This window comes from Xenopus laevis, chromosome 5L, assembly GCF_017654675.1.
Source record: "Xenopus laevis strain J_2021 chromosome 5L, Xenopus_laevis_v10.1, whole genome shotgun sequence".
Classification (NCBI taxonomy): domain Eukaryota; kingdom Metazoa; phylum Chordata; class Amphibia; order Anura; family Pipidae; genus Xenopus; species Xenopus laevis.
The window spans coordinates 141571269-141709534 of NC_054379.1; the positions used below are offsets into that span (position 1 = coordinate 141571269).

The 138266-nt window shown below is 40.6% G+C and overlaps 2 protein-coding genes and 1 pseudogene across 5 annotated transcripts; all 3 read left to right on the forward strand.

Moving 5' to 3' along the window:
- Nucleotides 1-24169: 24169 nt before the first annotated feature.
- LOC108717149 (alpha-1,4-N-acetylglucosaminyltransferase) lies at nt 24170-39143 on the forward strand. 3 transcript variants are annotated; one of them, XM_041563501.1, is made up of 4 exons: nt 24170-24290; nt 35928-36080; nt 36319-36773; nt 37674-39143. In XM_041563501.1, exons 3-4 carry the CDS (start codon nt 36351-36353, stop codon nt 38271-38273), a joined length of 1023 nt encoding a protein of 340 aa, XP_041419435.1. In that variant the 5' UTR covers nt 24170-24290; nt 35928-36080; nt 36319-36350; the 3' UTR covers nt 38274-39143. The 3 variants fall into 3 exon arrangements, with proteins under 3 accessions (XP_041419435.1, XP_041419436.1, XP_041419437.1); XM_041563502.1 differs by lacking the exon at nt 24170-24290 and adding an exon at nt 29124-29494; XM_041563503.1 differs by lacking the exon at nt 24170-24290 and adding an exon at nt 29124-29386.
- Nucleotides 39144-59925: 20782 nt separating this feature from the next.
- Nucleotides 59926-82441, forward strand: LOC108716238 (annotated as a pseudogene).
- A 46160-nt stretch (nt 82442-128601) lies between these two features.
- Nucleotides 128602-135041, forward strand: LOC108717150 (alpha-1,4-N-acetylglucosaminyltransferase). 2 transcript variants are annotated; one of them, XM_018263968.2, is made up of 4 exons: nt 128627-128701; nt 132630-132782; nt 133006-133460; nt 134339-135041. In XM_018263968.2, exons 3-4 carry the CDS (start codon nt 133038-133040, stop codon nt 134936-134938), a joined length of 1023 nt encoding a protein of 340 aa, XP_018119457.1. In that variant the 5' UTR covers nt 128627-128701; nt 132630-132782; nt 133006-133037; the 3' UTR covers nt 134939-135041. The 2 variants fall into 2 exon arrangements, with proteins under 2 accessions (XP_041419438.1, XP_018119457.1); XM_041563504.1 differs by lacking the exon at nt 132630-132782 and having other exon boundaries at nt 128602-128701.
- Nucleotides 135042-138266: the final 3225 nt, after the last annotated feature.

Consider the following 138266-nt stretch of genomic DNA (forward strand, 5'->3'; position numbering starts at 1 on the left):
GGCAACAAAATGTCCTATTTTAGATGAGAAAGGATTTTATGTAGTGATGGGTGAATAAATTCGCCTGGCACGAAGTTGGGGTAAATTCCCACGTTTCATCGATGGCGAATAAATTTGCGTTTTTTTTTGTGAAAACGTTCAAATTGCTAGATTTTTTTGTGAAAATATTCAAATTGCTCGATTTTTTTGTGAAAATGTTCAAGTTTCTCAATTTTTTTGTGAAAACGTTAGAATTTCATGTTTTTTTTGTGAAAACTGTAGAATTTGACGATTTTTTCATGAACTTTCCGATTTCACAAATTGTCACGAATTTTTCGACGTTTCACGAATTTTGCGGGGAATTTGCGAATTTTTCCGCGAAGCGAAATGGGAGAGATTCGCCCATCACTATTTTCATGTTCTTGATCTGTAAAAAGCCATGCATGGAATTTAACCCTTTTTATGATTATGAAGATTTTCATTCATCCAGGCCATGGTATATCTAGTATGAGTTTATATTCTCTTGTAATTCTGGGCATGAGTGTACAGATACGATAGTTTAATGCGTGGACTGACAATGCTAACTGATATTTTTGCATTATGGATGTAGTGTTGCACACACAAGAGTTCTAGGCAACGCACTCTTCGGATCACCCAAGGAATCGCTTGGTCTTCAGATCAATGGTAAAAACTTTGATTTTATTGAAGATTTAACATTTTAACAAACTGTGTAACCCTGCACCATGAGGTCTGACGCGTTTCGTGTCACTGCACTTCATCAGAGACCTCCAGGATCGCAGCCCTTATTTGGCACCCCCAGCAACTGTTTTCATGCTTGTTTTCAACTCTTTTTACAAGTAAATGTGGCTCACGGGTAAAAAAGGTTGGGGATCCCTGTTCTAGGGTTTCTGTGGCATGTGGTCACAGGGCTGTCTGTCTAGGTGACTTTTATAGATATGGCACTCCTGTTTGCCTTTGTGTTCTGGATTTCATATTACAGTATGTTGTTGATTATGATTTCTGTAAAGAAAGGGTTTGCACAGCAAATTTTTCACAGATGCTTATATCTCCAGTGCATACATTCCCCAGTTCTGATGGCATTGGGTTCTCACTTCTACAGGCTTCTTTCTTACAGGCAGCTTGCTGAAACTAGGCATACACGTGATATACAATTTGCTTTCTGGTGAGTAGGGGAGTAAGTATTTCACACTTCATTTGATGTTGCCATGTGCAGTGGTGTCTTGATTTCTCACTTTCTGGGAGTGTCAAGCACCTATGTTTATTGGACTCACTTTAATTCCATAGTGTCTATAAATTAGAATTATTCTTATCCTTGTAGCCTTTCATATTTCTGGGGGTTGCTACCAGGAATATTTTATGTTCCCTTATAAAAGCTGTGTGATTGTGGGCTTTCTGCAATGGCATGACAATCCTCATTACATGTTCCTGAGCCTGTTACACCCCTATTGGGGGGGAGAGTAGCTTGCTACATCTCAGTGAGTACTGACATGGAGTTTGTCAAGGGAAAGGAAAGATTGTTTCATACTTACCGTGATCTTCCTTTCCTGGGCAAACTTCATGTCAGTACTGCCCATACTTTTTCCAGTAGTTTGAAGAAGCTTGTTAAAAAGACAAAGGTAGGTGGATGGGGTTGGTCTTTTGATAATTTGGGAGCAACCTTCTGATGGGAGAAGGGGAAGGGGCTATTCCTGTAAGTACTGACATGGATTTTATCCAGAATAGGAAGATCACAATAAGTATTTTTTTCCTTTTTCAGGTGTTTTTTTCACTTACATGCAATCCTGGATACATATTTAATAAGTTAATACCTCCAGCCAATTAAGGAGACCAATGGGCTTAGTTGTTTCTTCTGGCATTCTAACTTACTGACCAGCTGGTTGTTTAATAGAGCTGAAGCCATTATTTCTCCCATCGGTGTATTCATTGTCTTTCTAAAGTTAGTTACTGAAGCCTATACCCACATCTCATGTATGGCCCTGTTTTTGCTTTTGGTTAGCAATAGCATTATGCGGACAGAAGGAATATGAAATAAATCCATATGGGGAGGCCCATTTTTTAAAGATTGAATTTTTGTGCTCTTAGAACTTTTTGAAACCATACCTGAAGACAGGGCTGTCGAACGTCCTCCATGATATGGAAACTTTTAATGTAATAAAAAGAAGTCTCTGTAGCCCACAAGCAGTCTGAAACCCATAAAAATGCCTTAGAATTCTATTTTCATCCCATGGGCCTCCTGTTGGACAGTCCTGCTCTAAGATAATGATTATAATATGCAGATTTAATTGTTGTACTTGATATAACATGGACAGTGGACAGGGAAAAAATAATATAAATGCAAGTTATACACTAAATGGCAGTGTGTTGGTAGTTTCCTTAAATGAGAAGGATCTAGGGGTTTTTGTAGATAACAAGTTGTCTAATTCTGGGCAGTGTCATTCTGTGGCTACTAAAGCAAATAAAGTTCTGTCTTGCATAAAAAAGGGCATTAACTCAAGGGATGAAAACATAATTATGCCTCTTTATAGGTCCCTGGTGAGGCCTCATCTGGAGTATGCAGTGCAGTTTTGGACTCCAGTCCTTAAGAGGGATATAAATGAGCTGGAGAGAGTGCAGAGACTAAGTGCAACTAAACTGGTTAGAGGGAGGGAAGACTTAAATTATGAGGGGAGACTGTCAAGGTTGGGGTTGTTTTCTCTGGAAAAAAGGCGCTTGCGAGGGGACATGATTACACTTTACAAGTACATTAGAGGACATTATAGACAAATAGCAGGGGACCTTTTTACCCATAAAGTGGATCACCGTACCAGAGGCCCCCCCTTTAGACTAGAAGAAAAGAACTTTCATTTGAAGCAACGTAGGGGGTTCTTCACAGTCAGGACAGTGAGGTTGTGGAATGCACTGACGGGTGATGTTGTGATGCTGATTCAGTTAATGCCTTTAAGAATAGGGATGTCGCGGACTGTTCGCCGGCGACTGTTCGCGCTCGCCGAATGTTCGCGAACGTCGCGCGACGTTCGCCATTTTGGGTTCGCCTTACCTGGCGCTTTTTTTGACCTCTCACCCCAGACCAGCAGATACATGGCAGCCAATCAGGAAGCTCTCCCTCCTGGACCACCCCCACACCCCCTGGACCACTCCCCTTCCATATATAAACTGAAGCCCTGCAGCGTTTTTTCATTCTGCCTGTGTGTGCTTGCAAGAGCTATTGTAGGGAGAGAGCTGTTACTGATTTCACTGATTTCTTTGAGGGACAGTTGATAGTAAGTTTGCTGGCTAGTAATCTACTTGATACTGCTCTGTATTGTAGGGACAGAAGTCTGCAGGGATTTGAGGGACATTTTAGGTTAGGTAGCTTTGCTGGCTAGTAATCTACCTTCTACTGCAGTGCTCTGTATGTAGCTGCCTGCTGTGGGCACTGATCTCTTCTGATCTCATCTGCTGACTGCTGTAATAACCCAATAGTCCTTGTAAGGACTGCTTTTATTTTCTTTTTTGTTGTTTTACTTTGCTACTTTAACATCCCAGTGCTATTAGTCTAGCTGTGTTGGGGAGTGGGACTGGTGTGCTGCTGTGCTGCTCCTAGTAGTTCAGCAGCAGCAACCCGAGAAATTTTTTTTTTTTTAATATACATATATTTTTTTTTTCTTTTACTTATCTTACTGTTCTTTAACGTGTACAGTGCTGTTGCTGTTCTTCATAGTAGTGCACCAATAGTAGTGCACTTGCAGGCATTATTTGCCCAGTGTGTTCTTCAAACAACAACCATCTAGCTGTGTGAGCTTGTTCACATTCTGTCTAAATATCAATAATAATACCGTCTCCAGAAACACCACCCGAGTGACGTTTTTCAGGCAGCAATAATATATTCCGTATCCACTGCTGTAGTAGTGTATACGTTGACCTTGTAGGCCTTGTTTGCCCAGTGTGTTCTTCATTTTCAAACAACTCCCATCTAGCTGTGTGAGCTTGTTCACATTCTGTCTAAATATCAATAATAATACCGTCTCTAGAAACACCACCCGAGTGACGTTTTTCCAGGCAGCAATAATATATTCCGTATCCACTGCTGTAGAAGTGTATACGTTGACCTTGTAGGCCTTGTTTGCCCAGTGTGTTCTTCATTTTCAAACAACTCCCATCTAGCTGTGTGAGCTTGTTCACATTCTGTCTAAATATCAATAATAATACCGTCTCTAGAAACACCACCCGAGTGACGTTTTTCCAGGCAGCAATAATATATTCCGTATCCACTGCTGTAGAAGTGTATACGTTGGCCTTGTTTGCCCAGTGTGTTCTTCATTTTCAAACAACTCCCATCTAGCTGTGTGAGTTGTTCACATTCTGTCTAAATATCAATAATAATACCGTCTCCAGAAACACCACCCGAGTGACGTTTTTCCAGGCAGCAATAATATATTCCGTATCCACTGCTGTAGAAGTGTATACGTTGACCTTGTAGGCCTTGTTTGCCCAGTGTGTTCTTCATTTTCAAACAACTCCCATCTAGCTGTGTGAGCTTGTTCACATTCTGTCTAAATATCAATAATAATACCGTCTCTAGAAACACCACCCGAGTGACGTTTTTCCAGGCAGCAATAATATATTCCGTATCCACTGCTGTAGAAGTGTATACGTTGACCTTGTAGGCCTTGTTTGCCCAGTGTGTTCTTCATTTTCAAACAACTCCCATCTAGCTGTGTGAGCTTGTTCACATTCTGTCTAAATATCAATAATAATACCGTCTCCAGAAACACCACCCGAGTGACGTTTTTCCAGGCAGCAATAATATATTCCGTATCCACTGCTGTAGAAGTGTATACGTTGACCTTGTAGGCCTTGTTTGCCCAGTGTGTTCTTCATTTTCAAACAACTCCCATCTAGCTGTGTGAGCTTGTTCACATTCTGTCTAAATATCAATAATAATACCGTCTCCAGAAACACCACCCGAGTGACGTTTTTCCAGGCAGCAATAATATATTCCGTATCCACTGCTGTAGAAGTGTATACGTTGACCTTGTAGGCCTTGTTTGCCCAGTGTGTTCTTCATTTTCAAACAACTCCCATCTAGCTGTGTGAGCTTGTTCACATTCTGTCTAAATATCAATAATAATACCGTCTCTAGAAACACCACCCGAGTGACGTTTTTCCAGGCAGCAATAATATATTCCGTATCCACTGCTGTAGAAGTGTATACGTTGACCTTGTAGGACTTGTTTGCCCAGTGTGTTCTTCATTTTCAAACAACTCCCATCTAGCTGTGTGAGCTTGTTCACATTCTGTCTAAATATCAATAATAATACCGTCTCCAGAAACACCACCTGAGTTGTTGTTTTAAAAATAATGCCAGGCAAAGGCAGGCCGCCACGCAGAGGCACTAGGGGCCGTGCTGCTATGCTATCCTGTGGCCCTAGGAAATTGCCCAGTTTTAAAAAGGCAATGACCCTGAACTCCCAAAATGCTGAAGAGGTAGTTGACTGGCTTACACAGCACACCCCATCCTCTACCGTTTCTAACTTTACCACAACATCCTCCTCATCCTCCACTGCTATGGGCACCCCACGTAACACTTCCTCCACCACCGGCGCCCCTTCTTCACTGGAGTCAGAGGAGTTATTTTCACATGAGTTTCTTGAACTGAGTGATGCGCAACCATTATTGGCAGAAGAAGATGAAGGAGATGAGGACGTTACACCAGATTTAATTCTGGCAGAGAACACAACAGAGATGGACATAATGAGTGATGAGGAGGTCCCCGCTGCTGCTTCCTTCTGTGAGCTGTCAGAAGAAATTGATGCATCTGAGGAGAATGAGGATGAGGAGATTGATGTTTTGTGGGTGCCCAGTAGAAGAGAGCAAGAGGAGGATAGTTCAGATGGAGAGACAGAGAGTCAGAGAGGCAGGAGGAGAATAAGACTTAGAAGAAGCAGGGAGGACAGCTCGCAGGGAACAGTAGGGCAACAACATGTATCGGCACCTGTGGTCAGCCGGCCAACGCACCCGCCATTGCCGCCAACGCCGCCGACTTCTACTGTTACCGCCAGATTGCCAGCCTCAAAAAGGTCAGCAGTGTGGGATTTTTTTAATGTGTGTGCCTCTGACAAAAGCGTTGTAATTTGCAATGAGTGCAGTCAGAAACTGAGTCTTGGGAAGCACAACAGCCACATAGGTACAACTTCTATGCGAAGGCACATGAACGGCAAGCACAAAGCACTTTGGGAGCAACACCTCAAAGGCAACAGGCAAACTAAAAGCCACCCTCCTTCTGGTCCAGCATCTTACTGCTCTACCTCTGCTGTCCTTGACCCGTCTGAACCACCCTCCACTCCGCCTTCCACCTTGACCACCAGTTCCCATTCCCAGTCATCTGCCCCCAGCCAAGTTTCTGTGAGGGCCATGTTTGAGCGTAAGAAGCCAATGTCTGCGAGTCACCCCCTTGCCCGGCGTCTGACAACTGGCTTGTCCGCACTCTTAGCCCGCCAGCTTTTACCATACCAGCTGGTGGACTCTGAGGCCTTCCGCAAATTTGTAGCAATTGGGACACCGCAGTGGAAGGTACCCAGCCGCAATTTTTTTTCAAAAAAGGGAATACCACACCTGTACCACCATGTGCAGAGCCAAGTCACCGCGCATCTCTGTCACTTAGTGTTGGGCCAAAGGTCCATATGACTACTGACGCATGGTCCTCCAAGCATGGTCAGGGCAGGTATGTCACCTACACTGCCCACTGGGTGAACTTGGTAATGGCTGGGAAGCAGGGAATGTGTGGCTCAACAACAACAGTGGAGTTGGTGTCACCGCCACGGATTGCACGCGGTTCTGCCACCACCTCTACTCCTCCTTCGCTCTCTACCTCGTCTTCTTCCTCTTCTTCGTCCTCTGCTGCTGGGTCCTCCTCCTCCACACCTGTGCACCCCCAGCTCCCCCTAGGCTATTCGACGTGCCAGGTACGCCGTTGTCATGCTGTCTTGGGGATGACGTGCCTGGAAAGCAGAAACCATACCGGATCTGTACTCCTGTCATCTCTGCAGTCACAGACCGATCGGTGGCTGACCCCACACCAACTGAAGATCGGAAAAGTGGTGTGTGACAACGGAAGCAATCTGTTGGCAGCACTGAGACTGGGCAATTTAACACATGTGCCCTGCATGGCACATGTTCTGAATTTAATAGTCCAACGTTTTGTCTCGAAGTACCCAGGATTCCAGGACGTTCTCAGGCAGTCCAGGAAGGTGTCGGCCCATTTCAGACGGTCCTACACAGCCATGGCACGCCTTGCTGACATTCAGCAGCGGTACAACATGCCAGTCAGGCGTTTGATTTGCGACAGCCAGACTCGCTGGAATTCAACGCTCCTCATGTTGGAACGTCTGCTGCAACAACAAAGAGCCGTCAACGAATACCTGTTTGAACTGGGTGGTAGGACTGGATCTGCAGAGCTGGGGATTTTTTTCCCCCGTTACTGGGTGCTTATGCGCGATGCCTGCAGGCTCATGCGCCCTTTTGAAGAGGTTACAAATATGGTCAGTCGCACCGAAGGCACCATCAGCGACCTAATACCCTTTGCTTTCTTCCTGGAGCGTGCCGTGCGACGAGTGACAGATGAGGCTGTAGACCAGTGTGACGAGGAGCAGGAAGCGCACGATTTCTGGTCGGAATCACCAGAACGAACCCAGGCACCTGCTGCAACGCAGGGAGAGGTGTCAGAAGTGGAGTCAGAGGAGGAAGGTGGCTTTGTGGAGGAGGAGGACCAACAGGAGCAGGCTTCCCAGGGGGCTAGTGGTGACCTTTTGGGGACCCCTGGTCTTGTACGTGGCTGGGGGGAGGAGACCATGGATGATGCAGTCCTTGATAACGAGGAAGCGGAGATGGATACCTCTGCATCCAACCTTGTGAGAATGGGGGTCTTTCATGCTGTCATGCCTGTTGAAGGACCCCCGTATCAAGAGGCTTAAGGAGAAGGACCTGTACTGGGTCGCGACTCTAATAGACCCTCGGTACAAGCATAAAGTGGCAGAAATGTTACCAACATACCACAAGTCTGAAAGGATGCTGCATTTACAACCAGCCTGCAAAACATGTTGTACAATGCTTTTAAGGGTGATGTCACTTCAGGAACTCATCAACATTCCAGGGGCAGAGGTGCCAGTAATCCTGCCACGAGCACACCTGCAAGGACAAAGCACTTTGGCCACTCTGTAACGCCAGACATGCAAATGTTTTTTTGTCCAAGGCAGCGGCAGAACCCTTCTGGATCCACCCTCAAAAGAACGCCTCGACCGGCAGGTAGCGGACTACCTGGCATTAACTGCAGATATCGACACTCTGAGGAGCGATGAACCCCTGGACTACTGGGTGCGCAGGCTTGATCTGTGGCCAGAGCTGTCACAATTTGCCATGAACCTCTTGTCTTGCCCCGCCTCAAGTGTCCTCTCAGAAAGGACCTTCAGTGCAGCAGGAGGGATTGTAACTGAGAAGAGAACTCGCCTAGGTCACAAAAGTGTGGATTACCTGACCTTTATTATAATGAATGAGGGGTGGATCTCGGAGGGTTACTGCACGCCGGAAGACTTGTTCTGAGTTTCTGATTCTGACTCCCCATGCAGCTGTCCTTCTCTGCACGCCTCATGACTCCACACACAGCTGTCCTTTAGCGTCCTCCTCCCTCCACCACCGTTACAAACTAGGGTGCAAACCCTACTGGTTTAATTTGAATCCAGGTAAATCCTGAGTTTTTCTGGCCTCTGTGCTTCAGTGGCTGTGACAAAAAAAAAAGGAATATTTTCAGCATTTATATGGCATATTGTTTCTGGCCTCTGTGCTTCAGTGGCTGTGACAAAAAAAATGAATTTTTTCAGCATTTATATGGCATATTTTTTCTGGCCTCTGTGCTTCAGTGGCTGTGACAAAAAAAAAAAGGAATATTTTCAGCATTTATATGGCATATTGTTTCTGGCCTCTGTGCTTCAGTGGCTGTGACAAAAAAAAGGAATATTTTCAGCATTTATATGGCATATTGTTTCTGGCCTCTGTGCTTCAGTGGCTGTGACAAAAAAAAGGAATATTTTCAGCATTTATATGGCATATTGTTTCTGGCCTCTGTGCTTCAGTGGCTGTGACAAAAAAAAGGAATATTTTCAGCATTTATATGGCATATTGTTTCTGGCCTCTGTGCTTCAGTGGCTGTGACAAAAAAAATGAATATTTTCAGCATTTATATGGCATATTGTTTCTGGCCTCTGTGCTGCAGTGGCTGCGACAAAAAAGAAATGAATTTTTTCAGCATTTATATGGCATATTTTTTCTGGCCTCTGTGCTTCAGTGGCTGTGACAAAAAAAAAAGGAATATTTTCAGCATTTATATGGCATATTGTTTCTGGCCTCTGTGCTTCAGTGGCTGTGACAAAAAAAAGGAATATTTTCAGCATTTATATGGCATATTGTTTCTGGCCTCTGTGCTGCAGTGGCTGCGACAAAAAAAAATGAATTTTTTCAGCATTTATATGGCATATTTTTTCTGGCCTCTATGCTTCAGTGGCTGTGACAAAAAAAAAGGAATATTTTCAGCATTTATATGGCATATTGTTTCTGGCCTCTGTGCTTCAGTGGCTGTGACAAAAAAAAGGAATATTTTCAGCATTTATATGGCATATTGTTTCTGGCCTCTGTGCTTCAGTGGCTGTGACAAAAAAAAGGAATATTTTCAGCATTTATATGGCATATTGTTTCTGGCCTCTGTGCTTCAGTGGCTGTGACAAAAAAAAGGAATATTTTCAGCATTTATATGGCATATTGTTTCTGGCCTCTGTGCTGCAGTGGCTGCGACAAAAAAAAATGAATTTTTTCAGCATTTATATGGCATATTTTTTCTGGCCTCTGTGCTTCAGTGGCTGTGACAAAAAAAAAAGGAATATTTTCAGCATTTATATGGCATATTGTTTCTGGCCTCTGTGCTTCAGTGGCTGTGACAAAAAAAAGGAATATTTTCAGCATTTATATGGCATATTGTTTCTGGCCTCTGTGCTTCAGTGGCTGTGACAAAAAAAAAATGAATTTTTTCAGCATTTATATGGCATATTTTTTCTGGCCTCTGTGCTTCAGTGGCTGTGACAAAAAAAAAATGAATATTTTCAGCATTTATATGGCATATTTTTTCTGGCCTCTGTGCTGCAGTGGCTGTGACAAAAAAAAAGGAATATTTTCAGCATTTATATGGCATATTGTTTCTGGCCTCTGTGCTTCAGTGGCTGTGACAAAAAAAAGGAATATTTTCAGCATTTATATGGCATATTGTTTCTGTCCTCTGTGCTGCAGTGGCTGCGACAAAAAAAAATTAATATTTTCAGCATTTATATGGCATATTTTTTCTGGCCTCTGTGCTTCAGTGGCTGCGACAAATTTTTTTTATATTGTTTGCATTTATATGGCATATTTTTTCTGGCCTCTGTGCTTCAGTGGCTGTGACAAAAAAAATTTATATTGTTTGCATTTATATGGCATATTTTTTCTGGCCTCTGTGCTTCAGTGGCTGTGACAAAAAAAATTTATATTGTTTGCATTTATATGGCATATTTTTTCTGGCCTCTGTGCTTCAGTGGCTGCGACAAAAAAAATTTATATTGTTAGCATTTATATGGCATATTTTTTCTGGCCTCTGTGCTTTAGTGGCTGCGACAAAAAAAATTTATATTGTTTGCATTTATATGGCATATTTTTTCTGGCCTCTGTGCTTCAGTGGCTGCGACAAAAAAAAATTATATTGTTAGCATTTATATGGCATATTTTTTCTGGCCTCTGTGCTTCACTGGCTGCGACAAAAAAATTTATATTGTTTGCATTTATATGGCATATTTTTTCTGGCCTCTGTGCTTCAGTGGCTGCGACAAAAAAAATTTATATTGTTAGCATTTATATGGCATATTTTTTCTGGCCTCTGTGCTTTAGTGGCTGCGACAAAAAAAATTTATATTGTTTGCATTTATATGGCATATTTTTTCTGGCCTCTGTGCTTCAGTGGCTGCGACAAAAAAAAATTATATTGTTAGCATTTATATGGCATATTTTTTCTGGCCTCTGTGCTTCACTGGCTGCGACAAAAAAATTTATATTGTTTGCATTTATATGGCATATTTTTTCTGGCCTCTGTGCTTCAGTGGCTGCGACAAAAAAATTTTATATTGTTAGCATTTATATGGCATATTTTTTCTGGCCTCTGTGCTGCAGTGGCTGCGACAAAAAAAAATTAATATTTTCAGCATTTATATGGCATATTGTTTCTGGCCTCTGTGCTTCAGTGGCTGCGACAAAAAAAACATAATTTTTCAGGAAAGTACACATGCCTAATTTTTCAGGGTTCTGCAACAGTGGCAAAATCGCATCTTTTATGGTCACCGCAGGTGATCAATAAAGTAGACCAAAACTGGGCCCACACTGCAGAATCGGTGTTTTTTGGTTCGCTTCACTGTACATTGAATTACCTCTGCCTGACCGTGCACGTGCGCACAAGCACGGTGACTGCTAAACACACCACTACAGAAATATTGCCACCAACAGGACGAACATCCTGGAGGTGACAAGCTCAACTAGTAATTAACAACTATTATTTGCTCACTTGACGGTATCATTCATTAAAGCTCTTTGCGTTTTTTTGCGTTGCAGTAAGCGCCGCGTTTCGTCTTTGCGTGTGAACAGGCTGTAACCTTTACACGACTTGATTGGCATGTAGACGCCGGACGTTTTAAAGCAGTTTATTACACAAGTTTAGAAATGTAGTGTGATTTCTGCCCTTTACAGCACAAAACGCAGCGCTGTGTCAACACTGTATTTTTCAGATACATTTTTGCCCTTGATCCCCCTCTGGCATGCCACTGTCCAGGTCGTTGCACCCTTTAAACAACTTTAAAATCATTTTTCTGGCCAGAAATGTCTTTTCTAGCTTTTAAAATTCGCCTTCCCATTGAAGTCTATGGGGTTCGCGACGTTCGCGAACCGTTCGCATTTTTGACGCAAGTTCGCGAATATGTTCGCGAACTTTTTTTCCGACGTTCGCTACATCCCTATTTAAGAATAGCTTGGATGATTTTGTGGACAGACATAATATCAAAGGCTATTGTGATACTAAACTCTATAGTTAGTATAGGTATGGGTATATAGAATTTTAATTAAAAGTAGGGAGGGGTGTGTGTATGGATGCTGGGTTTTCATTTGGAGGGGTTGAACTTGATGGACTTTGTCTTTTTTCAACCCAATTAAACTATGTAACTATGTACAGGTATGCTAATTACTCTTGGACTAAAATAAGATTACATGTATTTATCTCTGATCTCCTGGAAAAGTTCTGGAAGATGGTTCGGCAGGTGTGTGCTTCTGCTGGTATATAATCACGCTAATATTACGCTGATAAAAGCTGTGTAACATTTCAGCAAACTCCATTAGTGAGTCTCCCTCTGTGCCCTCTGCACCCTCTCACTAGCGATGGGTGAATCTATCTCACTTCTATTCTTGAAACCAATTTGCAAAACGGCAAAAATGTGTGAAATACATCAAAATCAATGGGCGTGTTTTCGCAGTGCCTTTTTTTGCTGCTTTTTCTTTTTTGCAGTGACTTTTTCTGGGCAAAATACATTGGAGTGTTTTGCCAATTTTTTTTTTCGCTGTGACTTTACATCCTAGCCTATTTGTAATTCTGTCACTGCCTATTTTTATAATCATTGAGAAGGTTTGTTGTTTTAGTCTCTCTTTTAATACCCTGGTTTTCTCTGGGATCACAGTGCAAGTGTTCAGCTGCTGCTGTCCTCTATTGAGTCATTTTCTACTTCATCTTGTTTAATAAGGGATCAGTTTTGATTACATCAGTTCAGTCCATGAGTGTGATTTGGCAGGATGCGATTGCCAAATACCCACAGGATAATATAATCCTGTGGGTTCTTATATTACCTAAAGATTGGGAGCAATATGATGGCTACTGGGCTTGCTGGGATAGGTATAGGGGGCAGTAATATAAATGAAATGTTTCTTTCATTAATGGGTTGTACACTTTCTTGCTTTCTTTATTTAAAAACTGTCAAGGTAAGTACATATGTATAAATAAAATATAAATAAATAGTGTAGTAAATTTCATTTGGTGCAATTCATTTATTAATTTTAAATTTATTCAGGTTTAACCTCGGTCAAACAGACAGCGCCGGATTTCACTGAGGTGCGCCCCTAGGCCGCGCAGTCCGACCAGGCGGCCGCACGGTCCTAGCGCCCACCTCACCTCACTTTCCCAGAGCGCCGGCGAAAAAACGCCGGCGCAGCTGCTGTAAATGAATGGGGACGCACGCGTCCCCATAATGCGGCTGGGCGGCATGCCGCCCCTATTTTTTTGCCGCCCTAGGCCCGGGCCTATGCGGCCTGCAAACAGATGATCACATCATGACACTGCAGAGTAATTCTCAATAATAAAGTGACTACACTATTTATTGTACCCTGACTAATATGCGACTCAACAACGCTGTCAAAGTAAAGGCAAACCGTTTCCATAAAAGAAAAGAATGAAGCAGCAATATACGGACTTCTGCCAGCAGTATCTAACTGTAGTAGCGAAAACAGGAAATGACCTTAGAAAGGCACTCGTGAATCTCGCGGCGAAAAAAGACACCGGTCACTGGCCTATTTAAACCGTGGACAGCGGTGCGGTCCTCACTTATGCCCCTGACGAAGCTGTTTTCACAGCGAAACGCATTGGGCGGTGTAGGTGGAAGGTGGTGGGGTTAGCTCCCACTCTTCCCGACATAGACAGGCAGAATTGGCACGAAGGGAAGGGAGGTTACTGGTGGCGACATGATTGGGAAACATAACCCTAAGTTAGCCGTGACTTAATATGAATTATAAAAGCTTAGAGTAGACACAACCAACGTCTCTATTCACCACCTAGCCACTCTACACTACGTTTTTAAATATGTGTGATTTTAAGGACATGGTCCTGCACAGCTATGAGAGGAAAATGCTGTGAGTGTTGGCACTTAAATTAAAAGTTACGTTTTAGACACATTTAGATAACTATTTCCTGAACTAGTTGGCTTGCTACATTGTAGATGAAATAGTGGTCTTATCACAATTCAATCTAATTTGTTGCAGTTTTGTTTCAATTCAGTTTATGTGTTATGCCAACCTGCGGGAAATGGTTTCTAGATAATTTGCCTTGCTCTATACGCCAGTTTGAATAGATAGTATAGGTGAAAAAAGTGAAGGGAATCTGACTACCAAATTATTGAAACTGGAATCAAAACCATAACACCAGAAAGGAAGAATAGTCATTTTGAATTAAAACCATTTCTTACATCATTATGGAATTAGCTAAAATGATTTTAACATAAAGGTTATTTATGTAAATGCTGTATGCTAATTGTGAACATTTTTTAAGATTGCACTTCAGTATGTGGGGGATTTTTGTATTTTTTAATAATGCACACAAGCACTTATTCTAACTGTCATACAAAAGTAATAAATTAGATAAGTAATGGTGTTTTAAGAAAAGACAGTTAGATTAGCACTGATTGATAATATAGTAAGCCTATATCCATAAATAATATGAGATTCACTGTTGGGAATGTGCTTTATATTATATTGGCAAATATTTTAATATCTTTACCCACCATATTGTTCTATACATGCTCCGGAAAGAATGAAGGCCGGGAGATATGGATACGATAACACTATTAAACCCTGTATGGTGTTTTGGTACTGTATATAACTAAGCTCGGAAGATGTATAGAGCAATTAATTGGGTATTTAAGAAATTTGCAAAATTAAATGCTTTGATGTGATGTTCTGTGCATGCATTTTTTTCCTTATAAATACATGGACCTATGTACAGTGCTCACCAATTGACAGCAATTAACCCATACAAATAATTGATGCTTATGAATACCTTGAAACATCAGTGTCCTCTTCCCTACTAATATTTAAAATGATATGGACACTAAAAATTTTCTTTTCAAAATATTAATCTACTTTAAAAGTTACCTATAGCTCATGTTGATCGTTTTTCGCTGAAAGTTCTGCTTTTGTAAGTAATTGTCACTTGACTGTCCCTTCTTAACCTGTCAGTTAGAGTTTCTAATGCTAACAGACTCCTGCTGCACAAATATGGCAGCCCCTTCATAAAGGAACAGGGTAGTAAGAAAGGTAATGTAAAAGCATCAGGCAAATACTTTTATGGCAAAATTATAAATAGCATTCAAAGACTATCTTATGATGGATAATAAAAAATATTCTTTTCTGATGTCAGTATCTCTTTAATGTAACAGGTTTTTGGACATGGGCGTACCTAAAATCTCTATTACAACTGATGGTATCGATATGGCCAAACTGGTCTCAATTCCAGGCAGGGCATGTGTTACATGCAACTCTTCCCTCAGGTGGGCCCTCACTTCACTGAGGTAGTAAATCAAGCAAAAATCGGGAAGTACCTACCGTTCAGTGAAGAAGTAGCTCAAGCAGTATTTAAAAGTTAAAAAATCTTTATTAGGACATATATAAGCCTAACGCATTTCTTGCCTAGATGGGAACTTACTCATAGGCTATCGATCTTCCCTACCCAACGGTAGAACTTACTGTCTTAGTGAAATAATCCCCTGTGCTACGGCAAGCTCACATTGATCTTTTACTTTATGACTAGTGACTAGTGAAAAGCAGCATTGACACCAAAGGGTACTAACCCTTCCTGGCCTCCTCGTTTGAGTCTCTGACTGCTCTGCTAACTGTCCTGATACTGTCCCTCACACCTAGAGCAAGCTATTACAAATCTTTCCTGGCACCTGTTTCAACTTCTTGAACCTAACTCCTTCCCAGGCCCTTTAGCACACCATCTCCTCCAGAAAGTCAGGACCAAAAGAGACAGAGCATGTAGTGGCTTCACCTTTTATAAACTAGGGAACCCTGACAACCCATCACGTAAAACTGAACTACCAAGGGACACGTCCCCCCTCCCAACTGTAATACAGACCCAAACTTTAGTTGTCCAAAACCCTCCTGGGGTCATACCCTCTTTGATAATTTTGGCCCATGCCTTTCCATCTATACCCATATGTCCCAGGATTCAAATAAAAATTCAAAAAGGAGCAGTTACCAACAATCTTAGTAGCTTTAGCCTGACCAAGGAGAGAGTGGTTTGCAGACATTATAACTGGGACAGCAGATGAGCCCTTGGTTTTACTGGTCCAACCAGATCTTCTGATACAGAGCCACTCATGGTTCTCAGAAATCCACAAGCTATAACTGACTGCAAGTCTATTGAATCTAGGTCATGGTAACAAAGGTTTTTTTTACAGGGAGTCATCAATACATTTGTGTCAGCTAGATACCTGTCCATGGCCAAAGCAGCTGGAATACATTTTTTTTTTCATTGGTGTAACACTTTGTCCAATGGGAATTCTGTTCTTCTCCTCAAATCCTCCAATTTATTCAAGCTGAGGCTGATAAAGACCTTTGTAATTCCTCGAGGTTAAGGTTCAAAGTTTAAGTCCCAGATTTGGGGACAATATTTCCCCAATAAAGAGCCCTTCTCCCAAAATTGAGACTTGTCAGACTTTTCAAGCTCTTGTAGGCCAAACCCTCCAATTCATGACCCTGTTTCTCCATGTGATTTGAATTTAATTCTCACATTCCTGCAAGAACAACCTTTTGAACCAATCAATTAGATTGAACTGAAATTCCTAACATGGAAGGTAGTTTTCCTGTTCGCTATCTGCTCAGATAAAAGGGTCTAGGACATGGCAACCCTCTCCTGTAATATACATTGGCTGGTGTTCCACTCAGACAGGGCAGTCCTTAGGATATTGCCTACATATCTAGCATGGGGGGCTGCGTCTCTAATGATATGAAATTGCCCATACAGTAAGTCCTATCCAGGTTAAACTAATCCTTCACGTGATAACTGGATAAACATTAGCATCACATTTATACAACTCCATATGTCAACAGACTAAACATTACTTTATCTCCTGTAATAGGAAACTCACCCATGTAAAATTCACAGAGGGAGATCCGTGTTTCAGTGACTAGTTGGCTCATCACTGCCTGAAAAATAGAAATAAAAGGTCAGACCTACAAGAAACAAAGTAAACTGTATTATCCATTCATGGCATAACACAACCCAGACATCTAAACCTGGTTTACGTGTATAATTATTAATTGTTCCAATCACCTCCTCTTACAGGTCTCTGTACCAACTCTAATACCTTCCATTTAAACAGGCATTATTGAAAAAGTGTCTAGACACTGGTGTTTCAGTGTAAGAATCTTTCTTGAAGTTCCAAATATTACTCAGACGTTATTTTATGCATGTACGTATAGCTTTACCCATATAAATGTACCACAAGGGCACTTTAGTGCATATAGAACAACTTTTACTTGTCAATGGAATTTCTACCTGACTTGATGGGTGGTGTATGTTGGGCCTTTTGATGATGGAACTAAAACAATTGGAGTTCATACTTGGAAATGTGCATTGGTCTGTTTTATTTTAGATTATTTTAGTTTAGAAATGGTTCTACAAGGAGGCAGATTGTGTAAAAAACAAGAATAGAGAAGGATTGTGCTGAAAAGGGGGTATTTCTGGTTACTTTATTGAACATTTTGCAAAAACCCTACTAATCCCACCCATCTGCTCCATTTCCTGCTGCCTCCTTTACCAGGCTGTACAGGGGAGCTGGCGGCACTCCACTGCACTGTAAGATAGGTACCAATCAGCTGCTAGGCTGACCTTATAGGCAGCTGGAGCGTGTCGTTGCTTCTATGACTGTAGTGCTGTGATTGGCTATCCCCCTTCTACTGTGCTTCTGGCAGGGGAAGTTAGGACACACCCACCCCTAATTTTAAACATGGGCAGGGACTGTAGCAGATCTATAGGGAGCTTCAATAAAGGAGACATTTTTAAATATGTAGCGCTATAGTAAACTGACTTTGCTTTAGTCAGTTTAAGCTACTATCGGTGTGGGGTAATACCACGTATGAAGCCCTCTCTCTCAGGGGTAAGCCCTCGCAGCAGGGTGGAGGCAGGGTGTAGTGCAACTGTAACCAGGTACAATAGCACAAATTATGAGCGCCAGTAGTTCTTCAATGCTTAACCAATGAAGTGTATTTATTTAACACAGCAAATATCCAAAATGGAGCTTAGAACAATCAGACAGCATAAAGGTAGCATATACTTACTGTACCAGTATAGGCTGAATCCCTGCAGGCCAGATTTGCAGCTTGTAAGGGGTATTGCCCAGTTTTCAGGATCTTTTGCAGTGGCAGTCTAGGGGAATTCCTACCATCCCTAGTCTCAACACTTTGGTCCCTACTCTGGGTCAGTAATACCCTGGGATCTTAATCCCTCTAATATCCTCGGCGGAGCCTTGAGCTGCTCAACTATATAACCTCTCTATCACTCCTAGAGTGATCTATAAACGAGTATGCTATCACTTTACTAGGGCCACAACTCCTAGGATCCAGTGCCCATTCCCTTCCTGCCTGCTCAAGAAAGGGCTAAAGCACAATGGACCCAGACCTCATGGTATCCAAGACCTTTGTACTCTGACACAGTGCCATCTGCTGTACACTGTGAGAACTACAGGGGTTACTTAAGCACAAGGTCCCCATAAGGACCCACTTAGGCGTCCATATTACTAGGGATGTGCCTGTCAGTAATGTGTAAGGGTGGCTAAATTTTCACATCCCTACAAATATAATATTAACTTTTAGCCCAAAGTGAAACCAGTGCCATCTATTATTTAATATTGCCTATAATATTAGGGTGTTTTTTTTAACTATGTTGTATGTCTCCATTAAAGGAACAGTAACATCAAAAAATGAAAGTGTTTTAAAGTAATAAAAATATAATGCAGTGTTGCTCTGCACTGGTAAAATTGCTGTGTTTGCTTCAGAAACACTACTATTGTTTATATAAATAAGTTGCTGTGTAGCAATGGGGGCAGCCATTCAAAGGAGAAAAGTCTCAGGTTACACAGCAGATAAGTTCTGTAGAACATAATGGTGTTATCTGTTATCCACTATTTAACCTGTGCCATATAGCCGTTTTCAAGCTCCACCATTGCTACACAGCAGCTTGTTTTTATGAACTATCGTAGTGTTTCTGTAGCACACAGATCAATTTTACCAGTGCAGGGCAACACTACATGATATTTTCATTTCTTTACAACATTTTAATTTTTTGGTGTTACTGTTCATTTAAGTATAAACTAGACCAAAGCATTTGGCTTATGTGAGTAAAACTTATGTGGGTTAAAAATCAGGACTGGATGTAATTTCCTGCCATCATTTGGGAATTTTGGCACCCTTTGGTTTTTAAAAAGCCACATGTGACATAGTCCCTTGCCCATTTACTTAACAGGTGTTTAGGTTCCCTGTTGGTCCCAACACAGAAATTTCCAGGGCCCCAAATGTTGTCAGCAATGGTACCAGCACAGGCTCCCCTGTTCATGGAAGAGCAAGTCTTATCTGGCTATCTCCCATGGTTCCCTAATAACAAACTGTTATAGCATCTTAGGAGATGTAGGCTGACTGATCCTGAAGACCAGAGCATATGGATGCTGTGAGAGAAAATCTAGAGAACTGGAGAGGCTCCTGTTGTTCCTGCAGCGTCACAGCCAGAAAACATGAAAGAACATGCCGGTTTCTGAGAAATCTTGTAATTAATTACAATTATCCACTTATTACTCTCATTCTAGAACTAACATCATTCCAACAATTAATTATATTGATTGTGGTTAATTCCACACATGGCCCATCCCTGTAACAGAAATTAAAACTAGTGATGGGCGAATTTATTCGCCAGGCGCGAATTCGAGACGAATTTGCGTGATTCATCGCCAGCGAATAAATTCGCGAAACGCCTGCGAAAATTTGCGCAAATTCGCCCATCACTAATTAAAACACCTCTTAAATGCAGTCATTATACTACAGCAGATACATGTTTACTTTTGTTTAGAACCAGGAGGGGAAGAGACATCAACATGATCATAAAGGGAACCCGCAGAGAGTAGTTTTCCCAGCTAGGAAGATGACAATACTTTTCTGTAGTGATGAGCGAATCCTGTTTTGTTTAGCCCAAAAATTCGCAAAACTGCAAAAAAAATTCACAAAACGTCAAAAAATTTGCCAAATGTATTGAAGTCAATGGGCGTTTTTCTTATGGCAATTTTTTTGTCCAAATGCTGTAAAGTCAGTGTGCGTTTTTTTATGGAGACTTTTTTGTCCAAATGCATTAAAGTCAATGGGTATTTTTTCTTATTAAGACTTTTTTGTCCAATGCATTAAAGTCAATGGGTATTTTTTCTTATTAAGACTTTTTTGTCCAATGCATTAAAGTCAATGGGTATTTTTTCTTATTAAGACTTTTTTTGTCTTGGCAAATGGTTCGGTGGCAAATTTTTGCCGCAGTTTTGTGAGAAATTTGCAGATGGTGAAATTCGGAATATGGCCGCGCATCCATGGCTGGTGAAACAAGTCCTCATCACTATTTTCTGTTAAGTTTTACATTGACTTGAACATTTATTTTCATGTGTGCTTTTCTATTTCAGCTAGCAACTACCATACAACAGTTATATTAAATGATTGTGTTTGCATACATAGAAAATAAATGATTGTGCTTAGTGATGGGCAAATTTGTCCCATATAGCTTTGTGAATTTGTGAAACTGAAATTTTGACACCAGTATCTGGTCGGGAATTGCCATCGGTGTCAAAAATTTTGACACTGACGGATTTTTGCCCACAATTTCACAAATTTATTCGCTGGTGTCGAAACTTGGAAGTTCGCTGCACATTCGCTCCTGGCAAATAAATTCGCCCATCACTTATTGTTCTTGCAGGTGGTAAAAACAGGGCTGTGTAGTGGGTTACATCCCCCAGCTGTGATCATGTGTGATCATGTGTGTCTTCTTAATAACATGTAAGTTAGAAATACCCTCCTGTATGCAGTGCTGTCAACTAAGAACATGGAGAGAGGTGCACATTTTCATGCTCCATTCTAGGAGTGAAACAAATCACAAAGTTGATTAGCGTGGAGCACAAGGGTGTGTATCTCTTCCTCTGTGTGCATCACGTTAGGAAAAGTTACCCCGGAAAAACTTCATAGTGCAAGCTGCATGTAGAGACACGGAGCACCACAGAAGGGAGGAGAGAATTTTATAATAAAAGTTCAAAATGTATTTATCCATTAAAATCGTCATCGAATAGTTGGAACAGCAGAGAACCATAGGCTTATGTCTCTCCATTCTAGGAGTGCAAAGAAATGAGCCTAAGGCACAAGACTATGGCAACGGGCAAAATGCAACCAACTTGGCACTTTTAGGGGAATGAAATATAGGTTGCTAACGGAAAAATCAAAAATTTCGCCTCGTGAACCCTTTGCCCCTCACGCAACAGTAGGATAGCGACTGCGAATTTTATAGTTTGTGACCGTGCGCAGTTTATGTAATAAAACTTCTTAATGAAAAAGTTGCGCCACCTTCAAGCAATGCGCAATTAAGATTCGCAATGCAATAGAATTCTAAGAATATAACATTGAGACATGCAAATTCTTATTCTTATTTGTGCGCAACTTCGTTCTCTTTGCAAATTTTATTATATTTCTATTATATTTTTCCTCGTAAAACTGGGGGGGCCCAGTGGGAAATTTTTATGGAGGGTTTAGCGCTACTTTAATATGTGAATTTGCATTAAGTATTTGCTTAACTCCTGGTTCTTACTTTTTGAACAATGCTGCAAAAGTCTTAGTTCAAGCTGCACACCATATAATTAGTACACAGTGATTTAATAAAGATAAATATAAAGATAAATAATTACAACAATGTATAATTACAAAGTCATTAAAACATATAATTTAGAACATACCAAACACAGTGACCCAAAAAAACAACAGCAAAGGACTTTATCTCTGAAAAGTTGGGGTATTCTCCCACACACCAACTTGTCTGCTTTAGACGCAAAGATCCAATCGTACGAATCATTGAATGATCCGACTTCCCCATCTCCCGACCTGCCACTAAACATTCAGATCAAATAAAGTAGTAAAAGAACAGATCAGATGATGTTCTGCCCCTGACAGCAATCGTACGAAAGTTATGTCCGACAAAGCTGGTGACAGTCTCCCACTGAAAATCGTAAGATCGGCAATACACGCAGAGATATTATCGGCAGCCGACAGAAATCTTTTAACCTGTCCGATCGACCAAACGATCGATCTCAGCCGGACGAAAAATGTCGGGACTCTCCAGACACAATCAGAAAATCGTACTAATCCTCGATTCGTACGATCAGATCTTTGTGTCTATGGCCATCTTTACAAGCCAGAGTGCTGTTATTTTTTGAGCCACTGTGTTTGGTATGTACTCAGTTATATATTCTAATTACTTTATAATTATACATTATAGTAATTTTATGCTTTATTAAACCATTTTCATACCTTAAGAGGCCCATTTATCAAAATCCGAAGTTATCTCATTATTTTCTGAAAACTACTCTGACCAAATCTGCACTGCTTTTTTCACATTATTTATCAATACATTTTCCCAAAAATTTCCTGTCCGGGAAAAAGCCCCGAAAAACGTGAAAAATTCGGATCGTACAAATTTTTTTGGATATTCCGTACGAAACTTTGACGTTTTCGGATTTTTGCCCTAAAACCACAAAATATTCCGATTTTTGCACGAAACCCAGCGCAGGTCAAGATATCTTTCCCATTGGCTTATATGCAAGGGCGATCCTGAGGCAGCAACCCCGATGCCGCCCCCTTCTCCCGCTCTGCGCTTAAAAGTTTAGCATCGGAGCGGGTCAAAAGGGGCTAGCGCAGCTAGCACGTACTGCGCTTTCTGCACTAGCAGAGCTGAATTTCCGGTTTAAGAACCGGAAATTTGGCTCTTAAAGTTAAAGTTTTTGCGGCCCCTTATAACTGGCCGTTCACTGCCGCCTGAGGCAAGTTGCTCACCTTGCCTCATGGCAGGAACGGGCCTGCTTATATGCAACCTCGCAGTTCTGAGATTGCGGATTTTCGGATTCTGACTTTTTCCATACTCGTGTTATAATGAATACTGAAAAATTCAAGTTTTTTTCCCCCAATAAACAGTTGGATTCTATAGTAAAAAAAAAACACAAATTGTTTGGGTTTTAGGCATTCAGACTTTAATAAATAATAATTAGTCTGTACTAATGATGTGGTTGGAAGGTAAACTTTTGCAGCTTTGGGTTCATACGAGGAGTAGTGATGGGCGAATTTGCTCCGTTTCGCTGAAAAATTCGCAAATTTCCCGCAAAATTTTCTAAACGGCGAAAAATTTGCGAAACAGCGCCGTTTTTACGTACCATTGTTTTGGACACCGGCAGACGTTTTTTACGCCAGCGTCCATTTTTTTTTACGCCGGCGACAAATTATTTTGACGCCGGCAAATTTTTGCTCGCAAATTTTCGTGGCCGTTTCGCAAATTTAATCGTTGGTGGTGAATCGCACAAATTCGCGCAAATTCGCGTCTGGCGAATAAATTCGCCCATCACTAACGAGGAGATACTAATTAATCTCAGCAGGCACATTACCCGAGAAAAATTACAGTGAGTAACTATGCCCTCCTGTCATTTGCTGTGAAAAAAAAGGAGAGCATCTCGGAGATCTGGACAAATTAAACATCTATATCAAGGTAAGAGTTGTATGTTACTTGTAGGTAAGTGAATCTTAATGCAGACTGTACTCATATTCTTTATATGCTGTTGCTGGTTACTCAGAGTATAGACCTATAAAAGAAATCAGGCTATAGAGGAACAGGAAAACTTGTACTTTCAGTAGGAAATGTACAGTAAATTAATTGTCTTCAACCGACATTGAACATTAACCTGTTACAGGACATACTTGTTCATTTAAACAATTTTACAAATGCCATAAACAACACCGAAGCTTTGTAAATTCTAAAAAAAAAAAATAGCTGTGACATAAATACAGTCTGTTACAAATAATAGGCATGAGTCCAGTAACCTGTTTCTCCCACAGTGCTTTTATAAACAAAACCGACATAGAATACTGATTAGTGCAGCCCTGAATACAGCTTTATGAATAGCACACCTTGCTAACTTTGTGTCAACAAAGATTCCATGTGCTAAAAACATAAGAGGAAGGAGGCTAGAAAATAAGTGGGTGGGGATCATCCAAGCACAAATAAGAAGGTAAGACAAACTGATATGCACAACTGATACACAAAGGGACATTGGATCTTCAGTGCCAAGCTTGGACCAGTTACTGTGCTAGTTCTCCAAAAGGTAGGATATACATTATTTTTGAAGTGGTTAAGGGAGAGTTCCTTATGGGAGAAGTCAACAACGGAGAGAAGTTAATAGTGGAAGTGGATGGTGTGAAAATAACTTAGACGACAGAGACACGAGGAATCAGATGGGGGGCCGCTTTGAGGCAAAATATTCCGGGTGCAGCAAATACTTCATACTGACACGTTCCTATGATTTTTATAGGAACGTGTCAGTATCGCTTTGAACAAGAGATGGGAATATGAGTAGTAGAGGTTCTGAATAGAAAGATGCATAATAATAACAATCGCAATAAAATTAGAAAGTCTGTGTATAAAATAATGAAGAGACCGCGCTTTGTTCCTTAAAGGTAATTGAGCAGCACCTGTAGTGTGTGGATCCACTAGTCCACGTATGTAGGCAAAGATTCAAAATAGGAAAGGTGCGCTAAAGGCAGTAGTGTAGCCGTCCCAAAATCTGAAAAGAGAAAAGTATTCCCTGATAGTGCAGCAAGCCTGTAAAATGGACGTATTACTTTGCAAACTAGAACTACTCACAAAAAATCTTGTAATATTCGTGCGAGTAGATTTGCAGCTTGGTTGGAAATTAGGCATCTTTTTAGGTAGTGCCTATAGGGAAAAAAAACTATAAAAAATATAGTAGGTGTAGTTGTAAGACTGCAATACACAGTCCTCGCTTACCCCTCAAAACTGCAACGGGTGCGTGTAAAGTATCGCTGAACCGATCCTTAGGATATCTCCCTCAATGCTGTTAGATCAGGAGAGCTGAATCTTGGAGCCGGAAGGTGGAAGGCATCTGTTAAGTCTCTAGTTCATCTGGTTCAGACATCACTGTTACCAAGTGCCGGCTTCCACCTTCCAGTGAAGCCCTTTAGAGCTAATATCAGATGTATCTGAACAAAACCAACACCTCCACCTCCTGTTGCTCTTTCTGATTTCACCATGCAGAAGTGTAGGTAGGAGTGATTTTCCACATCAAAATATTAAAGGCGTAAATACACTCACAACTGCACATTGTTTGACATGAAAAGAAGTGGGCACTGACTCCACAGGCACATTGTATAAAATGAGAAACAGTGGGTATGAAATGAATTACTGGTTACATTTATAATGGCCCCAAAAAAGAAAGGGTAAATGCAAAATACATACTATAGCAGAATGAATCAAATTCTAATTTTTGCATAAAGTAGCCTCACAAACCAGTCTCATGTACAATGCCCAATGCACATAAATGATCACTACACTACAATAGTTTAGATATATATAATATATTTAGAATTCAGTTATTCCTCCATTTCGGTCACTCTCTACTCTCTCCTCATTCTCTTCTTTCTTTCGTATATATTTTTCTTCTTTCTTTCTTATTTATCTTTCTTCACTTTGGCACAAATTTTGCGGCAAATTTCCACGTTTCGCTGCCGGGGTCAATTTTTTTTTTCAGACAGCTAGTGAAGCAGTTTGATTTAAGTTGGCCAGACCTCAGTCCTCAAAACCTATACCGTACCTGTCCTTGGGGGGATGCAAGCTAATGCAAATATTCAGAAGTATTCAGAGCTGAACAGATGGGCGGCACTCTGGATAAAAGAAGAGAATTTATTACAACAATGGATGGATACACATGGCCTTACGTGTTTCGGGAACAGAGTCCCTTAATCATAGGCTTACACGTCAAGCAGTGTCATTTCCTTAAATAGACAACATAACAGTGACACCTACTGGACAATATGTAAATCACAATTAAAATACATACAATCAATGTAATGTGTTACTCGAATTGGAAAAGCCAAATGGCAGTTAAAATTAAATTTACTTTATTGTTCTATACACTTAGAAAACTGATATCAGAGTAACCTGTTAAAACACATAAATATATAAATCCATATACATATATATATATATATATATTCATATGTGTATCAGGAGAGGGGGGTGACTTAGACCAGTAGATAGAAGCTATTGCATCATATAGAGAAGAGGGAGAAGTGGATTTTGATAAGATAGTATATAAATAAGTTAATATAATTCAAATTAAATTAAATTGGGAAGGCAAAGTGGGAGAAACAAATTAGTATAAGTATGTGAGATCATATCTCGTGTTGAGACCTTTAGGTACCCTAGTATCTAAATTGAAGATCCAGAAAGCCTCCCTTAGATTCAGGGGTCAGAGGGTATCCCCTCCTCTAAGAGGGATTTTTACCTGCTCTATAACTCTCACTTTCAGATCTAAAATGCCCCTTGGAGAACAGACTGCAAAGTGCTTACCTATAGGAGATTTCTCATCTTTGTTCTCAATGGCCTTTATATGTTCTCTTACCCTATCCTTCAAAGAGCAGGTGGACCAGCCTACATATTGTTTAGTACAGCATTTGCATTCCAAAAGATAAACAATGCGTTTTCAGTTACAGTTTTAAAAACCATTATTCTGATATATTGTACCTGTGACATTAGATTTAAAGATATTATTATTATCATTATGTTTATCCTTTATTCAAATGTTTATTCTTATTTTCTTTATCGTTTGCTTTGGGTCGTGTAATTACTGCACTTGCTCTATCACAAGATGCTTTCAACAAATCCAAGGGATACCCTCTTCTATGCAATCTGTCTGCAAGTTCTGGACTCTGTTCATTAAAGGACTCGTCTGAACTACAATTCCTCCGATATCTCATAAATTGACTATATGGTATGCTACGTATAGTATGCCTTGGTTGACAACTGTTTGATTTAAGTATGGTATTACCTGCTGTCGACTTTCGAAACACCTCAGATTCTATCTTACCAGCGGACACATTTCCTGTCAACTTTAGATCTAATAAAAATCTATCTCATGTGCATCATATTTCAGTTAAAACTCAGGGTTATAGTCATTATCATTCAGGTAGTTTTGAAATCCCTTAATAAGATCTGGTGAACCGTCCCAAATAAATAAAAGGTCATCAATATAGCGACCATACCATACAATGTGATTACGATGGGGGATGTCACATCCAGAAATGCGGGACCGCTCCCACCAACCCATATAGAGGTTGGCATACGAAGAGGCAAGGAAGCTCCCATTGCTGACCCTCATTTCTGGAGGTAGAAACCCCCATTTAAATAGTTGTGTGTAAGAAGAAAACCCAAAACCAATAAAGTATAATCAACAAAATCTTGTGTGTATTGATTTGAATTAGAGAGAGTCTCTGTGATAGCCCATAGACCCTTGTCATGTGGTATAGAAGAATATAAAGATTCATGGAACATGGAAACCCAACAGTATGTGCAGGCCCGGACTGAGAATTAAAATAGGCCCTGGCATTTCAGGTATATAGAGGCCCAATCAGCCCACATAGAGGCCCAAACAGCCCCCACCAGCCCACTAAATACTGACTTTCTATGGGACCTTATAGCAGCCCCTCTGGCATTTGCCAGAACCCACAGATTGCCAGTCCGGGCCTGAGTATGTGTCCAACCAAGTGATTTCAGAAAGTTTTTCTAGCAATTGACTAGAGTCACGCAGGTAAGAATGAAGTTGAAAAACCAAGGGTTTAAGACCAGTATCTACCCAATTTGATAATCCCTCATTGGCCGAGCCAATGCTGGCCACAATGGGTCTTCCTTCAGGTGAAGACAAAGATTTATGTATTTTGGGGAGGTGGTGGAAAATGGGTACCACTGGATTATGTGGAGAAAGATAGTCCTTATCTCCCATGTCCACTACCCCCAAAGAGACCTCATAAGAGACCAACCGTTCTATTTCGGCTACTATTTTGGATTGTGGATTGGATGCCAATTTTGTATACCGGTATGTATTGCCATCATTAAGTTGGCGTTCAGATTCTGCAATGTAAAAATTGGTATCCATAACCACAATACTCCCACCTTTATCCGCTTGGCGGATGGTGATGTCCGGATTATCTCGTAAAGATTTAAGTGCTAGCTTCTCTTCAATAGAAATATTACGACTCCTATTCCTGCAAATGTTCTCGGCTAGTCTCTTGAGGTTGCCTTCAATAAGATCCTGAAAGATGTCCATTGAAGGACATCTAGAATGTATAGGGTAGAAATCAGAGGCAGTCATTTTAGATAAGGCTATGCTATCCACTAAATTGTGAGATGTAGTCTGAGTAGTACTTTCCCTTTACGAACTCCATGTCAGTACTTACCGGGTTAGCTCCTCCCCCATGCTCCCATCAGAAGGACCCTCCCCAAGTCTTTAAAGACCGGCCACACCCACCTACAGGCGTCTTTTTTTCCTTCTCATTTTGCTCTCATCGGAAGCAAAAATGGTTTTCTTTTAACCTTGGGAAAGCATAGGCCTGCCCATAAGGCATCCTAGGGACAGGGGTTTTTGGTCCATGGGACCTTTTGTTCCCCAGCACTCGGCCTCATATCCTGGAGTGTTCTGTGCTTCAGCTTCTGGATCAGGTAAGGCACTGGTGTGCAATGTTTGCTACTCCTGGTCTGCCTGTGTTTCAGTTGCGTTTCTGTATTGCTGTCAGAGCATTCGACGGCAAGTGCTTGTCCCCCCATCCGGTGTGCCCTCCTGACCTGCCCCAAAGGCGTCCAGGGGCAGTGGTGTATGTGGCCCCTACACACCCTTTATTTTTACGGATGGGCGAGGGAGGCGGCAGTTAAAGGGTCAGCCAATTATTAGGCAAAATTAGTTAGGGGCCTGAGCCTTACTGCCTCCTGTTTTTCTTTTTGTTTTTCTTGTCTTTTATATGGAGGACAGGTTCCATGGCCAGCTGCCTCCCTCAGCAGACTTTCCTAAGGTGGAGGTCATTTAAAAAAAAAAAAAAAAAATGCCTGCCTTATAGGTTTCAGCTAGAAACGGTGCATGGCTCTGTTAGGACCAATTATCCAATTTGCCTCTGTGTAACCACAGCAGTTGCTTTTGGTTACCCGCTTCTGCAGACAGCACCTGAGTTTAATCAGCGGGTTCCACTGGTAAAGTGACCCCCCATTGAGCACAATTATGGGATTCCTCTGTATGTGCAGACACCAGCTGAGTATAATCAGGTGATTCCTGTGCAACTGCCAGCTATAGCAAGTGGAGATGGCCCCGCCCACTCTCTAACTCTGCAGACTGGAAACTCTGTCCAGCAGCCTCTGGTAAGTACTGCTATCAGTAAAACTTGTGAGGCCTGTTAACTATGAACCTGGTGTCCTGCAATATGTGGCATTAGAGACCTACTTACAGCCTGGCATTAGGAGCTACAGGTAAGGAACATGTTCATATTCTGTTCTGAAGTATACTGAGCTAATCCTTTGCTGATCTGCACTGTGCAAGGCTCTGACCTTTTGCTCACCTGAAACCAGCAGTGTATGCTGAGTTCTGGCTAATTGCTCACCTTATTCCAATAGTTCTAGTGGCTAACACTATCCTATGCAAAACTACAGTGTACTGAGTCCTGTATATTTGCATACCTGGCAACAATAGCCCTAATGAATGCTGCTATTTGTTCTGTGAGGTGATGTGCTGAGGTTTTTTTGCTATTTCTGGAATCAGTATTGCTCTCCAGTATTGCTCTCCTGGAACCAGTAGCCCTTATGAATGCATCCCTGGGCTGGCGGCTAGGCTCTGATATACTGTATGCTTGCTCTAAACAGCAGCTAATTCAAACTATGTATAACATGTTGCTGTGATTGTATCTTTGCTTTGCAGGATCTAATACACTTACATCTGAATGTCTTATAATACAATGCATTCTTCTATGTTAAGGTATTATTTAATTCAATTAAACACGGAATTGTATCAGGTTAATGTTCTCCCTGTGCTAGGTGAGTTTACATATTATTTCTGATATACACAGCAGGAGCGACTCAAGCCTGTCTGCTATATGGATTACAGGTATTAATTGTACAACACAATGTTTGGGGCCCTTCTCTGCAAGTTTTTCCCTGTTTTGTGTTGCGATTCACTGTCGGCATTACTGGAGGGCCAAGGCAGTTTGCTCCTTATTCCGCTGTGCCCCAAAAGGTCAAATAGGCAGTATTATTCAATATCCATAGCTGGAGCTCTGGGGTTGGTCAGTATACTCTCCCAGAGAGCAGTATCTCTAGGTCCTCAACAGAGGCCTATGTAATAATCTGCCATTATAATACATGTGGATTAATACATGCTAGCACCATGGCTCTACACCCTGTTGGTGGTCTCTAAAGGATCACTTATGGTGGCTTTATATAAGACTAAGTCGTCTAATCATCCGAGGAGTATGCTTATCCTAAGAAAGCCAATACCTTCAGAATGAATGCTTAACCAATGGTTAACTGTAGCGTGTAAGTGTTCTGCATAAGAGTCTTACATGTGTGCGTATCATGCGTGTGTGTGTGTATATATGTCAGTATATATGTATACATATATGTATATGTGTATGGGCCATCTGCATATATGTGCATGGCTAATGCATGTTGAGATAAAGCATTATTTTGGCCTCATGGGGCCCCAATGCCTCCTGGGCTCCCTGCAGCCGCGGGTTCTGCTTCTTCAGTAGTTACGTCCATGTCTGTACCTGGAGGTCCAGACCCGATTGTGCCCTTAGCTGGATAGCTCCTTAGTCCCTCCTAAGGGCCGTAGGTGGTGACTGCCACACAGAATTATGCATTGGCACATACTACTAATAAACCTACTGTCATAACACACACATCACACTCCTCGGAGATGACCTTTGTTCAGTCACTAGGGTTGCATAACTAAGTTTAATTGTTATTAAATCTTACCTATGTAAGCTCTCCTGGCAGTTAGATTGCTGTGGTATAAAATATGATACAGGCTGAACATTGCTGTTGTGGTTTAAGTCATACTACCAGCAAAGCAGAACATCTCTGTGCCCCAAAAGCCAGGTTTCTGCTCTGTGTCTAGAAGACAGACTTAGTCAGTTGTCCATTTGTTTGTCTAGTCTCCTAGATTAAGAAAAAAAAAAAAAAAAAAAAAAAATGGAGTATCCATGTTTTGAGGCTAGCTGTTCTGCATACCATATGGGTACTGATTTAGACTGCAAATGATGGAAGCATCTAGTGAGTGTTGATTCTTCCCTCTCTTTATATCGGTGTCCTCCTGAACCACCAGTATGGAATCTGCATCGTCACGGTTACATACCTACGGGTTCTACCCATTTTATTGCCTCACAAGAGAACATCTTAAAGATTGTCTTAAAGATTATATCAGTTTTGCATTTCTTGAGGTGTGTGCACTTCTCTTACTTCTATTTCATTGGTTCATAACTGGGGAAATTAAGTCATCGGTACCAAATTGTCCCAGTTCAGCGTGTATAGTTCACCTGACCCAGTGTGCATAGTTCACAGTCTGCATGTTTCAACTTTCCCGGTAGGATGGTTCACCATTCCCGGTAGGATGGTTCACCATTCCCGGTAGGATGGTTCACCTTTCCCGGTAGGATGGTTCACCTTTCCCGGTAGGATGGTTCACCTTTCCCGGTAGGATGGTTCACCTTTCCCGGTAGGATGGTTCACCTTTCTCGGTAGGATGGTTCACCTATCCCATTAGGTCTAGTTTACTGGACCTAGTATCTGACCCGGCAAGTCTCGGTCATCTGACCAGGAGGTTCATTCATTCATCTAACACAGTAGGTCTAGTCTGGTGGATTGGAAGCCTTCTGATGTTACTCAAACATCCTTATGATCAGTCCAGTCCTAAGTACTTGAGCAATTGATGCCTACGCACATCCTCTGCATGCCCAATGGTGGGCAGCCTGGTACTCAATTTAAGAGGATTCAGCTACCTCAAATATAGTCAATGTGAGGAACACACTGACACAAAAGATATATGGCTGCAGGGCTAACCCCTGCCATTTTAATAATGCAGAATATTGAGGAAGTTCGCATGATATAGGATGGTTGAATTTCCTACATGTACACATGTTCCTTTGCTGGAAGGAGGAAATCTGATTGGTCTCATGAGACTCTAAGCATCTCTCCAGGTTACTCTACAACCTGCCTATGTGAGTCTTGTGGCTATCATAGTATTGCTTGGGTTATTTTATTCTGACTCCGAAATCCTCTAGGGGTTACCAGTTCTATTTCTCACAAGGCTATGCTCTGCCATCCAACCAGGGTTTTATTCTTCAGGTAATTGCCCTGTCTCCAACTGGCATTATCTTCTAGAGGTTGGTACCAGTGTTTCCATCGTAAGGATCATACACGGAGTAAGTAATTCTCACCCCAGATAAGTTTCAGGTTCCCATGTCCCTGTTCTCTGGGTTTGCTTTCCAGTTAGAGCAGATCTAATTGCTAGCCAATCAGATAGTTAGGCATTATAGTACATGCCTCAAGTATGCCTCATTGTGCATTTTATGCCCGGCACTTTTGTTTATATTCTAAACAGGCCACACATACAAAGGGGTCTGTTTGGGATTCTAACTCCTACCAAGTGTTTCTTACAGGTGCTTTACAAATCTGCACTGAAACTAAGCATACATGTGATGGATGCTTTCTGGTGAGTAGGAGAGTAAGTACATGCCTCAAGTACATCAAGTACATGCCTCAAGTATGCCTCATTGTGCATTTTATGCCTGGCACTTTTGTTTATATTCTAAACAGGCCACACATACAAAGGGGTCTGTTTGGCATTCTAACTCCTACCAAGTGTTTTTTACAGGTGCTTTACAAATCTGCACTGAAACTAAGCATACATGTGATGGATGCTTTCTGGTGAGTAGGAGAGTAAGTATTTTAAACTGTTGAGTTTGCCAGGTGAAGGGAGGTCTTCATCCCTCTCTCTCTTTTTCTTCTGGAAGAGTCAAGCTGTTATGGAATTCATCTTTTCCTCACACTGACGCTGGGCTAACGTCTCTTTTTCTGGGGTATAGAGCCTATGATATAAGACTATTCTTATACCTGTCACTTATTCTGGAGCTTTCACCGGGAATTTTAACATTCACTTATAGAAGTTGCATGATTGGTCTCTTCAAAGTCTTGCCATCTATGGCTACAGATTCTTGTTAAGAGCCTATTACCCTCCCACTGGGAAAATACTAGCTTGCTACGTCCCAGTAAGTACTGACATGGAGTTCGTAAAGGGAATAGGGAAGATTGTAACATACTTACCGTGATCTTCCTTTCCTGTACGAACTCCATGTCAGTACGGCCCGCCCTTTTTCAAGTGATTTTAGAAGCTTGTTACAAAGACGCCGGTAGGTGGGTGTGGCCGGTCTTTAAAGACTTGGGGAGGGTCCTTTCTGATGGGAGCATGGGGGAGGAGCTAACCCGGTAAGTACTGACATGGAGTTCGTACAGGAAAGGAAGATCACGGTAAGTATGTTACAATCTTCCCTATTCCTCCTGCAAAGACTCTAAATCAAATACACAGCATTGTTCACAAAACATTAGAGGGGACATATATTCACCCTCAGGACTAGCCTCAACCAAATTTGCCACATGTCCTGCCCTGTTCCAGTTCCACAATTACCAAAATGGCTTTGCAAGGTCAGCTTGTGCACGAATTTGTTAACATCCAATAGTGTATTAAATAAATTAAAGTGATGAGCAGGCGCAAAGGAAAGCCCATTACTTAAGACTTTTGTCTGGGGTACAGTTAAAGGAATAGAAGAAATATTTACTACATTTATAGAGTCCCGTCCTTCTTCCTCAGATGATCCCTTAATCTGTAGTGTTTTTCCCCGAAATCTCTTTCCTCCCCTCCTGGTTTTTTTGGGGTCTGTAGTCTCTCGGTCTCCATTCTTTCTTTCTTTCCTCCCTTTTTCTTTTTGTTTGGTTGCGTCCCTTGGCCATAGTAGTTTTTTGACCTCCTGGGGTTATCGTTATCCTCCAAGTCGCTGAGGTCCACTTCATCCAGATTCCTCACAGTATGGCGTAGGGGCACTGCTTCCACATCATCTGTACAGAAAGAAGTTTCTCCACCAGAGTCACTTGAAAAGGAAACAGATTTAGATCTAGTATATGCATACGATTTGTATTTCTTTTTTAAAATCGATTTGGGTTTATGCCAAGAATAAACCAGATCATTCTCATAATCCCATTTATCTCGTTTCAGTTTGCGCTCCCCCCCCTCTTCTCTATATGATGCAACAGCTTCTATCTACAGGTCTAAGGAACCCCCCTCTCCTGATACACATATGAATATACATGTATATATGTATATGCATTTATATATTTATGTGTTTTAACAGGTTACTCTGATATCAGTTTTTTAAGTGTATAGAACAATAAAGTAAATTTAATTTTAACTGCCATTTGGCTTTTCCAATTCAAGTAACACATTACATTGATTGTATGTATTTTAATTGTGATTTACATATTGTCCAGTAGGTGTCACTGTTATGTTATCTATTTAAGGAAATGACACTGCTTGACGTGTAAGCCTATGATTAAGGGACTCTGTTCCCGAAACACGTAAGGCCATGTGGATTCATCCATTGTTGTAATAAATTCTCTTCTTTTATCCGGAGTGCCGTCTATCTGTTCTTATTCCAATAATAAAACATTACCCTGTACTTGATCCGAACTAAGATATAAATAATCGATATTGGATGTAAAACCAGCCTATTGGGTTTATTTAATGTTGACATTATTTTCTAGTAGAATTAAGATATAAAGATCTAAATTAAGGAAAGATCCATTAACCAGAAACCCCAGGTCCCGAGCATTCTGGATAACAGGTCTCATACCTGTAATATCACGAATAACATAATTTTATTGTCAAAGGTTTACCGGTGATGCATCTTGACTGACACAATCACACACACACAAGCACACATCAATAAGAGTTACTATTCATCAGCACTAAAAGTAAAAGGCTATATATACTGGAATAATGCTACTTATAGACCCCCTGAGTCTCGCGTGCATAAAAAAAAAAGTTACACGAAATTTGAAAAATGTTTTTTAAGCAATTACACTACAAGGAATCATAGTTTTAATTCTCTGCAGAAAACAAACAAAAGTTGTTTTTTTTTTTTTAATGGGGAACTAATCCATTATGAAGGGTCAGTGTATTCACATATAGGGGCACATTTACTAAGCTCGAGTGAAGGATTCGGATGAAAAAAGTCGAAGTACTGTATCTTTAAAAAAACTTTGACTACATACTTCAGCAGTTTAAACATACCAAGGTTCAATGTTAACCTATGGGGACCTTCCCCAACACTTTTCTAAGCTTTTTTTGATAGAAGAAAAATCGTTCGATCGATCGATTAAAATCTTTCGAATCGTTCGATTCGAAGGATTTTATCGTTCGATCGAACGATTTTTACTTTGATCGATCAATCGTAGGATTGAATTGAAGGATTTTCCTTTGAGGGTCGAATTCAAGGGTTTATTAACCCTCGACATTTGACCCTTAGTAAATGTGCCCCATACTGTATGCAATATAAATATACATGTTTGCACATGACAGACTTATTTATAGCAAGAATATTAAACAGCACAAATGTGTTTCTATATTCTGCTTTTTTAATCATGCATTATGAACAAGCTACTTTATAAATAACATTCTTCCATATAAATGATGCATTTATAAATCCATTAAAGAGGGAATTTAAAGGAACACTACTGCAGCCCTCATACACTCACAACTAAGGATCCCAAAGCAACTCCATCCAATGTTGATATTATGAGTAGGGTAAGGCAATCAAAAGGAATTTAATTTAGTAATATATTATCTACATCCCTCCAGGTGTTGTTGGGCTACAACCTCCAGAACCCTGCAGAGCAGTTTGTAATCCATCACTTCCATTTCATTGGATACGCCTCTAGTCATTGACAAATATTCCTGATCATTTATTGTTCTTCCAGTAGTCAGTGGAGTGCTTGGTCCTCTGTGGCACAGGTAAGAAGTATAACCTCAAGACTAAATAGTATAATGGCATATATAGGAGACATGTTTCAACATATACTTTATTTAATACCAGTGGCTAATGAGTTGGAGAAGTACAGGGTTTTGGTAAATAAGTTAAGGTGGCTTGTGCTTTAGAAAGTGAGGACAGAGGAGAGGGACAAAGTCTACCCATGAACATATGTATGTTGTCCCATTCATCTTATATTTATATTATTCACATGTTCTGCAGGTGGACTATCATACATAAATACTACAACAAGGATGAATAGATTTAAGGTGTTCGGCTTTATAGTTACTGCATTAATCTTGGGCTTCATCTTCAAGACCGCCAGAAATCAATCAACCCTTCCTTATATTATTTCCTATATGATAAAACCTTTAACCAATACTAGTATGAATCCAGAGAATGTTCTAAAAGAAGGGAATGGAGTTATATTTTTGGAGACTACTGACAGAATGCAGCCACCTCCTTTAGTGCTATGTGCTATTGAGTCTGCGGTCCGTGTGTACCCTGATAGACCAGTGGTTTTCTTCATGAAAGGATTAACAGACATTACCTCCGAAGAGGATGAGAAACGAGCAAAGGAAAAATTTCCATCTCTGTCTTTTGAGAATGTCTACATTTTCCCACTCAGAATGGAGGAATTATTTAAGGACACACCACTTCTTAAGTGGTACCAAAAGGTATGTTTGTTTCAAATGAAAGTATTTTATTATATTGTAGTTTCAGGTATACATCTTTAATAGTGGCACTCCAATTCATTTTACTTATGTCACTTACCTGCTAAATGTTGGCCAAATCTAGGAAATCTCTGTGCCAGTCATGGGAAAGACTGGGAAGCCTGGTACATGTGTGGTACCTTCATATAGGGGGTTATTTATCAAAATCCGTATTTTTCTGATGTTTTAAATAAAAAAAAAAAATCCACGATTTACCCTTATTTATCATTTAAAAAAACACAACTTTTTTAGATTGTTACACAAAAACTGCAACTTTTTCAGATTGTCGTGCACAAAATACGAAATTTTCAGGTTTCACTCAGAATTTTTCTTTAAATCATTGGAAAAGACCAAAATGTTTGAATTATCATACTCAACCCAGTGCAGACAATAATATTGCAAAATTGCAAATAGGACCTCTGCCATTGACTTCTACAGAACCTCGACAGGTGTATTTTCAGATTCTGACTTTTTGCAGCCTCAGGGTATAACAAATCATAAAAAAATTTAGGTTTTTTTCCACCAAAAATTCTGATTTTATGATAAACAAAATTCAAATTTTTCGAGTTTTTACCATTCAGACTTTAATAAAAAAAAACCTTAATGTTGTAAATAATATATGTCGAGAGTTAGGAAGAAATGTTATATTTATGTTAAGATTTTTTGGGGTGACTGCCCAGTTTTGTCCTTATGCACATAATGGATATAGTGGGAAAAGCAAAGACAAATGTTTCTGGCTTAATGGTCTTTAAATTCTTAAAATGATGTTACTATTAATGCAAGAAAATAAAGCAAAGTAGGATGAAAAAAGTAGTAATACTGTTTAATTGCTGATGGTTTTGTTTCTGTGATATACTCTTTTAGGTTGATCCCAAAAAGGAAAGGTTCTGGATCCATAACCTCTCTGATGGCTGCAGGATGGCTATGATATGGAGATATGGTGGTTTATATTTCGATGCTGATGTGATCTCAATGCGACCAATCCCAGAAAAGAATTTTCTGACTGCTGAGCACCACCATACATCTGGCAGCAGTGTTTTTGGTCTCACACCCCATCACAGTTTTGCGTGGAGAAGCTTAAATGACTTTGTACAGAATTATAATGGAGATGTGTGGGGAAATCAAGGCCCGACTTTGTTCACACGGGTTCTGGGACAGTTGTGTGAATTACATGACTTTAAATCTCTAGACAATTTTGTATGTGGAAATATCTCCTTCCTGCACCCTGAACGCATCTATCCTATACCATATGCAAACTGGAAGAGATTCTATGAGGTTTGGGATAAATTACCAACTTTTAATAATTCGTATGCTTTGCACCTCTGGAACTACATGAATAGCCAGGAAAAGAGGACTGTGAATATAGGCAGCAACACGTTAGTAGAGAATCTCTATAAACAGTATTGCCCATCCATGTATGGACTTCTTGCAAAAAATGCAACAACTGCAAATCAGCACACATAAATGTTTTTCAGGGCTGTTCTGGAAACCAAAAATAATGGGGTTATTTATTAAGCTTCAAATTTTTCTGGTCGGACTTTTAAAGGGGAATATATAATTTGTTTGGAGAAAAAACTCAATGGTGTTAAAAGTCCAATAACATAAAGTACTCCAACTCAGACCTGCTGAGAACATATATAGATCACACATTTATGTTGATAGTAATCAGTAGAAAAGTAGAAAAATCTCAGGTTTCTTAGTAGAACTCACCGGTTGTGAAGGGTGGTCCAGGTGCACCACCCTGAACCCTCAGCTTGAACCCACCGTATACAGAAAAAGGCAGGTACTAGCAGAGACCAGTCTTCTAGTCAGGTTTTTTAAATTATTCAGTAGTTGATTTCAGTACACAAGGATACAACGTTCCGACGGAGGCGTGTCAATGCCGGTGTCCATTTCTGGTGTCCAATCGACTAGCGAGATGGCGCTGGCATCACAGTGCTGTGACCAGGAGGAACCACAAGGAGAGGCAGGGGGCCACCATCTTAGATCGAGGAATGCCGTCGGTGAGTTGTTTCCCTTACAGATAGGCCTATGTTTAAGTATCTGAGTGATATGAAACGCATAAGGCTGTATCCTTGTGTACTGAAATAAACTACTGAATGATTTGACCAGCCTGACTAGAAGACTGGTCTCTGCTAGTGCCTGCCTTTTTCTGTATACTGCTGAGAACATGTAAAAGTCAATGGCAGATGTATCGTTAACAGTTGGAAGATTTTCTGGAAGAGTTGTGCTGGGCTTCCGAAAAAATCGTCCAAACAAGAAAAAATGTATGAAATTTATCAATAAATGGGGGGGGGGAGTCTGTGCGGATTTGGTCAAAGTAGTTTTCAGAAAATAGTAAGAACTTTTTGGATTTTGATCAATAACCCCCTAAAAGTTGTGTATTTTGCCATTTTTTTTTTTATAAATAATTACAAGATTTACTTTTGTATTTTCATAAAAAAATTAAGGCAATCTATAAAAATGTGAAACAATAGAATGAAAATGTTTTTATGGGTCTTTATGCAATGGAATGGTCATTCTATTGTCAGTAATCCTCCTCTGTAGTGGTGGGCGAATCTGTTGCATTCCGCTTCGCCGAATAATTTGCGAATTTCCAGGGAAATTTGCGAAACGGTGAAAAATTCACGAAACGAGCCGCGCGGCCCGATTTCGTCGCACGTAAAAATAATTTTGTTGCGGGCGCATATAAGTGTTTTAACGCGCAACGTTATTTTTGACGCGCAGTGCAATTTGATGAAACCCATCTTCTATGGGTGTTTTGTTTGTATCACCTTTTTTCACCTTTGGGGCTACAAATAAAAAATTTTCCCTTAGTTTCAAGCTTTGTAGTCTGTGATGATAAATGAATATGGTATCTTTTGCTTTGTGTCTGAATGTGCTGAATTGGATTGGACTCAATGGGAAGACCAATACACATGCGTGTTTCACTTAGTATACTGCTACACACGTGCCCTGCATTGTTAGAGGACTCCTATCTTGAAAAAAATGGCTCCCATTTTGCAAGTTTCTTAAACTTTTAACGTTTGTGGATTTTTTTACATTACCTCTGGTCAACTGGTAATGGTATCTACTACTACTCTATATCACTGTTTAACCAAAAAGTACCATCTGTACTTTATATATCTAATAGTAGATTACTAACACAAGTACAACTAATAAACAGATAGTATCTGGATGCTTTGTATCTCAGATAAAAATGAATAAACCATATGTTTATGTGAATGACCCTTATATTTACATCATGTAATTGTAATGATTCTGAAATACTATGTAATGTAATTTTAATGACTCTGATTAAGAATAGTCATCGTTGTGTTATTAGAATCCAAACAATTTTAAGTACCATGTGAGTATTAGTTTAGTTAAATGAAAAATTAACTCAAAGTATAGAGATATAAAAACTTTTTTAATATACAAAATAGCACAACGGTGCTAGGCCAACAGATATGATAAAATTACAGTGGAGGAGGAGGAGCAACGACCCTCTGCAGGGACTCCACAATCTCCCTGACCTCTCCCAGATCCTGCCTGATGGCATTCACCTGGTGGACCAGGGTGACCAGAAGCTCAGTTTGGTCACAGTAGGCATTTTCAGTCTGAGTGCCTACACTGAGCCCCTGGTTAGGTGGTGGTGGTGCCTGGTCCGGTGGTGGTGCCGCCGCCCGTTTGGGTAGTGGTGCTGCCCGGTGAGGTGGTGGTACCGCCTGGACAGGTGGCAGTGCTGCCTGGTAAGGTGATGGCGGTGCTGCCTCGTCAGGTGGTGGCGGTGCTGCCTGGTCCGGTGGTGTTGGTACCTTATCCCCATCAGATTCAGGATCATCCTGGATCCACTCAGCTGGCAATGAATAAATTTCAGTTTGAGTAACACAGCAATTGCATTTGTACAGTATGAATTATACAGGATAAGGTGTCATGTTGTAACTACAGGAAAATTAACTTTTTGTAGTTAAGAAGGGAAACCTATTTATTCAGTTTAAACCTAAACAAATACACATTTGCTCCAAAATACCAAAATAAATAGGAATCAAGTGCAGGGCAAGATTTACATAGTAGGCACCCCTAGGCCCACTGCCATTCGTCGCCCCTGTCCCCTCCCCTTTATTCAGGCAAATTTTTATCATCTGGACAGGAGCAATGGGGATTGCTGCATGGGAAACTATTGTATCTCCTGTGCATCCCCAGTGTTTCTGAACCAATATGGGTGTGGTTGGGCAGCATGCCGCCACCCTAAAATCTTCCAGCCCTAGGCCCGGGCCTTGGTGACCTTTCCACAGATCCGAGCCTGATCAAGTGCCTTTATTGTAGTTAAGAAGGGAAACCTATTTATTCCGTTTAAATAAATCTACCTTTATGTGAAGTAAAATTCTTATTAGCCTTGTCACAGGCCTAAACAAATACACATTTGCTCCAAAATACCAAAATAAATAGGAATCAAGTGGCTTTATTGTAGTTAAGAAGGGAAACCCATGTATTCCATTTAAATAAATCTATTATAATCTGTTTATATAATCTCCATTTGACAGCTCATTTACTTGTTATCTAACTTGTCTGCAATTATGGCAGTCAGTCAAAGTCAACTGTTCCAATCCTAATTACAGTATTCACGTAAATACATTTTTGCTGTAAAATAGCAAATCATTATAAGAAGTTTTCTTTTTAAATAACTCTACCTTCAACCTCCACGCGCAGCTCTTCAACAAATGCGCTGTGGCGCCCTTTTAAATCTCACTCCAAATCCTCTGGAGCTCCCGCAGACTTAAGCGCACACGGAAATCCCTCCGCAGCCTGCGCCTCAGCCTCTCCATGATGCTGCGCCGAGTGCCTGGATGCCTCTCATACCAGGAGGGATATTGTCGTATCCCTCCTGGTGCAGGTACCTGACGAAGTACCGCAGCTGTTCTTTGCTCATCATGCCAGGTCCTGCTATTTTCAAACTGCACTCCTACAACTGTAAGCAAGGGCGGGGCTATTTATAGTGGCGACGCCACGCATGTGCAGCGCACGCAAACCTAGTTTTGCTATGACGCGTGTCGTATCTCGTCGCGCGGCGCCAAATTTTGTCGCGAGGCGCCGAATTTGATAAATTGACTACTGTAACACTCAAATACATTGATTTCTTTAAATAAATTTTGATATTAAGTCACACTATATTTGCTAATTAGGCACTATTAGAAGTAGCATTATTCCCCTAGCAATCAAGCATTGATTTAAATAAGAGACTGGAATATGAATAGGAGAGGCCTAAATGGAAAAAAGTAGCAATGACTAACAATACATTTGTAGCCTGACGTTTATTTAACTCAAAGACAAAAGTATTCATAGAGGACAAATTCCATCTAAATTATTGCTTACAGCATGAATTTAAGTAGAGTTTATGGCTATGTTTGCATCACCCAGGGTTGCCAGGTTGGTTGGTTTCCAGTAAAATTTACTGGGCTGATGGTTGGGGCCTGTTTGGGCCTCTGTGTAATTTGAATGCCAGGGCCTATTTTGACTCCCAGACCAGACATGGCTTTGGGGCTACCATTAAAACATTTCCCTTACTTTTAAGCTTTGTACACAGTGATAAATGTATATATGCCATGTTTTTCTTTGAAATCAATGGGAAGAGCAATTCGCACCTATGTTTCACTCAGTTACTGCTATACACACATGCCCTCCCTGTATACATTTTTAGAGCACTCCTATCATTTCAAAAGAAAGAATAATGACTGAGGGACAGGACTTTTGGCCGCAGTCGTTTCAGGGGTAATAATAGTGTGAATACATTTGACAACCAAGCAGCAAGCATTGTTGTAATCAATTGTATTAGAGCCAGAAGAATTAAATGAGGCAGGCCTCAACCCGAAGAAATTAGCCCACTAAGCAGCAAAAATAGAAGCAACATATTTAGAAGCCATGTTAGGCCTCAACCACCAGAAGAAATTAGCCAACAATGTGGCAGTATTCGAAGAAACATATTTAGAAGCCATGTTAGGCCTCAACCAGAAGAAATTAGCCAACTAAGCGGCAAAATTATAAGCAACATATTTAGAAGCCATGTTAGGCCTCAACCAGAAGAAATTAGCCAACAATGTGGCAGTATTCGAGGAAACATTTTTAGAAGCCATGTTAGGCCTCAACCACCAGAAGAAATTAGCCAGCTTAGCGGCAAAATTATAAGCAACATATTTAGAAGCCATGTTAGGCCTCAACCAGAAGAAATTAGCCAACAATGTGGCAGTATTCAAGGAAACATTTTTAGAAGCCATGTTAGGCCTCAACCAGAAGAAATTAGCCAACTAAGCGGCAAAATTATAAGCAACATATTTAGAAGCCATGTTAGGCCTCAACCAGAAGAAATTAGCCAACAATGTGGCAGTATTCGAGGAAACATTTTTAGAAGCCATGTTAGGCCTCAGCCAGAAGAAATTAGCCAACTAAGCGGCAAAATTATAAGCAACATATTTAGAAGCCATGTTAGGCCTCAACCAGAAGAAATTAGCCAACAATGTGGCAGTATTCGAGGAAACATTTTTAGAAGCCATGTTAGGCCTCAGCCAGAAGAAATTAGCTAACTAAGCAGCAAAATTATAAGCAACATATTTAGAAGCCATGTTAGGCCTCAACCAGAAGAAATTAGCCAACAATGTGGCAGTATTCGAAGAAACATATTTAGAAGCCATGTTAGGCCTCAACCAGAAGAAATTAGCCAACTTAGCGGGAAAATTATAAGCAACATATTTAGAAGCCATGTTAGGCCTCAACCAGAAAAAATTAGCCAACAATGTGGCAGTATTCGAAGAAACATATTTAGAGGCCATGTTAGGCCTCAACTACTAAAAAAATTTGCCGACAATGCAGCAGTAGTATCTATGATAGCAGTAAGAGCTTTGATAGGCTCCCACCATGAAAAAAATTGCAGACAATGCAGCACAGCAGCAGTACTACTAGGGCTAGTAGCAGGCTGCAGCAGCAGCAGCAGCAAGGGCAGCAGGTGCAGACAGATGGGGAATGGGCAATACTACTGAGGAGGAGAGTATGGGCAGCAATGGAGAGAGGTGGCTAAATCTGTGGAGGAGGAGGAGAGGAGGCTAGTCTCTGCTGTCTGCAATGGGCACTTGGATATCCCCGCTTATCCATGCCTCATTCATTTTAATGAACGTCAGCTTATCCACGCTGCCAGTGGATAGCCGTGTCCGCTTCTCAGTGACCACCCCACCTGCGGCACTGAAGACACGCTCTGACAGGACACTGGCAGGGGGGCAAGCCAGCACCTCCAGAGCGTACTGTGCCAGTTCTGGCCACTGGTCGAGCCTCGAGAACAAATAATGCATGGGGTCATCGTCAGGGCGAATGGCATCCTGCACGCTGACTGACCCCATGTAGTCAGCCACCATGTGCTCCACCCGCTGCTGGTGGTGGCTTTGGGTGCTGACTGGGCCTGCTGCTGGCCGTTGAGGCTCGAAAAAGCTCTTCCACACACCCATGAGATCTCCGCCCTTGCTGCTGCTGCTGCTAGGCCCCCGTCTCTGCTGGGTGTGTGGAGTAGTGGAGGCCTGAGAAGTGTCAGACTGGGGGAAGGCCTCCACTAATTTTGAGCACAGAGCCTTCCTCAATTGACCCATCCTCCTCTCTCTCTGGCTGGGTACAAGGAACTCCCCCACCTTTCCCTTGTACCGTGGGTCAAGCAAAGTAGCCACCCAATAATCCTCCCGGTCTTTGATAGAACAGACCCGGGGATCACTTTGGAGGCAAGTCTGCATATGGGCAGCCATTTAAAAGAGGTGCCCCCGACCAACCTCTTCTTGACTGCCCTCCAGATGCAGCAGGTCATCTAGCTGTACCTGCCCCTGCTCTGTACCCTCCCAGCCACGGACAATAGCTGGGGTGGTTGGGTGGCATGTGCCCTGCTCCCCATGCTGCGCATGCACCCAGTCCTCCTCTCCCTCATCCTCCTCATCGGGCACCATTTCCTCCTCAGCCCCCTCTGCCTGCCTACGGGGCCTACTCTCCTCCTCCTCCTCCTCAGGCACATCACCCTCCTCTAGCAGCCCATCCAATTTGCGCTTGAGGAGGAACACCAGGGGTATCACATCACTAAGACACGCATTGTCCCTGCTAACAAAGCGTGTCGCCTGCTCAAAGGGGGCAAGTACTTGGCAGAGCTGCCTCATTTGCTGCCACTGCTCTGCACTAAAGTACCCCAAATCCGCCCCCTGAGTACCCCTGGCACTGTGCTCCAGCAGGTAATTGCTGACCGCCCAGCGCTGCTCTACGAGGCGCTCCACCATATGCAGGGTGGAATTCCAGCGCGTTGGCAGGTCACAGATGAGCCGATGGGGTGGCAGACTATGCTGCCGCTGCATCCGTGCCAAAGACGCGCTGGCGGTGGGGGACCTGCGAAAATGGGCACATACCCTACGTACCTTCTCCAGCATGTCACCCAACCCTTGGTAGCTCTTGAGGAAGCGCTGCACCACAAGGTTGAGGACATGTGCAAAGCAAGGCACGTGGGTCAGGTGGCCTAGGTGGATGGCGGCCAGCAGGTTGCGACCGTTGTCGCAAACAATGTTGCCTGCTTGGAGCTGGCGGGGAGTGAACCACCGCTGCACCTGAGTCTGGAAGGCAGCCATGAGCTCAGGTGCAGTATGACTCCTCTCGCCCAGGGAGAGGAGTTGCAGCACAGCCTGACATCGCCTGTGCTGCATTGAAGCGTATCTGCGGGGACGCTTCAGGGGTGGCTCATCCATAGTAGAGGAGGAGGAAGTGGACATGTGGGGTTTGCCCTGTACCCCACGGGGAGGCACCTGTAGCCTGAGGGGAGCGCCCCGGCTTGCACCCTCCCCAGCACTCATGAGGGTGACCCAGTGCGCAGTGTAGGTTATGTACCTCCTTTGCCCATGCCTGCTGGTCCACGTGTCAGTGGTGCAGTGCACCCTGCCGCCAACAGCATGATCCAGCGACAGGGACACATTCTCCACCACCTGCTGGTGGAGGGCAGGGACGGCCTTCCTGGCAAAATAATGGTGGCTGGGGATCCGCCAGTTAGGGGCAGCGTTGAGGAGGAGGAGGCTGCAGAAGAGGCTGAGCTACACAGTGGCTGCCTCCGACTCTGAGCCCCAGAATCCTCTTACCTTGCTGCAGGGTCTGGGGAGCTAGCACCTCTTCCCTGAGGAATGGGAGGAGGTGGACAGGAAGCACCACTGCCCCCCGGTGCCCTGCCACTTTGGTGCTGCTCCCACGTCATCCTGTGATGACATTTCATATGGGAACTTAAAGCTGATGTTCCCATATGTGACCCTGCCTGCCCCCTTCGAACCTTCTGCCGGCAGAGCTGGCACACTGCTACTGCCTGGTCCTCTGCATGGCACGTGAAAAAAGCCCACACTGCTGAAGTGCGGGCCACTGCCTTGCCTGCTGTGGAGGGTTGGAGATGGTCCCCACCCGTACGCCCATAGGCTTTGGACCTAGGCGCAGTGCTGCCCTGTTGCCTGCCCCCCCTAGCAGTGGTCGGTGGAGCCGGCTCTTCATCCTCATCAACAACAAACAGTTCCCCCCCTGAACTGCTGCTGTTATCCTCTGGAGCCGGCTCCCAGGGTCTGTCCCTGTCATCATCCTCCCCCAGACCAGACCCTGCCTCATACATGGCATCAATACCCACATTCAGCATGCTGGTGTCTGACCCCACACCAGCAACTTGCTGCCCTGCCATAAGGGGAATTCAACATGCTCTCGGGTATTCGGCGCAGATCCAGGATCCAGAGTCTGACTCTGAGGAAGTGCCGGTGGATCCGGCAAGAAACGCGTAAGTCAGCCTGCACACCCACCGCCAAAACCCTTACCTGTGTGTATGATGAAATAAAGCCTGAATCTTGCATTTAACGCTGTTGTCCTTGTGATGTCCTGGATCTGTGCCGAATACGCGAGAGCATGTTGAATTCTGCAATGGATGCCGGCACAAAGTAACCGGAGTCTCGCACAGGGTGCGACCAGACAGACACAGCTAATCCGGGTGAGCTCCGATGCGTACCGCATCTTTTCTTTTGTCCTTTGAACTGCCATAAGGGGACCCTGCCCAATATCCCCTACTGATGTGGGCTGTGACATGACCTCCTCCTCTTCATCAGACATGAATGCCATGAATGCCAAGAAATGACATGAATGCCCCCCCATTCCTGCCTGATCATCAAAAAGATCCTGGGTGCCTGGGCCCAAGTCCACCTCAGAATCAAATAAGAGGGATGGGGTGTCATCCCACACTGAGCTAGCAGGTGATGCCACCTCCTGCCGCTCACTGGTGCCCGCTGCAGAAGAGGTAGCCTGGGTCAGCCAGTCTACCACCGCCTCTGACTGCTGCGAGCGTATGGGTCGCGAAGCAGTGGCAAAAAAGTCTGGCACAGTCCTACGTGTGCCGGTTACCCACTGCGAGCCAAAGCCACCTGCTGCTGCGGGATTTGCTGCTGCTGTTGTTGTTGCAGCTGCTGCTGTGATGGCAGCTGCTTTGATGGCAGCTTGTGCTGCGCTACAGTGCCCAGACTGGGCATGCCACATGGGCTGGGCTGTTGTGGGGTTGGATGCCCACGGCCAGCACCACGGCCTCTTCCTCGGCCACCCCTCCCTATCCCACCCTTCTTCCCACCACCCCTCTCCCACGGCCCGTCATATTGGGCAACTAAACTAAAAAAAATAAAAATAAGGGGGGGTTTGGATATTTGGGGGAAGGAAAGGAGAAAAAAATAAAACCCTCAACTAAATCCCCTCAGCAGAAGTGTGTCCCCACAAGGAGTACACACACCAGCACAGACAAAGACAGTTAGCCCTAAAAAGGGCTATTGGGTGGTGAGCAGGCAAGCAGAAGATGGAAAACAGTAAACTGAAATCCACAACCTCCACTTGCACTGACTCAGAAAAAAAAAAGCTCTCTACACAAACTCCACTAGCTAAATCACACACAAATCTCTCACTATCCTGCTCTCTCTACCTCTACCAAAAACGCCACGAGTAATGGCCGCCTCTGCAGCTCCTTATATAGACAGTGGGATGGCTCACATCTTATTGGCTGCTGTGGGTGACGTTCAGCTTGTCGCGCGTCTTTTTTTTTTGACGCGCATTCGCAAATTTTTGGCGCAATTTTGTGAAAAATTCGCCTGCGGCGAAACGCAGAAATTTGCCGCGAATTTAACTATGGCGAATTTATTCGCCCATCCCTATTCCTCTGTTAGCATTACTAGTTTTCATGTGTGCTTTCTAGTTTCAGCTAACAGTACTACCATGCAACATAACTTATCCTGATAATAAAATAAAACAAGTGTGTTGGCTTACATAAAAAGTTTATCATACTCTACTGCCAATGATCTTGGAGCAATGTAATAAAATACATCAAATGAATAAAAAGTTGCAAAACGAAGGTGCAAACTAGGGGTGAATGGAAACAGCGCCGATCCGCGCCTTTATGCCGCCTGAGGCGGCCTTCCGTTGCCGCCCCGACCCCTCCTCACGGCGCTCACATTTTCTGCGCAGGAGGGGGTCGGGGCGCTGCACGACGCTAGTGCAGAGAGCGCGTTTGCGCTCTCTGCACTAGAAGAGCCGAATTTCCGGGTTGAAAACCGGAAATTCGGCTCTTAGTTACCAGGAGCGGCATTTTTGCCGCCCCTGGTAACCAGGGGGGCGCTGCCGCCTGAGGCGAGTGTCTCAACTCGCCTCATTGGTGGAGCGCCCCTGAATGGAAACACATACCACAAAGAAATGGCAGGCAACAGCAAGCTTTATTTTAGGCAAATGTGGAACTTAAGACAGTCTTATGCATTTTGTGCACCAGGGCACTTAATCAAAGGCTGAATAAACAGGATGCAGGATATAAAAAATTGTTATCCAACAGGAAAGGAGGGGATGGGGATGGATCTTAAAACCAATGTGAATAGTAGAAGTGCAATGGTGTACAAAAGTATACAAGAGTACAAAAATAAAGTATTTTACAAAAATACAAGGTATCTTTAAAGCAATACTCATAGCAGCATGACACATCAAAGATGGAGTTTAAAATCTGGGGTTGTCTAGTCCCCAGTAAAATATATCTATTTCACTTTTTTTTATTGTTTAACATAATACTACACCTTTTTTGTTTAGCATAGTCCTTTACCTATAGCTATTACAGATACAAAACTGATATTGCCGGACTGGCCCACCGGGATACAGCCGGATACTGCGGGAAGTGTCGGACTGGCCCACCTGGATACCAGGAAAAGTCCCGGTGGGCCAAGGTGACATTGGGCCCTCATCCTGCTAAATATTTGACCTATTTCATGGCCATTACCTATTTCTATGAGAACAAAGAGGCTAAATAGATGGAAAAATAGAGTATAGTATGTAAAGAAAAGCGACAAGGAGAATAAAGGTTGAGTCAGGAGAGGAAGAAAAATAGTAATAAGAGTGGGCCCCTGGTCAAAGGTTTTTGGGTGGGCCCCTGGTGTCCCAGTCCGACACTGAAAGGGGAAAATGTTCAGACACATTGGTCCCTTTGTTCAATGGGGAGGCACATTTATCAAGGGTTTTTTTAAACTCCCTTAAATTCAATTGAATTTGAAATTCGATTGGGGGAAATTTATTAAAAACATTTAATTGTTAAAACTCGGACGAATTTTGCTGATCTGACTTGAATCGAATTCGATTCGAATTATACAAAACTCTATTTGAGTTTTTTCCCTGAGAAAAACTTGAATGTCAGGAAGGCTCCAAACATCAAATTGGTCCCTGGACGTCTCCCATTGACTTATACAGTAATTTGGCATGTTTTAGGTGGCGATTAGTTGAATTCAAATTCTTAAGTCCAATTCTTAATTCATTTATCAACTTTGAACCTCATTTTCGAGTTTGCTGCCCAGTTTCCCAATTTAGACAAATCACTCTGCAAAGTGGCAGCATCCTGCATGGAACCTACAGTTCTGCAAAATTTAGTATCATCTGCAAAAATAGAAACAGTACTTTCAATGCCCACCTCCAGGTCATTAATAAACAAGCTGAAAAGGGGGCGTGGCCTAGCGCTGAACCGAGTAGCACGCATGTAACAGGAGCTCCGTGTACAGGGGTCTAATTAATCCTATTTCTGGGTGCCTAAGCTGCAATGACTAGGCAGCGGAGACATAAAACGAAGCAGAAACCCGCAGCGAACTCTCCCAGAGGTAATATCGGATCTTTCTTCCGTGCACAAGATAATTGCACCGACCTTTCAGCAGACCCTCGGCGGCCATCTTGGACCAAAGGCCTTGATGACGAAGCAGCCGGAGTGGGGCAAATGTACGAGGAAGATACAATGACCACGCCTGCGCCTTCCCCGCCAGCCGACAACGGTAAGCAGCAGATGACCATCCAAGCTCAAGTACACGGTACGCAGGCGGCTGCCCCGCGTACCACCCCAGACAGCAGTGCATCGGCGTGGAGTTCGGGAGACGGAGCAGACTGGCAAACCGGACACTCCCAAGACGGCACGCCTGTGGGACATTTGTCTACCGTCGCCACTAACGGTACCGTACCAAATAACCCCCTACTCTGCACTCCCGGCGATGCCGCTACTGGGGCGCTGCCCAGCCCAGCGTTTACCATCCCGCCATGGCCCGATAGCCTTTGCACACCTAGGGGAACCGGGGCTGCTACCCCCGCTCATATGCAGTCTGGGCCGATTCTTGTGATGCAGCATAGCAGTGGGGCGGCTGCCGGTCCATGTACCACAGACCAGGCGGCGCTGACGGCGGACTTGAGAGCGATCCGGCAGTCACTCAATGGCTTACCCACTAAAGCAGACCTGACCCAGGTGGTGTACAAACTTGAGAGTGCTCTGCGAACAGAATAGGCAGATCTCAATAAGAACTTTCAACAAGTTAACAGTCGGGTCCAGGCATTGGAGGAATCTCAATCCGCGCAGTCGGATCATGTTGGGGCCCTCCAGAAAACAGTAACTCTTCAAGCCACGCAGATATATCTCCTGCAACAACACCTAGATGACCAGGAAAACAGGGGAAGGCGCAATAACATCCGCATTAAAGGGCTCCCTGAAGCCACTGGTCCGGAGGACCTAAGGCCCTCGGTGCAAGGCATTTTCAATCTACTGCTGGGTAGGCCTCCTACAACTCATATCGAGATTGATAGATTACACAGAGAATTGCGGCCGCTACGGCCAGAGGCTCCCACTCCGCGAGATGTTATATGCCGTGTTCATTTTTATGCTGAGAAGGAGCGTATCATGTCAAAGGCTAATTTGACCAGGGACTTTGACTTTGATGGGGCTAAGCTCAGATTTTTCCAAGATCTGTCCAGGACTACAATGGCCCAGAGGAGGGCATTGCGTCCACTGCTACAAGTCCTCCAAGCGAAGGGGATTAATTACAAGTGGGGGTTCCCCTTTGCCTTAACAGCTTTCCACCAGGGCAAACCTGCCACTTTGAGGAATCCGGCGGTTCTAGAAGGCTTTCTGAAGCGGCTCTCTTTACCTCCGATGACGTTGCCTATGTGGAAGGGACCGGACTCCTGGCGATTTGCTGCGACCGGATCAGCGAGGCCGGTTTCGAAGTGATGTCGTAATGTGGGATCTGAGATGGTCGATTCTACTGCGAGTCCAGTGAAGCATGGTCGAGACCGACAGCCTTCATGGTTTCCGATTGACTGAACAGTTACTTTTCTACAGTTACAGGTTTATGTTTCCTTCTACGCCTAATCTCCGCTGACCTGGTAATGTATGGACATTTTGCTGTGGAGCAGTTTTGCTCGTATGGTTGATGGACATAGAGTTTTCATATGCCTTTCTATCATTGTTTTTTGTTCTTTGCAAGTAGATTGCTGCTCTCTATGTCTTCCACCTCTGTTCTTTTTGGGCGCCCGTCCAATCACGCTTAGGTTTCTATTGACCCCCTAAGACGCCAGAGTTTTCTATGCGGCCCTCAGGGCAGGTGACGGACCACCACCCCCCCCCTAGGACACATGTGGGACAGGTACTCACGAATACGAGAATATTGTTACAGTTAGATTTGTTTGTCTTTTTATTATGTGTTGTCTTGAAATGCACCCCCTTTTCTTTTTCTTTCTTTCTTTTGGATCAGACCACAATCTCCCCTGACATGCAATTCGCTCCAGGTGTATTGGACCTCGGCGGTTTTGTTCCTCACAGCACGCCCTTATGGCAGGATTACGGATAACATCCATTAACTGTAGAGGCCTCAATACACCTGAGAAGCGATCTCAATTGCTCTATGAGATGCATAGAGATAAGACTGATATACTCCTAGTACAGGAAACTCATTTTAAGGTAGGGCATAGGCCCAAGTTATCCAACAAATACTTCCCAGCCTGGTTTTGTAATGATAACCCAGTCGCTAAATGTAAGGGTACGGCTATAGCGATACATAAAAACTGTCACTGCAATGTGAAAGATACGAAAGTAGATGGCACTGGGCGAGTACAAGCCATCAAAATAGAAATTCAGGGGACTGTTCTAACGATCATCAACTGCTATGCCCCGAATACAGGACAGACGCAGTTTTTGGATCAAATGTTATTGCTTTTGGAGGGGTTTATAGAAGGTCAGCTCATTGTGGGAGGGGACTTTAACGTGGCTTTCGACCCCCGCCTCGACACTTCGACTGGCAAGTCTAGCATTCCATTCCACCGTTTACGTCAGGCCAAACAGGTTCTTTATAGGTACCAGCTCGTTGATCCCTGGAGAATCCAACACCCGACTGTCAAGGATTTCACATACTACTCTCCCCCTTTCAACCAATACAGCAGAATTGACTATATCTTAGTGTCCCATCACATCCTAGACTGGGTCTCCTTATCCGATATTAGACCGCAAACTAATTCCGATCACAATCCCGTGTTTATAGACTTAAAAATTCCTGACCTCCCTACTCGCCAGTGCACCTGGTGTCTTAACGAATCCTTATTGAGGGACCGAGACTGTATGTCTGATCTGAAACAAACCATAACAAATTTTCAACGGGACCACGAAGGGGACGACACGACCCCGCTGACGAGGTGGGAGGCGTTGAAGTGCGTGCTTCGGGGCACTCTTATTAAACACGGCTCTAGACTCAAGGGGGCCAGGACACTGAGGTATAGTCAATTACTCCAGCAGATCCATGAGTTGGAGACCACGCACAAGGCTGACCTTGATGCTGAAACATACGGTAAACTTCAACAAGCCAGGCAGGAGCTTAAGGACTTGGCCCAATTTCAATATTGCAAATACGTTGAGAGGGGAAAGGGGAAGTTTTATGCTTGGGGCAATAAGTGTGGTAAGTTACTGGCAAGGTTGTATAAGCAGCAGCAGAATGTAAATTATATCCAAACCATCCAATCAGTTGAGGGGCACTCCACCCACCATACCAATAAGATTGCTCAGACTTTTACTCAATATTACTCTAAATTATACAACTTGAAGGCAGAACCCCTCCCTGATGAACAACAACTGAAGGATTACATAGCTGCAACCACGCATTCGCGTTTAGTAGATCCAGAAATACTAGAGGCACTGAACGGGCCCCTCCTTCAGGAGGAACTAAAACTGGCCATATCCTCTACCCCCCAGGGCAAATGTCCCGGACCGGACGGCTTCTCTATAGGGCTGTATAAACATTTAGGGGACTCCCTAGCATCAGTTATCTTCCCAGCATTTAACGCCATTTCTGACACGACGCCTCCCTCCCAGTCCTTCCTGGAGGCGACCATAACAGTACTGCCTAAGCCGGGTAAAGACCCGACAACCTGTGCTAGCTACCGCCCCATTTCCTTATTGAATGTTGACACAAAGCTGTATGCCAAGATGCTGGCCAACAGATTGAAGCCCTTGCTGAGCATGCTTATACACACTGATCAGGTGGGGTTTGTCCCTGGTCGGGAAGCGAGAGACAATACCATCAAGACCTTCTCCGTCCTCCAATATGCTCAAAGGCATAAAATCCCACTTATCTTGTTATCGACGGACGTGGAGAAGGCCTTTGATCGGGTAAGCTGGAAATTTCTCAGGGAATCTCTCATACAAACTGGTCTAGGGCAGTCTTTTATATCTAAAGTCATGGCATTGTATACAGTCCCAACGGCTAGGATCAGGATAAATGGAACTCTATCGTCAGCTTTCTCCCTCACGAATGGAACACGCCAGGGATGCCCCTTGTCCCCTTTGCTCTATATTTTAACAATGGAACACTTGATAACTGCGATCAGGAATAATACTTTGATACAGGGCGTGACAATAGGTGACAGGGAGGTTAAAGCAGCTGCATTTGCTGATGACCTCTTAGTTTATGTGAAATCCCCTTTCCTTTCAATCCCTCCATTAATGCAAGAATTGGACAGGTTCGGCCTCTATAGTAATTTTAAAATTAATATGACCAAATCTGAGGCGTTAAATGACTCTCTGCCCAAACCCTATCTACTCAGACTGCAACGAAATTTTCCATTTGCATAGCAACCTAACTCCCTCAAATACCTCGGGATTCTGGTCCCTCGCGACAGTTCCACAGCTGCGACACTCAATTACTCCAAATTATTGAACCAAATTAAGGCTGACCTACAAAGGGTTGACCAGTCACTCATCACTTGGTTTGGGAGGATTAACTTTATCAAAATGATAATCCTACCGAAATTTCTCTACCTTTTCCAGACCCTCCCCACACCGCCTACTATGTCTATCTTGCAAAAAGCCAATAAGCTCATCACGCAATTTGTTTGGGCCAATAAGTCACCCCGTATCAAAATGTCAGTATTGTACAGGCGCAAACAGAATGGAGGGGCAGGATTACCCGACTTGTATACTTATTGGCAAGCAGCAACCTGCTCAGGTGAAGCAGCCTTTAGAGGCGTTACCTTGGATTATTCCCAAAGATAGACAAGACACTTCAGTGTTACCCATAACTATTTACAATATATTATTGATGTGGGACAAGCTCATACGACAGATACCCTTGTCGGTTCGACCGGGCCAATGACTCCCCTGATTGGGAATCCAGCATTTCCGCCGGGTATGCTTAGTAAGGGTTTCTTGGCTAAACGACAAAGGGAGAATTATCCCTTTATCAAGGTGCGAAGTTTGACAGGTGTGGCTACTCTAGACAATATTTTGGAGACGCCCACGCAGTCATTTGCTCAGAGGTTTATGCACCATCAATTAACCCATTAGTTTCAAACACATCCAGAGAAAGACTTGCTATTGTCGGACGGTACGGCGTTTGATGGTCTCTGTTTAGCTAAATTGAAACCTGCCCATACTTTAGCGCAAGTGTACTCCATACTCTTGGAGCTGAAGGGTACCCAGGATCTCAAATTTAAGGCTCACTGGGAGAGAGAGCTTAATACTTCCTTTAGTGTCAAAGACTGGGAACGATCCTTTATCCTTACTCACAAGCTGGCCACCGCGTGGAAAGCACAGGAGACTAACTATAAGATTCTCACCAGGTGGTATAGGTGCCCCACGACCCTACATAGTATTTACCCTGGAGTGTCCGATTTATGTTGGCGCTGTAACATGGAGAGAGGGACCATGACGCATATTTGGTGGGGCTGTCACTTATTGCAACCCTTTTGGATATCAGTCTTCCAGCTCATCTCTCGGGTCGTAGGGGTAGTTATCCCACCTGATCCCTCATTAGCACTGCTAACAATACCTTCCCCCACTACTCATCTGAAAATTGTACCTAAGGGCTTTATAGCATTTGCAATAGCGGCAGCTCGAACTGTCATTCCTAGATTATGGAAGAGTACTAGACCGCCCACAGTGGCTGAATGGGTAGTGGAACTTAACCAGATACAACGTATGGAAGAATTGTTCTCATACACAACCAAATCCCCTACCAAGTATATTGCAACCTGGGCATCCTGGACCCTTTTCAAATCTTCATTGGATTATACCCATGCTTTAGCTGCTGTATGATGTCCCTTCATGGAACGGGTAATGTCTGCATCTGTGAACTTTGTTTTCCTGTGAACTTGATGATAGATCGTGATGATGATGTTGTTGCATCCTTAGGATTTGTTAGATTGTGATGTACTGATCCACCCTTGTCTTTCTATTCTTTTGGTGACCCTTGCTACCACTGACTAAGAGGATGTTACTGGGTTCTACTTATGCTGTTTCCGAGATGTTGTCAATTATTGTGTACTACTGCTTGCACTGACTGTACATACATCTTGTGAATGCTACTAGGGGTCACTCCCTTCTGATATAATTTTTTATTGTTCTTAATATTTTATGTTTTCTTCTTTCTGTATATTGTCTTTGTTTTACCCTTGTGAAAAAGAAAAACCAAATAAAGAATATGTAAAAAAAACAAGCTGAAAAGCAAGGGACCTAGTAAAGAGCCCTGCGGTACTCCACTAACAACACTGGTCCAATTAGAAAATGTTCCATTTATCACCACTCTTTATAGTCTATCTTTTAGCCAGATCTCTATCCAGGTACAAATACTATGTTCCAGGCCAACATTCCTTAATTTAACCAGTAACCTTTTGTGTGGCACTGTATCAAATGCTTTAGCAAAGTCTAAGTAAATCACATCCACTGCCATCCCAGAATCAAGGTCCCTACTTACCTTCTCATAAAAATAAATTGTTAGTCTGGCAAGATCTATTGCGCATAAAACAATGCTGGCACAAACTCATAGTATTATGATTTGTTGTGAAGTCCAGTATCTTATCCTTTATTAACCCTTCGAAAAGCTTTACTACCACTGACGTCAGACTGGCCTATAGATCCCTTTTTGAATAGAGGCACCACATTAGCAATTTGCCAGTCTCTCTGCACTATGCCAGACCTCAAAGAATCCTGAAAGATTAAGTTAAGAGGTTTGGCAATCACAGAGCTAAGCTCGCTAAGTACCGTGGAATGAATACCATCTGGCCCTTTATTTATCTTAACATGTTCTAGTCTTTTTTGAATTTCCTCATGTGTGAACAATGAATTATTAGCTGTATGATTAGAATTAGGACTATGTAGAAGGAAACCTTGATTAACTGGTTCTTTATTTGTGTAGACATGCAAAAAATATGTGTTCAGAATCAGTGTTTGTTTTCATCAACCAGCTGACCCCCCTCTGATATTAAAGGTACCACCCCTTCCTGCTTCATTTTTTTACTATAAACATATTTAAAAAATAATTTTGGATTCTTTTTATTGCTTGCTGCAATATGCTTTTCCATATCAATTTTAGCTTGCCTTATAGCTTTTTTGCATGATTTATTGGCCTCCTTGTACCTTATAAATGATTCAGTTGTCCCAGCTAACTTGAAAGCCTTAAATCATTGCCCAATGTAGGTCTATCCTCATAGTTCCTGGATGTGCTTAAATATTGTCTGTTTGATGTTCTCGACCCTTGCCTGTTGTTTGACAACTACAGATTCTGATTGTGTACGGCGTTCCTGTTTGGTTTGACCCTGGTTTGTGACCTCGACTACGCTTCTGCTTCTGGTTTGGTTCCGTATTGTCTGATCCTTGTTATTGACCCGGCCTATTCCTAGACTATGCTCCTTGTTCCCCATCCTTTCTGTACTACGTGCGGTTCCCATGTCTGCCCAGAACTCTTTTCCTGGTCCTCTCACTATAAGACCTGACGGCACCCGAGAAGCGGAGGGCTCCTCCTGATTAAGCAAAAGGTGGTTGTTAGACTGGGACCTTGAGTATTGTTCTGCACTTCTAAAGGGCTGTGATTCCCTTGGACTGGTACAGAAGCCCAAAAAATTATGTACACAATTTCAGCCCTACTTCTTTAGTAAGGCTTTAGTTATCCTCTATAGTGGTCTGCCAGTTTGACCTTCATACTGCTTTTTGCACTTTAGGCATGTTAGTATATAAATCAGATTTTTGGAACTGCAATTAATAGACTCTTTTATATGATATTCTTTAGTGGTTGTAGTAGACACAAAGGTCTTCGTTACTGACACATAAGTGCAAGTTAAACATCTAACAGAATCACATTTGTACATGCCATTACATGTTAACCAAGTGGTAGAAGTAGCTGAAACAAGAAACCATACTGGAAGCTAAAATATTGCAGAGTGTTCTAATACATCTTGTTACAAATTTGCAGCCATTCTTTAAAGGGGTGGTTCACCTTTCCATTAACTTTTAGTACGTTATAGAATGGCTAATTCTAAGAAAATGTTTGATTGGCCTTTATTATTATTTTTTTATAGGTTTTTTTAAATTATCTGCTTTCTTCTTCTGACTTTTTCCAGCTCTCAAATGGGGGGGGGGGGTCACTGACCCCATCTAAAAACAAATGCTCTGTAAGGCTACACATGTATTGTTATTGCTACTTTTTATTACTCATCTTTCTATTCAGGCCCCTCTTATTCATATTCAGGGGTCTCATTAAAATCAATGTATGTATGGTTGATAGGGTCATTTGGAGCCTAGAAACCAGATTGCTAAAATTGTAAACTGGAGAGCAGCTGAATAAAAAAAAATTAAATAACTCAAAAACCACAAATAATAAAAAATGAAAACCAAATGCAAGTTGTCTCAGAATATCACTCTCTACATCATACTAATTAAGTCAAAGGTGAACAAATGCTTTAAGAAAGTGCCAAGGGCAGGATTGGTAAGGAGAATAGAAAAATTATTGTTTACTATCTTTTTAATGTGAACAAATTAGTAACTAAGTAAAGATACACAAAGCAATTAAAAACTCTCCTTTGCAGTATGTAGCGTCCCCTGCATAAAGCATTTGTGCTTGGTGGTGCAATAGAAGCCCTGCATTTGCATGAATCACAGATCACAGCACTGACAGGCTAAACAAAGCCCTGTACAGGTATGGGATCTGTGACCTGTTATCCAGAAAGCTCTGCATTAAAGGATGCCCATCTCCCATAGACTCCATTTTATTAAAATAATCCAATTTTTAAAAATGGATTTCCTTTTTTCTCTGTAATAATAAAACAGTGCCTTGTACTTAATCCCAACTATGATATAATTAATCTTTATTGGAAGTAAAACCAGCCTATTGGGTTTATTTGATGTTTGGGGGGCACATTTACTTAGCTCGAGTGAAGGAATAGAATAAAAAATACTTCGGATTTCGAAGTATTTTTTTGGCTACTTCGACCATCGAATTGGCTACTTCGACTAATATTTCGACTTCGAATCGAACGATTCGAACTAAAAATCGTTGAACTATTTGACCATTCGATAGTCGAAGTACTGTCTCTTTAAAAAAAACCTCGACCTCCTACTTCGCCACCTAAAACCTACCGAGCATCAATGTTAGCCTATGGGGAAGGTCCCCATAGGCTTTCTAGCCAATTTCTGATCAAAGGAAAATCGTTCGATCGATGGATTAAAATCCTTACAATCATTCGATTCGAAGGATTTAATCGTTCCATTGAACGATTATTCCTTTGATCGTTCGATCGAATGAATAGTGCTAAATCCTTCGACTTCGATATTCGAAGTCGAAGGATTTAACTTCGAGGGTCAAATATCGAGGGTTAATTAACCCTCGATATTCGACCATTAGTAAATGTGCCCCTAAATTATTTTTTTTAGAAGACTTAAGATATGAAGAACCATATTATGGAAAGCGGCATTATCCAGAAAATCCTGAGTATTTCTGATAACAGGTCCAATACCTGTAGTTTGTATTTGCCATAAGCAGGTGGTAAAAACAGAACGGTGTAGTGCCTTGCATTAGCCAGCTGTGCTCAGTTGTGCCTTCTGAATGAGATGCAAGCTTGGGGTGTTCCACGAGGCACGTGTTGCATATCCCCTCCTCCTGTATGCAGCACTGCCGACTCAGAATCTGGAAAGAGGTGGACATTTTATGCTCAGTTCTATGAGTGCAGCAAATTGTGCTTAAGCCACAAGCAGCAACAGAGACAAGGTGCAAAATTCATTCAACTTGCCACTTGGTTGTACCATGCTGTTTGTTTTGTAAAATGAGCCTGCCAGTTCTTTTTATTGCCGGTGGATGTGTTGCTAATTGCAACTGCTGATTTGCAAAAATTACAAATTATTATAAAGAAACCTTTTTTTTTGCATTGAGCAAAGTTCGTCCTCTAATGTACTAAAGTACTTCCCCATAAAGTCCCCTCATTGTGGTGTTATGCATTTGGCAATAGCTTTGTGGGCACTCAAATCCATACAAATGTATTGTTCTTAGGGTACTAATAAGTTATAAAACCCCTGGTCACGAGCATTCTGGATAACAGGTCCCCATATCTGTATCATGCCATAGGTTTCATAAACTCCAAGCTTAGATCAAGCCTAAGAGATGTAAGAGTGTTTTAATGGGCGTTAATACGAGGAGGTAGTGTAACAGCCTCAGCAGGCACAGTTCCAGAAAACATTTAAATAACTACGCCTGCCTCTCGTGTGCTCTGAAACAGAAAGGAGAACATATCAGAATAGTGGAGAAATTACATCTATTTAAAAGGTAAGACTTGTTTTTTTTACTCGTGAATTCACAGTTCTGTACTCACATTCTTTACAAGCTGCTGCTGGTTACAGAAAATGTAAAAGTGTAAAAGAAGTCAAGCTATAAGGGAACAGGAAGACTTATAACTGTCAGTAGGAAATGTACGTAAATGGTGCCAACAGTGAACCTTAACCTATTACAGGACATAGTCTTTCATTTTAAAATTTGTGAAAAATGTGAAAATGAGACAAAACCTTAATTAAAAATAAAAAATATCAGTGACACATATACAAATAAGGAACAGGAGTTCAGTGACCTGTTTCCCCCACAGTGCTTTTATAAACAAAGTTTGCTATTAACCACATACAATACTGATTAGTGCAGCGCTGGTACTGAATACAACTGTATTGAGAGTAAACTTGTTGCATTTGTCTTTTTCAGCTTACTGAGCCACATCATTAATAATTTCTGCATTATGAATTTTGCCCGTGCCTGTTTCAAATTTAGGAAGACCGCAGGAGCTTAGGGAGCTAAATGCGTGGCTCAAGTAGGTAGTCAAGGTAGAGTTTGGGTTCCTAGAGCACTAGGCTGATTTTTCCTTGGTGTACAACCTATATAGTAGGATTGCACCTCAATGGAAGAGGGTCCACTGCGCTGGGGGAAAGAATGGCTAAGAGGTTGGAGGAGTGTTTAAACTAGGCAAGGGGAGGGGCATGAGATAAAGAATTATTATGAGGGACAGCTGGATTAGAAAGGGTGGAGGAGTGTGTTTGTATGTAAAGCCTGAATTAAAGCCATGCTCTAAAGAAATAATCATTGATGCCAATGGGGAGGGGGTATAATCCCTCTGGGTAGAGATTTCAATTGGGCAAAAGGTTACAAAGAAAATGATCATTGGTGTATGTTATAAAACACCTCATATAAGTGACAAGAATGAAGCTAATTTTACAAATAGAAGCGGCTTTGCAACTAGGTCAAGTTATTATTATGGGTTACTTTAATTATCCAGACATTGACTGCGGTAATAGGGTTGTAAAGACAGAAAAAGCTAGTAGGTTTGTAAATACGTATGCTGAATGACAACATTTTATTCCTGCTCGTTCAAGAACCAACTAGGAATAAGTCTCTTTTGGATCTTGTAATAACTAATAATACAGAATTTATCTCTACCATTTGTGTGGGTGAGCATTTAGGGAACAGTGATCATAACATGGTCTCCTTTGAGATTATGTTGCAGAAACAACTCTATAAAGAAGTAACTAAAACACAAAATTTTAGGCGTGCAAACTTTGAAGGTATAAGGGTATCTCTACAACATATTAACTGGGAAAGACACACAGGGTTAAACATGGAAAAAAATGGGATGTCTTTAAAATGCTGCTTAATAAATATACATGTCAGTATATTTCCTTGTAAGCAAGTAACATTGTTTCAAAACAAAACTTTGTGGTTCAATAGAAGTGTTAGTGTTGAGGTGGGTATGAAAAGATGTGCTTTTAGTTAGCTGGGACAGCCAAAAGGTATATTAGGTACAAGGAGGCCAATAAATCATGCAAAAAAGCTAAAATCTATATGGAAAAATATATTGCAGCAAGCAGAAAAAAGAATCCAAAGTTTTTTTAATCATGTAAATAGTAAAAAGGGTGGGACCCTTAATATCAGAGGGGGGGGGGGTCAGCTGGTTGATGAGAAACAGAATAAAAGCAGAGATTCTGAACTGTTATTTTTCATCTGTCTACACAAATGAGGAACCAGTTAATGAAGGTTTTCTGCTTAAAAGTCCTAATTTTAGTAATACCACTAATGATGCATGGTTCATACATGAGGAAATTCAAAAAAGACTAGAACATATTAAGATAAATAAAGGTCCGGGTGGTATTCATCCCAGGTTACTAAATCTCAGGGGCCTTGCTGCTCCAATCTCGGATAAGACAAAGGAGGAAACTTTAGGTTTAAATCCAAGTTCACTGTAGTAAATCGGTCAGGCGTTAGAGTTAATGAGATTCAGGAAAATTTCAAAAGGCAGGCAGCAAAAGATCAAAGTCAGAGGTACAGGCAAAGGTCAAAAGTCCAGGAATCAATAATATAGAAATTTAGGAACACCCAGGACACAAGCAAGCATGACCTATAATCGGGCATGGAACCTGTGACCTGGAAGCATTTTTATTTTCTCAAGCATGCTGACGTCACGAGCCCGACGCAGAGCGATGACAGCAGTGGGTTGGACTGGGCTCTCCTAGCGCTCCTAACACTAAACGAGCTTAGCTCTGTGATTGCCAAACCTCTTTACTTAATTTTTCAGGATTCTTTGAGGTCTGGCATGGGGCAGAGAGACTGGCGAACTGCTAATATGGTGCCGCTATTCAAAAAAGGATCCCGTTCTCAGCCTCAAAACTGCAGGCCAGTTAGTCTGAGATCAGTAGTAGGAAAGCTTTTCGAAGGGTTATTAAGGGATAAGATACTTAACTTCATTGCAAATCATAATACTATGAGTTTTTGCCAGCATGGTTTTATGTGTAATAGATCTTGCCAGACTAATTTCATTTATTTTTATTACTAAATGGCAGTTTGTCGGGAGTTTCCATAACTGAGAAGGAACTAGGGGTTTTTGTGGATAACAAAAGTTCTCTAATTCCGGACAGTATCATTCTGTGGCTACTAAAGCAAATAAAGTTCAGTCTTGCATAAAAAAAAGGTACAAAAAAAGGAGGGTTGTGGGTGCACTCCTAAGGCTATATAAAAACATATTTAAATTTTATAATACCCTGTCTAAAAAAAGAAAAACAGGGTTTTATGTTACAAAGTTATGATCTAACTTGTTTACCTGTGATCAAAATATAAAAGGTCATATACCTCTCTGCTTAACAGTATTACTTGGTAGGGATGCACCGAATCCAGGATTTGGTTCGAGATTAGGCCAAGATTCGGCCTTTTTCAGTAGCATTCGGATTCGGCCGAATCCTTGTGCCTGGCCAAACCAAATCCGAATCCTAATTTGCATATGTAAATTGTGGGGAGGGCGGAATTTCACGTGACTTTTTGTTACAAAACAAGGAAGTAAACAAATTTTTCCACCTTTTCCTTCCCCGCCACTAATTTGCATATGTAAATTAGGATTCGGATTCAGTTCGGGATTCGGCTGAATCTTCCAAGATGGATTTGGGGATTCGGCGAATCCAAAATAGTGGATTCGGTGCATCCCTATTACGTGGAGTAAAATCTCCTGAAACTTGGTTTCAATCTGTGGACTAGATCCTCCCCCCCCACCTGCATATGCGACTTTTGAAAGAGAGACTGCCCAAACCAATGCCCATTTTTAAAAAAATGTGATTGTGAAGAGACTATAATAAAGGCAAAGTAAAGTTGTATATGTAGGTGCACACTTGTGTGTGTATGTGTGTGAGTATATGTATGAGCTTTCAAAAGCCGCATATGCAGGTGGCGGGGGAGGATCTAGTCCACAGATTGAAACCAAGCTTCAGGAGATTTTACTCCAAGTAATACTGTTAAGCAGAGAAGGTATATGACCTTTTATATTTTGATCACAGGTAAACAAGTTAGGGACCACCGTATGGGGTTTACCTTGACGTGGTATGGCGGCTTATCAATTTTATGATCATAACTTTGTAACAAAAAACCCTGTTTTTCTTTTTTTAGACAGGGGATTATTGTACTTAAATATGTTTTTATATGGCCTTAGGAGTGCACCCACAACCCTCCTTTTTTGTACTTGCATAAAAAAGGGCATAAACTCAAGGGATGAAAACATAATTATGCCTCTTTATAGGTCCCCGGTAAGGCCTCATCTGAAGTATTCAGTGCAGTTTTGGACTCCAGTAAGAGGGATATAAATGAGCTGAAGAGAGTGCAAACAAATTGGTTAGAGGGATGGAAGAATATGAGGGTAGACTGTTATGGTTGGGGTTGTTTTCTCTGGAAAAAAAGACGAATGCAAGGGGATGAGATAACAAGTACATCTAATTTACGTAATTCAAAAGACAGCATTAGAGGACATTATAGACAAATAGCAGGGGACCTTTTTACCCATAAAGTGGATCACCGTACCAGAGGCCACCCCTTTAGACTAGAAGAAAAGAACTTTCATTTGAAGCAACGTAGGGGGTTCTTCACAGTCAGGACAGTGAGGTTGTGGAATGCACTGCCGGGTGATGTTGTGATGCTGATTCAGTTAATGCCTTTAAGAATGGCTTGGATGATTTCTTGGACAGACATAATATCAAAGGCTATTGTGATATAAAATTCTATAGCTAGTATTGGTACGGGTATATAGAATTTATGTGAGGATATGAAGGGATTAGTGTCAGTGTGTGTATGGATAGGGATGTCGCGGACTGTTCTGCGGCGAACTTGTTCGCGCGAACATCGGCTGTTCGCGTCCGCCGCAAGTTCGCGAACGTCGCGCGACGTTCGCCAATAGGCGTTCGCGTCAAAATCGTTCGACCATTCGACCATTCGGTCGCTAAAATCGAACGATTAAAATCCTTCGATCGTTCGAATCGAACGATTTTCGGATGTTCGAAGTTCGCGAACTGTTCGCGAACTGTTCGCATTTTTTGCCGGTGTTCGCGAACGGCGTTCGCGAACACATTATCGGCGGTTCGCTACATCCCTATGTATGGATTCTGGGTTTCATTTGGAGGGGTTTAACTTGATGGATTTTGGTCTTTTCTCAACCCCATTAAATTATGTAACTTTGCTTGCCAATGTGCATGATGAGCAGCATTTCTACCATTATTTTTTTCTTTTTTTGTGGTTGTGACCGAACACTATGGGGCCCATTTACTAACAATCACATTTCAATTTTTCCCATGAATCTCTATAAATTTGTGGTTTTCCTATTGTTTTTAAAAGCTTTAAAAATTCAAGATCACAAGTTTTATCACATATGATCGAATTCGAATCAAAGGATTTGCCCCAAAAAACTGATTTTTCAAAGTCCACCAAATTACTCCATATAGGTTGTAGGAGGTCCCCCATGGGTTAAAAAAGCAATGTGGTAGGTTTTAGATGGTGAATGGTCAAAGTTTTAAAGAGACAGTGCATGATAAATTTCAATATTCAAATAGTCGAATTGTTTACAAATTCAAATCGAAGTACACTAAAAATAGCTCAATTTTTCAATTCGACCCTTGATAAATCTGCCCCGTAGAGTTTAGTTTTGCTTAAACCACTAGAATTCCACCTTTAATAAATAGGCCTCCACATGTATATGCATATATAAATATTGGTTGAGGAAGGGGCTAGATAAATCCAAAACATTAATTAATTAATTAATTAATTAATTAATTAATTAATTGCCTATGTGACTTTTAAAGGGGTAGTTCACCTTTAATTTAACTTGTAGTATGTTAGTAGAATGGTAATTTCTTAGCAAATCTTTCAATTGGTTTTCATTTTGTATAATTTTTTTTAATTATTTTCCTTCTCTTTGCAGTTTTCAGATGGGGGTCACTGACCCCAGCAGCCAAACAGAGGTGCTGCTGCCATGAGGTGAGTTGAGAAAGTCGCCTCAAGAGGTAGCAGCCCACAAGTTAACAGGGGTGGCAAAAAGACGCTCCTTGGTAACTTTAGATGAAGTAATTTAGATGCTGAAATTCCGAACTAGAGAGTTGAGCAAGAAGCTAAATAATTCAAAAACCACAAATAAAAAAAAGTGAAGACCAACTAAGTGTGAAAAGAAGAGTGTTACAAAGAGGAAGACACTGCTCTGTAACTTACAAAATAAGTGGGTGGACAATATACAAGCACAAATACAAAGATAAGACATATTGTTATGCTAGAACTGATACAACATTGGATATTTAGTGCCAAGCTTGAACCAGAAACTGTTTTACTGCTCCAAAAGGTAGGATATACATTATTTTTGAAAAGGTTCAAGGAAAGTTCCTATGCAGGAAGTCAGGGATGGAATTCCAAAGATAATAAGCATCAAGATAGAACTTTTAAAGATAAGACTTAGCAGTGGAATTGGATGGTGGGAAATGGTGATGGATCTAAGAAGAACCGAGGAGATAGCCAGGACAAAAGGAGTGAATAGATCTGAAGGGGAAGAGTTGCACTAATCTAGCAAAATCTTACAAACATCCCTCTGTGTAAAAGCGCCATAGATGCGAGTGTCTACATCATTAAAAGTACAGCATTGTTTACTTTGAGTAGATAAGCAGAAATGAGCAAACTGTTCCCGGTTTGTTATTTGTCCAGGCACTTGTTTTGCAATATCTCATATCATTTTAGTGCAGTCAGGGTTCTAGCAAAATAAAACAAACTGAGGGAGGAAAAGTAAAAGTGTAAAGGACAAGCAATTTCCATGGTAAGAGACCTATACCGTTCACTAACATTGGATTTCACAAAATATGCTGTTGAAAAATCACCAAGTTCACTAGGTGTATCAGGACGTGTAGCCGCACGCCACTCACGTTCTTCCACTAAAGACTATAAACACCGAAAAAAAGCTTTTATTGCATTTATTATGGACGTTAGTTTATGATTTATCTTCCTGGTATTTCATCCTTGCAGGTTGAAACTCTAATGTACAAAACATGTTTTACTACATTCTTATACAAGTAAAAACTAATTCCAATAACCACATTAAAATAAAAGTCCATGTGTCCAATTGAGTATGATACAGTATTGGTCAATGTAACTTGCTATCCAGACCTTAGTCATTGCTATTAACAAGCAGCACCAAGAATTTATTTGAATATACAGCTTCGCCCACTAATACTTAAAGGGGAAGGAAACCTCGTCGGCGCTAACCCCCCTCCCCCCTCCCGTGTATTGCCCCCCCTCCCTCCTCCCCCCTGGCCTACCCCTCCCACTGGGCAAATGCCCCTAACTTGTTACTTACCCTTCTGCGCAGGTCCAGTCCAGGGAGTTCACAGGCGACATCTTCTTCCACGCGATCTTCTTCCTCCTTTGACCGGCGCATGCGCAGTAGGATCGTTTCGCCGGTACGATCTACTGCACATGCGCGTGACTTTTGGCGCATGCGCAGTAGATCTGTACCGGCAAAACGATCCTACTGCGCATGTGCCAAAACGCCGGTCAAAGGAGGAAGAAGATCGCGTGGAAGAAGATGTAGCCTGTGAACTCCCTGGACTGGACCTGCGCAGAAGGGTAAGTAACAAGTTAGGGGCATTTGCCCAGCGGGAGGGGTAGGCCAGGGAGGAGGAGGGAGGGGGGGCAATACACGGGAGGGGGGAGGGGGGTTAGCGCCGACGAGGTTTCCTTCCCCTTTAATGCTTTCATTTTTGTGCCAATGTGCCAGTTGCACCTTGTCTTGCTCAAATGCAGTGATGCCTCTATATAACTCATTTATCAAATAATCAGCTTGAAAAGGTTTGTTTGGGAAAATTCTCGACAAAAGAAAATTAGAATTGACTTTTTGGGATTTGATGCCCAATTCGTATGATTTTTTTTTGAGTTGTCAGATTATCGTACAAAACCAGTGCAGATCACAATGTCAAGAAATGACTTCAGGGATATCTGCCTTTGACTTGTACATGACCTAGACAGGTTTTAGCTGGAGATTTTTTGTATTGGATTTTTAACAGCTTTGGTATATAATAAACCTCTAAAAAATATATGTTTTTCCTTTAAAATTTTGAGTTTCCCCTTCAAAGACTCAACCAGAAAAAAAAATGCAGCAAAACCCATGGGCCCCTGACCACTATGGGCCCCTAGGCTAGCCTATGCGTTAATCCACCCCTGTTTTCGTCTGACTTTTTCGAGAAGAATTATTGATAAATTAGTTCAGTTTGTGGATGGGAATTTGGTTGACTTTGTTTTAATAAAAAAATTGATTAATTTAAGTTTTAGTAAATAACCCCCTGATTGTTATTGCTACTTCTTACATCTTTCTATTCAGGCCTCTCCTATTCATATTCCAGTCTCTCATTCAAATCAGTGCATGGTTGCTAGGGTAATTTGGAGCCTAGCAACTAGATTGCTGAATCTGCGACCTGCTGAATAAATAGCTAAATAACTCGTAAACTGCAAGTAATAAAAATGAAAACCAATTGCAAATTGTCTCAGAATATCCAACTCTACATCATACTAATCTGTAACTCAAAGCTGAACAACCTCTTTGAAGGCAACTGTTAGATGAATTGTAACAGTTCAGAATCTGCACCTGAATTACTGAGCTGCCAGACTGTAACACCAGAAGCATGAACATTCAACTTTAAACTTCTGTTTTGGAGAAAGTTTTTGGAAGGTTAACAATTAACTTTTAGTATTAAGTAGATTAGTGATATTTTGAGACAATGTGCAAAACATGGCAGGCAGATATTTTGCACTACTTTGATGAATGATCTTTTAGGCTTAAAAAGTTAAGGGTCCAAGTTATGGTGTACATTCAAATATGTTGAAAGAAATAATAACAATGCGTGCATCACTATTAAACAGCCATTGTAGCAAGTCTCCAGGGACAGGAGATAACTGAGAAAAATGTGGTTTCCGTTTAAAAAAAAAAAAAATGTTGTAAATAATGACAATTATAGATCCGGAATCTTGGGTGGATAAAAAGAAAGTTTAAAAAAGCATACATTTTTGACCATTTAGACTACAAGCAGTTTGGGTTCTAATTCTCCAGACGAAACAAAACTAAGATTTTCTTTCTAATGAGAAACTATAGTATTAGATTATGAAGGGTAAATGTATTTACACATATACAATTTAAGATTAAGATTAAGTGCACATGGTGTATTTCTAGCAAGAACATCAAATAGTGCACATAAACGTGAAAATACATTTATTAATCCATTAAATAGGATGCAGGTATGGGATCCATGATCTGGAAACCCATTAACTGGAAGACCATCTCCCACTGACTTCTTTTTAATCAAATAATTAAATTTGTTAAAAATGGTTAAAATGGTTTGTTTTTCTCTGTAGTAATAAAACAGTACCTTGTATTTGATTCAAACTAAAATTAATTACAGGTTAAACAATCCTATTGAGTTTATTTAAAGGAAAACTCCACAAAAACATAACTCAAGCTTTTTGAAAAGTAAATATAATTTCAAGCAACTTCGCAATATACATCAATTAAAAAATATGCAAAATTTTCATGATTTTTAATGGTTTCTGACAGTTCCCTAAGCCTAGCCCCCTGATCTTCTGCTGATCTGTCTGACTACTTTGCTGAGCTGGCTGACTACTTGTCACAGTTAGCACCCTAAATTCAGAACCGATGCTAATCACCCTGTTCTCGGCTCTTGCTTCTGCCTTTAACAGCTGCCTTTCACCTTGGGAGGAGCCCTCGGCTAATCGGATGCCGCCAGGTCTTATTAAGAGAGGAGCAAATCGAGGGGTTCTGGAAAAGCTAAGGGGCACAACTGTAAAGCAGAGTCTTTTGGGCAGAGAGTAATGGTACAAGGCGTAGACAGAATCATAGTCAGACCAGGCCGGGTCGGGGCAGGCAGAGTACAAACTGAGTCATGCAGGCAAGGGTTAAAGCAGGAGATCAATCAGCAGGGATATAGAAAAGCGAAGTCAGATATCAGGCAGGGGTCAGGATACAGAAGTCAGAATCGCCAAAAAGCCAGGCAAGGGTCACAACAGAATTCAGAATCAGAATTACAGATAGCTAACAGCTCAGAAGCACCAGGAACACAATCCTATAACGGCCAATGAATAGGACGCCACGTCCCCTTTAAATAGTTTTGAATTTGGTGCCATTGCGCGCTGGTGTCATTACGCCAGCGCCAATGCGCCTATAAATACAGGAGATGCGCGCCACTAAGGAACAGGCATAGAAGAGGACGTGAAATGCGAAAGGCGTCCCCGCCGAGGACGTCTCCCCACTAGACCACCACGGTATGTTGCATTACCTCCCCTTGAGGAGGGGGCCACCAGACCCCCAGGTTTCTCAGGAAACTTAAGATGGAATTGTTTCCTGAGACGATCAGCCCTAATGTCACAAACAGGAACCCAGGAATTCTCCTCAGAACCATAGTCCTTCCATTTTACTATTGCAACTTACCCCGCACAAGGCAAGAATCAAGGAGTTCTTGAACTACAAACTCAGGCTGACCTTCCACCAACACTGGGGGAGGAAAAGACTGTTGACGGATCTGTGAGGCTGGTTTTAAAAGAGATACGAAGTATGAAGCCCAGCTACTCTTGCAGATACAAGTGGCTTCACAGCTGGGTCAAGTTGTTGCTATGGGTGACTTTAATTATCCAGATATTGACTGGGGTAATGGGGTTGCTAAGATAGAAAAACCTAGTAGGTTTGTAAATATGCTGAATGACAACTTTTTATTCCAGCTCGTTCAAGAACCTACTAGGAATAACTCTCTTTTGGACCTTGTAATAACTAACAATACTGAACTCATCTCTAACATTTGTGTGGGTGAGCATTTATGGAATAGTGATCATAACATGGTCTCCTTTGAGATTCTGTTGCAGAAGCAATTCTATAAGGGAGTAACTAAAACACTAAATTTCAGACGTGCAAACTTTGACAGTATAAGGGCATCTCTGCAACATATTAAGTGGGAAATGCTTTTCACAGGGTTAAACACAGAACAAAAATGGGAAGTCTTTAAAATGCTGCTTAATAAATATACTTGTCAGTATATTCCACTTGTAAGCAAGGAACGTTGTTGCAAAGCAAAACCTTTTTGGTTCAATAGAAGCGTTGGTGTTGAGGTGGGTAAGAAAAGACGTGCTTTTAAGGCTTTCAAGTTAGCTGGTACAGCCGAAACATTTATAAGGTACAAGGAGGCCAATAAATCATGCAAAGAAGCTATAGGGCAAGCTAAAATTGCTATAGAAAAGGATATTGCAGCAAGCAGTAAAAAAAACCCAAAATTATTTTTTAAATATGTTTAAATATGTTAATAGTAAAAAAATGAAGCAGGAAGGGGTGGGACCCTTACTATCAGAGGGGGGTCAGCTGATAGATGAAAACAAAATAAAAGCTCAGATTCTGAACTCATATTTTTCATCTGTCTACACAAATGAGGAACCAGTAATTCTAGTAATACAACTAATGGTGCATGGTTCACACATGAAGAAATTCAAAAGAGACTAGAGCATGTTAAGATTAACAAAGGTCCAGGGCCAGATGGTATTAATCCCAGGGTAATTAGCGAGTTTAGCTGTGTGATTGCCAAACCTCTTTACTTAATTTTTCAGGATTCATTGAGATCTGGCATAGTGCCAAGAGACTGGCGAATTGCTAATGTGGTGCCTCTATTCAAAAAAGGATCCCGTTCTCAGCCTCAAAACTATATGCCAGTTTGTCTGACGTCAGTGGTAGGAAAGCTTTTCGAAGGGTTAATAAAGGATAAGATACTGGACTTCATAGCAAATCATAATACTATGAGTTTGTGCCAGCATGGTTGTATGCGTAATAGATCTTGCCAGACTAACTTAATTTCTTTTTTTGAGAATGTAAGTAGAGACCTCGATTCTGGGATGGCAGTGGATGTGATTTACTTAGACTTTGCTAAAGCATTTGATACAGTGCCACACAAAAGGTTACTGGTTAAATTAAGGAATGTTGGCCTGGAACATAGTATTTGTACCTGGATAGAGAACTGGCTAAAAGATAGACTACAAAGAGTGGTGGTAAATGGAACATTTTTTAATTGGACCAGTGTTGTTAGTGGAGTACCGCAGGGCTCTGCACTAGGTCCCTTGCTTTTCAACTTGTTTATTAATGACCTGGAGGTGGGCATTGAAAGTACTGTTTCTATTTTTGCAGATGATACTAAATTGTGCAGAACTATAGGTTCCATGCAGGATGCTGCCACTTTGCAGAGTGATTTGTCTAAACTGGAAAACTGGGCAGCAAACTGGAAAATGAGGTTCAATGTTGATAAATGCAAGGTTATGCACTTTGGCAAAAATAATATAAATGCAAGTTATACACTAAATGGCAGTGTGTTGGGAGTTTCCTTAAATGAGAAGGATCTCGGATCTAAGAAATTAAGTTAGTTGAAATTAAATTAAGTTAGTTGACGGATCTGTGAGGCTGGTTTTAAAAGAGATACATGAAAAGAATTAGAGATTTTGAAATTATCAGGTAGTTTGAGACGAACAGAAGAAGGATTGATTATTTCAATAATGGGATATGGACCAATAAACCTGGAACCCAATTTGAGTGAGGGAACCTTAAGTTTGATGTTTTTTGTGGATAACCAAACTAAGTCTCCTGCCTGATATTTGGGTGCCTCTCTGCGAGACCTATCAGCTGCCCTCTTTTGAGTGGCCATAGCTGCAGAAAGAGAGTTGTGCACCTCAGACCAAATCTTGTTTGACAGAAGAATTGACAGAGGGTACAGAGGATAATAAACCAGAAAAATAAAATGCTTTGGGATGTAAACCATTAACAATATAAAATGGAGATTCACCAGTAGAAGCATGAGTTGCATTATTGTAAGCAAATTCTGCCCAGGGTAATAGTTCAGCCCATGGGGATTGGTTGTCAGACACATAACACCTCAGGAATTGTTCAAGGGATTAATGAACTCTTTCAGTTTGACCATTGGTTTGAGGGTGGTATACGGTAGAGAAAGACAACTCAATTCCAACCAAAGAGCAGAATGCTTGCCAAAATTTAGAAACAAACTGTACCCCTCTATCAGAAACAATATTAACCGGAAAACCATGTAATTTGAAAATGTTAGAAATGAATAACTCGGCCAAAGTCTTAGCAGATGGGAGGTGTGGGATGAAATTACTAATTTTTCTGAACCTATCCACCACCACCCAAATCACTGTTTTCCCATGAGACGAAGGGAGGTCAACGATAAAATTCATAGACAGATGGGACCAGGGTCTGTCAGGAATAGGTAATGGCCTTAGCAATCCCTGTGAAAGATTCCTAGAAGACTTTGCTCTCTGACAAACAGGGCAGGAATTAACAAAATTTTTGGCATCTTGTTTAAATGAAGGCCAGGCATCCACACATCACGGGACAATAAAGACACCGTTTTAGAGATACCTGGATGTCCCGCCATTTTTGAATTATGAGCCTCACCCAGCACCTGTTCCCTTAAGTCTTCAGGTACAAATAACCTCCCAGAGAGAGTATCTACAGGGCAGAAGATTGAACTGAGGACAATAGTGCAGCAAGGTCTGATCCCAGAGCTGCCACAATCAACTTGCCCGGAATGATGGGAACACACTCACTAGGTTCAGACAGGTTAGGCTCAAAACTCCTAGAGAGTGCATCGGCCTTAGGGGCAAATTCACTAAGACGCAAAGCGCCGAACGCTAGCGTTATTTCGCTAGCGTTGGGCATTTTCGCTACTGCGCAAATTCACTAACGAACGCTGGCGTAGTTTCGCTAGTGTTACTTCGCAACCTTATGCCAGGCGAATCTTTGCTAGCGATGAAACTACGCAAATTCACTAACTTGCGCATTGTAGCGAACGCTACCTTTTACGCTAGACTTCCTTCGCCACCTCAGATTCCTTCGCCACCTCAGACCTGGCGAAGAGCAATAGAGTAGATAGGGATTGTTTCAAAAAAAGTCAAACATTTTTCTAAGTCCCAAAAAACGCTGGCGTGTTTTCTACATGATGGCTGATAGGCTGAAAAAGATCGAAATTTTTTTGGGGCTCCCCTTCCTCCCCCTACTTTTCCTGACTCATGGCAACTTACCTAGACAGTGGGCACATAAAATTTTTATTTGCAGATTTGAAGGTTTTCTGGGCATTTGTAGTGCAGATACGTGTTCCTCCATTGAAATTTGAATTTCGTGCCGTATGCAAATTAGCCTTCGCTAGTGCAACTTCGATTAATATAGCGAAACAACGCTAGCGCAACTCCGCAACCTTTCGCTACCCCTGTGCGCAACTTCGCATTTTAGTGAATTTGCGGAGCACTGGTGAAAATTCGTCTGGCGAAGAGCGGCGAAGTTGCGCCTGGCGCAACTTCGATTCTTAGTGAATTTGCCCCTTAGTGTTTTTGGAACCGGCCTGTAAGTAAGAGAGAAATGGCAAACTCAATGTATAACAGATTCTTGTGGTCAGTAAAGACTGTTATAGTATGTTTAGCCCACTCCAACAAGTGTCGTCATTCCTCAAAGGCCCATTTGACAGCCAACAATTCTCTATTACCAATGTCATAATTGGCTTTGGCCGGTGAAAATTTCCTAGAGAAGAAGGCACATAGATGGACCTTGTTGGTTATCGGATGCCTTTGAGAAAGGACCGTACCTGCCCCTACCTCTGAGGCATCCACCTCTACAATAAAAGGAAGTAAACAAAGGGAACACCAAGAGCCCCAATAGTGTAATATGTATTGGTAAGGGATAATGAAATAAGAGTAGATAACATATACTCACAAACCAAGGTTACCAATAGGCAACCACTGTAAAGGCAGATTGTCCTGACCCCACTCAGGATTAAGAAGTCGCTCTCTGTAGATAGAAAAAGGGTATCAACCCTCCACCCAGGGTGGACTTAGTATTGTATAAAAAGAACAGTGGCGCCAAAAGAATAAAAGGATATAAACGAGTTTAAAAACCAAAACTTGGTAATCAGAGGAGGCAGTAGTGGACTTACCTCCTCCAAGCAGACACAAAACGACTGTAATTAAGCAGTCAAAATTTATTAACGAACTCCAATCAGTGCAACGCGTTTCACGGGCTCAGACCCGCTTCTTCAGGCAATAAACATAGGAGTTACAGCTGTGAATTTCTGCAAAGTTAATATAAAGTTAATATAAAGTCATAAGTAACAAAACACGCCTTTCTACACGCCCCACTATGTTTTTGCTCACTGCACTTCCTTTTTACCCTATTTACTGCACTTCATCTGTATAATTGTTGTATCCTCTAATACCTATCAACCTTTACGTTGGTGTATCCCAAAACCCCCCATTTTTTTAATAGCTAACCAATCCCTGCACCATACCTTTATCCCAGAATAATGACTACCATACATATTTTTGTAATACTAAAAAAGCTTTTGTTTTGACGAATAAGCATACAGCATACTATTTGTCACTTTGGTCTCTGAAATTCACAGCTGTAACTCCTATGTTTATTGCCTGAAGAAGCGGGTCTGAGCCTGTGAAACGCGTTGCACTGATTGGAGTTCGTTAATAAATTTTGACTGCTTAATTACAGTCGTTTTGTGTCTGCTTGGAGGAGGTAAGTCCACTACTGCCTCCTCTGATTACCAAGTTTTGGTTTTTAAACTCGTTTATATCCTTTTACTCTTTTGGCGCCTCTGTTCTTTTTATACAATAAAAGGAAGAGTAGTATCAGGGTGACGGAGAATGGGATCAGACATAAATTCCTTTTTAAGGAATTCAAAAGCTTGAATAGCCTTGGGAGGCTACATACTTGGATCCGCACCCTTTTTGATTAGATCCGTAATCGGAGACACCACCAAAGAAAAGTTTTTTATAAACTGACGATAATAGTTAGCAAAACCTAAGAACCTTTGTGTTGCACGTAAGGAAAGAGGTTGAGCCCATTCCAATATGGCCTTAACCTTCCCGGGATCCATTTCTAGTCCCTTTCCAGAGATATTGAACCACAAAAATTGGACAGAAGAAACCTGCATTTCTCTAGTTTTGCAAATAAACTATTCTTTCTTAACCTGAGCAACACCTCCTGGACATATTTCTGATGGTCACCCAAGTTAGAGGAAAAAATAAGAATACCATCAAGATATACCACGACGAATAACCCCAGCAGGTCCCGGAAGATATCATTGACAAATTCCTGGAACACTGCAGGGGCGTTGCAAAGATCGAATAGCATAAGTAAATATTCGTAGTGGCCATACCTGGTGTTAAAGTCGTTTTCCACTCATCCCATTCCCTGATATGAATGAGGTTACATGTACCCCTAAGGTCAAGTTTGGAATTGGCGAAGACCACCATCCTTCTTGCCCATGAAAAATAATCCAGCACCAGCAGGGCAACTAGAGGGCCTAATAAAACCTCTTTCAAGATTTTCTTTGATGTACTTTGATGTTCTTTGCTTGGGCTTCTGGCAAGGAAAGAGGATAAGTTCTCCCTCTAGGGGGAGTAGACCCAGGGATGAGGTCAATTGGGCAGTCATAATGCCTATGAAGAGGTAATGTTTCTGCGGCTTTTTTTAGAGAAAACATCAGAGAAATCAGCGTAAGCCGTGTGTAAACCTTCAAGGGATGTGACTGCCACCAATTGTGGAACACTTATGCAAGAGTTTTTTTTGACCCCACTGTAGAATCTCCCCAGTTACCCAGTCAATGTGTGTGGTATGCACCTGTAACCAAGGTAACCCTAATATTAGAGGATAAGAAGAAGAACCCTCAATAACATAGAAGGATTACTCCTCAAACTGCAAGTTGTAAATGCACATGGACAATGCCACAGTTTTCTTAGTTATCAAACCTGACCCCAAAGGACTTTTGTCAACCGCTAAGATTCTCATGGGAGGAATAAGGGATATTAGAGGAAATTTAAACCTTGCTGTGAAAGCAGCATCCACAAAATTTCCCGCTGCCCCAGAATCTACAAAAGCAGAAACCTTAACGGAGCCCGTAGGCCAGGTTAATTTAACAGGTACCATGATCCTAGAGGAAAATTGGGGAGTGGAAACTTCTCGACCCAAATGGAGCTCCCCTTCTCCATTTAGGGTTTGAAGTTTCCTGACATTTTTAGGACATTGGTTTAGAAAATGACCCTTTTTCCCACAATAAATACAGAGACCCTGAGACCGCTTGCGGGCTTTTTCCTCAGGCATTAGATGAGTTATACCCAACTGCACGGGTTTCACCTGAGGCAAAGGCACAAAGGGGTTTGATGTTTTATTATTAGTAAATCCAGTAAGAAAAGAAAGTACCCTTCTCACCCCTTCTCTAACTCTGTCTTCTATCTACTTGGATGGCTAGAGACATTAGATTATCTAGACTGGTAGATAGAGGGTAGTTTACTAAGCTGTCTTTTACAGCATCAGAAAGCCCTAACCGGAATTGACTCCGAAGAGCCATGTCGTTCCAACCAGCCCACGGCGGAACTCAGTGCAGTACACCTCAGCATCCCGTTTCCCCTGGCGTAATTTACGAATTGCGGTATCGGCTGAAGAAGCACGATGCGGGTCATCGTAAAGTATCGCCATACTGTTGAAGAAGGTTTCTAGGGAAAAGGGGGCAGGATCAGAGGCGGGTAATCTTAGGGAACAAAGTTGGGGGTCACCCTGTAACAGGGTCATTACAAACCTCACTTTTTCAAACCTCACCAATTGTCAAGGATTGAGGGAAAAAGCTAAGGTATAATTTGCATGCCAGTAGTACGTGGGGTCTGGATGCACATGCCCCAGACCTACAGCTCAATTTGAAGGTATCCAACCAAACAGAAGACAGCAGGCACTCACCGATCTTGTAAAAGAACTGAGAAATGTATTTAAGACCACAAAGTAAATTAATACATAGCCACGTGTTTTGTTCACTTGGGCACTTTCATAGGCATTATGACTATAGACCACTGGTTTTCCTTCCAATAATAATTAATTATATCATAGTTTGTATCAAGAACAATATACTGTTTTATTATTACAGAGAAAAAGGAAATACTTTTTTTAAAATGTGGATTATCTGGATAAAATGTTATATATGAGAGACAACCTTTCAGCTTTCTGATAACAGGTTTCTAGATAATGGGCCCCATACCTGTACTCAGATAAAGTGTGGGATCTGTTATCCAGAATGCTAGGAGGAAACCTTGGGTTTTCTGGATAAGGGATTTTTCTGTAATTAGGATATCATTTAAAAATCAATTGACATCAAATACCAACAAATACAAGTTACTGTTTTATTACAAAGAAACAGTAATTTTTAAAAAATTATTTGCTTAAAATGGTGTAGACGGCCTTCCTCCAATTTGTAACTTTCTGGATAACAGGTTCCTGGATAATATTATATTATGGGACTGATTTATCATTGGTTGAATGTTGGAGTTTTGGTTTTTTTACCTTTTTTTAACTAAATTAACCTTGAAACTTAAGAAAAGACTTGAATGGCAAAAACTTGATTCAGAGAGTTTGAGTCCTGCAACCCAAAAACTTGAATTGATTGCGTTTTCGGTGGAAAAAACTTTTATTGATTGAATCAAGCTCTTGATACAAGTTTTTGGCCAAAACCCTCAGAAAAAAAATTTGAACATCAAGCCGGCTGTTAACCTCAAATGGTTCCAGGGACCTCTGCTATTGACTTCTACATGACCTTGACAGGTTTTAGGTGGTATATTTTCATATTTGAGCTATTTCCAGGTTCGATGTATAATAAATCTCTTTTAAAAAAAAACTCGATCAATTACAGTTTTTTTTTTAAACTGAAAGTGTGAGTTTTGACCAAAAAATACAACTAGAATATAAAAATTTTCATGGAAAAAAATAACTTGAATCTTAATAAATCTGCCCCTAAATGTATCCAATTTTAGGTATATGTTACAAGTCTAACTTACAGGTGAAATCTGTTGTTCATGCAGTCCATATGAGTCCTTTAAAGCAAAAAATAAATTGACCTTGTATTTTTTTTCTTGAAACAGCTCTTAGCAAAATGCATGGTCTTCAATTTGCATGCAGAATGCTGTTGTCACCAAACCCTATAATATTGGCCACATATGAAATTCCAACAATATACGGTTGATCAGTTCCACAGCTACATCTTTCATAGCTACTTAGAAAGCAGCGCATTTGGAAATATAAATGCCATTCAGCATTTGAAGGTCAAATGCAGCCTTTGATGTCGCAAATTAAACATTTCGAGATAAACAGATCAAATAACTTAAAATACAATAACATTTACAGAAGATCAAAATATGCAATATACTTATTCCAGCATATTTAACGACTCATAAACCTTGGTGTTTTTCATGTAGCTGTGCCCAAACTTTAACAATGGGAAGGATTATAACTTTACTAAGTTGCTAAAGTCATGATGGTCTAACCCCTGAGGTGGTGCGGGTAAGGAAATATAACATTATTGCATAACACTGAGAAAAAAATAGAAACTTTTGTATTCAAATTTACAATGCCCAAGTTTCAAGCCATTGGTTTACAGTTTTGAATAACGAGAAGCACCCAAAGGCACAGTCTAATGGATTAAGCCTATGATTAAGGCTGGAAGCACCCAAAACGCATCAGGCTTACAGTGTTGGGGTGTATTTTTACTATGTTTGAAATAAAGATTCCAAGTTTCTAGTAATGGCCCATTGTTACGGGGTTCCACTTCTTTTCTTCTACAGCAGGGGTGTCCAAACTTTTTGCAATGAGGGCCAGATTTGGTGAGGTGAAAATGTGTGAGGGCCGACAATTCAGCCTGACATCCATTCCGAGGTAGCTAGCTTGTGATCAGGATCATTCACTCCTGGAGATGGACACGTACACAGTGTTTAGAAAGTGGAGAAGTGGAGTCTGTTTGGACTAATTATCTGCGCCTCATTTAGACAAGGAATCGTGAAACCGTAGCAGTAATATTTGGGCACATGATTAGTAAAATGATCTTCTGTACTGCTGCCTGTGTGCTAAAGGAGTTAGCCATGGACACGTACTGGCACATAGTGACGCTCTGCTCTGGCATACAGTAGAAGCTTGCCAGGTTTTAGTTTCCAAATGTTTTAATATTTTGCTTTGATAACGTCTCAAATATTTCAGTTCAAATAAGCTGAATGTGAAAATATGCTAATTTCAATTTTTAAAAATTTGTCCCTGAGAATCACATTTCTCAGGGCAAGTTCCAAACTGCAAAAAAAATCTAAACATTTTTAAAACTGCAGTCATTTAGAAGTCACATGAGTCTGTGTGTTTCTTCAAAAACTCTTGTCTGCCCTAGTGTACTAATCTTATTGTATGTCTTTACAGGGGGGATGCATTATTACCAGTGTACATTTAATGATTAAACTAGGGGGCATTGTTTGCATGTGTCTTTTAGGCACCAGTCAGCTTTTGGATTGATAGTCATGGCAAGGGCAATCAAATATTATTTCTGTTTTAAGAAACCACCATAAAATAGCTCATACATTCCTTCACCTACCAAAAAAGTTCATCCATGTAAACCTTTTAAATACAAAGCTTTTTACCAAGAATGTCAGTGGAGGGACTAATGCACTTTTGAGCAGGTAAGAAGACCCAAAGCACATGTAGGATTTATGTTCCAACATAGGCTAACATTTTAATGGGTTTGAGGGGTGTATTAGTATATTAGTTAGTGTGGCATGTGGTCCAGTATTAGAAGCTGACGACGGAGTAGGGAGAGCAGCCAAAATCTGCCCATGAATATATGATTTTTATGTTATTCATGTTCACGTGTTCTGCAGGTGGACTATATAAATAAACAAAATTACACCAAGGATGAATGGATTAAAGGTGCTTGGCTTTCTAGTTTCTGCCGCCATCTTGGGCTTCATCTACAAGACTACCAGAAATCAATCAACCATTCCTTATATTCTTTCCTACATCTCAGCACCCTCAAACAATACAAATACGAATCCATGGAATATTCTAAGAGAAGGGAATGGAGTTATGTTTTTGGAGACAACTGACAGAATGGAGCCACCTCCTTTAGTATTGTGTTCTATTGAGTCTGCGGCCCGTGTGTACCCGGATAGACCAGTGGTTTTCTTCATGAAAGGATTAACAGACATAAACTCAGAAGAGGATGAGAAACGAGCAAAGGAAAGATTTCCATCTCTGTCTGCTCTTAAGAATGTCTACATCTTCCCACTCAGAATGGAGGAATTATTTAACAATACACCACTTCTTAGGTGGTACCTAAAGGTATGTTTGTTTCAAATGAAAGTATTTTATTGTATTGTAGTCCTTTTCATATATTACAATTCATTTTACTCATGTAAGTTACCTGCTGGACAAATATAGGAAATCTCTGCTACAGCTGTGGGAGGTACTTGGAATTTATGTATGACTTCATCTAATGTGGTGAAAAAGGTGTACCTCAAAGGACTCTAAACTGTCTCTTATATTAATAATAATACTAGGGATGCACCGAATCCTTTGTGAAAGATTTGGCCGAATACCGAACCAAATCCGTACCCTAATTTGCATATGCAAATTAAGGGTGGGAATGGGAAATTGTTTTTACTTCCTTGTTTTGTGACAAAAAGTCATGCGATTTCCCTTCCCACCCCTAATTTGCATATGCAAATTCGGATTCGATTCGGCCGTGCAGAAGGATTCGGCCGAATCCAAATCCTGCTAAAAAAACCAAATCCTGGCTAAATCCTGAACCGAATCCTGGATTCGGTGCATCCCTAAATAATACTTATAGGAAAAAAAAATGACTCCCTTATGCAGAATGCTGACACAAGAAATGGGGGAGTAAAACACTGTATTTCAGTCCCAGCAAATGGACACAATAGATAGGCGGCACAAGGATGGGACCAGAAATACTGCAATTTAGGGAAATTATGGAAATATAGTGGGGATAGCAAAGACAAGCCTTGCTGACTTAATATTACTTTCAATGTCTCAGTATTATGAAAGCAAGAAAATACAGGGCTAAAGTAAGAAAAAATGTAGTAATACTGTTTAATTGCTGATGTTTTTGTTTCTGGATTATACTCTTTTAGGCTGATCCTAAACAGGAAAAGTATTGGATCCATAACCTCTCTGATGGCTGCAGGATGGCTATGATATGGAGATATGGTGGTCTTTATTTTGACGCTGACATCATCTCAATGCGACCAATCCCAGAAAAGAACTTTCTGGCTGCTCAGGACCTCCATACATCTGGCAGCAGTGTTTTTGGTCTCACACCCCATCACAGTTTTGCGTGGAGAAGTTTAAATGACTTTGTAGACAATTACAATGGAGATGTGTGGGCAAATCAAGGTCCAACTCTATTTACACGAGTTCTCAAACAATCATGTGAATTACCTGACTTTAAATCTCTAGACAGTATTGTATGTGGAAATATCTCCTTCCTGCACCCTGAGCGCATTTATCCTATACCATATGTAAACTGGAGGAAATACTTTGAGGTTTGGGATAAATTACCAACTTTTGATAATTCGTATGCATTGCACCTCTGGAATTTCATGAATAGCCAGGAAAAGAGGACTGTGGATATAGGCAGCAACACGTTAGTGGAGAATCTCTATAAACAGTATTGCCCATCAATGTATGGACTTCTCTCAAAAAAATGTGACCACTGCAAATCAGTACAATAAGATATTTCCTCAAGGTTATTCAGGAAACCAGTAGTAAAAGTTGTATAATTTATCTCATATTTTTTTTATAAATAAAGGGATTTACTTTTGTATAGTTGTTATCAAATGAAAGTGAAATGAAAGTAAAATGTTTGTGCAGGGTGCAATGGTGGCATTCCCCTGTCAGTAATCCTCCTATAGTAGCGTGTTTATACTATAGTGCTTATCTATACTATACTGAACACACTTTTTTTTAAAAAAATGAACATTCACTAAAAGATTGCCAGATCTATAATACTCTCTCCCTAGGAACTATAATTATAATCATAATATTCTGTGAAAAAGAACTGTAATTGTACATCTACATCTAACTTCGAGTCAAGGATTCAAAGTAAAAAAACTTTTTATTTCGAAGTTTTTTTGGGCTACTTCGACTATGACTACGACTTCGAATCGAAGGATTCGTAGTAAAAATTGTTCGACTATTCGACCATTCGATAGTCAAAGTACTGTCTCTTTAAAAAAAACTTCGACCCCCTAGTTCGCCATCTAAAAGCTACCGAAGTCAATGTTAGCCTATGGGGAAGGTCCATAGGCTTGCCTAACTTTTTTTGAGTGAAGGATATTCCGTAGATCGTTGGATTAAAATCCTTCGAATCGTTCGATTCAAAGGATTTTATCGTTCGATCGAAGGAATTATCCTTCGATCGTTTGATCGAACTATCTGCGCTAAATCCTTCCTTAATTAACCCTCGATATTCGACCGTAAGTAAATGTGCCAATTAATGTATGAAGATCCAAATAATGGAACGATCTATTATCCGGAAAACCCCAGGTCCCAAGCATTCTGGAGGACAGGTCCTATACCATACTAAATACATTTTGTGATCTTTATATATAAAAAAAAACGTTTAGGCGTTGTGCAATTGATTGTATATGTGTGAGATGACCCAGGCAATGAATAGCTGATGTCAAAGTGTCAAATACTGAAAAATATGTTGGGAAAAAAATGTTTCATACTGGTATTTTTTAAAAAAAAATATTTAAAAATGTCAAATGCAGGACTTTTTCATTTTTACATTTTTCAGAGGTCTTTCATGCTGTTTGATTTTTTTTATAGTTATACATATGTTTCCTGACATTTCTAATGCTCTTGATATATTGAAATGTTTCATTACATTTCTCCATAATTGAAAACATGTTACCAATGTGGCTAAGTAATCAAATAAATTGTATCCTATTGGCCTTAAAAACGTCATTATTACAATTCACTTGAAGTAAAAAGTCATAAAATGGTTGTCACATTGTAGGGGATATATGACAAACTAAATAGATGTGACATTCCTGCAACTCTGTAAAATGTATACAACTTCTCTTCACACTTCTCTTGAAAAAGTTGTTCCACATTACACATGCGAAACATGTTTTTAACTGGTGACAAAGAATGAATTAAAACAACAACTTTACTTTAAAATAAAAGTCAAATAGATATGGCAAGTCCATTATTACCTTTCTTTGTATAACACCAACATATTCCACAATGCTTTAATAAGTTTAAACATGGAACTGAATCTAGGCAGTAGCGCTAACCATTGCACCAACATGCTCCCCATGTGATTCAAAACATTTCAAATATATTGTGAAAGCAGCACCTGGGTAGAGGTATGCATATTAATTGATGGCTCTGATATATAATAAAAGGGATTTCTAACAGCAGTACAAATATAGCACGTTATGAGGTATAAGGTCTGATGACAACTAGTGATGGGCGAATTTATTCACTGTCGGCTAATAAATTAGCAAAATGGCAGCGAAAATTCAATGTCGAAAATTGACGCCGGCGAAAAGCAGATTTCAATCAATTTTGACGCTGGTGAATTGACACTGGCGTCAAAATTTGCATTTTGAATTTCGAGGAGAAGCGAACCAGGACAAATTCGCCCATTACTAATGACAACAATAATCCAGATCAGTAAATCAGTCCCTTTGGTATCAAACTTGGAAGCTCTCTAATACCACTTTGCTTTATACAGAGAATGTTTAGAGTACTCAATATTGTGTGTGCTTCAACCACCGTATTTAACCTTGAAGGTTGGGTGCAAAACAATCCAGAAACCCTTGCCAGGGGGTTGCATAGACATAGAGGAAAAAAATATATAGAGAATTCTTCTAGACTATTGGGCTTGCAGGCAAGGTGGTGACCATGGACACGTGACACACTGCATAGTACAATAACGTCCATGGCACTACACTGCAGATTAAAATGTGTAATGCAAACAGACTGTATCTTTTTAGCAAAATAAAGATGCTAAGCAACCAATGGAAATGTGACTACAAATAGATGAAAAACTGACCAGCTGTCTGAGCACTGTGACGCTCAAGACTCATTGTCTAACTGTTATTTCTGCTCCAAACTCCTCCATACCTACATAAAACTGTTTATTGGCAACAAAATGTCCTATTTTAGATGAGAAAGGATTTTATGTAGTGATGGGTGAATAAATTCGCCTGGCAAGAATTTGAAGCGAATTCCCGCGTTTCGCCGCTGGCGAATTCCCGCTTTTCACCGCTGGTGAACAAATTTGCGAAACTCCCTTGAAAATTTGCGGGTGAAAATTGCCAGCGTCAATCTACGATTTTCGTTTTTATCGCGAAAACTTTCGAAATTGCTAGATTTTTTCGTGAAAACATTCGAATTGCTCGATTTTTTTGTGAAAATGTTCGAGTTTCTCGATTTTTTTTGTGAAAATGTTAGAATTTCATGTTTTTTTTGGTGAAAACTGTAGAATTTCATGTTTTTTTTGTGAACTTTCCGATTTCACGAATTTTTGCCATTTCACGAATTTTGCGGGGAATTCGCAAATTTTTCCGCAAAGTAAAATGGGAGAGATTCACCTATCACTAATTTCATGTTCTGTAAAAAGCCATGCATGGATTTATGATTATGAAGATTTTCATTCATCCAGGCCATTCTATATCTAGTATGAGTTTATATTCTCTTGTAATTCTGGGCATGAGTGTACAGATACAATAGTGTAATGCATGGACTGACAATGCTAACTGATATTTTTGCATTATGGATGTAGTGTGCCAAAGATGTATTGGTTCTGGGAATTCAGAACAGAATGAATTCAGAATGATACATTTTTTATTTCTTTCTTTAGTTTTCCCAAACATTTTTAGAGAGTGGGATACAAAAAATAAAAAGGTAGGGGAAGAAGAAATTCTTAAAAATGTAATTACTAATGTAATAGCAGAATATGATGTCACACTTTGCTCATAGACAGTTGTACAATTATACCAAAAGGGCCCTTTCTGTCCAATGTTGGATGCTCCATCTAAAATAAGACAGCTAGTATAGTATTTTTTGCTCAATACCTTATTAGCATTCAGATCTACTTCTTAAGAAAAGATAATCTTAAGAATGATATTATTTGTATGTTAGATGAAACATAACTCATTAAAGCACTTCTGGAACAATGGAATCAAGCAAATACTTCCATAGAAAATGAACGCCCAACACAGGGTCTCTTCTGATAAATAGAATAACTTTTATCAAAAGTCTTTAGCAAACCAGCACTTGCCTTGGTTGTCTCTGCCTTCAAATCCTTAAAGGAGAACGAAAGGCTAACTAAAGAAGTAGTCTAGAAATGTTGTACATTATATTTTAGGTTTCTGTACCAGTCCAACAGAAATACAGCCCTGTAGCAGTAAAGATCTGTATCTCTGAAGATGCCCTAGTAGCTCTCCATATTCTTTTTTTCTGATTCACTGCACATGCTCTGTGCTGCTGAGCTTAGGGACTGCCTCGAAATATATCGTACACAAGGAATAAAGTCCTGGGGGACTGGAACGTGGGACCCCATTCGTCGTGGGATCGCCCAAATATGGATCACAGCAAGCCCATATTTTCATTATAATATTGGGTATTGGCATGTACTAATATTATATAGGAGAATCTTGCCTGAAAATAACAACCCCCTACTGAATGACACATCCTGGGCACTCCTACCTCATGCATAAGGTAATGAGAGGAATGTCCCAGCAGGCAATAAAAAGGTGATAGACCCAGTACCCCGTGTCATGCAAGGAAGCTCCATATCTGTGGATTGTATGCCCAGTGTTTCTTAACTCTTGCCTCAGAGGACACAACAAGAAATTCTAAACTTGGTAAAGTACATAGGGTTTTTTTTATTCTTGTTATTCCCTTTTATTTTATGTACTGTTTTTGTTATTAGTGATGGGCGAATTTATTCGCCAGGCGCGAATTTGCGGTGAATTTGCGCGATTCGCTGCCAGCGATTAAATTCGCGAAACACCCGCGAAAATTCACCGGCATCAAAAAAAATTTTGCCGGCGTCGGAAAAAACCGAACGCCGGTGTCAAAAACGTCGTTACGCAAATTTTTCGCCATTTTGCGCAAATTCGCCCATCACTGTTTGTTATGTCTTCTTTGTAATATATATTCTTTATTATACATGCACTGTTACTGTTAATATTAAAAATAATACATTTTAATACGTTTGTCCGTGTGCTCTAACAAACTCATTGCCATATAATTGCTTGTGCCTAAGTGTATGAACTCTCTGTATGTGTGGAAAGCGAAAGTTGCCTATTTATATGTTGTATAACTAGTACGGCTAGCAGGAAAGTGTGTTTGAACGTAAATGAAATGTGTTTGAACGTAAATGAAATGTGTTTGAACGTAAATTAAATGGCTGCCGGAGTGCTTGTTGGACTAGTAGGATCTTACCCTGACTAACTACCATAAGAAAGAGTATTTAATGCATTGTTGTAGTGTGAGTTATTACCTGTGATAGAGGTCAGGGGAATAGTCACATTGGGTTTCTATCGCCTGTTAATGTCAAATGGTGGCAGCAAATTAATTTTCTGGGTGATTGGTATGTTTTGGGGTGTCTGATGTTAGTCTAACCTGTGGGTAAGGTGATTGAGAGACTGACTGTAACCCCTTATAGCCAAACCCAAGCGTTATGTGTGGTTGAGAGTCCTGTTTGTGTGACAATGACATTTTCTAAATAAATTATTAACTTTTCTAAATTGTTGTGCAACAGTGAATAATGTATGTTAAGCTTTAAAGTCATTATCTGCATTTCTGTTGGCACTACAGGGTTTCTGTGTTCTCAGTTTTAACATCTGTGTAGCGAAGAGTGAATCTGTTTTGTTTTACTTTGAAAAAAAATAGAAAATTTCGCTTATCACTGCATCTGTGTTTTCATACCTATATCACACAGTCTGCATGGACATTATATACAATGTATGACTCCTGCAGTTCTGAAGTTTCAAATGTTCCCTTTCCTCCAAAATCTATCATCAAAGCCGTTTTTTACATTCTCCACAAGGGTATGATCCATATGTCCTTTCAAATTAGGGCTCCTTCGATAGAAAACAGCTACCCTATCTGATGAAGAATATATTTTAAAGTACTGTACCCATTACCCAGAAAGATCTGTCTGGTGACTGTTAAAAACAACTGAGCAATCAAATCAACAAATCACGTGTTCAGCAATACAGGTTTCCACCCATTTTGAATGTAGCATAACACAAGAGACCTATCAAATTATAGATTTCATTAACTGTAATACTAAGAGCGGTGGTTTACTTACTTACCTGAAGGGGATGCTCTAAACAATATGTGGGATGCACAGTAAGGAAGTTCAAGGATAGAATTAGAGAGCATCTAAATGTTGTAAAATCAGGGAATATGTCCTCGCCTGTATCAAGACACATTAAGGAATGCAGCAATGGAGATATTAGATCTTTAATAGTACAGGGTATTGAGCGAGTTACCTTGGGTCCCAGGGGAGGGGATTTACAAGCCAAATTACTAAGAGCTGAAGTTAGATGGATTTTTAAACTACACACAAGACAACCCCAGGGGTTAAACTCCGTATTTGACATAAGCTGCTATTTTTAAATTGTTGTACTGCTGAGGAGAATGAGTAATTTGTAACTTTTAACATGAAACAATTAGCAACATTTTGTGGAGCAATATATGAGTACCGAGAGTTTAAATTGAAACATGTTTAATTAGATACATTGTATATAATATTAGGAACATTTGCCTCCTGGACTGAATGCATTATAATTATGTTTACACAGACTTGTCACCTTCCTATTATATTTAACCTAATGAACAATGAGTTGTGATGATTGAAAAACATAATATAAAATATATTTTGTTTAACAAACTGTGTAAAATTGATAACGGTATTTATGGATTAACTTTGTATAAATGGATTTTAATATGGATATATTGATTTTTTTTAACTTTTTTTTTAACTTAAATAATCGTGATGAATTATTGTTTTAATTTATATGTAAATCTTATGGGATTTAAGTCATGTGTTTAATGATGCAGAATGAGGTCTCTGAGGAAGTGCGTAGACACGAAACGCGTCAGACCTCGGACGCTTTTACATATACTGTACCTAATGTTCAAATAAAGCTTATACCTTTTAACTATTTCTCCTGACTTCAGCGGCCTGTGTGTGGGATCCGGAGTGCGCTGTCGCAAAAAGATTGAATGAAATCAACAAATAGGATACGTATTTTTTATTAACTGTTATTTTTGGTTGCTGGTAACACAAAAGCAATGTTTGGTGTACTTTTGTGTTTACAGCAAGTTTGTCAGAAGCTGTTTTGCTTTGCAGTTAGCTTTCCCTCTGTTTGAGGTGGGTGGGCTTTGATCATACCGCTCAGCTGTCCCTTTTTTTGCAGGACAGTCCCGATTTTGACAACTCAACCCGCAGTCCCAGGTTTGTTACTGAAATGTCCAGACTTTTTCTTTGATCTCCTGCACTGAACAGCCAGAAAAAGATACAAAGTTTCTAACTGAATTGGCTTTTGACAGAGAGCCAGAAAAGATACTTAGATACTTTTGAAACAATTTAAGATAAGCAAAGAAAATATCGATAAGCCGGTCTCTTGGGGAAACTGTGATTTAAAGGGCAATTCACCTTCATTAGCAAAACAGTAGTAACACAGAAAAACCACAGAAAATGGATCTCCATAGAAACCACAGAAATAACCTGGCAAATTTTGTAAAATGGACATGGTGATTAGGGCGTGTGATCCCAAAAAAGGGGCATGATCATAAAATCCCCACACTCCGCTCAGCAAATCTTTTTGTCCCTCTTTCTATTTCCAGAATGTTGGAAAGTATGGTTTGATTAGTGCACCTAAACAGACTGTATAAATAGAACCCCTGGGACACCAGTGGAGCTTGCTCTAGTGGATAGCTGTTCTTAAGTGGCTCCTCTTGAAGTGGAGACTCTAAGTGGAATTACAAACACAGGAGTTCAAATAAGGCAAAAAGTTTGATATATGTTCGATCTGTAATTGGATTATGAATGCTAACAAGATTGAAGGTCTCACACGACTTAACGACCTTAGCTCTGTGAATGCCAAACTCCTTTACTAAACTTTTCAGGATTCATTGAAGCCTGGCATGGGATCCAGTTCTCAACCTCAAAACTATAGTCCGGTTAGTCTGACATCAGTGGTAGGATAGTTTTTCAAAAGGGTATCAAGGGCTAAAATACTTGTCTTCATTGCAAATCATAATGAGTTTGTGCCAACATGGATTTATGCGTAACTGATCTTTCCAAACAAATGTACAGTTTGAGGAGGTGAGCAGGAACCTAGACTCTGCAATGGAAGTGGATGTAATCTACATGGACTTTGCTAAAGCATTTGATTCAGTACCTCTCAGAAGTTTAGGGAATATTGGCCTGGAACATAGTATTTGTAATTGGATAAAGAACTGGCTGAAGGATAGATTACAAAGAGTTTTGGTAAATTAAACATTGTCTAATTGGACCAGTGTTGTCAGTGTAGTAAAACAGGGGTATGTACTTGGTCCTTTGCTTTTCAACTTGTTTATTATTGACCTGTAGCTGGGCATTTTTTTTTTGCTGATGATATTAAATTGTGCAGTACTATAAGTTCAATGCAGGAAGCTGCCACATTGCAGAGTGATTTGACTAGATCATAAAACTTGGCAGCAAACTGGAAAATGAGGTTCAATGTTGATAAATTCAAGGTTATGCATTTTCGCAGAAATAATTAAGTTATATGCTAAATGGCAGTGTGTTGGGGGTTTCCTTAATTGAGAAAAATGTAGGGAATTTTATAGTTAACAAGTTGTCTAATCATTGTCTTGCATAAAAAAGGGCATTAACTCAAGGTATGAATATATAATTTTGCCTCTTTATAGATCCCTGGTAAGGCCTCACCTTGAATACGCAGTGCAGTTCTGGGCTCTGCTCCTTAAAAAGGATATAAATGAGCTGGAGAGAGTGCAAAGACATACTAAACAACTAAACTGGTTAAATGGATGGAAGGGTAGATTGTCATAGTTGGGGCTGTTTTCTCTGTCGAAAATACACTTGCAAGGGGACATGATTATTCTTTATAAGTACATTATAGGGCATTATAGACTATTAGCGGGAGATCCATTTTTGCACAGAATGGACAAGAGGACATCCCTTTGGACTTGGACAAGTACAATATCCAAGGATATAGTGATATTCTAATCTATAATTAATATAGATATTGGTATGTATATTTTCAGTGGGTATGTGTAAGTATGTGCCCTGGGTTTCATTTGGAGGGGTTGAACCTGATGGACTTTTGGTCTTTTTTAAACCCAATTTAACTATGTAACTAACTATGTAACTATTTTGGGATGGCCGTCTCCTATAGACAACATTTTATCTAAATTTATCCAAATAATCCAATTTACCTTTTCTCTGTAATAATAACACCACAGTACCTTGTACTTGATCCAAACTGAGATATATATAATCCTTTTTGGAAGCAAAACCTGCCTATTGAGTTTATTTAATGTTTATATGATTATATGATTATATGAAGATCAAAATTACAGAAAGATCCATTACCTGGAAACCCCCAGGTCATGAGAATTCTGCATAACAGGTCCCATACCTGTACTAATAAATGTTACATTCTCTTAATCATTATTTATCTCTTTATTTTGTAGTTACAATTTCCTGCTCTGTTTTGAAACATGTCAGCCATTAACACTTAAACAATGGACCACGTCATGTTATTTTCTCAAAGAAGGTCACGGGGTGCAACAATTAAAATTCCAAACTGTAGAAAACATAGAAGAGTTAATAGGTTGAAACTACTACTAGAAAAATAAGCGAGGTGGATACATATATAGGAGACATTGGCACCTTATGGCCTTAATAGTGAAAATGACAAGTAGTATTTATTGATAATTTATAGTCCGGTATTCATTGTGAGTTTTTAATTGTATTTTATTCTATTTATTCTTTTTACAATTGGACTTTTGAAAAGTGGTGAAAGGGAACTTGCACTTAAAGTAACAGATAAATAATATTGAATGTATCAGAATTATAAAAAAAAAGTTTTTTAGTAATTGGTGTTTCACCAATAGATGTCACTGTAATACACTATATATAAATGGTTTGAGCATGTACTGGTTTTGTAGCTTGTTAAAAGACTGCTATAGGTCTCACATATTGCTGTTGCCTGGGTTGGAACTCATGCTTTAATAAAGTGATCTCCAAACAGTGGCTCACGAGCAACATGTTACTCACCAACACCTTGGATGTTGCTCCCAGTGGCCTCAAAGCAGGTGCTTATTTTTCAATTCCAGGCTTGGAGACAAGTTTTGGTGCATAAAAACCAGATGTATTGCCAAACAGAGACTCCTTTAGACTGCCAGTGCACATAGAGGCTACCAAATAGCCAATCACAGCCCTTATTTGGCACCCCCAGGAACTGTTTTCATGCTTGTATTGCTCCCTAACGCTTTTTACAAGTAAATGTGGCTCATGGGTAAAAAAGTTTGGGGATCCCTGTTCTAGGGTTTCTGTGGCATGTGGTCACAGGGCTGTCTGTCTAGTTGACTTTTCTAGATATGGCACTCCTGTTTGCCTTTGTGTTCTGGATTTCATATCACAGTATGTTGTTGATTATGATTTCTGTAAAGAAAGGGTTTGCACAGCAAATTTTTCACAGATGCTTATATCTCCAGTGCATAAATTCCCCAGTTCTGATGGCATTAGGGGGAGTGTACTTTTGGGTTCGCACTTCTACAGGCTTCTTTCTTACAGGCAGCTTGCTGTAACTAGGCATACACGTGATATACAGTATGCTTTCTGGTGAGTAGAGGAGTAAGTATTTTACACTTCATTTGATGTTGCCATGTGCAGTGGAGTCTTGATTTCTCTCACTTTCTGGGAGTGTCAAGCACCTATGTTTATTGGACTCACTTTAATTCCATAGAGTCTATAAAGTAGAATTATTCATATCCTTGCAGCCATTCATATTTCTGCGGGTTGCTACTAGGAATATTTTATGTTTACTTATAAAAGCTGTGTGATTGTGGGCTCTCTGCAATGGCATGACATTCCTCATTACATGTTCCTGAGCCTGTTACACCCCTATTAGGGGAGAGAGTAGCTTGCTACACCTCAGTGAGTACTGACATGGAGTTTGTCAAGGGAAAGGAAAGATTGTTTCATACTTACCGTGATCTTCCTTTCCTGGACAAACTACATGTCAGTACTGCCCATACTTTTTCCAGTAGTTTGAAGAAGCTTGTAAAAAAGACAAAGGTAGGTGGGTGGTGTTTGTCTTTTGATGATTTGGGAGCAACCTTCTGATGGGAGAAGGGGAAGGGGCTATCCCGTTAAGTACTGGCATGGATTTTATCCAGAATAGGAAGATCACAATAAGTATTTTTTCCTTTTTCAGGTGTTTGTTTTCACTTACATGCCTTCCTGAATACATATTTAATGAGTTAATTCCTCCCCCCAATTAAGGAGACTAATGGGCTTAGTTGTTTCTTCTGGCATTCTAATTACTGACCAGCTGGTTGTTTAATAAAGCTGAAGCCATTATTTCTCCCATTGGTGTATACATTGTCTTACAAAAGTTAGTTACTGAAGCCTATACCCACATCTCATGTATGGCCCTGTTTTTGCTTTTGGTTAGCAATAGCATTATGCGGGCAGAAGGAATATGAAACAAATCCATATGGGGAGGCCCATTTTTTAAAGATTGAATTTTTGTGCTCTTAGAAATTTTTGAAACCATACCTGAAAACAGGGCTGTCGAACGTCCTCCATGATATGGGAACTTGTAATGTAATAAAAAGAAGTCTCTGTAGCCCACAAGCAGTCTGAAATCCATAAAAATGCCTTAGAATTCTGTTTTGATCCCATGGGCCTCCTGTTGGACAGTCCTGCTCTAAGATAATGATTATAATATGCAGATTTAATTGTTGTACTTGATATAACATGGACAGCGGACAGGGAAATGTTTCAAACCACTGTAGTTCTTATAGCTTTAACCTTTAATCATTACCCAATCTACAGATACATATATGTTGCAGAACTTTATCATTTAAGAGTGAGAAATGGACATCTTTAAAGCAATATTGTGTAAGGGGTACTTTAATGATGCAAAACTGCAATACCTAGGACATGTACAGGTATGCTAATTACTCTTGGGCTAAAATTAGACTACATGTATTTATCTCTGATCTCCTGGAAAGGTTCTGAAAGATGGTTCGGCAGGTGTGTGCTTCTGCTGGTATAAACTCACCCTAGTGTTTTCCTTATAACTGAATTAACTCTTTTGCCACAATTCAAGTCTGTTATGCTGATAAAAGCTACCTGTGCAACATTTCAGCAAACTCCATTAGTGAGTCTCCCTCTGTGCCCTCTGCACCCTCTCACTAGCGATGGGTAAATCTATCTCACTTCTATTCTTGAAACCATGGGATAATTCGCAAAACGGCAAAAATGTGTGAAATCAAATCAATGGGCATGTTTTCGCAGTGCCTTTTTTTGCAGCTTTTTCTTTTTTGCAGTGACTTTTTCTGGGCAAAATACATTGGAGTGTTTTGGCAATTTTGACTTTTTTTTTCTCTGTGACTCGCCTATTTGTAATTCGGTCACTGCCTATTTTTATAATCATTAAGAAGGTTTTTGTTGTTTTAGTCTCTCTTTTAATACCCTGATTTGCTCCAGGATCAGAGTGCAAGTGTTCAGCTGCTGCTGTCCTCTATTGAGTCATTTGCAAATTCATCTTGTTTAATAAGGGATCAGTTTTGATTACATCAGCTCAGTCCATGAGTGTGATATTTCCTGGGGCAGAGTTAATCCTGTGGGTTCTTATATTAGGTAAAGATTGGGAGCAATATGATGGCTGCTGAGCTTGTTGGCACAGGTACAGGAGGGCTATAATATGGATGGCTGCTGAGCTTGCTGGTACAGGTACAGGGGGCAGTAATATAAATGAAAAGTTTAATTCATTAATGTGTTGTGCAATTTCTTACTTTCTTTATTTAAAAACTGTCAGGGTAAGGTGGGAAATGATAATGCAGGACTGGTGTGGCACACACAGGGAGCATATGGAAGGCAGAACAGAGCAAGAGACAGGGAAACCCATCAGGACCACTCTGATGTACTACATACAGCGACACAGTGCTGGTGCTCCATTAGCACTTTGAATAAGGTTTCAGTCTGGGTAGGTGTGAACAGGGTTTTAGAGTGTGAACAATAGGTGTTACAATTATGAACAATGCAGGGGGGTTACATGTGTGAACAATACAGAGGATTACAGTGTGAATTTGAGGTTTAAACAATGCAGGAGCAGTTAATATCTGTAATGATACTATTTAAAGCTTACACATGGTAAGCAAGCACAGCAGGTAGACTTTCATGTGGGGGGCCACACAAGGGGGGCATGCCACCTTTTGGACAGCCCTAGAAGATTCAATACACACAATTGTATAGACTAACTCTGTGGATCGGCAATACCAACATGTTGCTGATGCCAGGAACATCTTTAAGACATATATTATATAATTTCAACTTTACAAATTACCATTTTTTTTAGAATTCATTGGATAGATGTTAACGTGATATATTCTGATTGGCTCAATTGAATATCGAATTTATTTAGGGAAGTGTTATTTGCCCTTTCCCTAACTGCATAACGCTGTGACTTTAAATCTGGAGCCACCAAAAGCATGGCTGCTGCTTGCACTGCAGTGAGACAGTTTTCAGCCACAGCCTGGCCAGGCAAGAAGGATTTGCTTCTGACCTTGTGACCTCTCTGAAAGAAGTTTGGAGCCAAAATGAAAGTGAGGCTTAGGTTAACCAGGACGAAGAGAAGAGGAAAGCATGGTCTCTGCACAGAACTACTTAGAGCAAGCCTGAGATTTCTCCTTTTTGCTGTGAGTGTTCCTGCTGATTTATCTGAGTAGGAAGCTAGGGATTTCACCTATAGAACATTTACCCATTTAGGGAATCCCATAGTCAGAGCACAGGGAGTTAGTTAACCCTTTCCAGTCAGCCATCATAGTGACTGGAACTAGTGCAGCTGCCTGAGCTATTGTTAGGGAAGTAATCCCTGTAGGATAGATAGGACTTCAGCCCTGTAGTGAGTTGCCAGCGTGTACACCGGATCTGGACTGTGAATTTCCCATCAGCCTCCGTGACAGTGGATCTCCTCAGGAGTTCAGGAAGCCTTTCCCTACACCAGCATCCAAGCTCAGTGTGGATTAAAGCTGCCAGACTGCTTCCCTGCATCTGCTCTGCCTCACAGGATCTTTCTTCTTTCACTATCATTGGGAGTTGGTGAGACCTTCACTTTACACACCCTGGGGTGCATCAATCTGGTGTTGCAACACATACCTCTTCTATTACTACTTTGGTATATACCCTCAGACCCCTAGTGTGCACACTCACCATTCTTAAAGTGACAGTGGACATTTTCATACCAAGGGTGATACTTATTATATTGTCTTATATTCATTGTATTATTTTTATTTCACTGTTCTTATTGTATTGCATATATTGCATTTCTAATATTACATATAACTGCATATCTAGTTTTTCGAGACAAATATACCCAGCATCAACCTTGGATTACAATATAGTCAATTAGTTGCATAGGCAATAGGCTATAAGCTATACGTAAACTTCATTAAACAAGCTGGGAGTTATAGTTTCTGCCTGTGTGTAGCTCACCCTTAGTGTGCAATGGTCCGGGTGTCTTAAGCCCCGTACCAGACGCTCATTGAATGGAGTTAATATTCTCACCGCTAACTCCTCACACAGAACATCAGTCATAGATAAATCAAATGAATCAAGCTCCAGCTCTTACCCCCTGTTGTGACCCGGGTGTTGCCGCCTCCGAGTCAGTCACTAGGGGGAACGTTATTAGCAAATCAATGTAGAAGAGACAGCGCACTCCTGGGTCTTTTCTCACAAACCACTCAGCTCCAGATTGTAGGTAAAAAATCCATATACTTTATTTGAACATACACAAAATAATAAACAGCGTCTGAGGTCTAACGCGTTTCATGTTTGCACACTTCCTCAGAGACCTCACTTCCCGTCACATTACCCAACATTTAAACTTCACCATCCATTTTGCATATTTAACCATTCAATTATATAATTTAAATACAACACATACCCCAATTCAATTAGAAAATTAAAAACAATTTTAAATTGATTTGTTTATAATTGATGTATAATTCATTTACTCATTAAAAAAGGACTTAATGTGTTATTTAATTTCATATTAATCTGATATACGGTGTTAATCACTTTTAAATCCTGTTACCGTTTACAATCCGATCATACCATAATGATATCCACTGGAGTCAACTTATTCTTTTTTTTAACAATTCTTTTATTGATTATACATGTGTACATATTATTGCATCATGTAACAAATTGTCAGTTGCTTGTTGTACAACGTTGTAACTAGGCATTTCAGTCGTAACTAAATAATAAAGATATCAATAACCAACAATGAACATTACGGTGTCATTATACATTTTAAAACATTTAAATGCTGTTTGTCTACCTTTATTGTATTGTCTTAAAATTAAGCTGTGAAGTATGTGTACTACCTGTGTCTTGTGATGTGAGGGGGCAGAGCCAGTAGAGTGTTGGAGAGTATCCCGTATGAGGGTTCAAGATCCACCCAGGGTGCCTATATTTTTTGCAAATTTCTGTGGGCAGCCCCTTCTCATATATGTAAGTTTATATAGAGGGATAGCTTTATCGATCAGTGCCTCCCAAGTTCCTAATTTGGGACCAGCAGCAGATTGCTATTGTTTTTGTGGCATACATACATAATAGTTTAATCAGAGTTCTTTGAGCCCTCCTAGGTGAGAGGTCCTCAACCTGGTTTAGCAAAATTACCAAGGGGTCCATTGGAAGGACTAAGCCAGTATTATCTTGAATACTTTTCGCTATTTTCCCCTAAAAACGTTGTACCCTGGGGCAGTTCCACACCATGTGAAAGAAATCAGCTGGAGAGTATTGACACCTGGGACACTCTTGTCCAATTTCTGGATTCATTGTGTGCAATCTATAAGGTGTGAGGTATGTGTGGTGCAGATATTTTAGCTGAGTTAATTTGTCCCTACTACAAATGATCCCCTCAAAAGTAGCTTCTAAGACATCTTCCCATTGTTCCAGAGTAAGTTTTGGGACGTCTCGCTGCCATTTGCTAAACAGTTTGGGTAACGAGGTACTTCCTGCTAACAATAACGTATCATAATATGTAGAGAGAGGTTTCTTTAGGTCCCCAATATGTCCTAGGGTTTCAATTGCCCTTGGGGATATATCAATAGTTTGATGCCCAAATTGGGCCCCTACAGCATGCTGTAGTTGTAAATATCTAAAGAGCATGTTATTGGGGAGGGAAAATGACTGTTTAAGTTCTTGTAAGGTTAGAAGAATGCCCTCTGGCATAATGTCTGAAATATATTTGATATCATGACGCGCCCGTAGCTGGGGGTCTGGGACTGTCTTAAGTTGTTGAAGTTTTGGGTTGCACCCTAGAGGAGTGTATTGTGAGCAATACGGCTAGGATTTTGGAAAATATTTAATTGCCATTGTCCAGGCTCTGACTATGGCTTTCATTTGTGGAGTGGCCTTTTCTGTGTAGGCCGTGCCCCTATACAGTAGGTTCTTTAGCTCTTCCTGGGACCCTAGAACTTTGGCTTCCAGCATAGTGGTAACATTTGTGGGCGAGGGTGACATCCACCTCCATGCGACTAACATTTGTGCTGCTAGGTAGTACATACAGAGATTTGGTACTGCCAGCCCTCCTCTTTTAATTGGGAGTTGCAAAGTTTGCAATGAGATCCTGGGTTGTTCGCTGTTCCAGTATAAAGTTAGCATAAGTCCCTTAATCTTATTGAAGGTTGAGTGAGGTAAAGCTATGGGGGATTGGCAGAAGATATATGTCAGTTTAGAGAGAATCACTATCTTAAATAAATTTATCTGTCCTGCTAGTGTAAGCGGGAGACATTTCCAGTTCTCCGTTCTGCTGTTCAGATAGTCTAGGATGGGATTAACATTAAGCTCTACAAATTTTGTTAAGTCTAGGTGAATCCAGATTCCCAAGTATTTGAACGTACTCACCCAGGTCAACTCATTCCCCTGGTCAGGTTGATTAGGCGGAGGGGGGTCAATTGGGAAAATTACCGATTTTGCCCAGTTTATTTTAAGACCAGAAAAAGCTGTGTGATTATTAATAATATCTAATGCATTCTTCAATGACTGGCCTGAATCCTCTAAATATAGAAGGGTATCATCTGCATATAAGGAGATCAGTTCTGTCCTGTTGCCCAATTGTAGTCCATTAACTCCCTGCGAGGCTTTTATACGGCATGCCAGTGGTTCCATTGCTAGGGCAAATAATAAGGGCGACAGCGGGCACCCCTGTCTGGTACCCCTACTTATTGGGAAAAAGCTTGAGAGTTTGGAATTAGTGCGAACCTTAGCTATTGGGAGGGTATACAGTGCCTGGACCCAGGAAATAAATGTTTGGTGTATGCCCATCTTCCTCAAGGTGGCCCATAAGTATTCCCACTCTACAGAGTCAAAAGCTTTTTCATTATCAAGTGAAACTACTATTCTATTGCCATAATTATCATGCTTGATGGATAAATTTGTAAAAAGTCTCCTAATATTGGTGTCGGTTGATCTACCAGGCATAAAACCTGTTTGATCAGGGGACATGATCTCTTCCAGATACTGGGACAACCGCATGGTGAGTATCTTTGCTAGTATTTTTGCATCAACATTGATGAGTGAGATTGGCCTATAGGAGGCACACTTCAATGGGTCTTTCCCTGATTTGGGTATAACAACTATTAATGTTTCTCTCATGGATTGTCGGAGGGGGGTTCCCTTTAGTTATGTCATTATATAACGTAGCTAAGGTAGGCGCCAACTTTTTTGCATGCCGTTTGTACCATCCCGCTGGTATGCCATCCAAACCCGGTGTCTTCCCTGATGGAAGGGCCGATATGGCCAATTCGACCTCTGATGGGGTAATATCCTGTGCTAGCTGTTGAGAAATCTGCTCTGGGATTATAGGCAGTTGTATAGCCTCAATATATTGTTGGAGTTCCTCCAGGGCAATGGAAAGTTTAGATGTATATAGGTCTGCATAAAATTTTTTTAAAAGCCTGACTTATACCCTCCGGGAGGAGACAAGTTCTCCACTAGATAGCTTAATGGCCAGAATGGAAGTCGTTATTGAATCATCCCTAGAGAGAATAGCTAGGAGCTTGCCAGTTTTGTCTCTGTGTTCAAATATATTCGCTTTTTGCAGAAGGATATGTTTTTTGGTGAGTTCTACCTGTGCTAAGTTGAGAGCCTCTTGGCATTGTTGCCATTCCCTTTTTTTCCCCTCTGTAGGTGCAGCCACATATCTGGCTTCTGCCTCCATCACCTTGTTTGATTTCTGGGATATGTCAGCTGCAGCATTTAAATTGTGCGCCTTGATGTGGCTGATGAATTCCCCTCTAATATACGCTTTAAGTGCATCCCAGGAGTTGCCTGGATGTGTCTCCCCCAGATTAATGGCCAGGTACGTATCTATGCAATTCTGAATAAGCTTCCCCAGATCCTGGTGATTTCCTCAGTAGGGACTGAGTCTCTATATTCTATCAGGAGGTGCGTTTGAGGTTACCATAGTAGTTAGTATGGGAGAGGGGTCTGATATACCTCTAGTCCAGTGGTCCCCAACCAGTAGCTCGCGAGCAACATGTTGCTCTCCAACCCTTTGGCTGTTGCTCTCAGTGGCCTCAAAGCAGGTGCTTATTTTTAAATTACTGGCTTGGAGGCAAGTTTTGGTTGCATAAAAACCAGGTGTACTGCCAAACAGAGACTCCTGAGGGCTACCAGTCCATATAGAGGCTACCAAACAGCCAATACCAGCCCTTATTTGACATCCCCATGCACTTTTTCATGCTTGTGTTGCTCCCCAACTCTTTTTTACATTTAAATCTGGCTCACGAGTAAAAAAGGTTGGGGACCCCTGCTCTAGTCAGTATCTCAACATTCTGCACCATTTTAGCCATTTCCCCACATCCTAGAGCCAGGTCTATCCTAGACAGAGCATTATGTCCTACAGAATAACATGTGTATTGTTTAGTCTCAGGATTGCGTTCTCTCCACAAGTCATGTAACCCAAAAGTTGAGAATCATCTGACAAATGCTGGGGTGTTGGCTTTTTGCATTTTGTGTTTATCTAATTCCACATCTATAATGGCATTAAAGTCCCCCATCAATAAAATGGGTGCCACTGGGAGAGATAAAATTTTATCCATTACTGTGTAGAGCGTTTCTTCTTGGAACGGGGAAGGAATATATACATTCACCAAGGTAACTTTTTTCCATTCATGGTCCCATGTACTATAATGAATTTCCCATCTCCATCTGAGATAACCTTATGAATGGTAAAGGAGCACGACTTGCACACCAAAATTGATACCCCACTGGAATAGCTTGTATGTAATGAGTGGTACATGGAGCCTACCCATAGTTTTTTAAGGGAGAGGACCTTACTGCCAGTCAGATGGGTTTCTTGTAACATAATTATTTGTGGTTTGACCTTCCTTATAAAGTCAAAAACTAGTCTCCTCTTAATAACATTCACCATTCCCCTCACATTCCAAGAGATAATGTTAGCCGTAGCCATCAACTTGTTGAAGAATTATGTGACACATAAGGAATATTACAGCATTTGTTTCTAGACTGAAGTAGCACAAAAGTAAGTTAAACACCACAGTAAAAACAACATAACAAACCATGCCGGACCTTTCCCTCCCCATCCAAACTGTCAGTCATGAGTGAGTTTACTCCCTTAAAAGCAACTTTTAAACTGTAACTTGGGGGTTGGTATCCTTCAGAGCCCTTTGTGTAGGCTTAACATAGCTGTCGATCTCAAGCTTCCTTTCCGGGGGTTAACTATTATAACATGAACACCTTCATGCAGTTTTAATGGTGACCCACTGTATGTACTAGTGCCAGTCTCATTATGCAGAGCATACAAAGCAACCTTCTTTGCATTTCGGGTCAGTGGTGTGTGAGTTACAGTATGTTCTAAGTACAGTTACCTGTCCTTACTGATGAGGTCAGTGATGCAGTGGCCTTTACTTCCAAGTTATCTCCTTATCGGGTGAACGACGTGGCCTCATCTACAGCCAGGAGTGTAGATCCTCCGGTGAAGTAAAGAAATGCACTTTCCCATTATCTGTAATACTCAATCGGGCTGGAAATATCATGGCATAGGGTATATTCCTTTGTCGAAGTTGCAATTTAGCCTCTGTAAATTTCGTTCTCATTTTCCTCACGTCCGTCGAAAAATCAGGATAGATTGACACTTTCTGGCTTTTGAAGATGATCTCCCCTGCTCTCCTGGCTTCTGCCAAGGCTCTGTCTCTATCTCTGTAATTGAGGAGTCGAGCAATTAGGGGTCTAGGTGGTGCACCCGGTGGAGGCGGTCTACCAGGTATCCGGTGTGCTCTCTCCACTGTAAATGCTTGGGAAAAAACCACCTGGGCAAATGTAGTTGTAAGCCATTGTTCAACAAATTTCTCTGGCGTGGAGCCTTCCGCTCTCTCTGGAATGCCCAATATATGAGGCGATTTTCCAGGTCATCAGCCTTAGCCGCTAGTGCGTGTATTTGCTTTTCAGTATTGGCTAAATGTCCTGGTATAGGGTTAACAATGTCTTCCAGGTCCCCTATTCTCCTTTCTGCCTCCCCGGTCCATTCGCTTATATTATGCACATCTTGTTTAAGAATCCCAAAATCAGTTTTGAGTTCATCAGTTCTATTAATAAGTGCAGCATGGTTGTTAGTAATGGCATTGAGTACCTCTGATAATGTTGGTTCAGGGGGTGTAACTGACTGCTCACTTTGAATAGGTTTTACTCCTGTCCCCTCTCCCTCTTGCTGTTCTGGAGAGGTTGTGCGTGCAGGTGAGCCACTTCTAGATGACCATTGAGGTAGGGGAGTTCGCATGAACTGTTCCAACCTGCCAGCAGCTGAATCTCCTGTGCGCCGTGATGCCTTTGCAGCAGCGGGCCCTTTCGTTTCAGCGCCATCTTGGGACATCATGGCAGCCCTGGTGCGTACTTTCTTTGTGGCCGATTTAGTCCATCCCATCCGCTTCGTTCTGCAAGCGGGTTGTCAGCGGGACAGTCCGGTAATTTCCATTTACTACTGTGCCAGTTGTGTGTTCTGATAACACAGGATAAAGGCAGTATACTGAGCCCCTGGATGGAGCTTTAATGGCATGCGTCTTACCCGGATCTCATTCAGGCCACGCCCCCCGGAGTCAACTTATTCTATTACATAAATGTCATTTTGTTTTAAACTTAAACAAAAGCGGTTATAATGAGATGGATACAATTGTATACAAGAAACACTTACCGTGTGATACATAACAATACTTTTATAAGTAGCAACTAATGTCAAACGCCGAGTTGAGACCTGCAGGCTGCCTAGTGTGTAATTTATAGATCCACTTAACTTCTGCTTTCAGTAGTTTTTCCTGCAGGTTCCCACCCCTCAAGCCCAGATACTGGAATTACTTTACACGTAATGCATCTGGAGGAGCCACACCTGAACATTCCACTGCTAACTAATATCATACCTAGGGTAGGGACCTTCCTTGTCACTACATGTATGCCTGGCTCCAATAACTGTCTAAACTGCTTATCCCCATAGCGTATTGGCATATGTTTATTAATTACACTTTTAATTTTATCAAATTGTGCACTGTATTTCATACTCATTACTTATTTATGTGAGCCAAATAAGTTCTTTTTTATTTTATTGTTCCAACCTTTCTCATCTCTTATCCCCTCATTATTTTGATTCTGTTCTCTCATCCATTTCATTCTACCCTTAATAAGTTCAGTCCTATTTAAATCCAATGCTGATTTAAAGGCCTTTTGTAAGCCCTTCATGCCATAGCCCTTACTAAGAAATTTGTCCCTGAGTTTACAAGACTCTTCTACAAATTTTTCCATCGTACAACAGTTCCTACGTAACCGTAGAAACTGTCCCCTGGGGATTCCCCCATTTAGATGACGGGGATGGCATGAGTCTGCTCTCAATAAAGAATTACCCGTGAGTACTTAATTCCCTTAACGCATTTTTTTGGTCAATCGTTAAATTTCCTAGATTATATGGCACCCGGTTTTTCATCTGTAGTTCAATGAATTCTTTTTCCACAACTTCCTTAAATACATCTACCAGATCACCCCGGCTATTAACTGGGTAGAAGGTGGACTTCATTTCATACTACAATCAACCAACTGTGTGTTCACACCTACTGTGCCAGGTGAGAGTTCACCACTATCCCGCAGTAATGACTCCAAATCACGAGCTGCTCGCTGCTCATAAAATAGTGGTGATCTCGTAAAACTATCCTGTGTATCCCTTAGCTCTTGATTAAGTGCCATGTGTTGAAATATAACATTTTGATTAGCACAACTAATTTCCCTAACAGTGTCCGTGTTTTGTTCAATTTGTAAATAGTGTTTCTTTAAAACAAGTTTTCTAATAAATTTACACACATCTATTAGTACATCCAATATTTCAAAATTATAAGTGGGACTAAATAACAAGCCTTTTCCCAAAAGTGATTCGTTAATCTCAAGTCCGACAAGTTCAATATATTACATCCCGCTTCTTGTTCATTCGATCTCTCAATGTGTATTTTCAATCTTCCAGATCCCTTTGCTCACTTTCTCCTTCTCATCTCTCTCTTTCTTCTTCTAGTCTCTCTTTGTCGTGTTGTCCGTAATCCGTATTTGGGGGCCTCTGTTCTCCACTGCTCCTCTCCCTGTTTTTTAATCTATATTCTCCACCGCATCTTTCTACATCCTTCGGCGTGCTCTGTATCCCTCCAGAAAAAAACTCCATGGCTCTTTGATTTCGCTGTTCATTTGTACTGTGGAAGGAAGAAGAGGACAACGAGGAGGCAGTAGACCAATCAAGGCCAATAGGCTAGTAGCTCACACGTTTCTTATCACTCCATTCCCTTTGCTTCAATATTGATTTTATGTGTTTTCTGCATTGTGTTTTATAATGTCTAATGTAAACCCGGTCCTCTTCATAATCTCCACTATCCTGGTTGAATTTAAAAGTTTTGGTCAATATAATTTTTGTCTCCATTTCGCTCAACTTTAATTTGTTTTCACGCTCCCATTTTTCAAATCTATCATAGTCTTTGCTGATGCCTGCTACCATGTTTTAAACCACTCCTGTGCTTCTTGTATATCTGTATTTAATTTATTTAATAATTCTTGATTATGATCTACCAGTAGCTGCATCAAGTTTAACAATCAGTTAATGTATTATTCCATTTCTTAATGAAAATATCATCCTTAATTTCATATGAGGGATATTTTTTTATTCGTAATCCCCTTGGGACCATCCCCTTCAATATATACTTTTCCAGTGATACTGTGTCCACCATATTCACAATTCCTTTATCATTAACTTTTCTGATTTCCAGTATGTATTTCTGCCAGTAACATTGGGGGGGGGGGGAGCAGCGGAATCCTGATTAAACACAGCTTCAGCTCTCCTCCGCCGTTCCGCTACTTGATTACTATATGCATCCGACATGTTGCCAATTAGAAGATTTAAATGAAGTTACACCCTGCTGGTTCTCGGCCAATTGTTAAACCAAATAAGGGAATTTAAACAGTTTCCAAATGCTGGTTTCCTAGTGATTATCCACAGTAATATATAGTTTTTCGAGACAAATATACCCAGCATCAACCTTGGATTACAATATAATCAATTAGTTGCACAGGCAATAGGCTATAAACTATACTTAAACTTCATTAAACAAGCTGGGAGTTATAGTTTCTGCCTGTGTTTAGCTCACCCTTAGTGTGCAATGGTCTGGGTGCCTTAAGCCCTGAACCAGATGCTCGTTGAATGGAGTTAATATTCTCACGATAACTCCCCACACAGAACATCAGTCATAGATAAATCAAATTAATTAAGCTCCAGCTCTTACCCCATGCCGCCCCCAAGTCCGTCACTAGGGGGAACGTTATCAGCAGATCAATGAAGAAGAGACAGCACACTCCTGGGTCTTTTCTCACAAACGGCTCAGCTCCAGATAGTAGGTAAAAAATCCATATACTTTATTTGAACATTGCGCTCTCTGCACTCTCTGCACTAAGCGTCGCGGACCGCCCCTGCCCTCTCCGGCGCTATAAAGGTTAGTGCCGTGGGGAGGGGTGGGGGCGGCGAAAGAAGGCCGCCTCAGGCGGCATTATAGCCAGAATCGCCCCTGTATCCACTGTAGTCAACTTATTCTATTACATAAATGTAATTTTGTTTTAAACTTAAACGAAAGCGGTTACAATGAGATGGATACAATTGTATACGAGAAACACTTAGTGTGTGATACATAATGATACTTTTAAAAGTAGCAACTAATGTCGAACAACTGCATATCTGCCTATTGTGTGGTTTATTGTCTGCTACAATTGGTACTAAAATCACTGCTTATTGCAGTACCCCGGGAGTTGTAAGCTACCAATATCTGGTTTTAACCCTGGGTGGAGGCACTTAACTTATCGTAAATCTCCCACTTAGCGGAGGCTTGGAATCTATACCGTTAGTGCTCTATTGGATATAGCCTTGGATATTCCTGCCAAGAAAGGGTTACATTTTGGAGTCACTGCTGAGATTACAATTTGTGGAATTTCAGTCACAATGTCTGCTATTAGCCCAGAAGGAGTTAAAATATGGGCTTTGCAGGAAGGAGTTAATTTGCCCTGTGCCTTTGCACTTGACCATATTTCCCTACAGTTACCAAATGATATGCTGGAACAGACACTGTCATCTTACCCAGGCCTGACTGGTGCTGCTATAGTCACATTATCACTCTGACCTTTACAAGGATTGAAACAAGTTCAGTGTGTAGCTCAGTCTGAGCTTAACAGAGACAGTATACCTGTAATTATCTATCCAAATGGTATTTTTCCAAGGGGATGGCCTGTTATATATCATCCTACTGTTCCTGCTATGCACCCACAATGCTCTTCCAGTCCCATGTCTGTGCAGCCAGACACCTGCAGCATTCTTATTGAAAATAACACCATATATACCACCTCAATATCCTAATTTTGAGTGGCAACCTCCTCCAGCACCTCACCTATTCACTAGCCTAGACACCATTGCACCTGTATTTGCTGAAAGCATACAGAAAGTAACTGAAGCTAGTCTATGGTTATGGCTTAGCAGATTCAAACCTTTCAGGGAGAGATCTAGGAAGCTGCCACCAGGAGACATTGAAGATGTCTGAAAAAGATGAAAGATTAGAACATAATCACAGATTCCAGAAGTCCTTATGCTTCCCCTATTGTGGTGGTTTGGAAAAAGTATGTATCTGTTCGTCTGTGTGTGGACTACCATACATTAAACCAGAGAACCATACCTGACCAATACACTTTGCCCAGGATTGAAGATTTATTGGTAGCTTTAAGCTTTAAGTGGCAGTAAGTGGTTTACAGTGATGGATCTTAGATCTGTATACTATCAAGTACCCATGTCCCCTGAGGATCAAGAGAAAACTGCCTTCATTTGTTCTCTGTGATTTTACCCATTTACCCGAATGCCTCAAAGTATTTGCGGGGCACCCGCCACATTCCAGAGACTTATGGAAAGAGTATTGGGAGATCTATGCCCCCGAGAGTCTGTCTTGTATAGAGTTCAGAAATACTCTAGAAGAACACCATGAAAGACTCATTGACCGACTTCAAGAAGAAGGTCTAAAGCTGTCTATTGACAAAAATGCAAAATTGGCTGCACCTCAGTACACTGTGGGACATATTGTGTCTGCTGAAGGCGTATCCACTGATCCTGCTAAAATAGAAGCAGTGGTGAATTGGCCACAACCAAACAACCTTACAGAGCTTAGGTCATTCTTAGGGTTCTGTGGCTATTACAGAAGATTTGTGGAGGGATAATCGAAGTTGGCAAAACCCTTATATGCCTTACTGACCCTCAACTCAACTGAAGAAAAGGCTGCCAAAAGTTCCAAATTACCCTTTGGGGATAAGTGGACTGATGCCTTTACTGAAGCCTTTGCTGATTTGAAGAAATGTCTCACAGAAGCTCCTGTGTTGGCTTATGCAGATCCTACAAAGCCCTATATCCTCCATGTGGATGCCAGCTATGAAGGCTTGGGAGGAGTACTTCATCAAGAGTACCCCGGAGGATTGCGTCCGGTGGTATATATCAGCCGAAGTTTGGCTCCAAGTGAGAAAAACTATCCAGTGCACATGTTAGAGTTTCTGGCACTTAAGTGGGCCATTGTTGACAAACTTCATGGATACCGGTATGGAGTACCATTTGAAGTAAGAACTGATAACAACCCTCTAACATATGTTCACACCATAGCCAAACTAGATGCTACAGGCTACAGCCTTATCTAACCATCAGTTCAAACCAGGTCCCAAGAATGTAGGAACCGATGCCCTATCTAGAAGACCTGGCCTACCTGCTACTTCTAATAATGAATAGTGGAAAGAAATTATAACCTCAGGGATAAATGCCTTTTGTATAGATTCTGCTATAAACAGAACAAAACTGAATATCTCAGACTTAAGATTAGTGGATTCACTGGGTGCCAGACCCAATTGTATTCCAGATGCTTTCAGCTGCCCTGCAATGCTAGGGATTGATCAGTTGCTCCCTTTGAAGAAAGAGGATTTGATCAGAGCTCAGTAAGATGATCCTATCATTGGGCCCCTGAAAAAAGCTATTCTGCAAAAAGACCAGGAGTACCTTAAGAAGTCTCTGCCTTCTGATAGCACTATCCTTTGAGAGAATGAGAGAAGTTTCAGATAGACAATGGACTCCTGTATAGGGTACTACTATACCATGATCATCCTGATTGATGCCAATTAGTTCTTCCCAAGAGGGATAGGCAGTTTGTGCTCAGAAACCTGCATGACAAACATGGCCATTTAGGTATCGAAAAAACTTATGGCTTGATTCAAGATAGGTTCTACTGGCCTAAAATGAGAGAAACTGTTACTGATTATTGCAGAAGATGTCTGAGATGTTTGCAAAGAAAGACATTGCCCATAAAAGCTGTACCTCTGGAGCACCTGAAAAGTTCAGGGCCTTTAGAACTTGTCTGCATTGATCCTGATACTTAAGGTGTTGGAAACATTCTGGTAGTCACTGATCATTATACCCGCTATGCTCAAACATTTCCTACCAAGGATCAGAAAGCTGCCACTGTTGCTAAAGTTGTTAGGGAAAAATTCTTTATCCACTATGGATTTCCTGTCCGTTTGCACTCAGACCAAGGAAGTGATTTTGAGAGTAAATTGATCAAAGAGCTTCTGCAGCTACTCAATATCAGCAAAAGCAGAACTACACCATGTCATCCTCAAGGAGATGCACAACCAGAAAAATTCAACCACACCTTGCTAAACCTGCTTGGTACACTTCCTGTTAAAGAGAAAAGATTCTGGAGTTGCCATGTTAGTACCATGGTTCATGCTTACAACTGCACTCGTCATGAGACTACTGAATATTCTCCCTACTTCTTCATGTTTGGCAGAAAAGCACGACTACCAATAGATCTTTACTTTGGAGTTTCAGTAGATGGTATGGACAGTATAAATCACTCTCAGTATGTTGCTAAATTAAAGTAAGACTTGTCTAGAGCCTATTACCTTGCTGAGGATAATGCTTCCAAAACTAATCAAGGCAACAAGAGAAGATATGATGCCAAAGTATGCCACAAAAAACTTGCTCCTGGAGATAGCGTGTTACTGAGAAACTTAGGAAACCAGGCTCAGCATAAGCTAGCTGATCGCTTGCATACAGACTTTTATGTTGTAGTTGATAAACTGCCTGGTATCCCTGTCTACTGTATCAAAGGTCCAAGGGGGTATCTAAAAGCCTAGCACAGAAATCATCTCTTACACATACCTCAGGTATCTGACTCAGAGACTGAAAATCAAATAGACTCTACTGTTAGTGATGATCCTCTGATGCTGAGAATTCACAAAATGACTTTGATGTTTCAGTAAATTCACCTGTAGCAATTCAAGCAGATGATGAGGAACAGCCAATAGTTGCACCTAGTAACTCACATGATGACCAACATCCATCTGCAAGAGGATTGCGTCCGGTGGTATATATCAGCCGAAGTTTGGCTCCAAGTGAGAAAAACTATCCAGTGCACAAGTTAGAGTTTCTGGCACTTAAGTGGGCCATTGTTGACAAACTTCATGGATACCGGTATGGAGTACCATTTGAAGTAAGAACTGATAACAACCCTCTAACATATGTTCACACCACAGCCAAACTAGATGCTACAGGCTACAGCCTTATCTAACCATCAGTTCACACTTAAGTATAAACCAGGTCCCAAGAATGTAGGAACTGATGCCCTATCTAGAAGACCTGGCCTACCTGCTACTTCTAATAATGAATAGTGGAAAGAAATTATAACCTCAGGGATAAATGCCTTTTGTATAGATTCTGCTATAAACGGAACAAAACTGAATTTCTCAGACTTAAGATTAGTGGATTCACTGGGTGCCAGACCCAATTGTTTTTTTTTTTTTTTGTAACTTAGATTTTTATTTATTTTCTCAAAAGAAAAAGAAATACAATCACAGTGAAGGAGACACATGTCAAAGAATGGATAAAGTGCAAGCATACATCTATACAACATCAATAAGACATAATGAAAGGAGCACCAGACAATATATGCCGCGCTTTACTTGCCCCACGTGACTCCTCCCAAACAACATGTACCAATTAGGACTTATTTGAAATTTAAGAGCTTCGCAGCCCAAGTGCTAGAACAAAAATAGCAAAGAACATACATGACGTTGCAGGCAGAGTCACGATCCAAATGTTTATCAAAAAGAGTGAGTGAAGCCACAAGTAAGAACATTACATACTATTGCTTTCAAATAAGCCAACCAGTAAGGTCAACGCAGTGACCATGAACAATAACAACAAAATAAAAGAAAACAAAACAAAGCAAAAGAAAATAAAAAATAGTAAACAGTAAATAATAAATAATAGTAAATAATAGCCGTAACCATACAGACCCTTAACCGTAAAACGGCAGCATCATTGTCAGCAATATCAAAGTGAGTACCCTTAGCAACCCTGCAGTTAGACCAAATCAGTGGAAAGTAATACCCAGGCCGACCAGATTTTCAGAAAACTGGGAATCGTGTTCTTAATGTACGCAATCCTATATTCAAAATCCTTATTACTATTTACTTTCAGACAGATTTCACGTAGGGAAGGAAGATTCGGTGTTTTCCATTTAGCTGCAATAGAAATCCTAGCTACCGTAAGCACATGATTGAGCAGTTTTTGTTGAGCTACAGTAAGCCCTAAAACCGGTTTGCCCAGCAAAAATTTAAAAGCATCCTTCTGTACGTCCTCATGCGTGGCCAGACCCAATTGTATTCCAGATACTTTCAGCTGCCCTGCAATGCTAGGGATTGATCAGTTGCTCCCTTTGAAGAAAGAGGATTTGATCAGAGCTCAGTAAGATGATCCTATCATTGGGCCCCTGAGAAAAGCTATTCTGCAAAAAGACCAGGAGTACCTTAAGAAGTCTCTGCCTTCTGATAGCACTATCCTTTGAGAGAATGAGAGAAGTTTCAGATAGACAATGGACTCCTGTATAGGGTACTAATATACCATGATCATCCTGATTGATGCCAATTAGTTCTTCCCAAGAGGGATAGGCAGTTTGTGCTCAGAAACCTGCATGACAAACATGGCCATTTAGGTATCGAAAAAACTTATGGCTTGATTCAAGATAGGTTCTACTGGTCTAAAATGAGAGAAACTGTTACTGATTATTGCAGAAGATGTCTGAGATGTTTGCAAAGAAAGACATTGCCCATAAAAGCTGTACCTTTGGAGCACCTGAAAAGTTCAGGGCCTTTAGACCTTGTCTACATTGATCCTGATACTTAAGGTGTTGGAAACATTCTGGTAGTCACTGATCATTATACCCGCTATGCTCAAACATTTCCTACCAAGGATCAGAAAGCTGCCACTGTTGCTAAAGTTGTTAGGGAAAAGTTCTTTATCCACTATGGATTTCCTGTCCGTTTGCACTCAGACCAAGGAAGTGATTTTGAGAGTAAATTGATCAAAGAGCTTCTGCAGCTACTCAATATCAGCAAAAGCAGAACTACACCATGTCATCCTCAAGGAGATGCACAACCAGAAAGATTCAACCGCACCTTGCTAAACCTGCTTGGTACACTTCCTGTTAAAGAGAAAAGATTCTGGAGTTGCCATGTTAGTACCATGGTTCATGCTTACAACTGCACTCGTCATGAGACTACTGAATATTCTCCCTACTTCCTCATGTTTGGCAGAAAAGCACGACTACCAATAGATCTTTACTTTGGAGTATCAGTAGATGGTATGGACAGTATAAATCACTCTCAGTATGTTGCTAAATTAAAGTAAGACTTGTCTAGAGCCTATTACCTTGCTGAGGATAATGCTTGCAAAACTAATCAAGGCAACAAGAGAAGATATGATGCCAAAGTATGCCACAAAAAACTTGCTCCTGGAGATAGCGTGTTACTGAGAAACTTAGGAAACCAGGCTCAGCATAAGCTAGCTGATCGTTTGCATACAGACTTTTATGTTGTAGTTGATAAACTGCCTGGTATCCCTGTCTACTGTATCAAAGGTCCAAGGGGGTATCTAAAAGCCTAGCACAGAAATCATCTCTTACACATACCTCAGGTATCTGACTCAGAGACTGAAAATCAAATAGACTCTACTGTTAGTGATCATCCCTCTGATGCTGAGAATTCACAAAATGACTTTGATGTTTCAGTAAATCCACCTGTAGCAATTCAAGCAGATGATGAGGAACAGCCAATAGTTGCACCTAGTAACTCACATGATGACCAACATCCATCTGCAAGAGGGACTTTGAGCCCAGTCACCCCAGACTTTGTTCCTGCTACCCAGTCTGGACTGAATGAAACTCAAAATTCAGTTAGCCCAGCCTCAGGACTGCCTCCTAGGGATGTGCGGAGGGGAGGAAGGATAAGGAGGCCTCCTAGTGCCCTCACCTATGATTCTCTAGGAGTACCTAGCTATACTTCTCAACCTTTTGTTGGCTATGCTTTACCTTATCAAAATGGTTTGAATGTACATTGTGTCACTGATGTTCAATCTTTGCTAAGAGAAATTCACCAAATGATGAGTAGATTATCTTCTATGATGTCTGTTGCATACTACTAATTTAATTTCTCTTACAGCAACCATTGTGACTTGATAGATCTCAGAAGAGTCTATTAGAAGTGGATGTTATTACCAGTGGCGGAACTACCAGGGGTGCGAAGGGTGCAACGGCGCCAGGGCCCGCCGAGCCCCTGCACCCCCAATGGGGCCCCGCTGAGCCCTGCTGCATCCCCGATAGGGCCCCGCCCAGTGGCGGAACTACCAGGGTCGCAGCAGGTGCAGTACTTGCACCAGGGTCCTTGCCCCTGCACCCCCGATGGGGCCTGCAACCCAGCAGAGAAGTTTACAAGTAAAGTTGTATACAGATCACCGGGTTATCCACGGCATGCTTCTCTGGCGTGCGTGCTCCTCTGGCTGTGCATGACGTCACCGGTGGCGCATTGATGTTAGGAGAAGGAAAAGAGCAAGTTTGCTAGGACACAGTGCCGGTCTTAGGCCGACTGGACCAATTGCTCCCAATTGGGCCCTGTGTCTACAGGGGCCCCGCACCATGAAAAAAGCCAGCAGCAGCCAGGACAAGCTTTTTCTAGCTTGTAATCGTTCCCCGAACGCTAATGTTACCTCACACGCGTAAAGTTTTTTTGAGCGCACACAGCAATTGATGCTGGTCTGGCTCCGATCACTCCAGTATCTGCTCTTCCGGTGTCCAGGCTGTAGGGGGGAGAGCAGGAAAAGCAGAAGAGCCGTGTACCGCATGGATCAAAATGACGACTTGCTGCCCCTAAGTGATCTTAATTTCCTGCCCTCACAGACTCCTTGGGAGGGAAATAATTCTTTTTGACGATAGGCTCTGGACTTGCTCAGTGGCTGGCTAGTGGTTACTTTTCAGATTCCCCCCCCCCCCCCACTGTCTCAGCACAGAGAGCTTACTGCCTGGTAAGAATTTTGTTTTGTTTTTTACTAGCTTGAACTATTTATTTAGATAGCATTGTCACTACCCTTATCAAGACTTATGTTGTAGGGATCTGGCTAGTTCCACTCTGTTTTCCATAGTAACAAAATTAACTCTTTCCTTGCTGTCATTAGTCAGTCAATTCAGCAGGAACAGTCCCTAAGTTTGCTCATAGTCTGTACAGAGAGATCCCATAAAACTGTGGCAGCATAGGTATTCCCTGTACTAAGCACAATTCAGCAGGAACAGTCCCCTAAGTTTGCTCATAGTCTGTACAGAGAGATCCCATAAAACTATGGTACATAGGTATTCCCTGTACTAAGCACAATTCAGCAGGAACAGTCCCTAAGTTTGCTCATAGTCTGTACAGAGAGATCCCATAAAACTATGGCAGCATAGGTATTCCCCTGTACTAAGCACAATTCAGCAGGAACAGTCCCTAAATTTGCTCATAGTCTGTACAGAGAGATCCCATAAAACTATGGCAGCATAGGTATTCCCTGTACTAAGCACAATTCAGCAGGAACAGCCCCTACGTTTGCTCATAGTCTGTACAGAGAGATCCCATAAAACTATGACAGCATAGGTATTCCCTGTACTAAGCACAATTCAGCAGGAACAGTCCCCTAAGTTTGCTCATAGTCTGTACAAAGAGATCCTATAAAACTATGGCAGCATAGGTATTCCCTGTACTAAGCACAATTCAGCAGGAACAGCCCCTACGTTTGCTCATAGTCTGTACAGAGAGATCCCATAAAACTATGACAGCATAGGTATTCCCTGTACTAAGCACAATTCAGCAGGAACAGCCCCCTAAGTTTGCTCATAGTCTGTACAGAGAGATCCCATAAAACTATGGCAGCATAGGTATTCCCCTGTACTAAGCACAATTCAGCAGGAACAGCCCCTACGTTTGCTCATAGTCTGTACAGAGAGATCCCATAAAACTATGGCAGCATAGTAGGGATGGGCGACTTTAACCAATTTCGTTTCGCCAAAAATACGCGCGTCTTTTTTTTTTTTTTTTGATGCACAACGCCATACCAGTCTATGGGCATCATTTTCCCAGCAAACAAGGCAAAAAAATTCGCCCATCCCTACAGCATAGGTATTCCTCTGTACTAAGCACAATTCAGCAGGAACAGTCCCCTCAGTCTGAAAAAATGCATTGCTTTTCCTTGCTTTTATATCCGTTTTCCCTAATTTTACACCAACATTTATTTATTATTATTGTTATGGCGTTCCCCCAAAGTGGCTGGCAGTTCACTGTAAATGTTGTTGGTGAACTTAAGAGGTCTAAGATATTTGCCATTGTTATGTCTGTAAATATTTCATTCCAATTAGTCTGTGCCTAAACTTATGCACCAATTCACCTATTGCTCTAGGTTGTGCATGTAATGTAACTGGCAGAAGCCTTGCACATGCCCCCCATAGTGTAACATTAAAGGGGTGGTTCACCTTCAGGTTAACTTTTATTATGTTATAGTATGGTAAATTTTAACCAACTTTTCAATTAGTCTTCATTTTTTCTTTTAATATTTATTTATTTCTCTCCTTCTGAGTCTTTCCAAGTTTCAAATGGGGGTCACTGACCCCATCTAAACAACAATGACTTGGCTATACATGTATTGTTATTGGTACTTTTTTTTTATCAGGCTCTCTGCAATTCATATTCTAATCTTTCATTCAAATCAATTCATAGTTGCCAGGGTAATTTGGCCACTAGCAACCAGACTGCTAAAATTGAAAACTGGAGAGCTGCAAACTGCAAATAAAAATTAAAAAAAATTGCAAAGTTTCTAATAAAATCCCTCTGTGCTCCATATTAAAGTTAATGTAAAGGTGAACAACCCCTTTAATGCTGCACTGATTAGGCCTTGTCATTAGCACAGTAAAAAATGTATTTCAGACTCTTGTGCTTATATCCTTTGAGTACAGGTATGGGACCTGTTATCCAGAATGCACAGGACCTGGGGGTTTCCAGATAATGGATCTTTCCGTAATTTGGATCTTCATTTCCTTAAGTCTACTAGAAAATCATGAATCATTAAATAAACCCAATAGGCTGGTTTTGCTTTGTTTTATTATTACACAGAAGAAGGAAATCATTTTTAAAAAGTTGAATTATTTGATTATAATGGAGTCTATGGGATACTGTGTTCCAGTCCAATGCACGGGGGGAGTCAGTGTCGCGTAGGGGGGCCCAGTTGTAAATTTACGTACCAGGGCCCTTAGAGGTCTAGTTACGCCACTGGTTATTACTGTCTACAACACATTGCATATTGCTTGTTTACAATGTTTATACCCTTGCAGGGCCAGAAGGGATTTTCCAGGGGGAGAATGTAGGGAAGTGTTATTTGCCCTTTCCCTAAATGCATAACCCTGTGACTTTAAATCTGGAGCCACCAAAAGCATGGCTGCTGCTTGCACTACAGTGAGACAGTTTTCAGCCACAGCCTGGCCAATCAGCAATAAGGATTTGCTTCTGAACTTGTGACCCAAATGGAGCCAAAATGGAGCCAAAATGAAAGTGAGGTTAAGGTTAACCAGGAAGAAGAGAAGAGGAAAGCATGGTCTCTGCACAGAACTACTGAGAGCCAGCCTGAGATTTCTCCTTTTTACTGCGAGTGTTGCTGCTGATTTATCTGAGTAGGAAGCTAGGGATTTCACCTATAGAACATTTACCCATCTAGGGAATCCCATAGTCAGAGCACAGGGAGTTAGTTAACCCTTTCCAGTCAGCCATCATAGTGACTGGAACTAGTGCAGCTGCCTGAGCTATTGTTAGGGAAGTAATCCCTGTAGGATAGATAGGACTTCAGCCCTGTAGTGAGTTGCCAGCGTGTACACCGGATCTGGACTGTGAATTTCCCATCAGCCTCTGTGACAGTGGATCTCCTCAGGAGTTCAGGAAGCCTTTCCCTACACCAGCATCCAAGCTCAGTGTGGATTAAAGCTGCCAGACTGCTTCCCTGCATCTGCTCTGCCTCACAGGGTCTTTCTTCTTTCACTATCACTGGGAGTTGATGAGACCTTCACTTTACACACCTTGGGGTGCATCAATCTGGTGTTGCAACACATACCTCTTCTATTACTACTTTGGTATATACCCTCAGACCCCTAGTGTGCACACTCACCATTCTTAAACTGACAGTGGACATTTTCATACCAAGGGTGATACTTATTATATTGTCTTATATTCATTGTATTATTGTTATTTCACTGTTCTTATTGCATTGCATATATTGCATTTCTAATATTACATATAACTGCATATCTGCCTATTGTGTGGTTTATTGTCTGCTACAATTGGTACCAAAATCACTGCTATTGCAGTTCCCAGGGAGTTGTCTGCTACCAATATCTGGTTTTAGCCCTGGGTGGAGGCACTTAACTTATCCAAACCCCGCAAATCTCCCACTTAGCGGAGGCTTGGGATCTATACTGTTAGCACCACAATGTGGCCTTGGATATTCCTGCCAAGAAAGGGTTACATTTATATGAAAGTACACATAGGACTTCTTATAAGGAAAGCAAAGCCCTGCTAAAATCTTTAACCTTTACAGCATTGATATGAAAAACAGCAGCCCCAAGCTACAAGGCCTCTCTGAGTCAGAAGCAAAGGTTTCACAGGTTTCAAAGGCTGAACATAATGGATGTGTGTCATTTCTACAGTTACATAGTTACATTGTTAAATTGGGTTAAAAAAGACCAACGTCCATCAAGTTCAACCTCATCTGTCTATAATGCCCTCTAATATAATTGTAAAGAGTAATCATTTCCCCTTGCAAGCACTTTTTTCTCAGAGAAAACACCCCCAACTTTGAAAGTTTACCCTCATAGTTTAAATCCTCTATGCCTTTTCCCAGTTTAGTTGTATGTCTCTGCACTCTCCTGTTCATTTATATCCTTCTTAAGGACCAGAGCCCAGACGAGGCCTTACCAGGGACTTATTAAACACATGAAATAGTCAGTTGCTGCACCTCATTGTAGCAGCTATTTTATATATATATATATATTTATATATATATATATATATATATATATATATATATATATATATATATATATATATTATGCCAATTTCTATCTTCGTTGTTCAGAAGCATCATAGAGCCTTTTCCTTCTCTGTGATGCACATGTTAAGTCACTGGAAGTGATGTTCCTTTCCAATGATAAAAGAAATGAACTACAAACTGCTCATGAGATGGTAGGGCTCATTCATTTACAAGCATATTATGTGCAGTATCCAAAGTGCAATTTTGTATGCAAGTAACCATGTGTTTTCCCCCAATGCAGTGCAGGGGAAATGCAGTTGACAAAACTGTCTCTGATGTGTCAGAAGATGAGCAATTGCCCTTTAGCGTTCATGTGATCAGATAGAAGCGGGTGTGGTTTAAAACAGGGAGTGGTCGACCTTGGCTTCCATTATCGGCCACCCATCGATAATTAGAGCATACTAAGTGAGAATATTTTGCAACTGTACAGATAAACACGTTTTTCAAGAACATGCCCAGGGGGAATGCGAACGATTAAAATTCAGAGGATATAATGAATGGGACCTTGAAATATCATTGAAGAAAGTAGAGAAATTAGAAAAGTGATAAAGGAATAAAAAAGATGGGTAGAGGCAGAGATTAAGAAGTAAGATGTATTTTAGAATATGGGAAGCAATATGGGGCAGTGAAAAAAAGAATTTAAAAAAATTGGAATATTTTAAATGTAGATCCAGCCATACATGATTTGGCATTAATCCTTATGGTCATCGGTAAAAAAAGCCAATTCTATTGCAAGCCAAGCGGCAACAAACAGGTTAAATATGAATTGTAAGAAAAAGAATAATACTTGGCTAGGAGGCTGCAAAGGATTTTGTTCCATGCAAACGCTGTACGGTGTGCATAAGTAATTATAGTAAAAGAATAACTAAATTCTGTAACAAAGAAAATGATCAAGAATGCTTAATAACAAAATTGATAACTTGTTCTACAAAATGTGTAATATATGCTGTACAATGCCAATGCGGTACCTTATATTTAGGTATAAATAAAAAAGTAATAGATAACCCAATTTTCATACACTTTGAGACTATGCATGAAGGAAGAATTCAAAATTTTAGGATGTTTGGAATAGATAGTATAGATGAAAAAAGTGAAGGGAATCTGACTACCAAATTATTGAGACTGGAATCAAAACCATAACACCAGAAGGGAAGAATAGTCATTTTGAATTAAAACCATTTCTTACATCATTATGGAATTAGCTAAAATGATTTTAACATAAAGGTTATTTATGTAAATGCTGTATGCATTAATAATGCACACAAGCACTTATTCTGTCAAACAAAAGTAATAAATTAGATAAGTAATGGTGTTTTAAGAAAAGACAGTTAGATTAGCACTGATTGATAATATTGTAAGCCTATATCCATAAATAATATGAGATTCACTGTTGGGAATGTGCTTTATATTATTTTGGCAAATACTTTAATATCTTTAACCACCGTATTGTTCTATATATGCTCCGGAACGAAGGGCTAAAAAATATAGAAGGCCAGGAGATATGGATACGATAACACTATTAAACCCTGCATGATGTTTAGGTATATAACTAAGCCTGGAAGATGTATACAGCAATTAATTGGGTATTTAAGGAATGGGCTGTAGAACAGCCACACCTCCAAAGATGAAGCGCCCAATGGAACGAAATTCGTCAGGAGGGAGTGGCTGACATAAGGTATGCAGACGGGGGGAGACACAGCCATATGGTGTAGTATGCTATGCAATTGTTTATTGATATATTTGTTGATACATTGTGGTGAATTTGCACAATTAAATATTTTGATGTGATGTTCTGTGCATGCATTTTTTTCTTTGCGTATATAAATACATGGACCTATGCACAGTGCTCACCAATTGACAGCAATTAACCCATACAAATAATTGATGCTTATGAATACCTTGAAACATCTGTGTCCACTTCCCTTCTAATATTTAAAATTATGTGGACACTTTCAAAATATAAATCTACTTTAAAAGTTACCTATAGCTCATGTTGATCGTTTTTCGCTGATAGTTCTGCTTTTGTAAGTAATTGTCACTTGGCTGTCCCTTCTTAAGCTGTCAGTTAGAGTTTCTAATGCTAAGAGACTCCTGCTACACAAATATGGCAGCCCCTTCATAGAGGAACAGGGTAGTAAGAAAGGTAATGTAGAAGCATCAGGCAAATACTTTTATGGCAAAATTATAAATAGCATTCAAAGACTATGTTATGATGGATAATAAAAAATATTATTTTCTGATGTCAGTATCTTTAATGTAACAGGTTTTTGGACATTGGGTTACCTAAAATCTCTATTAGCACCGATGGTATCGATATGGCCAAACTGGTCTCAATTCCAGGCAGGGCATGTGTTACATGCAACTCTTCCCTCAGATGGGCCCTCACTTCAGTAAGTAGTAAATCAAGCAAAAATCGGGAAGTACCTACTGTTCAGTGAAGAAGTAGCTCAAGTATTATTTAAAAGTTAAAAAATCCTTATTATGACATATATAAGCCTAACACATTTCATGCCTAGATGGGCACTTACTCATAGGCTATCGATCTTCCCTACCCAAAGGTAGAACTTACTGCCTTAGTGAAATAATCCCGTGCTACGGCAAGCTCACATTGATCTTTTACTTTATGACTAGTGACTAGTGAACTACTTAGCAGCATTGACACCAAAGGGTAGTAACCCTTCCTGGCCTCATCGTTTGAGCCTCTGACTGCTCTGCTAACTGTCCTGATACTGTCCCTCACACCTAGAGCAAGCTATTACAAATCTTTCCTGGCACCTGTTTCACCTACTTGAACCTACCTCCTTCCCAGGCCCTTTAGCACACCACCTCCTCCAGCAAGTCGGGACCAAAAGAGACAGAGCATGTAGTGGCTTCACCTTTTATAAACTAGGGAACCCTGGCAACCCATCACATAAAACTGAACTACCAAGGGACACGCTCCCCCTTCCCAACTGTAATACAGACCCAAACTTTAGTTGTCCAAAACCCTCCTGGGGTCATACCCTCCTTGATAATTTTGGCCCATGCTTTTCCATTTATACTCATATGTCCTAGGATTCAAATAAAAATTTGAAAAGGAACAGTTACCAACAATCTTAGTAGCTTTGGCCTGACCAAGGAGAGAGTGGTTTAAAGACATTATAACTGGGACAGCAGATGAGCCCTTGGTTTTACTGGTCCAATCAGATCTTCTGATACAGGGCCACTCATGGTTCTCAGAAATCCACAAGTTATAACTGACTGCAAGTCTATTGAATCTAGGTCATGGTAGCAACGTTTTTTTTTTACAGGGAGTCATCAATCCATTTGTGTCAGCTAGATGCCTGTCTATGGCCAAGCAGCTGGAATACATTTTTTTTCATTGGTGTAACACTTTGTCCAATGGGTATTCTGTTCTTCTCCTCAAATCCTCCAATTTATTCACGCTGAGGCTGAGAAAGACCTTCGTAATTCCTCAAGGTTAAGGTTCAAAATTTAAGTCCCAGATTTGGGGACAAAATTTCCCAATGAGCCCTTCTCCCAAGATTGAGACTTTTCAGACTTTTCAAGCTCTTGTAGGCCAAACCCTCCAATTCATGACCCTGTTTCTCAATATGATTTGAATTTAATTCTCACATTCTTGCAAGAACAACCTTTTGAACCAGTCAATTAGATTGAACTGACATTCCTAACATGGAAGGTAGTTTTCCTGTTCGCTATCTGCACAGATAAAAGGGTCTCAGACATGGCGGCCCTCTCCTGTAATATACAATGGCTGGTGTTCCACTCAGACAGGGCAGTCCTTAGGATATTGCCTACATATCTAGCAAGGGGGCTGCCTCACTAGTGATATGAAATTGCCCATACAGTATGTCCTATCCAGGTTAAACTAATCCTTCATGTTATAACTGGATAACATTAGCATCACATTTATACAACTCCATATGTCAACAGACTAAACATTACTTTATCTCCTGTAATAGGAAACTTGCCCATGTAAAATTCACAGCAGGAGATCTGTGTTTCAGTGACTAGCTGGCTCATCACTGCCTGAAAAATAGAAATAAAAGGTCAGACCTACAACAAACAAAGTAAACTGTATTATCCAATCATGGCATAACACAACCCAGACATCAAATCTACCTGGTTTACCTGTATAATTATTAGCTGTTCCAATCACCTCCTCTTGCAGGTCTCTGTACCACCTCTAATACCTTCCATTTAAACAGACATTATTGAAAAAGTGTCTAGACACTGGTGTTTCAGTGTAAGAATCTTTCTTGAAGTTCCAAATATTACGTTATTTTATGCATGTATTAACTGGCCGTATAGCTTTACCCATATAAATGTACCACAAGGGCGCTTTAGTGCATATAGAACAACTTTTACTTGTCAATGGAATTTCTACCTGACTTGATGGGTGGTGTATGTTGGGCCTTTTGATGATGGAACTAAAACAACTGCAGTTCATACTTGGAAATGTGCATTGGAATGTTTTAGATTATTTTAGTTTAGAAATGGTTCTACAAGGAGACAGATTGTGTAAAAAAACAAGAATAGAGATGGATTGTGCTGAAAAGGGGGTGTTTCTGGTTACTTTATTGAACATTTTGCAAAAACCCTACTAATCCCACCCATCTGCTCCACTTCCTGCTGCCTCCTTTCCCAGGCTGTACAGGGGAACCGGCGGCACTCCACTGCACTGTAAGATAGGAACTAACCAGCTGCTAGGCTGACCTGATAGGCAGCTGGAGCCTGTCTTTGCTTCTGTGACTGTAGTGCTGTGATTGGCTATCCCCCTTCTGCTGTGTTTCTGGCAGGGGGAGTTAGGACACACCCACCCCTTATTTTAAACATGGGCAGGGACTGTAGCAGATCTATAGGGAGCTTCAAAAAGGGGACATTTTTAAACATGTAGCGCTATAGTAAACTGACTTTGCTTTAGTCAGTTTAAGCTACTATCGGTGTGGGGTAATACCACATATGAAGCCTTCTCTCTCAGGGGTAAGCCCTCGCAGGAGGCTGGAGGCAGGGTGTAGTGCAACTGTAACCAGGTACAATAGCACAAATTAAGAGCGCCAGTAGTTCTTCAATGCTTAACCAATGAACTGTATTTTTTTAACATAGCACATAGCAAATATCCACAATGGAGCTTAGAACAATCAGACAGCATAAAGGTAGCATATACTCATAGTACTAGTATAGGCTGAATCCTTGCAGGCCAGGGAATATACAGCAGAGAGATTTGCAACTTGTGAGGGGTATTGCCCAGTTTTCAGGATCTTTTGCAGTGGCAGTCTAGGGGAATTCCTACCATCCCTAGTCCAAACACTTTGGTCCCTACTCTGGGTCAGTAATACCCTGGGATCTTAATCCCTCTACTAATATCCTCGGCGGAGCCTTGAGCTGCTCTACTATATAACCTCTCTATCTCTCCTAGAGTGATCTATAAACGAATATACTATCACTTTACCAGGGCCACCACTCCTAGGATCCAGTGCCCATTCCCTTCCTGCCTGCTCAGGGAAGGGCTAAAGCACAATGGACCCAGTCCTCATGGTATCCAAGACCTTTGTACTCTGATACAGTGCCATCTGCTGTACACTGTGAGAACTACAGGGGTTACATATGCACAAGGTCCCCATAAGGACCCACTTAGGCATCCATATTACTAGGGATGTGCCTGTCTGTAATGTGTAAGGGTGGCTAAATTTTCACATCCCTACAAATATAATATTAACTTTTAGCCCAAAGTGAATCCAGTGCCATCTATTATTTAATATTGCCTACAATATTAGGTTTTTTTTTTAACTATGTTGTATGTCTCCTTTCAAGGAACAGTAACATCAAAAAATGAAAGTGTTTTAAAGTAATAAAAGCATAATGCAGTGTTGCTCTGCACTAGTAAAACTGCTGTGTTTGCTTCAGAAACACTACTATTATATATATACTATATAAATAAGCTGCTGTGTAGCAATGGGGGCAGCCATTCAAAGGAGAAAAGACTCAGGTTACACAGCAGATAAGCTCTGTAGAACATAATGGTGTTATCTGTTATCCACTATTTAACCTGTGCCATATAGTCTTTTTCAAGCTCCACCATTGCTACACAGAAGCTTGTTTTTATGAACTATAGTAGTGTTTCTGAAGCACACACAGCAGTTTTACCAGTGCAGGGCAACAGTGCATTATATTTTCATTACTTTAAAACACTTACATTTTTTGGTGTTACTGTACATTTAAGTATAAACTAGACCAAAGCATTTGGCTTATGTGAGTAAAACTTATGTGGGTTAAAAATCAGGACTGGGTGTCATTTCCTGGCAACATTTGGGAATTTTGGCACCCTTTGGTTTTTAAAAAGCCACATGTGACATAGTCCCTTGCCCATTTACTTAACAGGTGTTTAGGTCCCCTGTTGGTCCCAAAACAGAAATTTCCAGGGCCCCAAATGTTGTCAGCAATGGTACCAGCACAGGCTCCCCTGTTCATGGAAGAGCAAGTCCTATCTGGCTATCTCCCATGGTTCCCTAATAACAAACTGTTATAGCATCTTAGGAGATGTAGGCTGACTGATCCTGAAGAACAGAGCATATGGATGCTGTGAGAGAAAATCTAGAGACCTGGAGAGGCTCCTGTTGTTTCTGCAGCGTCTCAGCCAGAAAACATGAAAGAACATGCCGGTTTCTGAGAAATCTCGTAATTAATTCCAATTATCCACTTATTACTCTCATTCTACAACTAACATCATTCCAACAACTAATTATATTGATTGTGGTTAATTCCACACATGGCCCATCCCTGTAACAGAAATTAAAACACCTCTTAAATGCAGTCATTATACTACAGCAGATACATGTTTACTTTTGGTTAGAACCAGGAGGGGAAGAGACATCAACATGATCATAAAGGGAACCTGCAGAGAGTAGTTTTCTCAGCTAGGAAGGTGACAATACTTTTCTGTAGTGATGAGCAAATCCTGTTTTGTTTAGCCCAAAAGTTTGCAAAACTGCAAAAAAAATTTGCCAAATGTATTGAAGTCAATAGGCGTTTTTCTTATGGCAATTTTTTTGTCCAAATGCTATAAAGTCAGTGTGCGTTTTTTTTTTTTTATGGAGACTTTTTTGTCCAAATGCATTAAAGGCAATGGGTATTTTTTCTTATTAAGACTTTTTTTTGTCTTGGCAAATGGTTCAGTGGCAAATTTATCCCGCAGTTTTGTGAGAAAATTTGCAGATGGTGAAATTTGGAATATCGCCGCCAATCCATGGCTGGTGAAACAATTCCTCATCACGATTTTCTGTTAAGTTTTACATTGACTTGAACATTTATTTTCACGAATTTATTCACTGGCGTAGAAACTTGGAAGTTCACTGCACATTTGCGCCTGGCAAATAAATTCGCCCATCACTTATTGTTCTTGCAGGTAGTAAAAACAGGGCTGTGTAGTGGATTACATCCCCCTGCTGTGATCATGTGTGATCATGTGTGTCTTCTTAATAACATGTAAGTTAGAAATAGTCCACGTGATACCCTCCTGTATGCAGTGCTGTCAACTCAGAACAAGGAGAGAGGTGCACATTTTCATGCTCCATTCTAGGAGTGAAACAAATCACAAAGTTGATTACCTGGGAGCACAAGGGTGTGTATCTCTTCCTCTGTGTGCATCACGTTAGGAAAAGTTACCCCAGAAAAACTTCATAGTGCAAGCTGCATGTAGAGACACGGAGCACCACAGGATGGAGTAGAGAATTTTATAATAAAAGTTCAAAATGTATTTATCCATTAAAATCGGCACAGAATAGTTGGAACATCAGAGAACCATAGGCTTATGTCTCTCCATTCTAGGAGTGCAAAGAAATGAGCCTAAGACACAAGACTATGGCAACGGGCAAAATTTAATCAACTTGGCACTTTCAGGGGAATTAAATATAGATTGCTAATGGAAAAATCAAAAATTTTGCCTCGTGAACCCTTTGCCCCTCACGCAACAGTAGGATATCGACTGCGAATTTTATAGTTTTGTGACCGTGCGCAGTTTATTTAATAAAACTTCTTAATGAAAAAGTTGTTACGTTTGCGCCACCTTCAAGCAATGCGCAATTAAGATTCGCAATGCAATAAAATTCTAAGAATATAACATTAAGAAATGCAAATTCTTATTCTTATTTGTGCGCAACTTTGTTCTCTTTGCAAATTTTTTTACATTTATATTATATTTTTCATCGTCTACTAAAACTGGGGGGAGGAGTGGGAAATTTTTTATGGAGGGTTTAGCTCTCCTTTAATATGTGAATTTGCATTAAGCATTTGCTTAACTCCTGGTTCTTACTTTTTGGACAATGCTGCAAAAGTCTTAGTTCAAGCTGCACACCATTTAATAAGTACACTTAAGGTATGCAAATAGTGATTTAATAAAGATAAATATAAAGATAAATAATTACAACAATGTATAATTAAAAAGTCATTAAAACATATAATTTAGAACATACCAAACACAGTGACCCAAAAAAACAACAGCAAATGACTTTGTCTCTGAAATGTTGGGGTATTCTCCCACACACCAACTTGTCTGCTTTAGACGCAAAGATCCGATCATACGAATCATCGAATGATCGGACTTCCCCATCTCCCGACCTGCCACTAACCATTCCGATCAAATAAAGTAGTTAAAGAACAGATCAGCCGATGTTCTGCCCCCGACAGCAATCGTACAAAAGTTAAGTCCGACAAAGCTGGTGACAGTCTCCCACTGAAAATCGTAAGATCGTCAATACATACAGAGATATTATCAGAAACGTAACTAGAGGGGGGGGGGCCCTGGCGCAGGACGCGCATCCGGGCCCCCCGCCCCCCTCCATACACCCGGAACTGCCCGGGAATAAGCGGCACGCAAACTGCCGGGGGGCCCTGAGGGGGTGCGGGCCCTGGTTGCACCCCCGCTTGCACCCCCTGCTCCCCTGATAGTTCCGCCACTGGATATTATCGGCAGCCGACAGAAATCTTTTAACCTGTCCGATCGACCAAGCGACCGTTCTCCACTGGACGAAAAATGTTGGGACTCTCCACACACGGTCCGAAAATCGTATGAATAGTTTTACAAGAGTGCTGTTATTTTTTGAGCCACTGTGTTTGGTATGTACTAAGTTATATATTCTATTTACTTTTTAATTATACATTATAGTAATTTTATGATTTATTAAACCATTTTCATACCTTAAGAGGCCCATTTATCAAAATCTGAAGTTATCTCATTATTTTCTGAAAACTACTCTGACCAAATCTGCACTGCTTTTTTCCCCTTATTTATCAATACATTTTCCCAAAAATTTCCTGTGCGGGAAAAAGCCCGAAAAATTTGTGAAAAATTCGGATTGTACAAATCTTTTGGGCATTCTGCACAAAACTCTGACGTTTTCGGATTTTTGCCCTAAAACCACAAAATATTCCGATTATTGCACGAATCCCAGCGCAGGTCAAGATATCTTTGGGACTTCTCCCATTGGCTTATATGCAGGGGTGAACCGTGGGCTGCTGCCGCCTGAGGTAGCAACCCCGATGCCGCCCCCTTCTCCCGCTCCACACTTAAAAGTTTAGCACCGGAGTGGGTCAAAAGGGGCTGCATCCCTAGCGCAGTGAGCACGTACTACACTTTCTGCACTAGCAGAGCCGAATTTTCGGTTTAAGAACCGGAAATTCGGCTCTTAAAGTTACAGGAGGCGGCTTTTTGCCGCCCCTTGTAACTGCCCGTTTACTGCCGCCTGAGGCAAGGTGCTCACCTTGCCTCATGGCAGGAACAGCCCTGCTTATATGCAACCTCGCAGTTCTGAGATGGCGGATTTTCAGATTCTGACTTTTTCCATACTCGGGTTATAATAAATACTGAAAAAATCAAGGTTTTTTTCCCCACTAAACAGTTGGATTGTATAGTAAAAAAAAACAATTTTGGGGGTTTTAGGAATTCGGACTCAATAATAAATAAATAGTGTCTGTACTAATGATGTGGTTGGAGGGAAACTTTTGCAGCTTTGGGTTCATACGAGGAGACACTTATTAATCTCAGCAGGCACATTACCCGAGAATGATTACAGTGAGTAACTATGCCCTCCTGTCATTTGCTGTGAAAACAAAGGAGAGCATCTCGGAGATTGTGACAAATTAAACATCTATATCAAAGCTAAGAGTTGTATGTTACTTGTAGGTAAGTGAATCTTAATGAAGACTGTACTCATATTCTTTATATGCTGTTGCTGGTTACTCAGAGTATAGACCTATAAAAGAAATCAGGCTATAGAGGAACAGGAAAACTTGTACTTTCAGTAGGAAATGTACAGTAAATTAATTGTCTTAAACCGACATTGAACATTAACTTGTTACAGGACATACTTGTTCATTTAAACTATTTTACAAATGCCATAAACAACACCAAAGCTTTGTAAATTCTAAAAAAAATAGCTGTGACATAAATACAGTCTGTTACAAATAATAGGCATGAGTCCAGTAACCTGTTTCTCCCACAGTGCTTTTATAAACAAAAGTTGCTAATAAACCGACATAGAATACTGATTAGTGCAGCCCTGAATACTGAATACAGCTTGCTAACTTTGTGTCAACAAAGATCCCATGTACTAAAAACATAAGAGGAAGGAGGCTAGAAAATAAGTGGGTGGGGATCATCCAAGCACAAATAAGAAGGTAAGACAAACTGATATGCACAACTGATACACAAAGGGACATTGGATCTTCAGTGCCAAGCTTGGACTAGTTACTGTGCTAGTTCTCCAAAAGGTAGGATAAACATTATTTTTGAAGTGGTTAAGGGAGAGTTCCTTATGGGAGAAGTCAACAACGGAGAGAAGATAAAAGTGGAAGTGGATGGTGTGAAAATAACTTAGATGACAGAGACACGAGGAATCAGTTGGGGGCGGCTTTGAGGCAAAATATTCCGGGTGCAGCACATACTTCATACTGACACGTTCCTATGATTTAGTAGTAGAGGTTCTGAATAGAAAGATGCATAATAATAACAATCGCAATAAAATTAGAACCTCACAGAGAAATTGTTTTTAGGTGCTGGGGTCAGTGACCCCCATTCCAAAGCTAGAAAGAGTAGGAAGACGAAGGCAAATAATTTAAAAACTATTAAAAATTTATTATGAAGACCAAATGTAAAGTTGCTAGGAAAAGGACATTCTATAACTAAAAGTTAACTTAAAGGTGAAGCACCCCTTTAACGCTAATATCAGATGTATCTGAACAAAACCAACACCTCCACCTCCTGTGGCTCTTTCTGATTTCACCATGCAGAAGTGTAGGTAGGAGGCCCTTTTCACATCAAAATATTTAGGGTGTAAATACACTCACAACTGCACATTGTTTGACATGAAAAGAAGTGGGCCCTGACTCCATCGGCACATTGTATAAAATGAGAAACAGTGGGTATGAAATGAATTACTGGTTACATTATAATGGCCCCAAAAAAGAAAGGGTAAATGCAAAACACATACTATAGCAGAATGAATCAAATTCTAATTTTGCATAAAGTAGCCTCACACACCAGTTTCATGTACAATGCCCAATGCACATAAATGATCACTACACTACAATAGTTTAGAAGTCTTTTGACCTCTGTCCCTCCAGTTCCGTTTCCTCATAAGCCTCTTTGATTCAGAATTCAGTTATTCCTCCATTTCTGTCACTCTCTACTCTCTACTCATTCTCTTCTTTCTTTCGTATATATTTTTCTTCTTTCTTTCGTATATATTTTTCTTCACTTTGGCACAAATTTGCGGCAAATTTCCGAGTTTCGCTGCCGGGGTCAATTTTTTTTCCAGACAGCTACTGAAGCAGTTTGATTTAAGTTGGCCAGACCTCAGTCCTCAAAACCTATACCGTACCTGTCCTTGGGGGGATGCAAGCTAATGCAAATATTCAGAAGTATTCAGAGCTGAACAGATAGGCGGCACTCGGGATAAAAGAAGAGAATTTATTACAACAATGGATGGATCCACATGGCCTTACTTAATCATAGGCTTACACGTCAAGCAGTGTCATTTCCTTAAATAGATAACATAACAGTGACACCTACTGGACAATATGTAAATTACAATTAAAATACATACAATCAATGTAATGTGTTACTCGAATTGGAAAAGCCAAATAGCAGTTAAAATTAAATTTACTTTATTGTTCTATAGATTTAAGATTACGGCTCCTATTCCTGCAGATGTTCTCGGCTAGTCTCTTGAGGTCACCTTCAATAAGATCCTGAAAGATGTCCATTAAAGGACATCTAGAATGTATAGGGTAGAAATCAGAGGCCATCATTTTAGATAAGGCTATGCTATCCACTAAATTGTTAGATGTAGTCTGATTAGTACCTTCCTCCTGCAAAGACTCTAAATCAAATACACAACATTGTTCACAAAACATTAGAGGGGACATATATTCACCCTCAGGACTAGCCTCAACCAAATTTGCCACATGTCCTGCCCTGTTCCAGTTCCACAATTACCAAAATGTCTTTGCAAGGTCAGCTTGCGCACAAATTTAACATCCAATAGTGTATTAAATAAATTAAAGTGATAAGTAGCTGCAAAGGAAAGCCCATTACTTAAGACTTTTGTCTGGGGTACAGTTAAAGGAATAGAAGAAATATTTACTACATTTATAAGAGTCTCCTTCTTCCTCGGATGATCCCTGTAGTGTTTTTCCCCAAAATCTCTTTCCTCCCCTCCTGGTTTTTTTTGGGGTCTGTAGTCTCTCTGTTTCCATTCTTTCTTTCTTTCCTCCCTTTTTCTTTTTGTTTGCTTGCGTCCCTTGGCCATAGTAGTTTTTTGACCTCCTGGGGTTATCGTTATCCTCCAAGTCGCTGAGGTCCACTTCATCCAGATTCCTCACAGTATGGCGTAGGGGCACTGCTTCCACATCATCTGTACAGAAAGAAGTTTCTCCACCAGAGTCACTTGGAAAGGAAACAGATTTAGATCTAGTATATGCATACGATTTGTATTTCTTTTTTAAAATCGGTTTGGGTTTATGCCAAGAATAAACCTGATCATTCCCATAATCCCATTTATCTCATTTCAGTTTGTGCTTTTTTCCCCCCCTTTTCTCTATATGATGCAACAGCTTCTATCTACAGGTCTAAGGCACCCCCCACTCTTGATACACATATGAATATACATGTATATATGTATATGCATTTATATATTTATGTGTTTTAACAGGGTACTCTGGTATCAGTTTTTTAAGTCTATAGAACAATAAAGTAAATTTAATTTTAACTGCCATTTGGCTTTTCCAATTCGAGGAACACATTACATTGATTGTATGTATTTTAATTGTAATTTACATATTGTCCAGTAGGTGTCACTGTTATGTTATCTAGTTAAGGAAATGACACTGCTTGACGTGTAAGCCTATGATTAAGGGACTCTGTTCCCGAAACACGTAAGGCCATGTGGATTCATCCATTGTTGAAATAAATTTTCTTCTTTTATCCGGAGTGCCGCCTATCTGTTCTTATTCCAATAATAAAACATTACCCTGTACTTGATCCGAACTAAGATATAAATAATCCTTATTGGATGCAAAACCAGCCTATTGGGTTTATTTAATGTTGACATTATTTTCTAGTAGAATTAAGATATGAAGATCCAAATTAAGGAAAGATCCATTAACCAGAAACCCCAGGTCCCGAACATTCTGGATAACAGGTCTCACACCTGTAATATCACAAATAACATAATTTTATTATCAAAGGTTTACCGGTGATGCATCTTGACTGACACAATCACACACACACAAGCACACATCAATAAGAGTTACTATTCATCAGCACTAAAAGTAAAAGGCTGTATATACTGGAATAATGCTACTTATAGACCCCCTGAGTCTCGTGTGCATAAAAAAAAAGTTTACGAAATTTGAAAAATGTTTTTACACTACAAGGAATCATGGTTTTAATTCTCTGCAGAAAACAAACCTAAAGTTTTTTTCTTTTTAATGGGGAACTAATCCATTATGAAGGGTCAGTGTATTGACATATAGGGGCACATTTACTAAGCTCGAGTGAAGGATTCGGATGAAAAAGTACTGTATCTTTAAAAAAACTTTGACTACATACTTCAGCAGTTTAAACCTACCGAGGTTCAATGTTAACCTATGGGGACCTTCCCCATCACTTTTCTAAGCTTTTTTTGATCGAAGAAAAATCGTTCGGTCGATCGATTAAAATCTTTTGAATCGTTTGATTCGAAGGATTTTATCGTTCAATCGAATGATTTTTACTTTGATCGATTAATCGTAGGATTGAATTCGAAGGATTTTCCTTTGAGGGTCAAATTCAAGGGTTTATTAACCCTCGATATTTGACCCTTAGTAAATGTGCCCCATACTGTATGCAATATAAATATACATGTTTGCACATGACAGACTTATTTATAGCAAGAATATTAAACAGCACAAATGTGTTTCTATATTCTGCTTTTTTAATCATGCATTATGAACAAGCTACTTTATAAATAACATTCTTCCATATAAATGATGCATTTATAAATCCATTAAAGAGGGAATTTGAAAGGAACACTACTGCAGCCCTCATACACTCACAACTAAGGATCCCAAAGCAACTCCATCCAATGTTGATATTATGAGTAGGGTAAGGCAATCAAAAGGAATTTAATTTAGTAATATATAATCGACATCCCTCTAGGTGTTGTTGGGCTACAACCTCAAGAACCCTGCAGAGTAGTTTGTAATCCATCACTTCCATTTCATTGGATGCGCCTCTAGTCATTGACAAATATTCCTGATCATTTATTGTTCTTCCAGTAGTCAGTGGAGTGCTTGGTCCTCTGTGGCACAGGTAAGAAGTATAACCTCAAGACTAAATAATAGTATAATGGCATATATAGGAGACATGTTTCAACATATACTTTATTTAATACCAGTGGCTAATGAGTTGGAGGAGTACAGGGTGTTGGTAAATAAGTTAAGGTGGCTTGTGCTTTAGAAAGTGAGGACAGAGGAGAGGGAGAAGACATATGTATGTTGTCCCATTCATCTTATTTTAGTCACATGTTCTGCAGGTGGACTATCATACATAAATACTACAACAAGGATGAATAGATTTAAGGTGTTCGGCCTAATAGTTACTGCATTACTCTTGGGCTTCATCTTCAAGACCACCAGAAATCAATCAACCCTTCCTTATATTATTTCCTATATGATAAAACCTTTAACCTATACTAGTATGAATCCAGAGAATGTTCTAAAAGAAGGAAATGGAGTTATATGTTTGGAGACTACTGACAGAATGCAGCCACCTCCTTTAGTGCTATGTGCTATTGAGTCTGCGGCCCGTGTGTACCCGGATAGACCAGTGGTTTTCTTCATGAAAGGATTAACAAACATTACCTCCGAAGAGGATGTGAAACGAGCAAAGGAAAAATTTCCATCTCTGTCTTTTGAGAATGTCTACATTTTCCCACTCAGAATGGAGGAATTATTTAAGGACACACCACTTCTTAAGTGGTACCAAAAGGTATGTTTGTTTCAAATGAAAGTATTTTATTATATTGTATTTTCAGGTATACATCTTTAATAGTGGCACTCCAATTCATTTTACTTATGTCACTTACCTGCCAAATCTAGGAAATCTCTGTGCCAGTCATGGGAAAGACTGGGAAGCCTGGTACATGTGTGTGGTACCTTCATATAGGGAGTTATTTATCAAAATCCGTATTTTTGTGAGGTTTTAAATAAAAAAAATCCACGATTTACCCTTATTTATCATTTAAAAAAAACACAACTTTTTTAGATTGTTACACAAAAACTGCAACTTTTTCAGATTGTCGTGCACAAAATACGAAATTTTCGGATTTCACTCCCGAAAAGTCAGAATTTTTCTTTAAATCATTGGAAAAGACAAAAATGTTTGAATTATCATACGCAACCCAGTGCAGACAATAATATTGCAAAATTGCAAATAGGACCTCTGCCATTGACTTCTACAGAACCTCGACAGGTGTATTTTCAGATTCTGACTTTTTGCAGCCTCAGGGTATAACAAATCATAAAAAATTTTAGGTTTTTTTCCACCAAAAATTTTTATTTTTTGATAAACAATTACCATTCAGACTTTAATAACAAAAAACCTTAATGTTGTAAATAATATATGTCGAGAGTTAGGAAGAAATGTTATATTTATGTTAAGAACCTTTGGGGTGACTTCCCAGTTTTGCCCTTATGCACATAACGGATATAGTGGGAAAAGCAAAGACAAATGTTTCTGGCTTAATGGTCTTTAAATTCTTAAAATGATGTTACTATTAATGCAAGAAAATAAAGCAAAGTAGGATGAAAAAAGTAGTAATACTGTTTAATTGCTGATGGTTTTGTTTCTGTGATATACTCTTTTAGGTTGATCCCAAAAAGGAAAGGTTCTGGATCCATAACCTCTCTGATGGCTGCAGGATGGCTATGATATGGAGATATGGTGGTTTATATTTCGATGCTGACGTCATCTCAATGCGACCAATCCCAGAAAAGAACTTTCTGACTGCTGAGAACCTCCATACATCCGGCAGCAGTGTTTTTGGTCTCACACCCCATCACAGTTTTGCGTGGAGAAGCTTAAATGACTTTGTACAGAATTATAATGGAGATGTGTGGGCAAATCAAGGCCCGACTTTGTTTACACGGGTTCTGGGACAGTTGTGTGAATTACATGACTTTAAATCTCTAGACAATTTTGTATGTGGAAATATCTCCTTCCTGCACCCTAAACGCATCTATCCTATATCATATGGAAACTGGAAGAGATTCTATGAGGTTTGGGATAAATTACCAACTTTTAATAATTCGTATGCTTTGCACCTCTGGAACTACATGAATAGCCAAGAAAAGAGGACTGTGAATATAGGCAGCAACACGTTAGTAGAGAATCTCTATAAACAGTATTGCCCATCCATGTATGGACTTCTTGCAAAAAATGCAACAACTGCAAATCAGCACACATAAATGTTTTTCAGGGCTGTTCTGGAAACCAAAAATAATGGGGTTATTTATTAAGCTTCGAATTTTTCTGGTCAGACTTTTAAAGGAGAAGGAAAGGTTAAATCTAAGTAAGCCTTATCAGAAAGGTCCATCTAAATATACCTGTAAACCCCCAAAGTAGTGCTGGTCTGAGTCCCCTGTCAAAAGAAACACTGCATTTCTTTCCTTCTATTGTGTACTCATGGGCTTCTGTGTCATACTTCCTGCCTTCAGCTTAAACCTCATTGCCCTGGGCAAGAGCATGCTCAGTTTGCTCCTCTTCCTCCCCCCTCCCTTCTCTACTGTAATCTGAGCCCAGAGCAGGGAGAGACTCAGGCAGGAAGTGATGTCACACCACATTAATACTGCAGCTCCTTTCCTAAACAAACAGAGAGTTTCTAGAGCTTTTTACTCAGGTATGGTAAACATTCTACAGAATAAATATAGCATTCTAGCTTGCACTATTGTAGCTAATCTATTGGCAATAAAATGCCTCTGTAGCTTTCCTTCTCCTTTAAAGGGGAAAATATAATTTGTTTGGAGAAAAAACTCAATGGTGTTAAAAGTCCAATAACTTAAAGTACACCAACTCAGACCTGCTGAGAACATATATAGATCACACATTTATGTTGATAGTAATCAGTAGAAAAGTAGAAAAATCTCAGGTTTCTTATTAGAACTCACCAGTTGTGAAGGGTGGTCCAGGTGCACCACCCTGAACCCTCAGCTTGGGGAGTGACCCATCATATACAGAAAAAGGCAGGCACTAGCAGAGAGTCTTCTAGGCAGGCTTTTCAAATCATTCAGTAGTTGATTTCAGTACACAAGGATACATACAGCCTTAGGCGTTTCATATCACTCAGATACTGTAAGGGCCCGTAGGAGTGCGGACCAAGGAGGAGGCAGTTCGTCAGACCAAAGTTCACGATAACAAGAGGGTTCGGCAAAAGAATGGTCAAAGTCCAGGCAAGGGGTTCAATCCAGGCAGAAAAGGGTCAATACGATAAACAGGCAGAAGTCGGTACACAGGAATCAATATGACAAGGCTATAAATCACACCCGGGAATACACAAAGTGAAACCTATACTTGGGCAATGTATGCAGTCCACAGGCTCCTTAAATAGGCCTCCTTTGGCGCCATAATGGACGCAGTGATGTCATGACGGTGGCGTTCCGACGGTGGCGTTCTGACGGTGGCATGTCGACGCCGGTGTCCATTCCAGATCGAGGAATGCTGTCGGTAAGTTGTTTCCCTTACAGATAGGCCTATGTTTAAGTATCTGAGTGATATGAAACGCATAAGGCTGTATCCTTGTGTACTGAAATAAATTACTGAATGATTTGACCAGCCTGACTAGAAGACTGGTCTCTGCTAGTGCCTGCCTTTTTCTGTATACTGCTGAGAACATGTAAAAGTCAATGGCAGATTACCGTTAACAGTTGGAAGATTTTCTGAGTTGTGCTGGGCTTCCGAAAAAATCGTCCACACAAGAAAAAATGTATGAAATTTATTAATAAATGGGGGGGGGGTCTGTGCGGATTTGGTCAAAGTAGTTTTCAGAAAATAGTAAGAACTTTTTGGATTTTGATCAATAACCCCCTAAAAGTTGTGTATTTTGCCTTTTTTTTTATAAATAATTAGAAGGATTTACTTTTGTATTTTCATAAAAAAAATTAAGGCAATCTATAAAAATGTGAAACAATAGAATGAAAATGTTTTTATGGGTCTTTATGCAATGGAATGGTCATTCTATTGTCAGTAATTCTCCTCTGGTAGCATGTCCATACTATAGAGCTTATCTATATTGAACACACTTATTTAAAAATACACATTCAGTAACAGTGCCAGATCTATAACCCTGTCTCCACATGAGCTTAACAATCATAATAAAATGATTGATTGATTAAAAGGACTGTAAACTTACACTTTTTGAAAATGTATTGTAAATATTCTTAATTTTGTACGTTTAAATAGTTGCACTTTGCTAGACGTTGGAAAAAATATTTATTCTCATAATCTTTGCAATCTTTCACAACAATCAAAAATCCATTTACCAATCTGCCTAATTTATGCAAGATTTTTCTCCAGAATTTATTCTGCATCTTGAAGGGGAACTACCATGTAAATTAAAATGTAATAACAGTTTCACCTCATGGAAATAAGAATCTTTGTAACTATAATTGATTAAAATTCACAGCTGAAAAATGTCACCATCCCTGCTCAACAATCTGGTGAATCTCATTAATTTTTCATTTCGCCTTATCATATACTTGTGCAATTTTCATATTAGTACAATCTGGGATACAGAAAGCTACTACATCCATAGAGCGAGGGTAAAAAGTATCTAAATAGACTCCTGGGTAAAATGTTGCAGAAATACACCCACAATCACAAAGGCCCCATTTCAATTTGATGAATTTGAGGAATTTCACCAAAAACATTGGAGTCAATGGGCATTTATTTTTTAAAAACATACAGAAACATAAAGGATCATTATTTTGCAACAATCCACAAAGTCAAAGATATTAATCTCTAATGTATGAATTTTTAGAATTTTCAAATAAGAAAATCTCGAAAATTCAAATGAAAAACGTTTTCATTAAAAATCTGCTGGGAATCTATAGAAGTCAGTGGTATGTTGATCTTCAGCATGCAAGATCTTTTCTCTTTTTAACATAATTTTTAAAGTCTCATTAAAAATCAACAGAAACAATGTGATTTTTGTTTTTGATGAAATATCGAGTAACCCATTTTAGTTTTTTGCAACCTTTCTTTAAATAATGTGATTACAAATAAAAAATCTGCCTCTTAAGTAAGTTCAGATAATATACATGTGAATTATGAGCAGAGGGAGAAGCACATGCAAAAAATTACTTACCTCTGTTACATCCCTCCCCAGCCTGTGGACTGAACTGTTTAAACTACAGTTACATGCAGTATGAGTTGCAGTATAATATTTGCTCTCCTTTCTCATAGAGCAGTTACTCTTGGATCACAACTTTTAACTAATCAGACCTCACAACTGAGCAGATCCTCCTTTTCACAGCCCTCTGAGTTGCTTCATAGAGGGTTCTGGGAGGCAATAACTATAGAGGGAGCAGACCCTGCAGCTGCAGGGGGGGCCAGGAGGTATAGGGGCCACATGAGGCCCTAATTCATATAGAAGTTAAATAAATATTGGTAAAACTGGTAAACCACTAGACATTTTGGGGGCCTGAAAAATTATTTGCTGTGGGGCCCAGTAATATCTAATTACGTCACTGCTGGGAGGGATAAACCTTCCTATTATATTTTCCCCAGTTGTGCAACAGT

Excerpts from the sequence above, each read along its gene's own strand:
- LOC108717149 (XM_041563501.1), top strand. The coding sequence starts at position 36,351 with ATGAATAGATTTAAGGTGTTCGGCTTTATAGTTACTGCATTAATCTTG. Across the intron at positions 36,774-37,673 it reads TTCTTAAGTGGTACCAAAAG|GTTGATCCCAAAAAGGAAAG; the intron begins GTATGTTTGTTT and ends ATACTCTTTTAG.
- LOC108717150 (XM_041563504.1), top strand. The coding sequence starts at position 133,038 with ATGAATAGATTTAAGGTGTTCGGCCTAATAGTTACTGCATTACTCTTG. Across the intron at positions 133,461-134,338 it reads TTCTTAAGTGGTACCAAAAG|GTTGATCCCAAAAAGGAAAG; the intron begins GTATGTTTGTTT and ends ATACTCTTTTAG.